A 117,075-nucleotide genomic window follows, 5' to 3' on the forward strand; every position below is an offset into this window, starting at 1 on the left:
GATTATTAATTTGTCGATTGATGTTACGAAGGATGTGTTTGAGAAAATCACCGTCAGAGAAGGAGACCAGGCGTGGCGCATTGCGAGAGAACAGGCAGTGAAGCATTACTGAAGCTTGAAAAGAGAAAAGTGCTTCAAGACAACCTGTAGAAGTTCATAACGAAATAAGGGGAGGACAAAAGGGAGAAGCAAAGAGAAGAAGAGGAATGGGAGTGGCAAAAGAAATTGGAGCAAGACATAATTATTGAGCTGCAGAATCAAGAAGATGAGAGAAAGAGGAAAGAGGAGGAAGCGAGAATGATGGAGGAGCAGAAAAAGAAAGAAGAAGAAGAGAAAGCACTGAAAGAAGATGAGTGAGAGAGAAGGTGGAAGAAGAGGAGGATAATGGAGAAGAGGAGGAGGAAGAGGTGAAGGAGGAGAGAGAGAGAGAGAGGAAGTGAAGAAAGTTTAAAAGAAGAAATAACAGATGCAAAGCTGAAAGAAAAGAGGAATGGAATGTGGTGGAAGAATGAGTTCTGACAAAAATACAAGAGATAATAAAGTGCAAAAATGATCAGAGACAAGCAGAAGAGTCTTATTTGAAATGATTTTTTCTCTGATTGCTTGTCAGATTGTCATTTTTTTTTGATGAACCGTTCGGGCAAAGTTTCGACAATATGAAATATGTCAAATTCAGCACCTGCTTTTCTGAGTTTTTCATTAAGAAAAGCACGTTGAAGGATGATGTGCTTGCCTGACATGTTGTTATTCAGCCAAAAAATTTGCCTTCTGTTGATGAATAAAATGAAACTGATCAATATGAAAGATTCAATTAGGCTTTCATTAATTTCGCTTGTTTTTCATTGCCTTTTTTGTTGGCTTTATCAGTTTTTCTTTTCATTTCCCTAATCCCTGATCATTAGAAATAGAAAAACTGTAATTACTTTTGCAAATCTTATGTTTTTAGATATATCAAATTAAGGTTTTTTGTTTTTAGAGTTCTTCTATCAAACTTCTCAAAAAAAAAGTATCTCTTGAAAATTCAGATTAATAAATGTTCTTCTCAAAGAAAAATGAAGTGCACATCTCAAAAACAATAAACTTTTCCACAAACAAAGTTATGTTAAATGTTTCATACAAAGAAAAATGAAAAAACTTTGAAAATTTAAGAAAAAGTTTAAAAATATATAAGAACCTCAACGATCATTTTCTTTCATTAGCTCTCAAAAATCTATCAAAAACATTCCTCATTAAGTTTATTTTTCTATCCATTTTTTGATTCTTATTCGCATTTCCTTCCAACAAAATTCGACAAACATTAATTCACTTGTAACATCAAAAATGCTATAAATAAAATAAGTGTCTTTCATAACTGTAATAAAGTCATAAATAACAACACAAAAAAATAAAATTCATCAATTTCTCTAAAAATTTTCAAAAATCAATCAATAATTCATTTTCTGATGATAGCTCATACGAATCATCTAAAAAAAGTTATACTATTAAATCATACTCAAATTTAAATTATATGCAAACAATAATTAAACTTGTTGGGTTCTGTGATTACAAATAATTCAAATAAAAGAAATAACTCAAAAATTAAATGTTATAATGGAATTTATATGATTTTCTCAAATTAACTTGATTTTCAAAAATTCGATCACGATTCTTTTTCTATTTATTTATAAACATGTATTTTTGATTTTTATCTCATTATACCACAATTACTTAAAAAAAGATCTTTCTTCGAACAAAGTTACGATATGAAAAATAATGACCCAAATACATATATTTAAAGAAAATCTAATTGGGTTGTTTAAATATTCGATGAAAGCGAATATATTAATTTTGATTAAGAAAATCTCTTTTAGCGATTGTTATAGAAAAAAAAACACTTTTGAAAAACTATTTTTTTAACAAAAACAATTTTTCAAACTGATGAACACATGTTTTCTCCTTAATAATGGTGTTTTTTTTTCAATTTTTTTTTTTCTATCAATAATTTCAAATTATCTGGGTTATTCTTTCTGAATAGTCGTATATGATATATATCTGGGTTATATAAAACAACGCTTTTTTAATCCAATTTCTGGACTAATTTTTTCAAGCTTTATTCTTTTGATGATTAAAATATTCATTCATTTTTGATGCGAGAATATGTGCAAGAAAGATAAATCTGATGGACTTATCATCAAAAGTGAAAAGAAAGTTTAATTTTTTAATAACCAAGATATAAAACATTTTTGATTCTTCAAAAGAATGACCAATCTTTGACTTCAACGGATAATGAAACAATTCATCACATCAATTCATCCAATCTTTTCAAAGAGACAGAATATATTATTGTATTAAAATCTTCATATTCTCCTTTTATGAACCGTATTGAGAATTGCTTTGGCTTTTGGAAAAGAGAGTTGATATAAATGAATTGAAGGGGAAAGGAAAATCACATTTTTTTCTTAATGGGAAAAAAATGGGGGAAAATTCGGACTTTCAAGCTTTTTATGCACAAAGCATGGAAAAATTGTTTCACTCATAACTTTATTTCGCTATCTCAGATTTCTAAATAAATTAGATTTTCATATCCGTAAACAGGCATCGTTGAAATAAAAACATTAAGCGTCGGTGGCATTTCACGAATGTCAAAAAATGGACCCATTTTTATTGTGTTTTTTGATATAAAAAAGTTAATGAAAAGTGCATAATTTTTCAATGAAAAAACCTGAAGAAAAATATTTTGTCCCAAATATTTAAAAAACATCTTGCTTGAGAATTTCTGAAAACATTTATGGACATAAAATAGTTATATTACAACAGGACGTTGTACAAAATGACCTTAACAGTCAGTTTCAATTTTTTTTTTTTTGATTTTTTTTCTTTTCAAAAGAACATTTGAAACAAATATCTATAGGTGATAATTTTTCATATCATATTATTTATGTCAAAATTTTCGACAAAAAAATGTATTTAACATTTTTGTTTATAAACATCGAAAAGTGATTTGCACATTACACAAAAATTTATTCATGAATGCGACACAAACGTTTGATCTTGTGACAATTTCAATTCAAAAAAGTGCGGAAGTGAAAAATTTCAAGACATGCTCAAAATAAATAATATGAATTCAATACCACTAAAAAAAGTTATGAATAAAAAAATAATCACAAACATAGAATCAAATTTTTATTTAAACACTTTAAATATTTGTTCAAAAATTTCACATAAAGAAATTATCAAAAAGATATTCATCAAAATACAAAACTCTAATTCGATTTGCGAATGACTTTTCTTTTTCACTTTCCTCTCTCAGTTTTATCAGTTGATTCTTTCTCAATATCGTTTTCATCTTGCAGTATTTTGAATTTTCTTTTCAGCTTTTTTGTGAAATTCATTGTTTCATCATTTTCTTTATCAGAAATGTTTTCTTTTTCATTTTCCATTTCACTTTTCTTTTTCAAATAATCATCCCACTCATTGAGTAACTTTTCTTTTGTTATTTCTTTAAAGTTGAAGTCAAATCGGTTGTTATGAGAAGGAAGATGATGAGTTGATGATTGAGGAAGTTCCATCGGAACTGGACCAGACGAGTCTTTCAGCATTACGCTGCAGTTAAATGCTATTTTGATCACCGAAAGCGATTACTCCGAATGAATTGATTGTATTGAAGCTTTTACCAGAGCTGTTCTCTTCGCTGCTTAAGACGACGACGAAGGTGCTTCGCACTGTGAAATCATCTCAAACTTTTGAAAGGCAAATACTCCTCGGTCAAGTAACTGGCAAATGTGTGTGCCGTAAGTGATGAATGTCAAAAAATCCACATTTTCTTTTTTGAATTCTCGCCAGATTGCAGGATCTGCACGAGAAATGTGTGAGTAGATTAAAAGCAAGCAGTGTGATTCATCGAGTGACAAGCATTGTTTTCTTTCTTTGATTGAAGGAAGAAAAATTGCAAGCGTATTTTTTTTGTACGTTGAAGATTCCATCCATCCTCATTTGTTCGTCCAAATCTCAAGATTTGAAGACAGAAGAGGCTTCAAGTCATCAGGAAGTTTGAGACTCGTCCACAGAATCGCTGAAGGAAGTGATTGACCTTCAGCTGCAACCGCCGCAAACAGTGTTGAATTCGCAATTCGCGCAGCAGATTCAGCAAAACCGCGTTTTGCATTTGCCGGATGAACAACATTCCGATTGGAGCTGTCGGGAACCCTGAGTGAAGACTCGTCCACGTTGAAAATCAGTGCGTTGTTGTAACTGTTGTTCTGATGCAATCCTTTGAGCATATCACACCAGAGTCTCAGAACTTGTTGGTATGAAACCGCAATCCTGTTTTTGTCAACGATTTTCGAATTAGAAGTCTTCGACTCTGGATGTTTTTTGATAATGTCGAGGCAACAAATGCAGAAACTTCAACATCTGGCTTGTTTTCTGGTTTTTAATCATTTACAACATTTTCAATCAAATTAATATTTATTAATACATTTCGAAGAATATTTATGCAAACCAGTTTACGCATTTTCTTAATGGTTTGGCTAGCTCCAGATAGTGATTCTATTTTAATTTCATCAAGAACAGTTTGTTTTTTTTCCCCTATGACCACAGTTGGTCTTTCAAATTTTGAAACTAATCCGACTTGTCGAACAACCTTCACTGCACGCTTGATTCGAATTATGCTGAATTTTTTGATGTTATTTTCATCCGCCATTCGCACAACTCTATCGTTTTCAATTTTTTCCATTCACTCAAGCGAATTCATTAATTGTCTCCATTCGAACGATAGCATTTCCTCCCGCAGCTTCAGCTGACCCACAGAAGATTTTCTTGCAACATCCTTTTTCAATTTTTATTTTTCGTGTGATGATCATTAAGCCAATTTATTAAATTAATTATTATAAATTTCAATTATCTTTTCAATTTTTTTCACTCAAAGGCAAATGAAATAAGAAAAGAATAAAGAACTGAAGAAGAAGGAGTCAAATCTGTTGACAATCATTGACCAAAGAGATTTATTGAAAGATATCCAAAACTTGCTCTGAAAAAGGCAACAAAGTTACCAATCGGTCGTGCTGCACACTATTCGAAGCAAACAATAGGTCCCTTTTTTGATAAAGTCGCTAAGTTCTTTTCCGATAAAATAATTGTTCATCAATTGTTGATCGATTGAATTCAATCACAACTATTTTTCAAAATATTCATAAAATAACCATGGTTTTGTCATCTTCTTCTGTTCAACCAGTCATTTCAGAGCCTTCATTGCCAAATGTCACGTGAATTACTTTTCACAAAAGAGCAGATGGATTGAGATATTGAACTTAAATTCTTATCCCATATTCAACAATTCCCAAAGAATATATAGAAGCCACAACAGAAAATGAGGTGCTCGTTCCATGTTCAACTGAGCACATGATGCTAACATGTTAACTTGATGTCTTTCAGATATCAATTCTTCCGAGCATCAATAAAAATGAAAAAAAATTAGACAACAACATAATAACGCAACCTTTGCGATGGATGGAAGGACAGGGCATTTTTCCACAGAGATAGTAAAATTATGCAAAGATAATTTAATCGATCTTATCCAACTCCCCTCGCATTCCTCTCACTTGCTGCGACCCAACGATCAGCGCATTTTTGCCAACATGAAAAAATGTTTCAAAAAGTCAACTGAATGTGGGAAAACAAACACGGCTAGCGAAAGAAGAAAAGATTTTTTTTCCGTTTAAAAGGAAGCAATTGCAATGGCTTCATATCCATCAACAATTAAAGCAAGATAGATAATGGCAAGATTTTGTCCAAAGAATTAAAATGCTGTTCTTATTCAATTACCTGAGATATTACCAGAATGAGAAGAAATGGCTTCATCATGTAACAAAGCTCCTGAAGAGGCAAAAACAGTGAAATTTTTGCGTGGATCAAAAAAAATATCCGATATTGTTTTTTGAAAAATTTTTTTTGAATTCCATTTTTGACAGTTTTTGATGAAAAATTAGTCAAAAAGAAATACAAACATAGTCTTATTTACGCTCATCAATAAAGTGAGTTTATTCATTGACTCAACAATGAATATTAAAAAATTCAAGTCATTGTTGAAACAATAAAAATGAACAAACAGCCGATAAATGTTGAACATGATTGAGAACAATGCATTGAATAGATAACTCAGAATAAAAGAAATGGATAATGCTCAAAGCTATCGAAGAAATATTCTTCAGAGAACGTTCAGCGAACGATAGATAATTAGAGAGAAGTGCTATCATTTAAATTTGTCACTTGAAAAATGAGAAAAAGAACATGATGAATAAGAAAATGTAAATTTTCTATTAAGAATGCTAATCATTTTGAAAATTTCTTTTTAAAAATAAAAAAATGGTCCAAAAGTTTTCCTTTTTTTCATCAATTTATTAAATCAAAATTGTGTATTTCAAATTGTACTAGATTGGAATATTGAGACATAAATTGCTGAAAAAATATAATATCTCTTTTTGAATTTAACTTTGTTTTCTTTTTTGACTCAAATTGCTAAAAATTGGTGAAATTTTTGTGATAAAATCCTTTTCAGATATATGTTTTTGGTCTTCATATTTTCAATAAGATGTTTTGCAATAATCACTAAAAAGAGAAGGAAAATAAAACAGATAAATATATCAGGCTTTCATCTCAAACATTGGTATATGAATAAAATAAAATGAACATAAACATTACAATGAAAAACACTATGCGTTAAACGAGAAGCATTTTTCAAATTCATATCCACAATGAAGCAATTGTCTCGAAATTTGTCAACTGTGTTTTCTGAAATCCAACTTTATTGTAAAAAAACCAAGAGTTTAGTTTTATTCGTTCCTCCGGTATCTTTTGTTTGGTTTAAACAAGTTATTATAATATGTCAAATAATCAGTATCGGTTGTAATCACATATTTTGATCAATAATATTTCACTTGAAATAACATAAAATGAAATAAAGGAAAATTAAATAGTAAAAAACATCAGCGCACATATAAATATATAAATGTCAAAATTTTTTTTTGTAAAGATCTTTTTGTTCAATTCACAAAAAACTTAAAATTTCATATTTTAATCAAGTTTTTGTTCTTTCTCTTGAAACTTCACAAAAATGGAAATAATTCCATTGTCAAGATTTTGTTTTCATGACAGAGAAATTAAATGAGTGGAAACAGAAATTTGATGGAAATAAATAATTTTTATTCTATTTGAAAATATAACAAAAGGAACTTTACATAAAAATTTAGCCAAATAAGAAAAACTGTTAAATGAATGAGTATGACATAATGTTTTTATCTTTCGAATATGATTTTTTTTTCCCATTATTATTATCATTGAATATATTCTTCAGTTCAGAGTTTAAAACATAAATATACAAAAATAAAAATAAAAATAACTTGAATTTGTAATTTAATATTCTGATCTGTGTTTATTTTTTGAGTTGTTTGAGAATTTGCAGTTAAAATTGTAATTAATCATTTATAAAAAAATAATATTTTTTTTGTATATGAAAAAAACATGCATTAGTTCCAGGTCATTTTTTGTAATTTTTTCATAATAAGTCTTCCATTGCAACCCAAAAAAATAAATTTTTTTTGAAATTTAGAAGAATATTAGGCAGTGTATTTTGATAAAAACTTATGAACAAGGAACACTTTAAATTTATTATATCGTGATCATTTTGATCTATTATGGGATTTATTCCTTTATTAGTATTCTCTTCCTAATTTCCTTGAAATGGGGCAAGGTAGAGTGAAAGCTAAAGGGTTTGTTAGAAAGGAGAGCAGAAGATCAATGGCTCAAGAAGCAAGAAAGAAGAGAAGAAGAGAAGAACGGAAGAAAGGAATAAAAATTGAAAGAATTCCAAAAACAATTGACAACAAAAGGGTATTTGATGAGACGAAAGTTGAGAATGAAGAAGACATAGAGATGATTCGGGAAGAGCAATTAGATGAATTTTCTTCTGTGATTTCCGGTAGAATTTCCCCAAAAGTCATGATTACAACAACAATGACTGGTGGAGCTTATGCTGGAAAGCTAGGAAGAGAGCTTGCATACGTTATACCAAATGGAGTGTTTAAGCGCAGACGTGGATATTCAATGTCTTCTATTTTGAAAACTTTGAAAAAGAAACATTACACAATGTTAATTTTAGTTGAGCAAGGTGTACAACGAAAAAGTATGCAAAACAAGAAGAATTAGCTTATTTTCTGTGATTTTTTATTTGATATGTAATGCTTAGGGCCTGATGGATTGTGGATGATTAATCTTCCTCATGGTCCAACTGCTCATTTTCGAATTGGAACCGTAAGATATCGTAGAGAAATACCGGTATGTTGCAAAGCAAGAATTCATCACACTGTATGTGTGTTTTGATTGATTTTTTTTCTTTTTGTAGGATGTTGGAAGAAAAAGTGATCATTATCCTGATCTTAATCTTTATGGATTTAAGACACGTCTTGGAAGGAGAATTAGTCGAATGTTTCAGTCTCTTTTCCCACCAAAACCCGAGTATTATGGTAGACAGATAATTACATTTCATAATCAGAGAGATTGGATTTTCTTTCGACAGCACAGGTTTTTTTTTTTTTTTTTTCATTTTTGAATGTATAAATATTTCATCTAATTTTTTTTTTTAGATTTATATTTGATGACCCAAAGACCCCAAGAGTGCAAGAACTTGGCCCTCGCTTTTCTCTTTATCTGTTATCTCTTCAAGATGGTACGATGCAAAGGACTAGTCCATATGAATATATTCCAAAAGTTTGCTAATATTTTACCTGATATCCAAATTGATTGTATTGATTATTTAATGCATTTGATTTTTTGCATTTTCCGTTTTATAGGCAGGAACAAGAAGCGAAAAGCTTCGTTTTATTCTTTAGAATTCCCGGAACAAATTTTTTCAAATATTTTGTTTTTCACTTCAAATATCATTTCATTATAAAATTCAAATTTAAATAGTACGATTAAAGAAATAAACATAATTTTTTGATTTATATTTGGAAAGATATTTTTTTATTTTTAATTGAAAAATTATACATTATTCCTAAGATCAATTGTGATCTTTTATTAATCATTTTCTCTTTTCTCCTATGAGCAATGATCTTCGATGCACAAAAGGCAATTTTACAAATGAACAACGCGTTATGATAAAGTCAAAAATTAGTGAAAAGCAAGCAGAATTTGGTATTAGCGCAGAAGACGATTTTTCTGTTTGAATCATTTTTTGTTTTAATAAGCTTGATTCGAACATAACTTTCAACTTTATGTTATTAATAACCTCTTTTTATATAGGATTATGTTCTTGAATTAGTGGAGCATCGAAGGTCAAAGCAAGATATGGTTGAAAGTCTTGGTCCTTATCTAGAAGGAGATGACGTTGTCGCATTTGTTGATTTCATACGGGTATTCTAATTTTTTATGATTGATAAAATATCAAACTTTTCTACAGGATTTTGTAGATGAAAATGTTCTTGGAATTCCTGTTGATAAGGTTTTGAATTCTAAACAATCAGAGCAATCTTCCAATCCTGTTTGCAATAGTTGTAAATCTTCACAAGAAGACGAATTTGAGTCTCGTATCATTGAGCTTGAAGAAGCAGCAAGGGCAATTGATTCAGATTTTTCGACAATCAAAACACCCGAAGAGAATTACACACCCTCGGAGATGGAAAAGCGGAGCTTGCGTTTTTGCGCGAATAAAGAACTGCAACTGTCAGCACAGATCCCTGCCTATCAGCCATTGCATCACGTTTCAAACGGTGTGTTGGATATGGAAAACGTGGAACCATTTGTCACAGAAGGCACAGGGATTAGAAGCAGGTACGGAGGCATGAGGAACGGATTGATTGATGTAAATGGAAGCAGCAGAGGTGCAGAATCCTATATTCAGCAGCCTATATTCCCTCGTGGGCCAAGATCGACTGCTGGATACTACGAACCAGAGCGTTATTCATCTTCTGTTGCACAAGGAAGTTCAACTTCGTTTCAACCATATGGCACTGACCGCTATTCTCAACAGCCATATGCGTCAGGGCAAACATCAAGCCAAATGCTCAATTCAGCTGCATTTCGACCAAATCATCCACTTCCTCTTCTTCCTCCTCCACCTCCTCCACCTCCTCCTTCTTTGCCGCCTCCACCGCCTCAACACATGTATTCTGACAATCAAAGGCTCATCTATCCGGGCATTGCTCAAAGACCTGCAAGCGGGCCATTCAGCAGGGTTGGAATGCTTCAGAAGAGAATGGCGCTGGAACAGCCGCAGGACAGAGGATCTGGAATTCGAGCAGCTGGAGACTGGGAGCAAGAGCAGCAGATGAGGGAGATGGGACACAATGTTGCTGCTCAAAGTGGAAGGACAGTGCTGCCTCCACCACAACAGCAACAAAGGGCATATTTTGAGGATGATCTGGCTGATCTGGCGCGGGAATACAATGAGAGAGTGGAGAGGATTCAACAGCAGCCCCATCCTCAGATACTGCCTCAGATGCAGCCTCAGGCACAACCTCAGATTCAGCCCCAGCCTCAGCCTCGTCTCCAGTGGAGGCAGCCTGTTCAGTATTCACAGCGTGCTCAATCTTCGATGAATACACAATATCAGCAGCCTAATCAGCAGCAACTGTTTCGTCCGCAGCAGCAAATGCAAATGCCGATGCAAATGAAGCCACAGTCGCATTCATTGTCAGCATTGCGCAGACAGCAAATAGCGGGATCTCCAGCTGTTCCACAAGCAGATGAGGGAAAAACCCCGATGCAGACAACACAAGAAACGAACACAGAAGCATCATCAAACACTTTGCCAATCAATCAGCAAGAGACAGAAAAGAGAGTTGAAGGTGCTGAAGGTACAGGAGGAGAAGATGGAAAAACTGAAACATCTGTCACAACACCGTCTTCTGCTTCTGCTTTGAGTGACCAGATTCCACAGCAACAACCTCAACAGCAGAAGCCGCAACAACAACAACAACTCCATTCAAAAGTGAAGATGGCCAGTTCAGTTGGAGGAGGAGGAGGAAGCAGTTCTGGAGTTGGATCGATGGGGATGTGGTGCCCGAAAGGAGCATCGTGCGAGAGGACAGGATGTGAGCTCCAGCATCCACCTGCGCCGTGCCGGTTCTGGCCGAACTGCACTCGGTGGGACTGCCCGTTCAGCCATGGACATCCGTGCAGAGAGGACATGCACTGCACAAAGCCGATGTGCACTTTCTCGCACTATCCATCGTTTGCAGCACGGCCGCTATGCATGTTTGGGATGTGGTGCACGAACCCTATTTGCACATACCGCCATCCGCCACAACGCAAACGTTTGCATCAACTATTATTGAAAAAAAGCTTCATATTTGATTCATCTTTAAATATTTTTTTCCTCATTGTTATTTCTTTTCACAATTCTATTTCCTGATGTATTTATTGTAAATCTTAAATGTTATTTTTTTTTTAATGGATTAATTTTCTTTCCTTTCAAGTTGGAGTTGGTCTTCAGCCATTGGCCAAAACACAGCCTCAACAATTGCAGCAGCAGATTCAGCCACAGCCAAAAAGTCTTCAAGAAACGGCAACTTCTTCTTCCAGTTCTGATGCGCCAACACAGAATGAGACAGTCACAGAAATGAAGGAGAATACACCAGAGGAAGAAATAAAGCAGAGTGCCTCAGAGATTGAAACAGAGAATGATTCAAAGAATACGGCTGGAGAAGTAGCGAAAACAGCAGATACTCAAGGGGGAAGCGAAGAAGATTTGAAAAAGGAGGAAAAGGAGGAAGAGAACGTTCTGAAAGAAGAGCAGAAAGACAAAGAGGCGCAGTCTTTTGACATGAGCGAAACAACAAGTGAAATAACAACTGAGTCAGAAGAATCAAAGAAGGATCCAGAAGAAGCAGCAGAAGAGAAGAAAGAAACCATTACAGAAGAACACGAAGCGAAAGATGAGCAAACTGTGACTCAAGAAGTGGGAGATGCTTCCACGAATGATTCAAAAAATGGAGAAAAAGAGAAAAAAGAAGAAACGAGTGAGAAGGATTCAGGAGAGTGAAAGATGACTTTCCAACAAAAAATCACTAAATAATAACTTTGCATTTGCTTTTCGGCAAAGCACTTTTTGATTCTGTTTTTTAAAGAGTTTCGAAGAAGCAGGCCATGAAAAATGTCTCCAACAATGACTGCTTGTTTTTTGCTCCTGAACAGTTTTGTTGTTTGATGCTTTCCAAAGACAGCAGATTGTTCTGATTGCTTGACTTCGTTTGGAGGCTTTGCCTTTTTTTATTCATTTTTCATTTTGTCTTCTGCTTTTCAGCAGAAGAGTGTTTTTCTTCTGTGAATGGTGAAGGAACCATTTTTGTATTTTTGAAGATTTTCTTTGATTCTATTGGATTTGAGTCATGAATTTCATTTTTTATTTTCGTTTCATACAAAGTGTTCAAAAAGATTATTTATTCAGATTTATTAAAAAAACAAGAATTCTCAAACTTTTACAAGATTTTGATTGAATTTGTTTTAATTTTAACAAAAAACCTTCTGTACAGTTGTCATTTCTTTTCAAAGAATTTAATGTTTTCATTTTAAACATACACGGGAGTTCATGGAAGGACCAATTACATTAATTGATAAAGAGTTTAGAAGTAGTTTTTTCATTCCTGATTACCCATTATATATTTTCTGTTATATTCAAGTTTTCATTAAAACTGTTTTTTCTCTAAAGTTAAGGTTTGGTTTGATGAGTGTCGATAAAATAATTTTTAAAACAACAAATGGGAAATGAAATAAAGGATGAAATTAAACCAACATGTCACATTGAATTTTTATTGCGAGATGTTTTTTATTTCTTTTTTTGTTTTTCATGACGAATTTGCTTCCATTTTTTCTTTCTCTATAATTTTAATGCATCTGCATTGTTTTGCTCGTGGTGCAGGAATGACAAGCCGCATCCACCGATTGGATCAGACCACATACAACAAGATAGCTGCTGGGGAAATTATCCACCGCCCAGCAAACGCACTGAAGGAGATGATTGAAAACTCGCTGGATGCAGGGGCCACGGCGGTGAAGGTGACGCTGAAGGATGGAGGCATGAAGATGCTTCAGATCGAAGACAATGGCAGCGGAATCCATCCCGATGACTTCGAGCTGGTGTGCGAGCGGTTTGCCACAAGCAAGATCGCGCGTTTTGAGGACCTTGCGGGGCTCCAGACCTTTGGATTTCGAGGTGAAGCGCTGGCGTCAATTTCGTATGTGGCGAAGCTGACAATCTCGTCGCTGGCAAAGGGCGAGCGAGTGTGCTACCGCGCGTCGTATGTGGACGGGAAGATTGCAGGCAACCCAGCAAGGCCACGACCATGCCCTGGGGTGCAGGGGACGACGATACAAGTGGAGGATCTGTTCTACAACTTTGTGTCTCGTCGACGCTCGCTGGGGACAGCCGCCGAAGAGCTAGCGCGGTGCACAGAGGTTGTGTCGCATTATGCCATCCACTATCCGTCGGTGTCATTCACACTGAGGAAGCAAGGCGAGGCGATTCCGATTGTGGCCACACAAGCACGACACGTGCAGGCTCCGCTTCAGCATGCAGAGCCGAGCGAGCAAAACGAACAGAGCGATCAGAAGGAGCAGAAGGAGCAGAACGAGCAGAGGGAGAGGCAGCAGAAGTCCGATCTGAGCATCTTCCCCATCCGGTCTGTGTATGGAATGGGTGTTGCGCGGGAGCTGGTGGCGGTGCATGGGGGGCTGGATGTGCCTGTGCGGGTGTGCATCGACGGGTATGTGTCGCAGCCGTCGTATCGCGGGCGCCGGCCGCTGTTTGTGTTTTTTGTGAACCACCGGCTGGTGGAGTGTGTGCCGCTGAAGAAGGCGCTGGACGAGCTGTACCGGCACGTGTTTCTGGTGCCGAAGAACAGCCACCCGTTTGTATATCTTTCGCTGCTGTTCTGCGAGGCAGGGGCAGTCGACCACAACGTGCACCCGGCAAAGAGCGAGGTGCGGTTTCTGGGAGAGGCAGAGGTGGTGCAGGAGACGCGGCGTGCGGTGTCTGTGGCGCTGCGGCAGACGGAGAAGGGGAAGACGTTCTTTGGGCGGGTGAAGGCGGATGGTGCTGAAAGAGAGGGCGCAGCCGAGGCAGAGAACGAGTCAGAGGCAAGGCGCGGTGAAGGAGGAGACGAGGAACTGAATGGGAGAAGGAGCGAAAGCAAAGACAGTTTTGTGGAAAGACGGAGGGAGGCAGAAGTCAGAGAGACACAATACACTTTGGATTCGTCTTGGCGGATGCAGAAGGAAGGTGAAGGAAAAGGAGAAGAAGAAGGTGGAAGAGAGGAAATGGGAGCGGAAGAAGGAAAAATCGAGTTTTTATCGCAAAATGCAGGGAAAAGAAGGCTGACGCTTCCATCTTCAGGATCATATGCAGTGTCGTCTTCTTCGTTTGCTCCGAAAACTCCGCCTGCTTCGCCCACATCTCCTGCTCCACCGACTTTGTCGCCTTCGATGCTTTCTCCTGCTTCGCACAGAACGCATCTTCTGCCTTCAGCCACATCAACGCCAACAGCCATCCATTCGACACAGCTGACAGAAACGGCGACTCCGCAGATTGGCTCGCCACACAGCAGATCGCTCTCGCCATCGTCTGCTTATTCGCCCTATCGTCCCTTCACGTCTCCAGCAACAGCTTCTCGTTCTTCTTCCACACAAAAGCTGGCGCCTTCGATGACAGTGCGGGAAGATCCATCGCAGCATCACATGTCGCTCACCTCGTTCTTCCCTCCGCTGGCAACACACACCCCGCCGCTGCCTTCATCTGCAGCTGGGCCAGTTCTGTCTCCGCCTCGTCAGTCTGCAAAGAGCGAAGAAGACTCTCAGCGAGAGAGAAAAGCATTTGGAAGTGCACAACCAGGAAGGTCTCCTTCAGCACCAACAGCAGCAGAATCATACACAGCAGGTGTGACTGAATGTGCGTCAGGAGATGCTGAGTCTGCAATAGCCACATCTTCATATGGCCACATGTCTGCACTCGAGGCAGACGCGTTTCTTTTGGCCTCGCATACATTTGGCGGGTCTTCAGACGCCTCTTTGGGCGAAGAAGGCAGTTCGTCGCTATCTCTTCTGTGGTGCCTGCGGCGCGGAGTGTTTGTGGGGTTTGTGGACTGTGTGTTTGGGCTGATGCAGAGCGGAACAGGGCTGTATCTTGTGAACCTGCGTGTGCTGGGGCAGGAGATGCTGTTCCAGTCGCTCATTCAGAATCCGCTGGTGTGGATGGAGGAGCGAAAGCGGAGAGAGCAAGGCAAAATGGCAGATGGAGGAGAAGGCACTTTGGAGAAGGAGAAAATAGACGAGAAAGAAAGAGAGCGCTCGAACAGCGGCGGGTTTCGCCTGTCTCTGCTGCAGCTGTCACCCGCGGTGGATGTGAAGGCTGTTCTGGAAATGGGATTTGAGGTGCTGGAGACAAGCGCTGCTGGGCGGATGCTGCTGCAGATGGACGAAGAGGAAGACAAGGGCGATGCAAGCACAAATGAAAGCGAAAAGAAAGAAGAAGAGAAGAACGAAGAGGCTGCAGAAGGAGAATTGCCTGGCTCTGAAGGCAGACGGAAGGAAGAGGGGAAAGGCAGAATGATGGAAGAGGAAGAAGTGAGGATGATCTGCGAGGCAGCAGCGGATTTGCTGTGGAAGCACCGGAGGTTTCTGGAGCGGTGCTTTGGGATGAGGATAAGAAGACAGAGCGCAACTGCTGACAGAAGAACGAAGAAAGAAATGGACAGAGCAGACAAAGGCGAAGAATGCTCGTCCAGTTGCGAGACTTCTTTGCATTCCTCTTCGTCGACCCAATCACGCTCGAATCGGATTCTTCTGCACACACTTCCTCAGATGGCTCCTCGGTTTGTGCCAGACCTGTCTCTGCTCCCTCTTATTCTGCTTCGTCTTGCCACAGAAATTGATTGGGATGCGGTTGACATACTCGGCACAGACAGAAGCGAACACTCGAAGAAGGTCAAATGCAAAGGGGAGGGAGGCAGCTGTGAAGGCTACGAGAAGGAGATGGAGGAACATGGAAATGATAAACCGAAAGAAAACAAAGACGAAATTGAAGAAGAAGAAGATGATGACGAAGAAGAAGAAGAAGAAAAGGAGAAGAGAATTTCAAATGAGATAAATTCGAACGAACAAACGAATGGTAAAGATAAGAAGGAGGAGGATTATGGAGAAAAGGTGGAATTGCTTGGGACAGTTGTGCAGACGATCGCGGGCCATCTTTCAGGGCTGTTCTTCATTCCGTGCGACACACAGGCAGCACAAGCTGCAATCCAAACAGCTGCGCTGACTGAAGTGAAAGATGAAGCGATGAATGGGAATAAGAACAGAGGCGCTGAAGAAGTGCGCGAGTCGCGGGTTCCGCCACACTGGTTCCGTCGGCAGATGTCTGAGTCATTTGTGCCATATCTCTTTCGACATCTTATTCCTCCAACGCGTTTTGAGACAGACGGCACAGTTGTGAAACTAGCTGATCTGAACACTTTCTACAAGGTGTTTGAAAGGTGCTGAAAAGCTGAATGCGAATCCTTTTATTGCAACTCCAAATACATATTTCTGTTCCAATTTTTGATTCGGTTGTTGATCTCGAAGGCTCATGATATCGTCAGTCTCACAGAAATACTATGCAATTGGTTTATATTATATGAAGGGTTATTCTGTTGAGCAGGTTAATTCGATGGATCCTGGATGCTATTCAACAGACATTCGTGCCTTATCTTATTTATATTTTTATTTTGCGATGCGATGGTTGTATATGCAACAATTTGGAAAAGTGAACCACTTTCGATGCATATTCTGCGAATGAAACATCAATTTCTTGGTGATTTATTGAGGATGAGCAAAGAAGGATAAATGCTCCAAAAGAGATGCGATTTGAAACAATTTCTGGATGTTATTTTGAAAAGCATTTGAATTGAATAGATGAACAATATTGAAGCACAATTTATATGAAAGCATGCCAAATTAAATGAATGAAAAAAGAAATTTGTTGCGGTGTCATGAGACTTTCAAGAGGTTTATTTTTGATTTCTTTTGAATAATAAATTATTTCTATCTTTATTCACTTTGTCGGTTTTGAATTTTTATTCTCGCCCTTCCAGGAGGTGCGGTGTAACAACAAATAAAATACACAAAAATTAATCAGAAACGAAACAAGCAAACTCAAACACGTAGGTAATCTCAAAATCAAATGACCAACAGAAACCAAGGAAAATGAAATAATAAGAATGAAACAATCATTGAATAACCAAATGAAAGGCTTCAAATCACTTGACGAAAATCTGCTCAATTGGTTTCTTGTGAAAGCAGCACGAGCAATGATCACTGCCCAAAGAACAAATCAGTTCCACTGAGTGTCCGTGATGAGCGAGGCACAGACAATTTTTGTGTCTTCAGTGCAATCGATTGCATCTGACACAGTCACCATCGTGGCACCAGATGGGAAGTGTTGGAAAAACTCGCGCTTCATCCCAAACAGCGACGGGCGGTCGTCTTTGTTCTGCGCCACTGCCGATCTCACCAGGCGGCTGTATGTTGTCCCTTCAATTTCAGACAGATCTGGTCTCTCTCCATTCACAATCTTCTGCCCTGCCACATCTGCCTCGTACTCCCCAAACGGAACATCCAGCGTCAGACACTCCCACAGCATCATCCCAATCGAAAACGCAACTGCCTTCTTTTTTGCTCCCATCTTCTTGTTGACCATCAGCTCTGGTGCTTTCCATCTCAAAAACTCTTTTCTGTTGTTTTCATCATCCTCAAACGCAGATGAGGGCGGAGGCGAGTCTGTGAACCTCTCGCTCAGAACAGAGGCATTCGAGGAAGAAGAAACAATGGTCATTGAAGACAAGGAAGATGAATCTGAACTATCATCAGAAGAACAGTCTGAGTGCATTGCAATGCAAATAACCACGTGTCCTGAGAAAAGAACAATGTGAGGACTCAGATTGGAAAGTGAAGAAAGAGGGTTTTCCATCTCATCAAAGGAGTGAAGTGCAAGATTGGCCACACAGAACAGGATCTGAGCAGCCGTCAACTCCCTCTCTTGCAAAGTGCCAATTGCCATTTCTTTCTTCTCATTTCTTCCATGCAGAAGCATGAACAGCGAATCCCTCAAGTCCACAATCAACTTCTCATGTGGTGATGAACATGCCATTGCATCCACCAGATTCGACATCGATGAAGTGGTTGGGCACAAATCCTCCCCTCGAACAAATGTGGAATCTGAATCAGTTGAGCATGTCGAAGATATTGATGGTGATGGAGTCTGTTTTCTAATTTCCTCTTCCTCCTTTTCATCCACTTTCTCCAGTATCCATTGAGGAATCTTGTCTGAATCTCTTCCCAATATATATTCTGTTGATCCACTCTCAGACAGAAGATGCTCTGATGACTCTGAATGTTCCATGTTCGAATCATACACCCTCTTCTTTATCCTTTCTTCATTCTTCGTCTCTGCCTCCCTCTCAGCTCTCCTCCACTGTGCCTCAGGTGACATCTCCATCGTCACCATCTCAATCAGCTTCGGATCCTTTTTCACTGTGTCATTCACAATCTCTCTCAGATCTTCTGCTTCATTCTTTGCCTTCCTCCATCGAACAATAAATATTATCGACACAATTAATAGCACTACAACAATCACAATGCAAACAATCAACAACCAATAAGATTTCCTTTCTTTCCCTCCTTCAACAATCCTTTCATCTCCATTCACCTTGGGCTCACTTCTGTTCTTCACAATGAAAGAATCAGTCGAAGATTGGTTATTTCCATCTCCAAACAGAATGCTCACTCTCACCTCTGCATCATCTCCTGCCTCACTTATCATCTCCTTTGCAACCCTCCCTTCGACTTCTGTCTCTGAAGCATATCCACTCTCATCAAACTCATATTTCTCAATCTGCTTTTCTTCTCCCATCTGTTTCACAATCATGAATGACAAGTCGCATGGCAGCAGCTCCTTCCCTTTGAACACAATCTCTACTTCTCCCACTTCCTTTGTTTCAACACTCTCCAGCACTGGAATGAAGAATGGAGATGTCCTTTCAGATGCAATCCCTTCCAATGAACATCCTCTCTCCAATATCCACAACGAGGGATTTGGCAAAACGCCATCTCCACCTTTCAAACTCACAACATTCAATTTTGAAGAGCCTTCACACATTATGTTCCTTCTCGCAGATCAGTAATTCGGAATGGACGGATTGTTGTTTTCAAACTTTCCATCCAATATCTTCACTAATCCACCTGTCACAGAAAGCCCTCCTTTCTTCGAGTTGCAGATTGTTGTGTCTTTCATTGTCACATTGCTTGATGCAACACCCACAACTGATCCATTCCAATGACACAATTGATCATGCTCCTTCATCTCCACTTCATCTTCATAATAATTGTCTTGACTGTGATTGCCATCCTCTTCTTCTTCTTCCTTTTCCTCCTTTTCATCTCCATCGAACTCACAAGAAATAACAGACACATCTGAACTGCTTGAAATCGACAACTGGCATCCTCTTTCTGTTGGAAGTTCACACAAAGAAAATGAACAGTTAATAAAATTCACGCGTGTCTTGTGACTCTCAATTCTCACAACACTGTTGTTGTTGGTGTTCTCATTTGATGAAATATTCTCAAATGTTGCAGCAGATATTCTGAGTCTTCCGATATCTTCAGTATTTCTTCCATTTTCATTCACATCCAGCTCTTCCTTGTTCATTGAGATCAAGCATCCATTGTTCAATGAGATGTTGGTACAGTTCATTTTTTCAATCGAGACAATTGCGCTCAATCCAATTGCCACAACATCGGCAGTCGATGTGAGAGATTGCAAAGTTGTTTGTGACAGCACAATTTCTGACTCATCAGAAAATATCAGCAAGGGCTTTGCAAAAGACATCCAGCTGAATGATGTTTCGCTCATCCTCAGAACTCCTCCCCAAACAGCTATCACATGTGAATGCAGCTCCAATGAAGCTTTTGCAGATGAGAATATGCACTGAGATATTTCTAACACACCATTCGATTCAGCGAATACATCCAAGTGTATGGCCTCAAATGAAGAGGCAAATGATATCAAGCAGTTGCGAACTGTGCAATCACCTTCAAACAGAACCACACTCTGGGCATCTCCTGTGTGTGGAATGGTTGTACTCAGCTGGATTGTTGCCTGCTGCTTTGTTGAAGGCAGGATGGACAGGCCATGCACAGTTGTTTCTGAGAGGAAAGTGGATGAAGTGTTGATGAAAATGGTGTTGAGCAGTCCTTGCTGAATGTGGCGAACAGCAGATGAGATGCTCTGGCAGGGGTTTGTTGGCAACCCACACTGACGAGTGTCTGCCGAATCGAGGCACACAAAGATCTGTGGTGCATAGAAGAAGGTGATCAAGGGGATCAAGTCCACATCCTGCTCATCAGCATCACTCGCACAGATGGACTGGTCTGATTGGAGCGATTCCTGGGAGAAGTCGAGGGCAAAGAGTGTTTCGTTGATCTGCCGCTCGATCGACTGGCAGCTGACGAATATATCCTTCCCCACAAGTGCATCATTCATTGTGAATCGGATTTCTGATGTTTTCAGCGGGAGAAAAGATGGTTCATCAGGAGCTGGTGATGGAGATGAGGGATCAGCACAATCAAACATCATTCCTCCTCCTCTCCCAGTGACTGTTGAACATCTGCAGATTGTGAATGAGCATTGCTTCACCTCCACCGATGACTCTCCACTCTTCACACACATCATCAATGCCCCTCCCCTTTCACTCGTCTCGCTCACACACCGGCTGAATGTGCACTTCTCAACAACACTCTCCACAGTATCGAACACTCCGAGGCAAAGAATGATTGCACTGTTACCAGAGCATGTGTTGTTAGCAAATGAGGATGACTGAATTTGGAGGGAGCAACAAGGCTTGTCTGACACTTCGTTGTGAGCAGATGAATGCTGAGACAGATGAGATGGTGCTCTTTCGAATGATATAAGAGAGTTCGAAGTTGTCGAAACATTCGAGACTGTCATGTTGGAAAAGATGATTGACTGAGTGGGAAGTGAAACAAGGAGAAATGGACGAGTGGATGAAAAAGAGGACAATGTGCAATTGTCAATCAGCAGGCTTCCCTCTGAAACACTCAACAAAGTGAATGAGACAGGCTCACTTGCACTTTGAGGGGTGAAAGAGCACTGCTTCATTTCGAGAAGCGATGAGGAAGTTGAGGATCTGATGAATGTTCTGTGATGGGCAAATGCTGTTGGGATGTGGAAGGAGAGAACCTCAAATGAAAGATGAATGGTCGCATGGATCATCCATCCTTCATTTCCAATCTGATCATCACCCACAGCTATCCCTGACTCATTGCCTTTCCCAATAATTGTCAGCGAGACTTGTTCTGATTCGATAGAAGATGAAAGTGAAAGGGATGAAGCGAGCGTGGAAATGTGGGATAGTGAGATGGACAATTCATCTTCTTCATCAGAAGAACTTCCAGGGAGTGGGGTGAATTTGAGGGAGATGAGATGAGAGATAGACCTGCATGGAGCAACAGCATATCCACATCCACTGAAGTCTCCTCCTTCCTCTCCATCGACAAACCCACTCCCACTGAAGTTGCTCCACAGATACACAGCAAGCGGAATCACAAACCCAACCCCTGTGCTGCCTCTCTCCCACCCACACAGTTCGTCTAGCGATGACTTTTCCTTCTCACTCATCTCCCAACAGAAATGCGCTGAATCTACAACCTCATCCAGAGCACTCCCATTCACAAACACATTCTTCCCTTTCCAGGCATAGCACATCACAAACCTCATATCCCCAAAAGCAAACTGAGTTGCCTCATCCTCCAATGACAGAAATATTCCTCCTCCCAAGCCATCCTCTTCTCCTTCTTCTCTCTTTCCTGCACAGCACCCTTCAAACATCGATGATCCATTCACAACCATTTCATCACTGCCTCTCAGACACACATGTGTCCCTCCTCCTTTTGCTCTATTTCCCTTTTCCCAACATCCATTCAATGTGCAGTTGTCAATTATCAGTTGCTTCTTTTCTAGCTCATGGGCATTTGACTCATCCTCAACACAAACACAAACACAAGATCCATCCCCATTCTCTTTTGTGACTCCCTCAAAAACACACTCAACACAATTCACAACAAAACTGCTCCCTTTCCCTTCAATCAACGAATGAGAAGAAAACACCATTTCTCCTTTTGTCTCAAACATTTCTATCTTCAACTCCCCTCCAACCACACTCACAAAGCAGAATCCAATCACACTCCCTGACTCAGATGATGAATTCATTGATGAACAGGTCGAAAGAGTGAGAGAAGAAGTGGAAGCTGGGAGTGTGATGAAAGAGTGAGCATCTGAGAGAGAAAAAGGAAGAGAGAAGCAGATGTTGTATATTGAGCACTCGGTGGAGATACTCACCAGCCATTGATTGGAGAGCTCTGCTGGCGCATGCACATCAACAACAATTCCCCTTTCCTCACATGAGATGTTCCAAACGAGTCCATCCATCATCATCTCCTCATCCAGTTCATATCCCTCTTTAACAACAATCTGCCTTTGTGATGAGCCAAATCTGAGATGAGCAGCATGCATTATCGTCAGGCATGGAAAATTACTGAATCCACAAAAATTCGAATCAAAAACCCAGTTTCCTTCAGTTCCTCCAACATGCGCTGGTGGTTGGAATGACTCCAAAAACACATTCAAAGGAAACAGTCCCATCTCACTCAGACTTCTATCAAATCCCATCAACTCTTCATATCCAAACTCATTCAGAGAAACACAAATCTTCTCCAAATTGATTGTCTCGCCATTCATGTTGCTCCCATTCACAAAGATATCTCTCCCTCCCTCTCTTGCCTCACAATCCACAAAACTCATTGACGAAATCACAAAGTCCGCTGCCCCATCCCCCAGCCAGAGATACAAACCTCCTCCACACTTGCTGCATGAACATGAGTCGAGTGTGGTTGGAAACAAGGAAGATCCCATTCTGAAGACACTGGTTGATGATGTCATGTCAATTCTGATCCCTCCTCCACTCCCACTCCTGCACTCACAGTTCTCAATTGTTGTATTCCACAGACAAAATGACTCTCCCTCACTGATTGTCTTTGAAAACACTGCTCCATCCCCTTCTGTTTTGATCACATGTGAAAAGTTGGAATTTGCAATAAAACATTCATCATTGTTTGGAAGAGAAGAAGATGAAGAAGATACAAATAATGAAGCAGAAGAGGTTTCTTGAAAGAAACTGGCCTTGGACAATATGTTCTCGACAATGCAATCAGTCATTAGAAAGTTGGCAAAATTCACTTCAAACAAACTGTTCAAATATTCTTTTGAAGGAAGGCCTTCCTGATTCATCGGAGTGCCGATTTCCAGCTCTTGAAGAAATATTTGAGAATTGGATGAGCTCAGTCGGAACAGTCTTGAACTTTCATGTGAGTCAAACACAATCCTCACAAAAGACAATTTGCATATCCCATCATCAACACTCAGAAACACTTGATCTTCTCCAACCTGGACTGGATTCAATTTAGTCAGATCCTTTCCTCTCCCCTGAATAGAAATTCTCTTCCCAAATACAATATATCCATTTGATTCAATCATTTCATAAGTTCCCTCGATCAGCATGATTCTGCATCTGCTCCTTGTTAATTCATTTTCAAGTGTGAATTTCAATGAGCTGCAACCATCCTCAACCGTCAACCCACACAGCGCATCATTGTTTCCTCCATCTGGAATGACATATCTCACAAGAAATCCATTTGAAAGCCACTCATTTTTTGTGCCTTGTGAGGAGCTCACACATCGACTTTCTCCACTTGTCAGCGAATAACATTCCACAAAAGGATTTTCTTTTATCTTTTCATCAGTATCATAAAAATACGCATCAGATGCCTGTGAGGCAGAATTGTTGAAAAAGAAACAATAGAAACAAAATTTAGCATTCAATTCGAGAGAATTGACATATATATAGATACCTCCTCCATGTGAAGTGTTCGCAGAACAATTTTGAAAGGCACATTCGCTCATAATGAAGAATGATTGAATATGCCTTTCAACACAAAGGCCACCTCCATAGTGACTTTCTGCCGTTTCATTTGCACAAGTGACATTGAACAAAAGGATTGGCAATCCATTTTCTAGAGTGTTTGAATTGCATTCCGTTGATAAGGAAGTGCCACTGTGACCCAAATATATTGCGCCTCCATACCATGATGAATATCCATTTTTTGCGATAGTGTGAGCAATGTCATAGCACTGAGATTTATCAATAAAGATTGCTCCTCCATAAGAGCCCACATTTTCGTTATTTCTTTTTCCAATGCAATGATCAAAGGTGCAGTTTCCTATTTTTGTGCTCACAGAATCAAAAACGCAAATTCCTCCTCCCCATCTGCTGCAAGAACAATCCTATATTCAAGAAAAAAATGAAGAAAAAAAATTCCTGAAAATTTTCACGTGAGAATCACAAAATAAACCAAACCCTAAATATACAGCTCTGAATAGTCAGCATTGATGAAGGACCATTGAAAAAGATGGCTCCTCCACAAGTGTGAAATCCATCATCTGTTGCTGAATAATCAGTGACATGCTGATTGGCAAATTCTGTGTATTCAAAGCTCCAATCTTCATTCAGTTTCACTCTTGAACTTGAATTCATTGTTCTGGCACAATGCATCACACTTGCGTTGAATACATGTAATGACAGATTGCTGTCTCCAATTCCTCCATAAAACACATTTTCAACGCCACAAAACTCACACACAGAAATCATGAAGGCCGCGCTTCCTTTTTGAAGAGATGAGATTTCTGAACAAAATGGATCCTTCTTTTGAGTGGAAGAAATGTTTGAGAAGATACATTTGGTCATGGATAAAGAAGACGAAGGTGAGGACTCAATTATCGGAGCCTTTGCAAACACAAAATCAGATAATGTCGAAGATGACAACATGATTGCTTCAAAAATTTTCACAATCCTTCTCTTGCTGCCTGAATGCTCAGAAACCACTAATTGTGGTATTTGACCGATTTGACTTTTTGTGTTCAATGATATGTTGTTGAAGAGTGCTCTTCCATGGGCAATTCTGAACATGCCATTTTCTTTCTCATCGTTGCACAATATCACACATCCATGAACTGCAATGCTTGAGAAAGTGCCATCAACAATATTGGAATTTCCTCTGATTTGAAACAGCAACTGTGAGAATGTTATCGAAGAATTCACAAATGCAAATGACGTTTTCAAATAGGTACTTTCAAAAGCCGTTCGAAAATAATTGAAGGCATATCGATCTTTGCTATGGTTAACTTGTTCAATGTCTTGCTTAACGTCATCTGATGAATATTCAAATTTTTCTCAAAATCCAACAAAGGGAGATTGAAATTGTCTATCATTGAAACAATAATCTTCAATTGAATAAGTGGTTTTCAAAGAACTCAATGAAATTATCAAATAGATTGTAAGCCACATGGAGTTCTCTTTAAAATATGGGTGCTTTTTCAGATTTTCAAATATTTTGGGATGTTTCACACCAAAAATTGATATTTCACAAGAATGTCAATCTTTTTAACATTATTTACTTATTTCTGTATAATCTGAAGATATCGTCATAAAGCCTCTGCGACCGACAAACATTTTTTAAATGACTCGATAAGTCCACCATCAATTCGATCCAGTTTTGACATTTTGAAATATTATTTAATAAAATTTTTATTTTTATTTCAAGAAACGAAAAAAATATCTTTTATTGAACATTTGGAAATCGACGAATAATCTTAATTTAAATGAGAAATGTATTATCATTGTTTTTAACATTAAAAAAAAATTCTGCTTTTGTATGTGTTATCTGCTGATCTTTGTCGAGATCAGTCGAATGATAAAGATTAGTCGATTGATAAAGATCAGTCGAACTGTCGGTTTGGAATGAAAATAAAAGATCTTTTTGACTATTTGTAATCTTTTCCATTTCGAGACTTTCGCACACATATTTAACAATTTATTCGTTTATAACTTATCGCACCTGTGGGGTAATTAGGACTTTCAAGCTTTTTTGAACAAAGCACAAAAAAATTGTTCGACTCATAACTATATCATGCTTTCTGAAATTTCAAAATGATTTTGTTTTTCTTTTCGGCAAATGTCCATCAAGGATGTTATTACAGAAAGTTTTGTGACATTCCATGTATGTCAAAAAGTGAACTCATTTTAATTGTATTTATTGTAAACAAATGGGTGATTATTTTTGAAATCATAACTTTTTTGGGGGTGTTGATTTTTCTTAAATTGTTTTCCTTTGGGAAGAAATTTTCCATTCTAGTGCTTTAATAATCACAACTGTTTCAAAAACAAATGTTTGAGCTAATTTGAAAAAATAGTGGTCTTGAAAATGTGTGTTCACTTTTCAATGTTACTTTATCAGTATTTATAGTTAATTCTAAAACCGAAATTTTTGACAGGAAAAAAGGATTTTATAAACAATCACCAAAATATATAATTTTCAACAATGGATTTTGTCTGCCTGTTTGGATTTAACTTCAATTTTTCTTGTAAAAATTAAAATTATTTTCAAAAAAAAAATGAGCACAACAAAAGATAATGATATTAAGAATTCAAAATAAATGGGACTGAATTCTAGCAATCAGAAAAATTCAATTATTCGTTTCAAATTTTTTCTGCAATTGTTTAATTATAATTATAAAAATATCGAACAATATAAAATATAGAAACATAAAAAAGTCAAGAACAATCTTTGAAAGAACTGTGAGGAACAAAATTCATGAAGCAAAAAATTTCGTCTAAGATTCATTTATGAAAAATAAAAATAATTAAATAACACAAGATTTTAAACAAATATACAGATATCGCACAAAATACAGGACAAGGTTGTTTTCACAATAACTTCAAGAGAAATAATTCTGATAATTTTTTTCAAAATATATCTCATCAATGCAAACTCAATTGACATACAAAACTTTCAAAACAGCTTCATTTGTGCTCAGTAAATAATATTATTGAAATTTCGGAGAAATAGGATTTTGAGTTACCCCGAGCTTTCAATCATTAATTTTCTCTGAGCACAAATGAGGAAGTCATGAAAGTCTTGTATGTCAATTGAGTTTGCATTGATGAGATATATTTTGAAAAAAATCATCAGATATACTCTTTGAGTGGTTATTGTGAAAACAACCTTGTCCGGTACTATTTGCGATGTCATGAATTTTTTGCACAAACTGTATATTCATTTTGTTTTAAGTATTTATTCGATTGCAAAAATTTTTGCTTAGATAAAGTTTTGGTGAATTGTGTATGACACAAACAATTTTTCATTTATTATTACTGAAAAAGAATTATCTGCAATCTCATATCAATATATTTAAAAAAAAATTGATTTTCTATTCGGCTAACTAAAGTTGTTGATATATTCAGTTATATATTTCATTTTCTTAATTGTTTTTTCAAAACACAAATTAAAATGCAAAGCCTTTTAATTCTTAAGAACAATCGTTGAACTTCAACACCCCCTTATTTTGGGAGTGAGCGCCATATAAAGGGCTCAGTCGTTTAATAGATCAATGGAAATTGAAGCTACTAATTTTGGACCTTCGTCTGAACCAAGCAGTATATTCTCTGCGGGCGGACCAACGGGCGGCTTGGATCTATCTCAATCCAACTCCACAAGTAGCTCAACATCCCCCATCTCACAGACTCAATCAACCCAAAGTCACAGCGGGTCACATGTTATTCCGTCAACCAACAAACTTTCAACTTTATCAACGGAACTCTTCGGGGAAGCTGTGGCTGCTCCAGTATTTAATTTTCAGCTTGATCGCGCAGATGTTCAGAAAACCAAGAATGCTTATGAATCTTTATCATTTGTCCCATTCATACCATCGCAAACACATTCCCATTCAAGACCCTCAAATTGGATAAAGGATGTCTTGGATTCGAGCTGCTGGAGAGTGGAGCAATATCTATTTCCCGCTCTGAAGGCTCTAATTTTACTACAGGATGAAGGAGCTTCGCAACGGGATAGACTTGCTGATGCTGTGCTTATGATCATTGCTGCGTTGTAAGAAACAAGACATTCCCGCATTCAGGCCGAATATGGTTTCAGGGCTGCTCGAGTTCTGAAGGATGGCTCAGAAGATCCTCTTATAACCAGCGACAAACTCGAGATCATCAAGCCTATTCTAGAAGCCAAACACATAAATGCGAAACCACAACCAAAAAGAAGAATAACAAGAACAAGATTTTTTCGCGTCGAGGCCCGCAGCAGCGGGCCTCGACCAGGAACATTTTCCAGGAAAGCTTGGGGAAAGAAGCAATAGTGGGTGGAAGAACTCAATTGTTCTCTACGGAGTGGAAGAAGATCGGTGTCACAAATGCTATATCGGAGGGAATATGCCCGGTCTGAAAGGGAAAACAGGCAAAGGACACACTGATGAGAGAATTTCGAATGAACAAGGGCTTTTTCAGAGGACAGAAGGAGGAGTTAGCCTGTTCCGCTTGGATAAAAGAAGGTTTAGCAACAGGTGTCATAGTAAAAATAGACAGGAAGAAAGTGCGTTGCCTGAGCAACATGTTTTTCATCCCAAAAAAAGATGGAAAATACAGACAAATACTAGAATGCTGTCCGTTAAATGCCGCTGTGAAGAACATCCATTTCAAGATGGAAGACCACCGGACAGTGGAAAGATTATAAGAGCACAACGATTTCGCCACTACATTAGATTTATCCCAAGCACACTTCCTCGTCCCAGTTCACGATTCGTTTGTTCCGTTTCTCGCCTTTTCCTTTCACGAAGAAACATTCGCTTTTCGCGGCATGCCATTCGGATCCAAAGATGCTCCACGAATCTTCACGCGACTGATGAGAAAGGTATTACAAAGCATCAGAGAACAATGGGATGTAAAATGCATGGCATACTTGGACGACGTTATCCTTATCCACTAAAACCCTATCTATCTGACAGAAGTGACGGACAAAGTGATAAAATGGTTTGCAGAGCTTGTACTTATGGTCAATGTGGAAAAGAGCAGTGAAACTCCGAGACAAGTCTTCAACTTCTTGGGTTGGACTTGGAGAACAACAAAGATGACAGTTGCACTGGAAAGGAACAGAAGGAAGGCATTAAGCAAGGAGTGCAAGCGGTGGATGACAAAGGCAAAAATTGGAGCGACTGTGAAAACAAGAGATTATGCCTCATTCATCGGTTCAATAAGTGCAGTGCGATTTGTGTGCAAAGACGCAGGGCTTCAAATGAACAGATTATGCGCTCTGCTCAATAGAATTGTCCAAAAAATGGATAGAATGGAGAATTCGCAATGAATTACGGAGTTTTCAAACAAATCTCATACTGGGAATCGCGCTTGAGGAAGGAAGAAAGAAGAGATTTGGAAATTTACTCAGTTCCAGATGCGGTGTTAACAACAGATGCAGCCCCTCGGGCATGTGGAGCCATCTTGGAAGTCAACGGAGCATGTTACCATTTTCATCAGCCTTTCAATCGAAGATTTATTTCGCAAAGTTCAAATTTCAAGGAATCACTGGCAGTTCTCCTTTCTCTCAACCATTTCGAGCCCTATATCAAGAAGTACAAAATGAAGAATCTGATCCTAAGATCAGACAACTCAAGTGTTGTCTTCAACATAAACCGCTGGGCTGCAGGAAGAAACTTAATCGGCATCATAAGAAAGATCAGACGAGCAATTCTCCAGATGGGGATCAAAGTGAAAGCGATTTACCTTCCAGGCATTTTGAACAGTGCAGCAGATTCCTTATCAAGACTAGAAAGATCAGGAGACTACCAGATCACACGGAAGGGAATGGAGGAGGTTCAGAAGCAGTTAAATGTCGAAATAGAGCAGGATGCATTCGCAAGTCAAGGAAACAACAAAGCACAAATTTGGTTTGGACCAGGAAGTCCCTTAGCAGAGGACGGATTGGACGTAAGTTGGAAATACGCAGTGACTCTAGTTCATCCCGCTGTTCCGCTTATCCTTCCGTGTCTGAGGAAGATTTGGAGAGAGAGAGAGCAAGAGCAGTTGTTCTAATTCCAGCCTGGAGAGATCAAATCTGGACGCCTCTGTTGAAAAGAATGATGGCACGCTTCGTGTATTGGAAGAATTCGCAAGTTATTCTTCAACCAGGCATAGGCTTTAAGAGAACAGGAGCATCTCTCCCACCAGGAGGTTACATTGCGGGGAGACAAAATTGGTAATGGAAATCGGGGAGGAATGGTGGAAGCGCGGGCTAAAAAGGTTCAATGTTCCTGATCTCATTATCTTTGAGTCTCGAAATAGTGTCGCTTCCACAACTTGGTCTTCGAACACGTTCGGCTTTGCACATTTCTCACTGGCGTTGGAGGAAGAGGGATATGGAGACTTTCCGAAGGAATTCAGCGATTGGTCCCAGATCTATGCTAATTTTATCATAAAGTTGAGAGATAAAGGTTTACCATATTCATGTATTTGCACAATGAGATCCGCGGTCTCGTTATTCACCAGAATCAGTTACGGAGAAAACTTGGGACAAGTCCCACTGATAGAGACATTATTCCACTCGTTTCATCGATCTCACATTCCAAGGAAACCTTACACATCTATGTGGTCTCCTTCAATAGTATTTGATTATTACAATCGCATGCCTCCAAATGAGGAATTATCGTTCTTCGATCTGACCGTTTAATGCATTATCCTGTTAATTATTCTCACAGCATGTCGCTTCCGTGAGATGGAAAGAATATCCATGAACCAATCCGTTATACAAGAGGACTCCATCCATTTATTCACAAATTTGAAAACATCTCCAACACTCTCATATATAACAGTTCCAATTTTGAAAAGTGCGGACGAAAAGGTATGCCCAGGAAGAGCTATTAAATCACTTTGGGGCAGAGTTATGACAACTTATGAAAATAGAGACACATTTTTACTCAACACGGGACAGCACACTCCGCTTAAGACAGAAGGAATTCGTAAGTTGGCCCGCCTTGGAATGACTCAGATAGGGATTCCAGGTGAATATCGATCTTACACTCTCAAGCATGCAGCTATTTCAGCACTATTGTCCAAGGGAGTACCAGAAGCAATGGTGGCGAGGCATGCGCGTATGTCCCCAAACTCACACACTCCAACTCGTTCATACTTCAAAGCAAATTTAGCTTCAAGGATGGCAGACACCTTGTTATCAACGGACGACAATAGGAAACCTCAAAGCCAGATGTGCTTGCAGGATAGAAATAATTTTGCTCAACCAGCGCAAACTGCATCTTCGAATTTTCCAAAGGCCTTTGAACGAGAGACAATATTCCCCAACAAGGTTGAAGAACCTGGAGAAGAAAACCGTGATAAAAAAGAGATTCTTTTGTGGAAAAAAATCAAGAAGGAGCAGTTGCAATTCTGAATACAATAATTGGGGTCGGAGCTTAATTTGAAAGAAGGAAATCCCAACTATTTTACTCCCAAAATAAGAAGGTGTTGAAGTTAAACGATTGTTCGTAAGAATTAAAAGGCTTTGCATTTTTATTCGCCGAGAACAATCCAGAACTTCAACACCTCTTTTCCCACCACGAGTAAAACTCTTCCCACTCTTTGGAAATGAGATATGGGTAATTCTTTTTGAAAAGTCGCAAATGTTTAAAATACCGGTCTAATTAAAATATTCCTTATTTGATCATTTTCTGCAAATGAATCGTTAATCTCTAACATTTTGCAGTTATGGATATACTTACCTATTTGAAATGAGAATATATGCTTTGTGGAGAAATTTGATGGATTAACAACAACAAATGATCAAATAATAAACTTTGTAATTCAACCAATTAATAAAACATTTGTGACTTTTCAATAAGAATAACCCATATGTTAGGCACAAATTTGTCCAATTCACTCACTTTTGTAATTGTTAATAATATCTATCAACACCACCTTGTGCACTTTGTTTTTGCACACCAATTGTTAATTTTTGATAACGATTATTTTATTCTTTAATTTTTACTTGCCATTCACCGCTTGCACTTCACTTGAACGACTGAGCCCTTTATATGGCGCTCATTCCCAAAATAAACAGGTGTTGAAGTTCTTGATTGTTCTCGGCGAAAAAATCCATATCCCATAAGCAAAATATTTGAAAAAATGGCTTTTTTAGAATCAAGTTTAAGCAAAGAGAAAGCTGTAAAATTGGCTGCAGGGGTTTATAACAATTTCACTTATTAACTGTTGTTTCATTAATATTTATTTTCATGTGGACAATTCGCAATTTTCCTTCATTTTTACATTTCTATCAAAAATTGCTTATTTACACACTGTTTGAATTTGAATGCAACAGAACAAAAAAATGAATGAAGAGAAAAGCAAATGTTGGCAATGATTGCGCTTCTCACATTGATTTCCATTTTTTCTTTTTTCAACAGCTATTGACAGATTGGAGGAATTGACAAACAAATTGACGTTTGCACGCTTTTCAAATTGAAATTGCTTTTATTTTTTAGCAGCGGAAAAAAATTGACTAAACACCAGAATTTACTCGAAAGTTCAAATGAAATTCAAGACATCATTGTGAAATACAAAGGGAAAATGGATGTGGTTCCTGCAAGCATTTTGCACTCGTTGATAAATGCATGCAGCAAAGTTTTCAATTTCACAAATAAGGAGGAAGAGACGAGAGTTTTTGCATCGATTTTGGAGATTATTTTAAATCCAGAATCATATTCTGACAGCTTTTGTGCTTTAAAGCAAAAAAAAGTCTCGACTAATGCCAGAGAACGATATGAATTCCATTACTGGATAAATACAAGAAGGACTGTTGGAGTTTCATATTATTCAACATCGCCTCTTCTCCACGACATTATAAATGATGGAAAGGCTATTCCTGCAATTGTCAAACAAATCCAAGCATCTGAAAACGATGAAACTTTGAGTGTTTTTGGGAAAATACTATTTCACTTTGCCAGATTGGCAGAAAAGGGAGAGTTCAAATTGATGGCTGAGCAGGGATATTTTGATGGTGTCAAAAGCCTTTTAGTTCAATGTGATTCGATTGATTGCCTGCATTTCACTCTTTGCGCAATATTGCACTGCATGACAAAGCTGAAGCATTTGACAATGAAGCTTAGCAACGATGTTTCGAGGGAACTGAGAGGTCTCGACTTTCTGCATGCTGTTCTTGAAATTGCGTTGGGTTTGCGAAAAAGAAGTCAGTTTCAAGGGAAAAGTTTAAAAGAAAGTCAAGACTTCTTCAATTTTTACAGAACGCACAACGAGGAAGAATTTGTTTCAAAATACTTTTCAAATGACGACGGAAGTGAAATAGCTCGAAGAAAGAAGACAAGGGAAGCACAATCAAAGAAGAAGACAGCAACTCAAACAAAGAAAAACAGCAAAAAAATAACAGACTCAAAACGAAAACAGAAGAATCAAAAAATCGAGACGCCAAAAGGAGAAGAAGATTTGATAATTATTGAAGATGATAAATCGGGTGAATCATTTCTTTCCTCTTCTTCTTCGTCAACAGCCACAGAACAGCATTATGGAGACAGCAGCAATGAGAAACACGTTCGCCTCCCTCTGAATATTCGGCTTGAAGCAGCTCGAATTATTTTCTCTTTTGACTATGGTGGATATTCGACACTTGTTCCGAAGAGAATGCTGATGTTGCTGTCAGAAGGGTTGGAGCTGCCAGATGGAGCTGAAGAGGAGTATCTGTCTCAGAAAACAAAAGAATTAAAAGAAAAAGAAATTGCAGAGAGGGAAGAAAAAAAGAAGAAAGAAGAACTAGAAAAGGAAGCAGCAAAGAAGAAAAGGAAAAGAAAGTCTGAAATTTTATCAAATAAAATAAATGAAAAAATAGAAGATGGAAAAGTGAAAGCAGGAGACGAAGATCAAGACTGTTCCCATGCTGATGCAATTGCAAATATTGAAAGCTGTGATGTTTGCAAGAGGAGCATCCCTTTGACAGCATGTGACACAACAGAAAGCATGAAGCAAGTTCAGGAAACTCTTTTGTTACTGGCTAGTTTCTTAAAAATGTATTGTATGTTTTGGGGAAAAGACAAGTGAAATTTTTTTATTTTTATTTAATGCTGTTCTTTTTTATTTGTGTTCATCCAGCTCTGCTTCTGTGTGTGATTTTTATGTTTTTTTGTTGAAAATATTCGTTTTGCCTTTTTCTTCTTATCTTCACAGTTATTCAATGTTCCTGCAGCTATAAACAAGAAATTCCAGAACATATATTAACAACGCTATTTAATCGACTGAATCGTCTTAAGAAGTGTGGCTGATGACTTCGGAAAGAAGAGAAATAAGTTTTTGTTTTTGTGATTTATTTTTTATTTGAATTTTCATTTTTTGGATAATAACACATTTTTTTCACAATTCTTTTTTTTCTTAAAGTTTTCCATTGAATCGGTTTAACACTTTAGCTTGCAGCTGCATTGAACAACTTTTTCAGTTGCTTCCGAATTTCATGCTTATTCGTTGTTTGTCTTCTGTTGAAGAGCAGATTGTGTCTGACCTCCACTTGATCGAGAAGGAGATGGCAGAAGCCAAGTTGAATGATTCATTGCTTGCGCAATCGTCAACAGAATTGCAGATCAATTCAGAAGACGACGAGTTGGGTTTTAATAAAAAATTAATGTCATTTCCAAACGATCTTGGGATTACTGCTTTTGAACCTTCCCTTGAGAATTGCCAGACAGCAAGTGATTACGAAATGGCATTTGAACGTTATTTTGATGCTCTTTCAATAAGGGTTGCTGCATCTACCCAATACATATCTAATATCAATTATAGGTTTGGCTTTGACATGTTCATGCAACGTAACAATGATGCAATCAGTCAGCGTTCTCTGCAACTTCATTATTCATTGACAGCTTATCGCCTCAACCACAACATAAGATGTATTTTGTTTGCAATTAGTTCAAACAAGAGCTGTGCAGATGAAATTATCCTCCGTCCATTTTTCGGGTTTCTTGTATCCAAACTCTCATCCCGCTTTCCAGTGTGCGCTGCTGATTCAGTTGGCTATTCAGAGAACAAGCATTTCTATCCGTCGTCTTTGGAGTCTGTGCCAATAATGATATGCGAAGCTGTGGCTATTGTTCTTGTGAACACTGTGAAAGAGCTGCCATATGCGTTTGAGACTGGCTATGTGACAAGGTTTCTGGAGTGGATGGCAGACTTGTCGCCTTGCTCTCCGCAGCTGCTCATATGTGGAATTGTTCAGATTCGCGAAGCTGCCATCATCTTCTCTCTGCCATCGCGTAAGATTCGACTTGAGTTGGTGGGACCTACCAACGAAGAAATAAGACAGATGAAAAATAAAACAACACAAGAAAAGTACATGTTCAGGAACAGTTTCTCTCGAAACTGGGATGGAATCTCCAATTTGGAGGTTGAAAAGTGCATTCCACGTTCAATAACTTCAGGAGGGGAACTAAACGAAGGAACAGAATTCGAACTGTTGGATTTCACAGAAGATGAAGAGGAAGTGCAAAAGCAAGATGACACAGGAACGCTGCTCTATTGCAGACTCGAAGATTTGTTGGAAGAGACAGGAATACGAGATCTTGTGGAAACATTTCCTCAAGGTAGATATCTCGAGCCTTTCTGGGTGATGAAAGGAACAATTCCAACAAAGCCAAAAGACGAATTTGAAAGAAAGTTCCACAATTTCTATTATGAAGTGTTGCAAAGAGGCCCAAATCTTCGAATGCGATGATCATGATCATTCAAAGGATTTCATGATTGTTTTGCAAAATATTTTATTTTGTTGAAGAAATGTTTTATCGAATGAACAGCACGTTTTCATGAAGCATTTTTGTTTTCAATGAAAAATTTAATTTAAGTTTATTTTATTTTCATCATCAAAGCGTTAATTGAGAGTTCTTTTTATTTTTTTCTTTTTGAAAGTTTATTTGATATGTTTTTGACTTTTGTTTGTCTTCATTTTATGATTTTTTGCGTTACTCATGTCCTTACAAGTTGATTATTTTAAACATTTGTGCTTCTTGCTTTGTTTTATGATATACATTCTGTTTTACAAATTTATCAATGTAAATGAAAACTCTTCTTTCAATTGCTATTTGATTTCATAACTTCACATCAAAAGAAATTATTATTTTTTTAAAGAACAAATTTCATTTTCTATTTTTCAATATTGTTAATTTGAAATGAAAGTAAAAATAAAATAGAATAAAATAAAATAAAAAATTAAATAACAAAAAACCAACAAAAAACTGAGAATTCACTGCAATCGATCTCACATTGCATTCAACTCCTCGTCGATCCACCCTGAAATGAAGCTCTGGATCATATTCTCAATGACATCTTCGCAAACAGTCCTGAAGTTGTATCCATTTGGCTGCGACAGAAGTGTCCTGGTTGCTCCTCCTCTCTCCTGCACTTTCGCCCTTTCGACTTCTCCTTCTCTTTCTGCTCTGCTCGCAAACACCTGCGGAGACTCTGGCAGCGCCGGCGGCTTTGCAAAGGCAAACTCGCTCACTTTCATCGGCTTCAGCGGCAGCGCATGCGAAGAAGACAGCGCAGCAAACTGGCAGGGCTTCTTGAAGGAGAGGCATTCGTGTGCCTGCTGAAGGAAGGGATATGTTCCTGTCAGCTCTTTCATCATCTCCTCCAGAAGCTCCTCTGACGCTGCCCGGAACAGACTCAGTTGCTCTGCGGGGCCTTCTTTCAGACGGGTCAGGAAAGGAAGCTGAGACAGTTGTGATGTGCGTGTGTTGTTTGAAGTGATGGCTGTGGAAGAAGAAGAAGAATTTGAAGAAGAAGAAGATGATGATGAAGCAGAAACAGTTGAAATAGCTCCATTTCTGTTTGCACTGAGCGGAGGCTGAAACAGAAATATACGCAAAAGAGAAGAAGCCCCGTGCAGCTCAGAAAAACGGATAGCTGAGCTGCTTTTGAATGACACTCTCAAAAATATCTTCTGATCTGGTTCTCTGAAACTGTCATCCCATTCTCTGTCTTCCTCTCCCTCACCCAGCATCCCCCTCATCCCTCCATCCAAATCATCTCCATCCAAATCCTGCAGCCCATCCAACCCACCAAACTTCTCCTTCTTCGAAGACATCCGCCCTTCATGTCCTCTTCCTCCTTCATTTGGCTCTTGCATCCCCAAAGGTGGCAAACGAACTGCGCTTCCTTGCTTGTTCATTGCTCCAGTTGGAATAAGCCCTTGAATTCCCTGAATTCCCTGTGATTGCATAGACCCCTGTTGTACTATTCCCTGCTGAGAATACAATGGAACAGAAACTGAACCAGAACCAGAAGAAGAGCCAGAAGACGGATTCAACAAGGGAGGAAGAGACACATTCACTCCGCTCACTTCATCTGCATCAGTCATCCTCCTTCCTCCAGCACTGCTGCTTCGCGACTCTCTCAGCGGACCCAAGTTCCCTTTGTTCTTTCTTGTTGTTCCTTTCATAGCAGACGTAGTTGGGGTGAGGTTGTACATCCCAAACGCCTCTCTTTCTCTCTCATATTGTTCTTCTCTTTCCTTCTCCTTCTGCAAAATCCTGATCTTCTGCTCCTCTTTTGCCTGCGCTGCTATTTCCAGTGCCTGCTTCGTGGTTTCATTGAGTGGAATGCCACTGGCCAATGTTCGTGACTGCAGTGTTGACGCAGCAGCTGCCGAAAGTGGATCAACAGGCTGCCTCGCCAGCGCCAACAGAAACTGGTTCTCTTCGTTTCTCGCTTTTTCCAGGACAGGGCGGAACTGCTCAAGCCGAGTGGCTATTTGAATGCCTCGGGATTTCGTCATGCGCTCAATGACACTCACTCTCGGTGGCTGCTTGCGAATGCTTGGTTGATGCGGGGCAATTGCCAGTGAGGAGGAAGAAGAAGATTGAGAAGGCACAGGATAAGAAGAAGAAGGAAGCCCTTTGATTTTTCCCAGTTGAGAATGCTGCGTGGAGAGTGAGGCGACGGTGGAGTGATCATCAATGCTGCCTGAGTTAAAGTTGGATGCAACAACAGAAGATGAAGAAGAAGTACCATTCACAGAAGATGAACGACGGGCTGAAGGGAAACGATGATAAGAAAAGATTTGATTAACTTCTGAACTTGCACCAACACCATTAATGGAAGAAGAAGACGATGAAGAATTCTGATTCGCAATTGAAGAATTCGAGATGGAGGAAGTGAAGATTGCTTTTCTAATGTTGCACTGAAGTGAAGTATCAACAACCTGAGCAGCTATCGGTGCATGCAGCTCCACAACACACACGCATCTCTCTCCTTCTGCAATCTCTCCTCTGATCGGCCGAATCGTCACAACCTGCGACTTGATCAGCGGATGGCTCTCTTCCCAGTCAAACAGGATGCCTCTCTTCTCTCCTTTCTCATACGCTCTCTTTTGCAGTGCAGGGTGCCTCCTCACACGCGGACACACCAGACACACCAGCCTCCGCTCGATGCTCCCACCCGCCACGCTCCCAAAGCCAACTCGCTCATGTGACAACAAGCACAGTTGGCCAGGCAGCGGAGAAAGAGGAGCTGGAATTGTTGTCTTTTTCTCATCCACAAGTGGCTCTGCTCCTTCCTTCGCGATGAAACCGTCTCCCGCCAGCAGCGCTTGCAGAACTGTTTCCATGTGAGTTATTCCTTCTGTTCCATCACTTCCTCCTCCGGCTGCTCCTTGTGCTCCTCCTTGTGCTCCACCAACACCCATCCCTATTCCATTGTTGGATGATGGTGAATGATTCGTTCCATTCACATTCCCATCTCCTCCCCCTGCTCCTCCTCCAACATTTGCATTCATCACACTCATCGAACTGTACCTGCTTCCCAGCTTGATCGGAATCCTAACCAAATATCCCCTCTGCATCAGTGGACGGAAGCGCCAGTATATCGTCTGCTTTCCATACGCTGGCACAATCCCCCTCGTGACAGGGCACTCAAACAGAGGGAAATCAGACGCGGAAGCATTCAGCCGCTCCACATCAGTCAGGTCGAGTCTGTAGTCGATGCTCGTCCCACCTTCGTTCCGCAGCACGATCGACTGCATTGGTGCATCCACCTCGCCGATGGGCACCTGCTCCAGAAAGTGCATCGCCGTCGTCTCTGCGCCTCGTCCACTCTCAAACACAACATGCGCATCAGTTGGACTCAGCGTCTGGCACGCGATCTCCAAAACGACTTGCTTCCCGCCACCCAGCAGCTGCCAGATGAACGATGCCTGGTGCATTCCCTCGCTGTGGTGGTTGCACGAAAATCTCACTACACATTCTTCTCCTGTCTCAAGATGTCCCTCACGCGGCTCAATCGAAATAGCACTCATTCCAACTCCGTTGGCTCCTCCTTGTTTTCCACCACTTCCGTCTCCTCCATTATCATCATCATTTCCTCCTCCTTCTCCTCCACTTGCTCCTCCACCTCCATTTCCACCCAGACCCATCCCTCCCATCTGATGCATCATCCCCTTCCTCAGATCTCTCTCTTCCACCCAATGCTCAGCCCTCACATCAAAGTCTGATGGATCGCGTATTCGCCAATCAAGTGGAAGTTTCCCATTGTTCTGCACGCACACAAACACCTCTGTGTCCTTGCTTCCCAGCGGAGCAGCACCCAAATAGAACGGCAAGTGCAGCAGATTCTGCAGCAAGCGCATGCCAGCCTCTGTGTAGAGTAATCCATCGTAGCGGTTGAATGTCTCATCTGCAGGTGTGAGCTCGTGGGCAAACGCGTGGTTCAACTGGTTCAATGACAGCTCTTTCCACAGAATCGCCTTCTCTGTGTTGTGGCGGTGAACATCCACAACCGCTGCAGAGGGAAGGATCCCCAGGCCAGTCACCACACACAATGCAGTTGCGTTGCTTTTCGACTGCATTCGTCTCATTTCGCTGGTTTCTTGCTCTTCTTCTCGACTCTGCGACATCATTGAGGATGTTGGAGAAGAACGCACTGACTGCAATGGTCCGTACATATCTCCATCAGAAGTGAATTTCTCTGAACATCCACCTCTTTTCTCTTTGTCTGTTTCAATCACGCACACAACACGGCATGTGTACAATGTGCGAAGAACAGGTCTGAAAAACACTTTGATTCTTTCGTGCGATCTGGCTGAAATGACTCCGCTTTGTGGCTGGACAGACAGAACAGGCAAAACGGCAGAAGGAGGAGAAGAAGAAGAAGGGGCTGATGCAGAAGACTGCTGGTTTGCTCCTTGTTGAGTGAGTGGAGAAGAAGAAGATGAAGATTGCAAGGAAGATGAGGAAGAGGAAGAAGATGATGATGAGCCATCATTCATTCTTCCCTGGTTTCCATGCTCATCTTCGGCTTCGGCCTCCCACATCACCTCCAGCCTGAACGAAATATCAGCATCTGACTCGTTCAGCACTGAAATTGTTTGTTCTTTTGTGGAGTTCGTCATCTGGATACCAAAATCAATGGAATCTGGGTCAAATCTAATCGATCCTTGAATGCCTTCTCCAACCACATCCACATACCCAACTGTCTTTTCTGTGTTCTCTTGCTCCCACACAACTTCTTCCCCGTTGCTTCCGTTGATCGACTTTGAAGCAACTATCGATGTTGATGGTGCTAATCCATTTCCTTGTTCTCTCTCTCTCCTTCCTCTTTCCCTTTCACCTCCTCCTGCCATCTCCACATCCGCTGCCTCCATCCACAGCCGAAATGACTTCTCTCCCATCTCCTGAGGTTGGAACTGCAGCATCACTTCGCCTTCCTCATTCCCTTTCAGCACAAGATGTGAAGGGCAAACTCTCAAACCTTCATTGGCCTTTTGTTCATACATGCTATCAGGCGAAATATCTCGTGAATACATTCCATTTGAACTTCTTTGTTCTCTTCCTTCTCTTCCTTCTTCTCCTCCAAACTCTGTTGCCTTCAGTGACAGCACAATTGGCAGTCGTGATGGGTTCCTCAGTGCCACAATCCTGTTGCTCGTTGAACCAACGCACGTTGATCTCAGCACAATGCATTGTGGCTGTGAAATGCCAAATTTCGTGTTGTTCAGTCCAGGATTCAAGATAGAGATACCTGGATGGTGGATGGAGGCGTTGATGGGGAGGTTGTATTGCTTGCCGTTCATTCCAGAAACAGAAGAAGATGGTGATGAAGAAGAAAATATACCGCTTTTATTGACTGCACCGTTCGTATTCACTCGCAGAATGAAGTTCTCTTCTTGTCTTGGTTTATGTTGTGACCAAGTTAGAAGAGAGGTTAAGTGAGAGTTTTTTACAGGAGCTAAAGGAGAGGGAGAAGAAGAAGATGATGATGATGATGAATTTGACTGCCTTTCAGCAGGAATGAATCCAACGCACAGAAAACAGAATGAATGTGGCTGGACACATCCAGCATTTGGCCACACAATACACCTTCCATTCGACTTATCCGATGAAATCAAAGAAGATGGAGAAGAAGAATTTCCATTCTTTTTCCCTGATTGTTGTTGCTGCTGCTGCTGTTGGTTCGTTTGTTTTGCGGGGACAGCTTCTGTGTCGAAGAGAAGAGGGGTGTCGCCGAGGTTGGCGAAGACAGCTGTGTGGAAGGCAGCTTGGCCATCTCGAGTGGGAGCAAGAACAAGAAGAGAGGAGTTGGACGATGAGGATGAAGAAGAGGAGGATAATGTTAATTGAGAAGAAGAAGAGGAAGAAGAAGACGTTGTTGTTGATGATGAAACCATCGAATTCAACATTGTTGTCAACTGAGCTTTTGGAATAAATTCTTCACTGGGGCTGTTGAAATAACGTCCCAAACAGCGAACAGACACACACCAAGGTGGAATAAGCATCTTTCCCTTTGAAACAGACTGGGATCGCATGTATTTTGGAGCACACATACACTCAATCAAGGAAGAAAAATAGTTGGCAAGAAGATTTAATTTGGATTTTGCTGAAGAAGAAGAAGAAGAAGATTGACTATTAGCAGAAGCAGAAGCCGCTGCTGCCAACGCATCGACAGAAAACGAAACCGTGCATGTCTCTGACGAGTGTGGGGGTATGTCCATCTGCGCCGGGGTTACGGTGAAAGGCAGTGTGACGTTGTTCATCGCAGCTTTGCCGCCTCCGCCGCCCATCATCAGCGACGCCTGGATGCCCACCCGCTTCACACAGCGCGGGTGCCAGTAGCACGTGACGGTGTGGTGTGTGCTGTTGACAATGCGCACTTCTTTCGCCTGGGGAAGCGTGAAATCCTTCGCATTGTCAAAGAGCAGGAGAGAGGGAGTCACAAAGACTGCAGAGCCTGATGAGATCAGCTGTTCTGCTGAGCTTTCTCCCTCTCTATTATCACCATTCTTCCCTCCTTCTCCTCCAATTTCTCCAATTCCTATGCTTCCTCGCACACTGTGTGCGCTGACCAGCTGCTCCCAGCCAAACACATCGCGCACTTCGCCCAGCCGGATCTGATGCTCTTCTTTCAGTCGCTCTTCCATCTCTGCCTCAATCGCCTCTTCCTCACTCAGCTCTTCGCCTTCGCGCCTGCCTCGCTCGTCTCCTTTTCCTGCCTGGGCATAATAGTCGCTGCCTTGTTCCATTCCGTTTTCTCCTTCTCCTTCTTCTCCTTCCTCCTCCATCTCTTTTATCTCATCCAAATCCTCGTATTCTCTAAATCCGTTCACTTCCTTCAGGGTTAGCTTCGTCCTTGCCTTTTGCTCTTTCTCTTCGTACTCCTTTTCCAGCAACTCCAGCGCCTTCGCTTCTTCCGCTCTCCTCAGGCCTTCGCTCCCGCTGCTCTGGCCAACACCTCTCCCAACCTCCATCCACAGCCGCTGCCTCGCTTTCTCCACACGCACGACGTCTTCCTTTGACAACTCCGCCACTCTCACACGGTCGCTCTGCCCGCTTCCCCACACGCTGATCCAAAATGGCGTGCTTTCCCCAACAACCACAAAGAACCTCCGAAAGTGGACCATGGCTGTTGTGGGGGTAAATGAAATGTTAATAACTTTGAAATTGTGAGGTGCAGATTTGGCAGGAAGGATGCCTCGCGTCTCAGAGATGTCAAAAAATCCTTCTTCATCGCAACATATTTCAAAAGACGCAGGAGATTCTGATAGATTGGTTAAGGATATGCTCTCTGTCTTTGTTTCTCCAAGTTCAACTCCCCCAAAATTTACATAACGACGAGATGCAACAACTTTCGGCCCTCTTGTTTTTGTTGTGCAAATCATTTCCACTGTATTTCCACCAGGCGTCCAAATACGAAATATATCACGTGCATCAATACCGTTAGTTGTTGCATTCAATTTTACTTGGATAATTAAACTTTCATTTGGCTCGAGACGTCCTTGATTTGGTGAAAATGAGAAAAGAGGAATTGTACGATCTTCATCAAGTGGTACGATTTTAAATGAGGTGAACACTGCAGAGCAATTAGTGATAACAAAGGATTGAGAAGGAGCAGAACCAACAATTGTCTAAAATATGAATAAAAATTGAAAATACATTAACCAAAAATTCAAAATTTAAAAAAAAAAATACCTCTCCAAAATCTAAATAATTTACAGAGCATCTAATGTAAGGATATTTTCCATATCCTCTGAAAGATATTGTTGATTCTTTATTTCCAACTAATAATAATGCAGAGCATTCCAGAACTGTTGCTTCAGTTGGTGTAAATGTTGCTTTACATATTTTACTCTTACCTGCCGGCACAATACCACTTGAAGGTTCAATAGTTAAGCATTCTATTTCTAAAGGAATGCTAAATGAATATGAATTATCTGCTTTTGATGTATTAGAAATTTCAAAAGCGACCACAGAAGGTTCTCCAACGGGAGAATATCCAAAGTTTATTACGCTGGGAAAATTCATATGGACAATGCTTTTCAATAAGGAAAAAAAAAAGAAAAATTATTTTAAACTGAATTATCCCATTTTATGTTCAGTGAATTGATGATATTCTGGTGTTGATCTAAATTTTTTTTGTGCTTTTGTTTTTATTCATTCATTTACTCAAGCATTAACATAATTATCAAAATAATTACGGAGTATTCATTACAAAAACTTCTGAAAAGAAAAGCTGAAAATTCACATATTTTCTTTTTTGTGAAATGAAGAAAAAAAGATAAGCAAACTTTTGAGTTGCAAAAACAAAAACAAAAGCAAAAACATCAATTTTTGAGTTAAAAAATAAATATGATTCTCTTTTTCTCAAACATTTACATCGCAAGCTGATTGTTCATCAAGCAATCCATTAAAATTTTCGTTGAAGAATACTCCAAACAGTCATTTGCAGTAAAAGAAATTATAAAAAACATAAATAAATATATAATATTGAAGCTTCAAAATTCATTTCATCGCATTTCCTTAAACATTCACAAAATAATTTGTAATATATAACGATAATTCAAAATTGAGATGCAGTCTAAGAAAATTCATTATTTCATAAAGGCTGATGATGATCTCTTCGTATCCTTCTTCTTCCATCTTTTCAAAAACCTTCCTTTTCAACTCTCTTCTTTTCCCTTCTTCCACTTCATCCTCTTCCATTCCTTTCAATAGTCTTATAATTTTTTTAAAAAATGATATGCTTTCACATGTCATCCTGTCATTCAACGTTGATCGCTGCATCTCACCCAAAGCCGTATCAACAGCTCCTTCTTTCAGCAAGCAATCAACTTCCCTGAATGTTTCAATTGTCGTTTTTAGAATCAAATGAACGCATTCATCAGAAATTTCTCCGCAATTGTCCTTTGCTGCTCGAAATATCTGAACAATGCAGCTGATAAGCCCAGCAAGTTCTTCATTTCGCAACAGATAATTTTCTAAGGGAAGTGCTAACGAATGAAGCCATCTTACCAAAATATTCTCTTCTTTTGAATCTTTTCCTTTTCTGTCTTCTTCTTTTCCCTTCCAATCCACACACTTTGCCAGCTCTTCCAATTCTCTTGTTGCCTCTCTTGCAAAATGAAGCTTATTCACAATAACTTCCTCCAACTCTCTATTCCTGAATAATAGGGTAATCGAAAACCGCCAAGCCGATTGATACGCAAGTTGTGTAAGATTGTGATGCTCTTGATGATATTGAATAATTTCTTTGATTTCATTTAAACACAATTCTTTTGGCACAGTCTGAAAAAGAGAGAGAGAGAGAATAAATAAAATCAAAAATGAATTCAAAATTATCATACACGATAAACATGAGCTATTCTTAGCGCCAACAAAGCCATTTCCACTTCTTTTCGTGCTTCCTCGTTTTCTTCCTTGTTCAATGCAACTTTCAGAAGGCATTTCACGCAAGTTAATAGCAGACCATCGTTGAATAAATCATATCTTGTACACCAGAATAAATAGCATTCACAAAGATCAACCAATAGTCTTTCATCCTTTCCCTCTTTTTTCTTTCCCTCTTCAACAATCATCCTGATAAATCTTTTCTTCAGGGAAATATCTGAAAAATAATGAAGATCTCTTAATTTTTTCTCATTCTCGTTTCCAACATGCTTCAGCAACATGAGGGATTTTTCAAAAGGATAATTGTTCAATTCAATCAATTTATAATTTTCATCAAATTCTTCTTTCGAGAAAAAATGCTTCAATTCTTCTTTGTCCATATTCTTCAGCATTCCGTTCATCTCCTCCTTCAGCAGACTTTTTTCTTCTTCTGCAAAATCTATTCCAGGAAACATTTCTTTTGCAAAAAAAACCAGAAATAAATTGCAATTTCCCCTCCTTTGATAGAATCAAATGAACACACCAAAACATTCCTCGGTGTCTTCCATCTCCAGTATCTTTTCACAAAGACAGTGCAACCAGAAGGAATCAATATTTTGCCGTTTTCAATAAAACAAAGGAATAAAAAACAGAGTAAATGGTTGAAATATTAAAACCAATAAAAGACGTGAAAAAATCATAGCTCATACCACCCTTTCCTGTTTTGGAATTCAGACAAGAAAATATGGAGAAAAGAAAAGATTTCACAAATTTGAAAAATACTAATGGTTGTCAAGTTCAAAAAAACACTTTTGAATATAAAAATTATTCATCTATAAAATGTGTAAATTAAAGACGTTGCCTGTCGTCGAGTTTCAGAAATTGTATTTATCCCTCATCAAAATGAAAAGAAAGGTGTGGCTGATCCTTTTTGAAATCAAACTTTCGTTCTAGTTTTGATCGAAAATTTCTTCTCAATGGGATTTGTGTCAAAATTTGTTTTTCCAATCACAATATCATAAATAACAAGTGTTCCCTATTTCAACTCATTTTTTTCGAAATCTCTTTGAGTTTAAAATTTTGATCAAATCTCGAACGAAAACATGAATTCAAAAAGGATCAGCCACATAAAAAATGATCGATCAAACACTAAATTAGTCCTTTGCGACAAGGAAATTTTTAGCAGTCTGTGTCGGTCGAAAGGATAAAACTGTGTCGAGATTAATTTTTTTTTTTTTATTATTTTATTTAATTTTTATAAATTAATAAATCACCTTTTTTTTATTTTCTTCTAATAAATTTTAGAGAAAACAAAAAAATAAAAATAAAAATAAAAATAAATAATTTATTTTTAAAAAATAAAGAAAAAAAAATACATTATTTGATTTGATCATATTATTGTTGAAAAAATAACTATTATTATCACGCAGCTTTCGTGAAAGATAATTAATTAGTATGCTTTCAATTGCACCACATGTGCCAACGACAAGTATTTCCATATTTTTGAAATCTCATATTGTTTTTTGTGTGCAAAGCTTTCTGAATTTCCATATCGATTAACATTTCACAAATTGAGCAAAATTCATTGTTTCAAGTTTGTTCTTCTTATTCAATATGAAAAAGTTAAATTTTTCTAAATTCAATAATTTGATTATTGTCAATTAAACGATTTTTGAAAAATAATAACACCTTGGAATTCAATGAAACAAATATATTTAAAAAAATGAATATCAGACCACAGGTTTGACAAATAATTGTACTCCGAAGTTTTCATTCTTTTGTTCAATAATTAAATAATCTGCTTTTGTTCTTTACGAAAAATAAATATTTTTAAATTATAAAGAAATTAATTTTTTTATTTTAAAGTTGAATTGTCGTGAGACAATAGTCACAGAAAAATAAAATGAGTGTGTGTTTTTTTCTCGTCGATGTGAAAGAAAGAGGAATGCACATTTTTTGTTTCTTTGACATTTTTTTATAATAAACTTGTTATTCCTGTTTGCAGACAAATGGTAACTTTCAAGCTGAAAATTTTATGTTCTTTTTGTTTTTCATTATGTCACTGCAATAGACAGAAAAACTCAAATTTTTGCTAATGGCCCTTGAAGATATGGGTGATTCTTTTTGAAAAGTCACAAATGTTTTATTAACAAATAAATCTCAAATTTCATATTTGGCTCAAATTTCTGTTTCCACTCATGAATATTCTTGAAAATGTTTGAAATAGCATCATCCAGAAATAGATTTCATATTAGTGAAGTTTTGTGAATGAAAACAGAAATCTGAGAATAATATGAAAATTTTGATATATTTGAATATTAAACATTTGTGACTTTTCAAAAAGAATCACCCATATGGTATTTTCTGCACAAATTAATATTTGGAAAATATGTTTCCTTACTTAAATTTTTAAAAATTCAGTGAACAATTGATCACAGGCACTCAGAAGACCTGGAAAAATTTATTTATGATACAATGAGAAATGATCAAACAATGTTTGATGAAACGTTTGTGAAGACGACGATGGAGAAAAAATAGAGGAGAAAAGAGAGAGAGAGGAGGAGGAGATTAGCAAAGTTTGGATAAAGAATAAAATATTTAGAAAAGAGATGATTCATTCGGAGCCATCAGAGCATCTTATCTCTGAGAGTGGTTCCACTGAATATATTTTGGGGAGAGATTCAGACAAGATCCCTCAATGGATGCTGGAGAAGGTTGATGATGAGGAGGAAACAAGAAAGCGAACTCCTTCACCATCTGTCTCATCAACTTCAACCACTGATTCAGATTCAACATTTGTTCGATCAGAGAGTCTGTGCCCCACCACTTCATCGATGTCGAATCTGGTGGATGCAATGGCCTGCTCATCACCACATGAGAAGCTGATTGTGGATCTGAGGGATTCACTGTTCATGCTGCTTCATGGGCTGAACAAGACAAAGGAGATGCCTATTGGGACCCTTCAGGAGAGGGAGCAGACAGCTGCTCAAGTTCTGTTCTGGGTGGCCAATCTCGCACTCCACTCCTTTGATGAGATGGAAAATGGATTATCTTCCCTCTCCACTCTGAGTCCTCACATTGTGCTATTCTCTGAGCACATGGTTATCTGCATTGTAACGCACTCTGACTTATTATCTGATGATGACTCAGATTCCTCATCCATCTCTTCGTCAACTGTTGTCACATCTGCAAGTGATGACGAGGAGGATCCTTTGCCTTCTTCAGCTTTTGAGGATGAGGATGACTTCAAAGAAGAGTGCATTAGGGGATAGGCACCAGAGCTGATGAATGGAAAAAAGAAGCATGCGTCAAAAAAGTTAATTTCAATCTCGATCTGGATGAATGAACAGAGATTTTTGATTCTGCAGATCTTATTTCAGAAGCATTAAAAAAAAACTTTTAGGTATTTTTTAACCTTCTGTGAACGCCATTGCTTTTTGTTATACTATTTGTTTATTCTTTAATTCGAACTGCACACAAATGTTAGCATATGATTCAATAATAAGTCAAAAATTATAAGATAAAATATTGAAAAAAATATAACAATAATCTATATTTTCTATTTTAAAAACGCAAATCAGGCAAAGAAAATGGAAAATCTGAGTGAAAACAACAGGCTTTTCATTCCTGTCATACCTTTTCCTTTTCTCTAAATTTGTTGAACAAAAAAAAAACATTAAGTATTTGATAACCCGTTAATAAAAAATTTCATTTTTCTTCAAATTGCAAGTCATTATAATCAAAACAAACAAAAAAATTTTGAATGATATGAACAATATTATTTGTTATGCAATAACTTTCATTCATTTGATTCAACAAAAATAATGAATCGATTAACAAAAACTGAGCAACTTGGTGACATGCTTTCACAAATTTAATGGAACAACGAATATTTCAGGTAAAAAAACACAAATTACGATTTTCATATGATTCAAGTGTGAAAGTTTCATTTCTGATCTTGCGTGATAAGATCATCATTTTTTTTGTTTTTGTATATCAAATTTTCATTTTATTTTTTGAACTCTTCGTTCGTGCTAAGATTTCTAATCAATCATTTAAAGCTTGAATAAGTCACTAACAGAAATTAACAGTTTTTCCTTGGTCTTTCGTTGTAATCTCGGTAAAATTCAACAACAAAAACCCTCCTAATTAAGTGTGAAATTGAACATGCCCTTTGATGAGTCTTCTTTTTTGTACAGTTTATCTTTTTTTGTCAGTTTTACAAAAATATTATAAAGAATTGCAAGATCCATCAATATCATTTCTATTATTGAGGTTAATTTGTTTTCTTCAGCCTTCATAAAAAATAGAAACGGATAAAATAAAAAAAAGCTGAATTGCATTGTTCAAATGGGACAAAATATTTCACTTCAGGCATTTTCATTGAAAAATTATGCATTTTCGATTAACTCTTTAATATCAAAAAGCACAATAAAAATGGGTCTTTTTTTTGACATTCATGAAATGTTGGAAAACTTTTTGTTTTTTTTTCAACGATGCCTGTTGAAGGAAATGAAAATCAAATTTATTTTGAAATTTGATAAAGTTTAATAATGTTATAAGTGAAACAATTTTTTCATGCTTTGTGCATAAAAAGCTTGAAAGTCCATATTTTACCCCAAATTAAAAAAAGTTCGTACTCAAACAAACGTACTATTTCATTTATAAAAACACCTATTTTATTAACGAAATTGTTGTTCTATATATAACATAATTGAAAGTCAATTTCAAAAAAGAAATCATATGAAAAAGAAGATGATGAAGTGTTTGACAAAGTGATCTCCACCGACTGATCTTTCGACGGACTGATCTTTTGACAGACTGATCTCTTTAAGGATCTGTCGATAACCCATCAAAAAATACAATTTTGGTAATTATTCCAGAAAAAATTAATTATTAAATAATGTTGTTTATTATCAAATGCTAAAAGAATTATTTTTTTTTTAAAAATAATGTAGAATAATTTTTAAAAAAAATGAGTTATTTCGAAATATTCTTTGAAAAAATAAAAAAATTAAAAGTTTTGTGACTGTCTTGTCTGTCGACTTATCGAAGTCCTTTGTGAAATGTCGGTCTGTTGCAAAGGCCTACAAACAATTACAGCATTCTTTAAGAATAAAACTTGTTTTTCTTTGAATGCCATGAAAACAATGCAAATGCACAAATGGTTGGCTTGAATCAATTTGTATTCTTTTCCGATTAAAGTTGTGATTTTGTGCAAATTCATCAATCCAAATGCAAGAACGTTCAAATTATTTGTTTTTCAGGTTTATGCCTTCCAGTTTCAGCATATATGCAAAAACGCATAAGATGGGCTGCAATAATAAATTATGTGGTATGAAATCTATTTTGTATTTGAATTTATGATGATTGGATTTCTTTCCTTTTTTTTTGAAGAATTATTCTATGAGCTGGAAGATTCCAAAGAGCAAGTGCAGAAAGTCAAAATTGAAAAAATGAACAAAGAGATGTTAATAATGAATGGAAAAGAATTTAAATTTGCTTTTCAAATTTTGAATTAATGAAATGGAAAAATGAACAGTGAAAAATATATTGTTATCAAAGAATAAGTTTTTTGTTGTCGAAGCACATCAAAAATAACAAAAAAGTTGAATATTATTCTTATTTATTTTTCATTTGTTTCATTCGGATTGAAAGATTCAAGAAAACGATTGTTGAGTTAGAGAATAGAAAAGAAAGCAAAAGCGAAAGCGATTATGAAAGCGTTGAGTGCACACATTACGATTATATATGAACATTCAATATGAGTATTTAATAGAAATATATTTTTCTTCTTTATTTACAAAAATCATGAAAAAACAAACAATATTTGAATGAGATTTCAGAAATCATCCAATATTTTCATGCACATCGCAATCTCACTCGCTAACCTGTCAATCTTTATAGCAATTTATGTTTTTCCGGTGGAAGAAAAGTGAAAGTTAAACCCAAACTTTTTGAATGAACTGCATTTTGCAAGAGAGACATCAAGATAATTGGATGAGTTTGAAAAGTGTGTGGATTGGAAGATGGATAAAGAAGTGATTGAAAAGAGAAGAAAAGAAAGTGGGGAAGAGCATTGTTTGATAAGATGGTATTAAATGCAAGAGTTTTGTTTTGATGATCACTAATCGAGGAAAGAAGAAAACTCTGAGCTAATAAGCAGCATAGTGCAAATATTAAGACTGTCAAAGGATTGCAATTAGGATATAAGTTTTCATTATTTGATATTGACAAGGGAAGCAGCGATCATTGTACCTGTAACAGTTGAAGGCTTATTAAAAGGCGGAGTATTTGGTGCTATTTTGGAGGAAATACAGAGGCTAACAATATGAAACCAATTGTAATGTGAATGCTTGAGGATTTAAGATTTTTCTTCAAAGCGATTGAAAAAAGAGGTGAATAAAGAAAAAAAAGTGAAATGAAAAAAATTGAAAAAGAAAGAGCTTAAAGAACTGGAAGAAGAATGAAACGAATTTTTTATTTCAAGCTTTCATTAACTGTTTAATTTATTTATTTATTTATTTATTTATTTTTTTTTTTGACAAAATAAATGATGATGATAAATCGTCATGAGAAACTTTAAGTTGTTTTACGGGTTTTAAAATTATGAAATGCTCAGAATTATGTGATTGAGTTTTTATCGTTTATTTTTATTTTTGTTTTTTATCATTTCAGAAAATAGATAAAAATAGGTTAAAGAAAATTAATAAATCCATATTTCGTTTATTGAAAATAAAGTGAAACTTGAAAAGCAAAACAAAGACAAAAAGAATTGTGAGCATATGGGGGAAAATACGGACTTTCAAGCTTTCATGAACAAAGCATGAAATAATTGTTTCGCTCAAATCTTTATTTCGCTTTCTCAGATTTCAAAATTAATTTAATTTTCATATCCGAAATCAGGCATCGTTGAAATCAAAACTGAAAGTTTTCCTACATTTCACGAATGTCAAAATACAGAACCATTTTTATTGTGTTTTGTTGTTCTCAAAAAATCTATGAAAAGTGCAAAATTTTTCAATGAAAATGCATGAAGCAAAATATTTTGCTCCATATCACTTTTTCTTTCTCCACAAATCTTTTTTTATGATCTTTCTCAAGAGAATTTCAGTTTTGTTCTTCTTTTCTATGAATGCATTCTGAAATCAGTGCTCAGGATTACATTGATCCTCCACAGCAGTTTGACCTCTTCTCCATGGATTTCTTCAATCCATGAAGCTGCAACCCCTCTTTTCTTTTTTTGGTTGTTACGCATTCTTCAGGTACTTTCCCTTATATGCAAACAATCATTGCAGTTCAATATAAGATTGAACTGGAGTTAGGATGAGAAAGAAAATTTGTCTTTAAAAATCAGAAACGGGAAGGAAAAGTTGAAGCGCTCGCTTGTCAAGCCACAGGAGCTATGAATTTTCAACAGTTAATGTATTCTACTGAAAACATAGATTTTCAAGTTGTCACAATAATGAAAAACAACACATCTCAGGTGAATACAGAAAAAGTCACGTTGTATTTTAATCATGCGGATGTTCCACATTCGAACAATAGAAATTCCGCAATTCCTGTTCAATTAATGAAATGAACTCGACAAATCAGTTGCATTTTCTTTACCAAGTGTGAAATGCAAAACCACTTTTTCACAAAACAAAACGTGAATTTTGGTCTTTTCCTTTTAAACTTGCTATTTCCTCAATCAACTTCGTTGAACTTCAGTAATGATACGAATAAAACATGGAATGTTATTCTGGAAAATAAAATATAAAAATTTTGAGGTTTTAATGATAGATTTTTTTCAGCAATCTTATGAATAAAATAAACAAAAATATTTCAAAATTATTTTCGAACAAACCAAAAAATTTTCCTTCGAGTAACATCAAATGAGACAGCCTTTCGATTCGTTATCTGACATTTCTTTTTGGAAGTGAATTTCATTTTTTTTTGAAATAAATGGAGAATGAAAATTTTCAAAAGAAAAATTTTAGATTATTCACACAAAGAAACAAAATAATTGACATTTCTGGAGATTAACAGATTATTCTGTATTTTTGCTTAATATTCTCACATTTTCGAATCACTGGCTTGTGTGACGTCAGTGACAGAAGTGACATCCAGTGGCATATTTAATTCCCAGTTTCACTGATCTCGTCACAAAACCATTATTGACTTTGTTCTTCCATCGTTATTCTTTTTTATTTAAATTCCAAAAATATTTATTTCATTAAAAAAGAAATTAATAATTAATGATAAACATTATTCCATAAAAATATTCGAAACAATGAGGAAAATTAAATTGGATTTCCAAAAAAAATTATTTACGATCAAAAGACAATTGTGAAAAAGTCGATCACCAGTGTCACAAAGTGGCAAAATTTGTCACATGTCGCTCAGGACTACAATCAATGTTCATTCCAAATGTGACATTCTTTTTGAGAAGTTGAGAACGTTTAATTAATCAATTAGTGTTGATCAATCCGTTCCCATATTAAATAGAGAATAATATATTATTTTATTTGAAAGCTCGTATTTAAAATTATTGTGCTGCAAAAAGGATGACATGATAAAAGCTTATTTATTTGTTGTCACATTCACTTCTAAAAATCACTGTTATTGAACGAATTGAGGCAAATGATTAATTTGTTCATATTTATATGTTTTCATTTTTTTTTTTTTTTTTTTTTTTTTTTTTTTTGAAGGGATTCTTCATTTTTCCTAATTTATATATTAAAACCTAAAAAGAGAAATATTAAATATCTTGGAAAATAATTTGGTAATTTTTAACTTTTGATAGTTTCACTGTTAACTGTTCAAAGATTGTAAATTTCTGTCAAAAAGTTACATATATTTAACAATTAACGATGAGTGAACGAAAAAAACGAAGCCCAAATTACAACTTCTCAAAATAAGCTCATTTATATTGTTAAATCAAGAAATTATTTGCTTCTTTTTTCAGATTCAAATCATGAATAACATTTCCAATCGTTTTTGCTTCAATAAATATCTTTCAATCATCTTTTTTTTTCTTCTTCTTTTCTCGCTCAAATGAACTCTGTTCTTTCTTTTCATGCGCATAAAAAAAAGTGAGCTTAACTGGTTGATTTGACATTGTGATTGGAATACGGATATCGTATTTATGAAGCCGACAGAGCTGCTTGCTTGTTTGTTGGCTTATCTGAAAAAGAATCTTGCGACCTGGACAATTCAACAGTCGTCTCTTCGCTATTATTTTTTTTTGTCTTCAATATCCTTAACTTTTCTCAACAATAGTGTGTAAGAGAAACGAAGCGAAGAAGGCAGCAGGGGATAATTATTCATCGTTAGCAGCAGTGCTTTTCATCGAAATTTCTGAAGCACAGGATGCGGCTACTTCATAAAAGTTGGTTGCAGCAATTGACAACATCAAGTTGTTGCTGCGAATTGTTCAAAATGAAGAAGGCTGAATAAAAATAAATTTATAGAAGTCAATATTGAGAGCATTAAAGAAGCTGTGGAGATATGTTGTTACGTAGTGGGCAATGCTTCATGGGTGTGTTGTGTATGTTCACGATGTGAATCATTCTGCGAAGCTTTCTGTTCCACTGGTAATAGTACAGCTTCCTTCGCTTACAGCGTCAGTGATTCCATAGTCGGGATGCAAGCTGATCTTTGCGGAGGCGGATGTGTATGTTCATTCTTCAATCTATGATCTATTTGATCCGTCGCTTTAAATATGGCGATCACTGCAGTCTAGGCGTGTGGTGGTGAAGCTGGCCGAGGAAGTGATGAGAGAAGTAATTGGAGAATGTGATGAAGGGAAGAATTAGGAGGTAGCGCTGGAGGCGGAAAGGTCGAAGACAGAAGATAAGATTCTTCCGATTATAGAAGTAATTGTTTTGATTGTGCTTGAGAAGCGAGGAAATGAAGAATTAGAGGGAGGAGAAGAATTTGAAAAAGAAGAAATAGGAGGAAAATGAAAAGACGAAGTACGTGGAAGTGAAGCAGGAGCAGAAGAAGAGTGAAACTGTGCAGAAGGTGATTATTCACTTGGTTAAACTGTTCCTGAAGGAATTTGCGGAGGAACAGATGTCTTGGGAAGTTTGTTCATGAATTGTTCATGGGAGATGCGCTGTTGTTCTTCCTGCACTGCGACACGTTACTGTTTGAAGGGTGTTCTGTTGCAGCAGCCGAAAATAGAGAGCGAATATTTCCTGATAGTATTGTTCCGGATGTTCCGGAAATGCTCCAACAGTTAACTTGAAGGGATTTCTGAGAAGAAGATCAAGATGTTTTTTTGAGGAATTTGAGTGATTGAAGTCGGAGAAGGGGGAGACCGACGCATCTGCGTTTCTGGTTTTTCCGCCGAACAACTTCCTGGTGGAAGCAGCCACGCGAAAAAAGGCGATAAAAGCTCTGCATGATTTCATATTTTGTTTCGATTTATCTTTTTCTTCATATTCGTTATCAGGGGGCTTGCATTAAGATCACGTCTATCAAATGGAGTCTCTTCTGAGTGAGTTCAATCCACGAACGTCACACCAGCTGTTGCTACGAAACTTTCGAGATGCATCCCGGCTGTCTGGATGCTGTCTGCCATTGTTCGCTTCTGTTCCGGAGGCGCGCCAGCAAACAACTTTTTCGCGCTATTCCTGCAGCTGCAAGATGTGCTTGTTTCATCCGACAGATAAGTGCTTCTATCGCCCTCAGAGAACAGAACAGCTGCGAAGGCAGTGAGCCGGAACCTTGCGCTGATGAAGCCTGAGCTGGACGATCAAGTGCAGGTGCTTTCGGTGGTATCGGCGGGGGTGTTTGCAAAGGTGTCGGAAGGGGCAGGGCTGAAGCGGTGAGTGGAGACTGTGCAGTCTGCAATGGGGAAGAAAGAATGGCTGCGAGTTTTGTTACGGATGGCGCAGCTGCTGGAAGAGCTGGTGGGGCTGCGACTGAGGAGGGACAAGGTGGAAGTGGAGAACTGCTTTGGGATACTGCTGTGGGACGGACAATGAGTGGTTTTGCTTCATGCGGGAATGGCGTAGCAGAGGGATGGAGAAGGGGGAGATTTCTTGCCATGCATCATCAGTATCTGCTTCTTCAGCATAGCACAAGAAGGTTCCGAACAAGAAAGAGATGATGATTGACGTTGTGTACCAGTCTTTTTTATGAACATTGAATATAATCGACATTTTGATTTCGCAGCCTAAATCGTCATCCGCGATGTAATCTTCTTCGAAACCTTTAACTTTTTCTTCTTGTTTCATTTAAATCATCTTTTTCTTATTGCCCACGTTTTCTTTCAAAGAATTTCTTGAAAGGAGCAAATATTTCTCTAATTTTGAAAACGTGTGGTTTTTTAATATACATAAAAGAATAATATGCACTTTTGAGAGAAGAAGAAAAACAAGATGAGAAAGATGAGGAAGAAGATGATGATAGAGGAATTTGTCTGTCTTCTTCTTGTTGCATTGGAACAGAAGCACTGCTGCTTGGATGCTCAAAATGAGGCTGACTCCCGACATCCAATGCATATGAAGCAGATGATGGTGAAAATGGTGAAGAAGGAGAAGGAGAAGAAGACGGAGAAGAAACCATATAATTCGTAAAAATAATGCTTGAAATGGATTGTTCCCGAGAAAGGCACTCGATAAAAATAAGGCTGTTGTATGTGAGAAAAATAATTAAAAAAATACAAAAAAATAATTGTTATAAGTTTAACATTGAATATAAAAATTTCCTCAAATGGACACACCTGTCCTTTCTGTCGCAAATGCAGAGGATTGTCCAATCACCGATGCTGTCATTCTCCTTTTCCATTGTTTCCCTGTGCTCCTTTCTCCATCATCCTTAATTCCCACATAAATATCCTTCTTTTGACACCATCATCCACATTTTTTTTCAGAAAAATTTTTTTCTTCATTTTTATCTTTCCAAGAGCTGTCTAATTGTTGGCATTCTTCTTTTCATTCTCATCAAAATGATTTTCCGTCGGATTAATTTTCCAGCACCTCTCCAAAATGAATTCAGAAAATCTTCAATTCTCATTTGCTAGTTGTATATCGGAATCCAGTTCCCTTCTAATGTTCTCCTCAGAAAAGTAAATGAATTGTCATTTATATAATTTGTCAGATTCTTGCACTCTGAGAAGATAACAAATAAAAATATCTTCAAAATGAACAAGAATAATAAAAAATACATACATCATAATTTTCATATGTTGTATTGGAAAATACATTTATTTCAAAGATGCTTTTTTTAAAATCATCTTGCCCATTCTATCGTCATGCCTCGCTGTCACTGACTCTTGAAACCACGTGAAATATTATCTTCTATCTCGCATAAAATGTTCATATCTCTTCTCTTTTCCGGTCCACAAACTTTCAAGGAAAAAAAGATAACTGAACGATCAAATTTGCCATAGCATTTTTTAAAACACAATGAAAATTTTTATTAAATCAATCGACTGCACGTTTTCAAATTCCAAAACAATCTCACAAGCAATTTTCATACAAATTTTTTAATTAATAATTACAACCACAAAAATAATTACTTATTGAAAGATCAACGATGCAACGATTTTATGATCCCATAAAAAATCACCCATATTTTGTGCATGAAGAGAGTGGAACAAAATTTTTTAATCAAGCAATTTCTTTCTATATTATCTCGAAAACTGATATTTGTTTCTTTTTGGAAAAAAAGTCGAAAGCTTTCGCTTTTCATCAAACAAATAATCATTAAATATGAAAAGACAGGAAACATTAATTTTCCATTTTCATTTGAATAATGCTATTTATGGAAATTTATTTTAAGTCGTCTTTGAAAAATAAGAATCAAATTTGTTGATTTCAGTTGAATTGTCAACTTTTATTTGGAATTCACTAATTTCAAAAATTGTTATCAAAATGTTTTCAGTGTACTTCAATTTTGTTACTTCAACTTCTTTTTCATATATGTTATTTGTAAATATGTTTCATATTTCAGTGAGGAAACGAATTTTCATATTATTTCATCTATTAAAAAACATTTGCTAAAGAATATTCTTGTTTTTTCATGTTTAATTATAAATTTATGACCATGTAAATATTCATATTTCATTGCTCATGAAAACTGAACGTTCTCCAAAAAGCTTTCCTCATTGAACAAGAAGAGATGATGGAAAAAATTAAACGCTTTGAACATGCTGGTTTTTTGTTTAGGTGTGATGATATTAAAAACTCAGAAAAGTGTTCATTTCTCCTTTTTTTGATCAAAAAATGATTCAAGTCGCAAACCACTTTCTTTCATTAATATATCTCTTGCGTTTCCATTCCATCTCATTAGAGTTCATCATCTGAAAAAATCATCCTCTTTGTTTTCTTATCACTTAAAAGTGACTTTTTTTCTCAGCTGACAAACATTTTTTTTCAAATGAAGATGCTTGTCTGTGTTCTCAATGCAGCGCGGAAGACATCTCTTCGTCCATCCCTTCATCTGCAGCAGTTCTTAGGCTCACTTTGCTATTCCGAAAGAGGAAAAGCTAAGATAATTCAGCATGGGATGAGCAGTTGTCATCATCTTCATTCAACGCTCATGAAATTGACCCTTCAGATGCGTCTGTCATTGTGGTATCATCTGCATCGCATCAGCTATGTGCAACATCGAGATGCGGCTGAGGTGTTCGCGAAGTGCAAGAAATCGGAATTGAGAGAGTTGAAGAGGCTGCGGGGATATGTTGTGTGTACTCACGATGTGGTGCTTTCGAAAATACATTCAGTTCTGCTGGTGGCACCGCTTCCGTCACTTGCAGCACAGGTTGGGATGAAGTCTGGGAGCAATCGGATCTTTGCTGCTAAGGATGTGAATGCGCTCTCTTTGATTTTCAACCAACTTGATCCATTTCTGATTCATACAAAAATAGTTCAGCTGATGTCTCAATCTCCGCAATTGATGAGCATGGTGGTGAATTTTATGACGGAGCAATGGGGCAAAGTGCACAATGGTGTGAAGTGGATGAGATAGCGGAGAAGGCACAGAATGTGTTGGGTAAAAAAATGGAGAATGAGATTCTGTCTCCAGCAGCGATTGCGCTGGCAGTGCTGGAGAAGCGCTGAGAGGCAGAGGAAGGAGGAGGGGAGGTAAAGAAGATGAAGTGCTAATCTATTAAATATGGAATTATGAGTGCGAATAGCAAGTGGAAACTGGTGGTTTAGGGATGAAGATTGCTTCAACATTTTTGTTGTTTTTGGTAAAAAGAAGGCAGCCCATCTTTGACTTCGTTGATTTTGCAGTGGGGGCTGTGCAAAAAAGCGAAGAGAAGTGAACAGCAAGCATGAGGATGACAGCGTTGTGATATTTAGATTGTGTATTAGTTAAAAGAGAATATCGAGAGAATAAGGAACAAATGGAATGATGTATGAGAAGCAAAAAGCTATGGAAAAAGAAAACAAGCTGAGGAGGAGGAGGAGACGTTGGAGAAGGAATAATGTCTGTGATTCATTAATGATTGGAAAAGAACGGTTCTGGATCCTGTGGCGGAAGTTGTGGAAGAAGAATATACAAAACTGCCCGGAAGATAATGAAAAATGTGGAGAAGAAATGAACATACTGATTGGGCAGTTAGGAGGGAAAAAACAAACGATCGTGGAAAAGAAAGAAACAATCAAGGAGGAGATTGAGAAGCGAAAGACGATGTTTGCGCAAAAGAAGTCGGAACAGAAGAAGAGCGAGATTGTTCGACGGGTGTGAATCCACAGAATAGAGAATTCCGAGAAGGATCCTTTGAAGGAATGGTCGTTTTCAAGATTTCTTCAGGAAGACTTAATAGAGTCTTTCAATTTCTCATGAAATTTTAATGAATGGAATTAATACAATTTTTGTGATATGAAGGTTTCAATTTATATGAATTGATTCTTTCATTTTTCACAGTTGAAAATAAAAGTTTTATTGTTGTCATGAATTATCAAATAAAAAAGTCGATGAGAAAAAAAGGATTTGATGTTTAATAATACCAAAAAACAAAATACTATAAAAAATTGAAAGAAATCGAAAATTCAAGAGATGAATATACATGGAATAACAAATACAAAATAGAAGGATATTATTTGGAATTCACCAAAGATTTTGGATGAAAATGTTTGTTTGGCCATTAACTGCTCATTTCTTGTTCATTGCTTTCACTTTTGCTTTTGGATTTCTTCTTCTTCACAACAACAATAACTATCACAATAACGACAACTGCAATAACAACGACCACTATCGGAACAACAATTGCCACAACTGTTCCTGCATTTGTTTTCTTTTTATCTTCTGTTGCTAGATCGTTTTTTGGATTATTGTGTTTCTTGACATATTTTTCAACAACATCGATTGGTTCTGATTCAAGATTTACAGCTGCCTTTATCCATCCAGCAGATGATTCGCCGTAATCGTTCGCGAACTCAAATGCATCTTCTTGTTGGCAAAATTCTTCGATATCAGGGGCAGAAATGAATAGAGATGTTGATTTTGAGCCAGCTGTATTTGAACCATCAATGTACAAATTATTAGTTGCTGGAAGCTGAAGATTCGATGTTGTTTTGGGCATTTCGATGACAATCGCTCCAGATACTCCTTCCGGTGCTGAACACGATTTGAATGTGCATTTGCTTGTTCGACCAATGGCAACTGTTGATTCCTCATTCCTCAAATTAATACGTAACCCTGCTGCATACCCTTTCTCTGATTTCACTTCACTTAATTTAAGTCCATCAACAGTAATCTTTGATTTTTCATTATGATAGTCAGCAATCTCAATAGCTGCTTTAATTTGAACGTTCACTTTGTTTATCTCCACTTCGTTTATCTCCACTTCCGTAACAGCGTCTATTTCAAAGGGGTCAACGGAAAACGAAGAAAATATACGTTCATCAGTACATGTTACTGAATCCATTTTCAAAAAAGCTCCCGATGCATGAACAAGAGCCACATTAATTTCAGAGTTTCCATATTGCGGACGTTTGAAGTTGCAATTGCTGATTGTCAGAAATCCACTATCACCGAATGATCCAATCAAAAAGAAATAAGCTCCTGATTGATCACCGTAAGAATTAAGTGTGGTTGGAAAATGAAATATCAAATATTTAAATACTACTGTTTCTAAACAAGTGAACAAATGGTAATTTAGATGCACATCGCAGTTTATTGCAACTTCAGTGTTACCACTTCCATCACTTTTCCATCCTTCAATAGTGATTCCTTTGCTCTTTTTCAGTTCCATCTTTTCTGCGATTTGTGGAGCGGAATCGTTAACAACTCTTTAGGAACAAGCGCTGTCGTCTCCAAGTAAATTATAAGCACTGTTCAAAGAATGCTTTTCCTGACCGATCTCCAAGCCGCTGTTTTTTTCATCCCCGTTTATTTTCACGTAGGCAACTGCAGAAGTCGATGTCAATAAATACTCAGAGTGAATAAAAACTACTGTCAAGAGATAAATCAGATTGCTCAACATTCCAGATAATGTTCTTTTTTCTGTTTTCCAACAGATCAACACACCCTAAAAATGAACAACAACTTTCCACAAACTATGGCTTGTTGTAGCTTTCGAATTTATGGTAACCTTGAATAATAATATTTCTTCAACATATGCAAAAATTATTCAAAATTGTCGTTGAAGCAAAAGAAATATATCATGATAATTAAAGCAACAAGTTCTTTATCGCAAAATGAAAGACAGGAAAGATCAGTTTTCTGAAAATCACCTTATTAAAGGAAAATAATATCAATTCGAAAAAATTATTAATTAATTTGCTAGAGATAACTTATGAGATTGCAATATTCACCGAAAAGAAAATTTAAAATCAGAACTTTGTTCACAAATCATTTATTTTTGTGTTTGAAATGAATATGTGTAAAACAAAATTTCAAATTTTCCAAACAAAAATTTTTATATCACTTTCAAATAGAAATTTGTATTTTTGAATCGGGTCATAGGTTAGTGTCTTTATTGGCAACTTTTTTTCATTGGCACATTTTTTCAATTTCCTTGTGTAAGATATTATTTGATATTAGAAACAAAGATTATTTGCACAAACAATTGTTTTTGTCATCAATGAATGAACAAATGTGCTAATTTGATTTCAGGGCAACAGTTCTCTTCGTAAATGAAATTATCGTTTGAAAATAACATGATAGATTGTTTTTTTACATATAGAATAAACAAAAATTCATTTAGCCAAATACTACCTATATGGGGAATTCTTTTTGAAAAGTCGCAAATGTTAAATTTTCAAATAAAAAAATTTTTTTTCGTATTTTTCTCAAAATAATGTTACCACTCATGAATCTTCTTTAGAATGTCTGAAATAGGATTATCTAGATATTGATTCCATGTTTGTGAAGTTTGGTGCATGTTTACAAAATTTTATGAAAAAATGTGAAATTTTTGATTAATATCAATATTAAACATTGACGACTTTTCTTAAAGAATGACCCATATCAAAACTTGAAATGTCTTTTGGCTGCTTAAAATGGACTTTTTTTGGTCATTTCCCAATAAAATAGATTTGTTTTTTAAATGATCATTAAAAAAAAAACATACAGTGATAGCTGTTCAAAATGACAGGGATTTTACCAAAGTGTGAAGGACATCATCACTGCGCAAGGAAAAAAAAGGAAATTGTGACAGACGTTATCAAAATTGAAGCAAAGTGTGGAACAAACCTGACAGTGAAGAAAACAAAAGAATTGGTTTGTAAAATATTTATAATTTCAAATTATTTGATCCTATTTAGATTGAAAATGCGATTGAAGATGAAGATTCAGAGATTTCAGTAGATGCTTCACCAAAAAAAGAAATATCAAAATCTACAGCTTATTCCTTCTTGCGAAATCAACCCAAATTGAAATCACAAAAGCTAAAAATTTTGTATTCAAAACGTCTCGCAGCATCTTGTCAGGACATTTTGAAACCTTGGTACGAAATGCTTCATGATTTGCATTCAAAATACAAATACCGAAGGGAGCTAATCTTTGATGTGGATGAAACATCACTAAGATTATCTGATGGTCACAAAAAACTTGTTGCAACATCCTCGGAGTCTCCATCAGCCTAATGCCTTACTCCTTCGAGAGTGCGAAACTCTACGCTTGTGGCTGCTGTTGTCTCGGATGGTTTTTCTTTGCCCACAATTGTGCTTTGGCCGATTTCCAACATTCCGGAAGAGTTGACTCCTCTTCTATCTCCTTCGCTTGATGTGTGGAGCAATACTAACGGTTGGACGAACTTTTCTCTATTCGAACATTACTCTTTGATTGTTCTGCTTCAACAAATATTGGAAAGAAAGAAAAGGCGAGATATAATCTGGTTGACAGACGAATTGAACAAAATAACTCATTCCAAATGCTTAGTTCACTTTTTCTAATTATTTAAAAATTATTATCATTTAGCGAGACTTCATCTATCATGATCGATTAATATTAAGAAAAAACAAATAAATAATAGGTGCAATCATTGAAATAATTTGTTCTTTCGTGTATCTGTTCATATAGCTTTCAAATATTAATGTATTCTGTTGTTTGCTTGTGCATTTTTAATTGTAATTTATTTTCAATAAGAAAAATTTCTTTATTTCAAATATTTGTTTACAAAATCACAAATTAATTTTTAATGTCTTTGCTTGGGAACTGCGCTGACAAGAAAAGAATATATCGCCTTGAAAGTACTTGAATAATCATTATATAGCTTGTTCATGGTATAAATAATATTGATATTTGGAATTTTAATTTTTAATTGATAAAAATAATATTTTGTATTCGGTCTTGGATCTAAACATCACAGAAACGAAATGACTGAAAAAGTTTATTATTCATTTTATTAAAGGAAATGAATTCAAATTCAATTTATAAAATTTGCTTCAAACGCAATTAACAGATAGAATGAATTTCAGATATTGTTTTCAAAAGATAAAGTGATAATATTTAAATGGCTGGATATTTCAAAGAGTTGCAGTGTGCATACATAGAGGAGTTCATTGTGCCTTTGCATTACATAAGACTGAGGAGATGATAAAAGAAGATGATGAGAGGGTAAATAAATGAAAAAACGATGATTTTTGATAGCTTTCCAATTTCATTATCTTTTTATTCTTGAATATTAAATTCAAGTCGAATTGATCATTAATTTTTTCCCTTTTTAAATAATTTTTCAAAACAAAAGGTTATCCAGGAAATGCAGAAGGTAGTTTTTTCTGTTTGGCTTTGATTGAAACGTTCGTGTTTATATAATTGATGAAACTCATTTTATGAACGTTATATTGTCATTTCATTTTGACAATAAAACATGTGTTGGTTTTATTTCAAAACAGCTTATGAAAAAAACAAATGAAACGAAAACATGATTGAGATTTCTTCAATCCTTTATATTAATAAACTAGGTTTCAAGAAAAAAATGTGAATGTGAACTCATTGCACTTATCTCTCAGCAATTTCAAAAGTTCACATTTTTAACAATAAGATTGAAAATTAGCGAAACAATCAAATACAACAAAAAACTCAGAATTTACTGTTGAACAAAAGATATTGGAAAAACTACATTGAAAGCATCAGCAATCGTACCATTTCTTAACAAGTTAACAACTTTTAATGCTCAACTTTTCATTACTCAACTCAAAGAATGAATCAATCAATAACCCATTTCTCTGCAATTCTTCTTTTCCTTTCGAAATATCTGAGTCAGGCTTCTTTGAATCTCAACAAGTTTTTTGATCATCGATTAATTGAAATTCAGCAAATCACACAGCACATCCAGCCCTCTATTGCAAAGCTCCTTTGCTTCTATTTCTTTTCCTCCTTTCTTTTCTCCTTTCTCTCTCTTCCAATCCTTTATCTTGTCAGCTCTTCCTGTTTTATTCTTGCCTTTCGAATATAATGAATATGATAGACAACAACGTGTTTTCAATTTTTATATATGAATAATATCTTATTGAAAACTCTCAAGATGATAATTGCTCAAGTTGCATCAGGTCATGATGCTCCCTATGATATAAGATAATATCTTTGATTTCGTTCTGAAAAAGTTCACTTTTTTCTTCAATCATAAAAATGAAATATATAAAATACGTTAGAAAAAGAAAAGCAAAAGAAAAGAAAAAGAAATTAATTAATTAATACTATTTCACGAATTTTAAAGATGCAACCCAACGCCAATAAAGCTATTTTTTAATTTTTTAGTGTTTTTTTGTTTTCCTCTTTTTTCATCCCAACTTTTAGAAGACAGGGTTCACAAAATGAAAATAATTTCGTGGAATCCAAATGGTTCAATAAAAAATAGAATTCGTAAAGGATAATTTATAGCGTTTCATTTTTTCTATCTTCATTTTTCTTTTTATATTCCTTTTTTCTCAATTTTTCGACAATATTCATTCATATTTTTTTTGAAATCGAGAATTCGAAGATTCTTCTATCAATATCATATTCACTATATTGAAATGTCAAATGCACTTCAGAACAAAAATAGAACTCAGCGAAAATGATATTCAAATTATTATCTTTTGGAGAATGTTCAATATGACTTTCACGTGTTAGTGCAATTAAACAATAATAATTACAATACATCAAATGTTGCATCTATTTTTTCAGTCATTTCGTTTCTGTGATGTTTAGATCCAAGACCGAATACAAAATATTATTTTTATCAATTAAAAATTAAAATTCCAAATATCAATATTATTTATACCATGAACAAGCTATATAATGATTATTCAAGTACTTTCAAGGCGATATATTCTTTTCTTGTCAGCGCAGTTCCCAAGCAAAGACATTAAAAATTAATTTGTGATTTTGTAAACAAATATTTGAAATAAAGAAATTTTTCTTATTGAAAATAAATTACAATTAAAAATGCACAAGCAAACAACAGAATACATTAATATTTGAAAGCTATATGAACAGATACACGAAAGAACAAATTATTTCAATGATTGCACCTATTATTTATTTGTTTTTTCTTAATATTAATCGATCATGATAGATGAAGTCTCGCTAAATGATAATAATTTTTAAATAATTAGAAAAAGTGAACTAAGCATTTGGAATGAGTTATTTTGTTCAATTCGTCTGTCAACCAGATTATATCTCTCCAAAGAAAAGAATGAAATTAACTTATGAGAGATGTTTGCTATTCATTGATTCACATAGCTCTTATGCAAACCCTATAATCTGGTGAAAATTTGTGGAATTAAATGTGGATGTCATCACATTTGTTCCTCACACTCCACATATTTCGCAAGATCTCGATAGAGGTGCGTTTGCTGTTCATAAATCAATTTCATATTCATCAATAGAAATCCAACAAACTTCAACCGTTTCTTCCAACAGAAAGGCTTCAGCAGACAACATTCGCACCATTAGTCATTAAGAATTCATTTGATGCAAGTGGCGTTTTTGATAAATCGTCAGAACCAGTTTTTCGAAAACTGCAAAAACACTTGTCATTTTCTTAACCAGTCACACAAATCGTTATGATTTGAACGGAAAACTGCTCACAATAAAAGATTTCTTGGAAAAGTGGGAAGAAGGAATTATTATTCGAACAAATACGAAATGTTCTGAAGCCGAAGAGAAAACAGAAAACATTGAAGAAACTCTTCCATTAAAGTCAAAGAAGAAAAGATTTTATCGAAGAATCTTGGATAATTACATCGAAAATATCAAAGAAGAAAATTCAACAAATCAAAGTTCAGGAAAAAGCAAAATAAAAAGGCTATTTGATCCAAGTCTTGTTCATTTTAGCTAATTGCGACAGTATTTTTTTTTTCACTTCAAAAATATTGTGCTGCAAAAAACTCAAACCAATTTTCATTTGAACCCAGTTTTTTCTAAGACACTAATTTTTTTTTCGTATATTGCTTCAAATAGAAGCTTGTATTCAATGAGAATATTTTTTTAATCAAATAATATATTTCTATAAGGCTGTATGCCAAATATTTTTGAAAATTAATTCTTCAAAAGAAAGATCTGAATTTATTAAGTTTTATTTTTTGATCAATGTTTTGCTTGTGTTTCCACGAGTTTTTGAAATCAAGTGTTTTCCTTGTTGGTATTGTTTTTAAACTTTTCTTTTTAACATTTTTGGTTATTTTATTACTTCAGAAACTCTTTTTTTTTAACTTGTTTTTACACATCACATTTTTTTCGTTAAATTGAAATATTTACAAAAAAAATAATTGATAATAAATTTTCTTGTGTTGAAATAATGTTATATAATGAATAATGTCATATTTATAAAAATTCTTTGATAATTATTAGTGTATGAAAAATAAAACGAGAAAAACAAAATATCATCTTTTTCATTTTCTGATATTAATTCTTTTTAATTCAATTTTTCATCACCTTTATTATTTAATAGACTAATTTGTAAATCATGCACGTATGATTAATTCAAAAAAAATAACAACAAATTTCTTCAAAATTTCAATTTTACGAAAAAAATGTGATGTGTAAAAACAAGTTAAAAAAAAAGAGTTTCTGAAGTAATAAAATAACCAAAAATGTTAAAAAGAAAAGTTTAAAAACAATACCAACAAGGAAAACACTTGATTTCAAAAACTCGTGGAAACACAAGCAAAACATTGATCAAAAAATAAAACTTAATAAATTCAGATCTTTCTTTTGAAGAATTAATTTTCAAAAATATTTGGCATACAGCCTTATAGAAATATATTATTTGATTAAAAAAATATTCTCATTGAATACAAGCTTCTATTTGAAGCAATATACGAAAAAAAAATTAGTGTCTTAGAAAAAACTGGGTTCAAATGAAAATATGAACCTATTTTAACAGATACAAATTAAATATTTACGAAATGATCGTATAAATGTTCAAATCGATAACTTTGATAGAAAACTTACAATATCAAAAAGAAATAATCATTTATTTGACCTGATGTTTTCACTTGCAAAAAATGAAAAACTGAAACAAATGTTTAATCTCAATTTCGTTATTTACCATTCTTATTTTCATTCAAATCATTTTTTAGTATCTCAAAAAATTTAAATTTACCAACTTCGTCTTCAGACAAATTCGTCATAATGTGACGAGATAATGGCTTGTCACCTTTATTATTTTGTGCCTTTTTGAAAATTGAGGAATAAGGTAGTTCAACTGTTACAGGATTTATTGGCACCGGAGTTGAATAAGAAGATGGTGAAACCTGAAAAATGTGAGCTATTCCGTAATTATTTGTGCAATTATTGGATTTTTTCCCTCCGTCTTTTGGATATTCAAAACTTTCAGCAGAAAGAGGATATCGAGATGTTGATAAGGGAGCTTGCTGCGAGCCTGCAACCTTAAAAAAAGGATTCCTCTGTGGAAGCGAATCAAAAACAGGATATGAGAGACAATCAGAAGAAAAGGAATCAGGAGCAGAAGGAAGAGGAGGATGAATTGAAGTGGAATGATAATCTCTAAAAATATCGTTTGATTGAAAAGAAGGAGGAGGAGAAAAAGAAGATGCTCGTTTCTCCTCAAAGGTGTGTGGCTGTGATAGAGAAGCAGCAGAGCACTGCTTTTCCATAAATGGATAATTAGAATTAAAACGCTGAAATGCTAAAAAATTGGCAGATGGGCACTCTTCAGTCATTGGAAGAGGCGGAGGAGGTGTTGTTGGAGGAGAGATTTCAACTTCTCCAAGAGGCAAGATTGACGTAAAAGGATTGAGAAAAGAATCATTAATTTCTGTTAGAGTATTATTTTTGTAATTTTCAAATGAAGAAGAATTCAATGAAGCAGAATGAGAAGGCAGTAAAGATGTTGGAGATAAATGATTGGAAATTTGATCAGGTAGCGAAAAGGACATTGTTGGCAAAGGGCTTCCTTCAGCGCTTTCTGGTGCCTGTATCTTTAACTCTCTTTGAAAATCTGCTTCTTTGCCACAATGTTCAGACATGTTTTCATTTTTCTTATCGAGCGTTGATGTTCCAAACAGTATTTTATCATTGTAATGAATTATCATTTCTCCTCCAATCAAATCTGTTGCATCTTTTACATCAAGATGATTGCAGCAAGCTTCTAATTCTTCTTCGCCCAATTTGCCACTAAAACTCATTTTTTGCTTTTCTTTTAATTTATTTTTCATAATCTTAATTTTAAATTTTTCATAAGCTTTTTTCTTTGCCTTTTTCCACATTTCTTCTTCCTCCTCATCTTTCATCCAACTTTTCTCAACCCACACTCCATCGCTCAACAGGAATTGCTGCGCTTCTTTCAGCTCCTGCTTCACAATGTGCTTCCATAATTTCTGTGTAATTTTTGCTTTCGCTTCATTTTCGCTTTGCTCGCTTATAGGTTGGCATTCACTATCTGAACAATGGATGCCATCATTTGCTTTTTTCTCATCTGACATTTCCTCCACATTTTCCTCGTATTTCTTCCACCTCTGAATCATTTGATCCTTTCTAGACTCCAACGTTTCGTGGTTTTTCAGCTCTGATGGAAGCTCCCAGAGTTCAAGGCTCCTTTCCATCATTTTCTCTTCTGACGAAACAGAATCACAATCCGAATCACCTTCCAAAGAGAAGCGCTCTTGCTCTTCTGCACCACAGTTTTCTGTCTGCGCTTTGACTGCTAATCTCGACGATTTAGTGAATTGAGTCGATTCCTCATTTTTTGTTATTTTTCTCTGTGCATTGAAATGTTTAACTTTGTTACAAATCTGAGATTTTTTTGAAGGATGAGCCGAATTAATCCATTTGTTCATATCCCTTTCTTGAATGGGCTTGCTAATCATTTCCTTTAAAGCGACTAACATTTCTGAAAATTGAATGGATCCAAACACTTCTTCTTGTAATGAGATAATATCCTCAGGAACTATTTCCGTTTCTTTTTCAGTCATTTTGGAAGATAACGGACAGCCTTTTCCCGCAATAGAACCTGATTTTTCTGGAAAATTCAAATAATCAATCTTTGAAATACTGTTATTCAAATTTGAAAATTTTGCATTATCCCCATTAGATTCAAAAATCCCATCATCTGAAAGAATTGATTGTGATTCTATGGGATAATGGAATTGCTTTTCGCTTTTAATTTTCTCGGTGATAGATCGCTCAGATGAAGGGCACATCACGTCCATAGAATATGCTGAAGATTTTCCTAGAGGGGATGAATGCTCCTTTTCGTTTGTTGAAGAATTGCAAATTATTTGTAAATTTCTGCACTCAGAATCTAATAATCCAATGTCATCGCGCAAAAATGTATTTTTAAAAGAACCACCAACATTTTTGCTCTCAGGAAATCGAACATTTTTGAAAATCATGTTTGATTTTACTTTGAACACTTCGTCATATGAATAACCTTTCGATGAATTCGCAAATTCGAATCGTTCCGAAGAAATAATTGATTCCGAAGGATCACTGCAAAAAAATAAATTGCTTGAATAACTGCTTGATTGCGATAGAAAACTTTCACTCGATGAAAGCTTTTAACGAAAAAATATTTATTCATTAACGAAAATGACAATAAAAATGCAAAAAAATGTATTTGCAAAAAATATGAATAATTAATGCCATACCATTTGAGTTTTTTATAATTATTTGAAACTATACAGAACTTTTATTGAAAATAAAAAGAAAAGAATTACATGAAAAATTATTAAGGGAAGCCAAACAGTCAATTACAAAAGAAAATTTAAGACAATAAAGACCAAAATAAACTATTAGAAAATTAAATCATGAAGCGTATAAAAACTGTTTGTGTTCAAATAATTTTACTATTTTAGAAGATATATTAGAAATTATATAAGTCAAATACAATTTACAAAAAGAGTTGATTAAAAATAGATATCTAATTATCATCTCATACTAAATTAAAAAGAATATATTTTTTGAAAAAAATTAATTTATCAATGAATAAACGAACAACTTCGCAAACATAATTAAAATTTGCTTGAATACATCGAAGTTGTTTTGAAAATCATGATAGAGAAACATTAACATAAATAATATACAAGAGACACACAAAACTATTGAAAAAAAAAATTAAAATAAAATAAAAAATAAAAATAAAAAATTATCTAATTATCCTTCTTCTTCTTCTTCTTCTTTTTCTTTTTCTTTACAGTATGCACTTTTTCTTGCTCATTTCCCGAAGCAACCCCGCCTGCGTAGTTTTCTTCACCCTCCTTCGAAAACGAAGGAGCGCTGTATTGCTCAGCACCATCCAGTGAAGTGAGTGATGACATGAACGGAGAATTGTCTGATGATTGCCCTGCTGTCATATAACCTCCGTTTCCTCCTCCTCTTCCACCTCTTCCTCCTCCTTCTCCTTCTCCTCCTCCTCCTCCCAAACTCATCTCGTCTTCCTCCGCCCTCAGCCCCCCCATCTCCACCATCCCAACCACCCTCTCCCTTCCCGTCACTGCCTGCACCATGTCTGCCCCATATAGCCCATCCGACGCCAATAGCGACGTGAGTGGATTGCCTACCACCATATCAACCGCACTGCGCCCCCACAACTCTCCCTTCCGCCCTTCTTCCTCGGCTGCCAGGCACATCGCAATGTAGTCCCGTGTCTGTGTCGGGTCCAGGCGAGAGCTTTGCCGAGGGACAGCCCACTGAGAGAGAGAGCGGGTGTGGGGGTCGTAGTTGATCGAGCTGTCGAGTGAGAAGTTGCCGTCTGGACGCATCTTCAGCGAGCTGGCTGAGGAGTCTTTGGAGTTTACATTGGAAATGCTGTTATTGTTATTAGCAGCAGAAAAGTTATTACTGCTGCTGCTTTTGTCGCTTCCCTTTGGAGTTTGTTTGGATGGGCGAGAGCGACGGCGCATGAGAAGAGCAAATGCACCGAGCATCAGGGCGGGGGGGATCACATCGAAGAAAGTGTAGAAGATGAAGTAGTGCAGGTAATACTGCCAGCTGTTAAAGAGAATTTGAAAAAAAGAAAATAGAAAAGAAAAGTGAAGAAAATAAATGTATTTATATTGAAATTTCACGTTTGTTCACAGATAAATTGGAATTATGATACAGATAAATCATTGAATGCATTCAAAAATATTGTAAGAAAGACAAATATCGCATAATATAAAAATATCGGTTTTAATGATCATATCATAAGCATTATAAATCGTTTCAGAAGTTGTTATAACACTTTTCCTATTCAATCAACTTTCAAATATTTATTCTTGTTAACAATTCACTTTTTCTTAACAAACCAAAAACCATCATCAGAAAGACATTTGTCGTATGTAGTTTTCCATCTTTCCTTTATCACATTGACATTTGCCAAATCAGTAATGTTCCATATGCACCGCAGGAAGTAAAAGCAGAAGATGACAAACGAAACAATTAGTAGAATTCTTGTTCTCCACTTAAAACTTTGAGAAAGACGACGCTTTCGAATAGAAAGGAGAAGAATCAGGCAATAAACTCCAACCATCAAATCAATCATAGCAAATGCAAATAGGTTGGTTATAGAAGTTGTTGTCACTCTTTTTGCAACGTTACCCGTTTCAAACTAAGAATATATTAAATTATTTTTGGAAAAAATTTTTTAATCAAAAAATAAAATAAGTAAAAAAACAACAAAAGGCAGACTTTTGCAAATGCACTCATAACAATTAGAAGGACAATTAGTATCAAATCAATTGCAGCAAATGAGATTGGTATGTAATATTTCATTTTTGACGAAGGATTTGTAGAGAAAACTGAAGACGGACCCAACCATAAAACCATAAACTGCCATGCTATCATTATCCAACAACGGGGAAGCTGATAACAAACGAGAGAGTAGGCGAACATCGAATAAGGTAAAGGAGCAACCAAAACAAATGACTTGAAGAAAAAAAAAATCCCCATGAAAATCAAAAACAAAAGTTTCATTTTATGAATTTTTTTGCGCTTTAAAGTAAATTCTTGGAAAAGTTCCACAACGGTATAAAGAAGGCATGATACAAAGAAAGAAGCAAGAATAAATAACGGATAGCCCTCAGGTCCATATACAACTGGGCAATTATAAGATAAAAATGCTTGCGTCGCACTGGTATCTGACGCCATGGGCGTTAGGACACAATCCTTTTGTAGTTTATGTTTAAAGCAACTTATAAAAAGTTAGAGATCAAATTTTACCACAACAAAATGAAATGAGAAAAATATTCAAAAAAGAACATGCTATTATATCTTATTCAGAATTCGTAAGCTCTAATTAATTGTATTTCATTTATTGCATAAGATAGAAAAATTAATAACCATATATTGTATTTATTAAAAGACGCAGTCTTTTTTTCTAGTTTTTGGCGAAATATTCCATTTAATTACACTCAGTTAAGTTACTCAAAATACAGTGCAACAACATGAGTGGTAAAAAACAAAGTCAGATCCAACAACAGAACATGGAAAGCGATTCGCTTAACTTTCCGTTTGAAACATACCATTCTTTTTTACAACCGACACCTGCATCAAGAAGCATTATGCTACCCGAAGACCCAATTGAATATTTTTCATATTATGATTTTTGCGACGAGATTGCTTGGAGAACTGCAAATTGTCGCACAGTTCCTGAACTTGAAAATTATACATTGCCTTCACAATATTACCAAGAGATCGGAAGATCTTTTCCTTGGGCATTATCTCATGCAACAAAATATTTATCTGCTACATCGCATTTTGAAGCGTTATCGCTTGAAATTTATGATTTTTGCAGATTTATGTCTCCCACATTTACTGAATATCTTTTTAGAAGGCATATAGTTGATAGAATTGCTCACTTTGTTTCAATACATTGGCCAAAGGCTAAGCTTAGAGTTTACGGAAGCATGTCAACTGGACTATATTTGCCTCAAGCTGATTTGGATCTAACAATTTTAGGAATTCCAAATGGACTTCCTGACTTCCGAGTAATTTTCAGAGATGACAATAATCCAGATCCCCCGTCTGATTTTCTTCAGCGTCACATTGAAGATTCAGAACCTTCACCGTGCGATAAATCTAACATTTTTGATTCTTCAAGCAATATAAGCAACATTTATTCAGACCCACATTTTCCATCAAAAGCTTCTTTTTCTTTCAAATTCGACAAAAATAAAAAAGAACCTGCGTTCCGTTCCACTCGCACTATGTCAGTTTCGTCTCTGCTTTCATTATCTGGCTCTCTCTCTTCTTCATCCACATCCACTCCATCTCCATCTCCCTCTCCATCGTCCTCTAAAGGCGGCAGTGGCGGCAGCTCTTCGTCATCGCCTTCAGGGGTGCAGTCCTTATTCAGCATGAACCGCTCCACGCAGACAAAGTACCTGTGTATGCTTCAACAGGATCTATCCACACACCCAGGCATCACTGAGACACTGTTTTTGCCACAAGCCAAAATTCCGCTTTTGAAAAGTCTGGATCACTTGTCTCAATTGAACACAGATGTGTCGTTGAATTCTGTCGACGGCTTGCTGAACTCGTTTTTAATGCGCCGTTGGATTCGGATGGGCATCGAGCAGGAGAAAGAGCGGTCGAGGAGAAGGCAGATGGGAGGGTGGCATTTTGGGTCATTAAGCCATGAGCATAAGGGAAATAACGATTTCTGTGGGTTAAATGAACAAGGAGGGTGGTGTGATAACAGTGGTGGGAGTGATTTTTGTGATGGTAGTGGAGGAGAAGGTGATAACAAGCAGAATACGGTTCATTTTGCTGGATCTTCTTCTTCCTCTTCCTCTTCCTCCTCCTCCTCCTCCTCCTCCTCTTCTTCTTCTTCTTCTTCTTCTTCTTCTTCTAATTCAAATTCATCTGGCCATTCAATCAAATCCACACTATCCACATCGGCTCCTGCATTTCATCCTTCATCATCATCATCATCATTTTCTTCTTCCTCCTCTTCTTCTTCCTCTTTTTCTTCTGCTCACTCATTCTCCCGCTCTTCCTCGCCTCCCCCCTTTTCCCCAGACCCGCTGCGCCGCACCAACTCCAACAGTCTTCTTCTGTACCTCCGCCCCCTCCTCATTGTTCTGAAGGCATATCTGATAGACAAGCTGATTGCAGAGTCATTTACAGGCGGAATTAACAGCTATCTTTTATTTCTGCTTGTTTTGTCGCATTTGCAGATGTTTTCGGTGAATTATCCAATGCTTTTGGCTTCGGATGAAGGATCAACTGGGTGTGATGATGAGGAATTTTGTGAGGGAAGAAATCAAAGAGGGGAAGGAAGAGGAAGAGGAAGAGGAAGAGGATGTGGTGATAACGAAAGCGGAAGTTTTAGCTCTGGATGTGGATACAGTTCAACTTCAGGGCTTGGATCATATGAAAAGCCAAACAAAGGAGAAAATTCATTTGCTCATTCATCTAATTCGAGTTATGCTTCAAGTGGAGAAAGAAGAGGAGAAATTGATTCTTCTTCTTCTTCTTCTTCTTCTCTTCCTCCAGATTATGACCATCTTCCTTCAATTGGTGTCGTATTTGTGCACTTCTTCCATTTGTATTCTCAAATGTTTGATAACACGACACAGGGCATTTCAGTGAGGAATGGAGGGTTTTATTTCGATCAGAGGACATGGAGAGGAGGGATGTTTGATCCGAACAATGAAATGAATGTGCTGAACCATTCGCATACAAGGTGTGTGTGTGTGTGTGTGAGGGAGGGAGGGAGAGAGAGAGAGAAAGAGAAAGAGAGAGAAAGAGAGAGAGAAAGAGAAAGAGAAAGAGAAAGAGAGAAAGAGAAAGAGAGAAAAAGAGAGAAATTATAGAGGAGATATTTAATGAAATATTTCAATATATTTGTTTTATTTATTTATTTATTTATTTATTTATTTATTTATTTATTTATTTATTTATTTATTTATTTATTTTCTATTTATTTTGTTTTATTTTATATTATTTTTTCATTATTATTATGATTATTGTTATTATTATTCTTTCTTCTATCTTCTATCTTCTTTCTTCTTTCTTCTATCTTCTTTCTTCTTTCTTCTATCTTCTTTCTTCTTTCTTCTTCCCCTCCCCCTCCTTTTTTTTTTCCCCTTTTCTCTTTCCCAGACACTCCCACGGGCACTACGTCTCCCCCGACAACATCCTCTGTGTCGAAGACCCACAGAGAATCGACATCAACATTGGCTCAACATGTTTCTTGTTTGGAAAAGCTAAGCATATTTTTGGAAATACGTTTTTGTTGCTGACAGCCCCGTTCCAGCTGCATATTCAAGTGCAGCAGAACATTATGATGAAGAGGAGGGAAAGAGAGATGATGAGGGAGAAAGAGAAGGAGAAAGAAAGGGAGAAAGAAAGGGAGAAAGAAAGGGAGAAAGAAAGGGAGAAAGAAAGGGAGAAAGAAAAAGAAAAAGAAAAAGAAAAGGATAAATTCCAATATGAACATTCAATTGAAAATCCAAATGAAAATTGCAACAAAACGAATGAGGAAAAAACGAGTTCGAAAGAACCTTCTTCGTCAAAACAGTTTCATACACCAACTTTTGCTGCTCCAACTGCCACTTCTGCTTCTTCTCCTTTCTTTTTCTCTTCCTCTTCCTCTTCTTCTTCCTCTCTGTCCCTCTCCCCCATACCTTCACAAACCCCTCCTCCTCTTCCTCATGATCCTTGTTCTTCTCCTTCCGCCCCTTCCACCCCAATCGCTTCCCATACCCCTTCCCTTCGCACTTCTCCTGCTCTTTCTTCTTCTGCCCTCAGAACAAGAACAAAAAGAAAACCTCCGCTTCCAGACAAACCTTCTTCGTATTCTTCCTCTTCTTCCTCTTCTTCCTCCTCCTCCTCTTCTTCTTCCTCTTCCTCTTCCTCTTCTTCTTCCCCTTTTATCTCCACTCCTTCCTTTATCCCATCTCCTTCTCTGTCTCCTGGTCTCTTAACTCTTATTCCTTCCCCTTCCACCACCCCGATTCCTCTTCCTTCTCCTTCCTCCTCTCCCCCACTTCCTACTTCTTCTTCTCTTTCTTCCTCTCTCACCCCTCTGCCCCTTCCCCTCAACACCCCTTCTCCTGCTCTTTCCCCTTCCTGGAGGATCCAGGGCCTTCACATGATCCCCTCCGCGCAGTCAATTCTCCATCGGCCCACCATCCTTGGCCGTATTGTGTCTGTTTCCCCTTCTTTCACTCGATGGAGAGGGGAGCTGAATGAGAGCGTATGGGAGGAAATAGCAGCGGAGTGGGGGTTTTTGAGGGCGCGGTGCTTGGCGTGGGTGGAAGGGGTGAAGAACGTGCAGGTGCTGATGCGGATGATGATGATGATGGAAGGAGAGGGAGGGGGAGAGGGAGGAGGAGGAGGAGGGGGAGAAGGAGAAGGAGAAGAAGAAGAAGGAAAAATTGTTGGAGAAGGAGAAGGAGAAGGAGAAGGAGAAAGAAGAGAAGAGGGAAATGTTAATTGCGAAGGAATTAATGGAAAGAAAGAAGGAGAAGAAGAGAAAGGAAAAGTTTTGGAAAATCCTTGTTTAACTTCGGTTTCTGTTTCATCTTCTGAATTGAAAAAAGACACTGAAAATGTTTCTTCTTCTTCTGTTGAAGTGAAAACTGAATATAAAGAAGAAGAAAAAGAGGGAAAGGAAAAGGAAAAGGAAAAGGAAAAAGAAGAGAAAGAGAGAGAGAGAGAGAGAGAGAAAGAGAAAGACGAGAAAGACGAGAAAGACGAAAAAGACGAAAACAAAGAAGAAAACGTTAAACCTCTGCCTTTGGAGATAAATGGATGTGAAAATGATGATGGTAATGATAACAAAGTTAAGGAATTGATTAATGTTTCTTCTCCTTCTTCATCTTCTTCATCTTCTTCTTCTTCTTCTCCTTCTTCTTCTTCTTCTTCTTCTTCCCTTTCTCCTTCTTCTTCTTCTCTTTCTCCTTCTTCTTCTCCTCCTCTTTCTTCTTCTTCTTCTTCTTCTTCTTCTTCTTCTTCTTCTTCTCTCTCAACCTCTGCTACAAGTGCATTTAGCGTGAAATTCACTTCTGTTTCTTCCTCTTCTTCCTCTTCTTCTTCTTCCTCCTCCTCTTCTTCTTCCTCATTAAATTCTTCTCCTTCTTCTTCTCCTTCTTCTGATAATAATAATAATAATAATAATAATAATAATAACATATACCCCTCTATACTTTCTAGTTCTCTGTCTAGTAATTTATCTCCTTCTTCTTCTTCTTCTTCTTTCGTTCCTATTTCATCATCATCATCATCATCTTCTTCTTCTTCTTCTTCTTCTTCTCTTCCTCTTTCTTCTTCTTCCTCCTCCTCTTCTTCTTCTTCCTTTTCTCCTTCTCCTCCTCCTTCTCCTCCTTCTCTTTCCTTTCCTTCTTCCTCTTCCTCTTCCTTTTTTCCTTCTTCTTCTTCTTCTTCTTCTTCTTCTCTTTCTGAAACAACCCTTCCTGCTTTGTCTTCTTACCTCCGCTATTTCGAAGAGCTCATAGAAAAACACCCTTTTCAGTGGGAAAAGGACAACTGCGATATTCTTCTTGCTCATTTCTTCAATCAGACATGCTGTTCGAGTTATTTGGGCGATGGAGGAGGAGGGGGAGGGGGAGGAGGGGGAGGAGGAGGAGGGGGAAATAATAAAGATAAAGATAAAGACAATAATGTTTCTTCCTCTTCTTCTTCTTCTTCTTCTTCGAAAAATAATCAAAAACAAAAAATTTCTTCTTCTTCTTCTTCCCTTTCTCCTTCTTCTTCTTCACCATCTTCCTCTTTATCATCATCATCTTCTTCTCTTTCTTCCTCTTCTTCTTCCTTCTCCTCCTCTTCTTCTTCCAACAACAACCTTTCCGACACCCAATCGCTTCTCACCACTTCTTCTTCTGTTTCCTTCGATTCCATTGTCCCTCCTCGTTCTCATTCCCCCCTCTCCACTTATCGCTATTGCATCTTTAGACAAAGAATTACCCCAAAGCCGTTTTTCTATGAGCAAATGGAAGGAGAGGGAGAAAGAGGAAGAGGAGGAGGAGGAGGAGGAAGAGGGGGAGGAAGCAATGTGAATATTAATTCTTCTTCTTCTTCTTCTTCCTCTTCTTCTTCTTCAAAATATAAATTTGGAGCAAGAAATAACTTGAATTCGGCTTATTCTTTTTCTTTTCCTTCTTCTTCTTCTTCTTCCTCTGCTTCATCATCATCATCTTCTTCTTCTTCTTCTTCATACAACCCATTTGCTTCCTCCAACCCTTACGAAGCACTTTCCATGCCTTTATCGCTTTCCCCTCTTCCTTCTTCTTCTTCCTCCTGTTCTCTTTCTTCTTCTTCTTCTTCTTCCTCTTCTTCTTCTTCTTCTCCAATCGATTCGTTAGAATCGCCTTTTGTCACCTTCACAGCCGAAATGATCGCTTCCCATCCGATTTTCTCTCTTCTTTTGGCTTCTCTCATAGAAACTGCATACAAATTCAGCAACATCCATTTTGTTCCTCCTCTTGTATCGTCTTTCTCGTCGTTGCATGAGACGTTTCCGGAGTTTGTGGGGGGTTTTAATAATAACAATTGGAATAATAATAATAATAATGCTGTTTCTTCTTCTTCTTCTTCTACTTCTTCTTCTTCTTCTTCCTCTTCCTTCTCTTCTTCTTCTCTTTCTTCTTCTTCAAATATATCTTCTTTGAAGGAAACGATGAAGAAGAAAAAGAGCAATAATAATAATAACAGCAATAATAATGAAAAGGATAAAGAAAAAGAGAAAGAAAAAGAGAAAGAAAAAATAAAACCAAAACAAACACCGAAAAAAAGCTGTTTTTCGCTCAATCCAACTTCCCCCCCTTTCAAACCTCGTTTCAACAGACCTCCTCTTCAGTCAATTATTGTTCCGAATGTTGTGGTTAATACTTCTTCTTCTTCTTCTTCTTCTTCTTCTTCTTCTTCTTCTTCTTCTTCTCTTCCTCCTTCTTTTATTTCTTCTTCTCTGACTGCTTCTTTCCCTTCGAATTCTTCTTCTTCCTCTTCTTCTTCTTCTTCTTCCTCTTCTTCTTCTTCTTCTTCCTCTTCTTCTTCTTCTTCTTCTCCTTCATCTTCATTTTCTTCCTCCTCCTCTTCTTCTTCTTCTTCTCTTCCTCCTCTTTCTTCCTCCACTCCAGACATTATTTCTCCTTCTTCTTCTCCATTCATTTCTTCCCCTTCTCCTACCCCTCTTCTTCTCTCAAATTCTTCCATTTCATCTTCATCATCATCATCTTCTTCTTCTTCTTCTTCTTCTTCTTCTTCTTCTTCTTCAATTAAACAAGAATCAAATATAAAGACACAAACTGATAAAAGTTCAAATACGTCATCGTCAAATTCTTCTTCTTCTTCTTCTTCTTCTCTTAAAGAAATTGATCAAAAACAAAACGTTTCAACATCTTCCTCCACATCATCTTCTTCTTCTTCTTCTTTTTCTCTCTCTTCTTCCTCTTCTTCTCTCTCTCCCTCTTCTTCTCTTTCTTCCTCTTCCTCTTCTCCTTCTCCTTCCTCTTCTCCTTCTCCCCTTCCTCCCAAACGCACTTCTCCTGATAATCTTCCCCCAATCATTTTCGTCCCTGCCCTCTCTTCAACCACTCACATAGACGAATTATCCGCTTCTGCCCCGTTAGACACACTTAAATGCGGATTTTTCTCGCCGCCGCCTCCACCTTCTTCTTCTTCTCCTTCTTCTTCTTCTTCCTCTTCCTCTTCTTCGTCTTTATCTTCATCTTCCATTTCATCTTCAAATTCTTCTTCATCCTCTTCTTCCTCCTCCTCCTCTTCTTCTTCTTCTTCTTCTTCTTCTTCTTCACGTCATCCAGATCTTCATGTTACTCCTCCTCTTCCTTTCACGTTCCCTCCATCAGGTGTGTTTGTTCCATTGAAATTCGCTTCTTCTGCAGAAAATGTGAAAATTAGTAAAGAAAATGAAGAAAGAGAAGAGAAAGAAGAAGAAAGATTGAAAGAAGAAAGAGAAAGAGAAAGAGAAAGAGAAGAGAAAGAGAAGAAAGAAGAAGAAGAAGAAGAAAATGACAACAATAATAACAAACATAACCAAAATATATCAAAAATTTCAAATTGTACAAATAATTTGAGTCTTCCTCATTCCATTCATAAGATACAGAGGGAATTATCTCCAAGAGCTCCTGCTTTTGTTCCTTCTTCTTCTTCTTCTTCTATTGGTTTTGTGTCAATTTCAAAGGAAAACAATAAAAATGAGAGAGAAAAAGAGGGAAACGTTGATAAAAGTGTTGAAAAGAGTGTTGTTGATGAAGAAGAAGAAGAAGATGATGATGATGATGATGAGAATGAGAAAGGGAAGAGGAAGGAAGAGAATGAGAAGAAATATGGTAATAATAATAATAATAATAATAATAATAATAGAGAAAATAATGGTATTTATCATTATAGCAGTGGAAATTATAATAATAATGCAAATAACAATAGAGCCAACAACAATAAAGTTAACAATGAAAATCAGATTGCTTCAAATCTTTCTTCTTCTGAGTCATTTTCATCATCATCTTCTGCTTCTGCTTCTTCCTCTTCTTCCTCTTCTTCCACTTCATCTCTAATCACTTCATCCTCAAACATTTCGTCTTCTTCTTCCACATGTTCATCTTCCTCTTCTTCTAATTCCATTTCAAATTCCAACCTAAAATCTTCTTCTTCTTCTTCTTCCATTTATTCCTCTCGTTCTAATTCTTCTTCTTCTCATTTATCTGTTCTTGATCCAATACGCTCACCAACGCCAACACCTTCAGACACAGACACAGAAACAGACACAACTCCTGTGAATGAATTGAACATTGATAACTTTCATATTTCTCTTGCTGTTTGCTCTTCTTCTTCTTCTTCTTCTTCTCTTTCTTCTTCTTCTTCCATTTCATTACCAATCACTTCGTTATCTTCTTCTCTTTCTTCTACTCTTCCTTCCATTTCATCATCTTCCTCTTCTTCTTTTTCTTCCTCTTCTTCTCCTCCTCCTTCCTCTTCTTCTTCTTATTCTTCCCCTTCACACACCCCAACTTTTCCTTCTTCTTCCTCTTCTTCTCCTTCTTTCTCTTCTGATTCATTTGAACATCATCTTCACTTGTCGACTGCTTCACCCGAATTTATCCCTTCTTCACGTCGCTTTTCTTCTCATTCTCCTTCAAAAACACAGAAATCGAGTGATAATTGCAGCAATAACAGTAATGTTAACATTAATATTAATAATAACATGGGTAGTAATGACACCAATGTTCGAAATTCATTGAAGTTTTCTTCTTCTTCTTCTTCTTCTTCTTCCTCATCCATTTCATCTTCCACTTCAGCTTCTTCTTCCATTTCATCTTCTTCTTCCTCCTCCTCCTCCTCCTCTTCCTCTTCTTCATATGCCTCCCCTTCTCCTCCACACATCAACAACATCAGCAACAAACCTCTTTCTTTCAATGAACTTTCAACTCTTCCTTCAAAATTATCACCAATTGCTATGCAAACACCTATTTCTTCTTCGATTTCAAAGGAAAATCAAACTTCTGAACAAAATAATAGTTTCGCTTCATTTTCTTCTTCTCTTTCTTCTGATTCTGCTTCTTCTTCTTCTTCTTCAATTTCATCTTCATCTACATCTTCTTCTTCATCTGAAGCACAAAACCAAGAAAACAACCTCAAATTTATTTCATCTTCTGAAAATGGAATCAAAAATGAATACAAAACCAATTTGGATACGAAAATTGATTCAATTGAAGAAAGAACTGAAATGAAAGAGAAAGAAAATAAAGACAAAGAAATTATGATGAATTTTGATAATTCAATGGAGATTACTGAAAGGGAGGAGGTTGAAAGAGAGAAAGGAAGAGAAGAAGACAAAGAAAGAGAAGAAGAAGAAGAAGAAGGAAACGAAGAAAGAAATGAAGAAAGAGAGGAAGATGAAGAAGAAGAAAGAGAAGGAGAAGAAACAGGGCTCAGCTTATACGAAGGCAGTTCAGCTGTCCGAGTTGCATTAGAAGTGGAAACGGTGAAGCATTTTGACAATGTGGAAGATTTGAAAGCAGCAATAGCAGCAGAGATGAAGCAGATGGCAGAGGAGAGGAGGGAAGAGAAGAGGAGGGCGAAGAAAGAAGCGAGGAGGATGAGGAGGGCGGAGAAGGAAGAGAGAGAAAGAAAAGAAGGAAGAGAAGGAAGAGAGGAAGAAGAAATGGAAGAGGACGAGGAAGATGAAGATGAAGAAGATTATGATGATGAGTTGGATGATGATGAAGATGACGATGACGATGAAGAGGAGGAAGAGGAGGTTTTGATTGAGTTTGTGGATGAAGATGAAGAGGAGGAGGAGGAAATGGAAGAAATGGAAGGAGAAGAGATGGAAGGCATGAAGCAGAGGAGAGAAGAAGGAGAAGGAGAAGGAGAAAGAGGAAGAGGAAGAGGAAGAGGAGAAGAAGGAGAAGAAGAAGGAGAAAGTGAAGGAGAAGGAAAAGGAGATGAAAGAAGAGGAAAAGAAGAGAAAGGACAGAGTGAAAGAAACCTTTTGCTTTCTGGGTTTGGCGATGCTGACGAGATGATTGAGGAGCGATTGAGGCAGCGGAAAGAAAAAGGAGCAAGGAAAGAAGGAGAAGAAATTTCTGGAAGATTGACAAGTGGAGCAGTTGAGAAGACGAGAAACGCACATTTGCTAAGAGATTCGCAAGCGCTTTCGTCGTCAAATGTTCCTTCGACGTCTGAGGTTAGTTCTCTTCCTCCAACTTCCTCGTCTTCTTCTTCTTTGTCCTCTTCATCTTCTTCTTCCTCATCATCTTCTTCTTCTTCCTCTTCTATTCCTTTCTCTTCTTCCTCTTCTTCCTCTTCTTATTCCTCAAGCTCTTTAAGTTCCTCAAAACGATCCCTTTCTTCTTCTTCATCGTCTTCTTCTTCAAATGAAGAAGTAACACAGCGCATTTCATTGAAGTTTGTGTGGCCAAACAGCGGACCATCGCCTTTCTCATCACAACTCAGAGCAGATTCACGAAATGTCAGTAATAAAAACAGTTTTAATAGCAATAATAATAAAAGTATTAATAGAAGTTGTTATAGTAACGATGGCAGCAGTAAAAACAGTGAAGGAGCGTTGTTTCCACAGCCAGAACTGTCTCCACCAGCTGTGGCAATGAGGAGGATGAACGATGGTGGGATGATGGGGTTGTTGGATGAAAGAGGAGAGAAAGGGAAAGGAAAAAGAGAAGGAAGAGAAAAAGAAGGAGAAGGAGAAGACGACGATGATATTGATGATGAAGAAAAGGAACAGAGGAAGAGAAGAATAAGTGAGAGTTCGAGTAGTTCAGGGAAGAGAACAGGGTTGATGAATCGAATAAACGAAGGGATGGAGGCGCAGCAGGCTAAAAACAGAGGAGGGAGAAGCGAAAACTGTGGAGAAGAGGGAGAAACGGAGGCTGAGAAGCAGAGGAAGGAAAGGAGAATGTTTGAGCAATATCAGAAAGGGAGGGAGCAGTTGATTGCGCTTGCAGAGATGGATTCAGATTTGGAAGGGGGTTTTGAAAGTGGGGTGGATAGATTTGGAAATGAAGATGGTGATGATGAAAGGAGGTGGAAGGAAACAAACAGAAGGACGGGAAATGAGGAGGAGAAAGAGATTGAGGAAGAGGAAGAGGACGAGGAGAAAAGTGTGAGAAGCGAGAAATACGCAAGCGATGACGGGGACATATTTCAGATAAGTGATGATTCGACATCGGCTGAGCAAACGTCGCCTTCGATTGTCTCCTGCTGCTCATCTTCAGCTTCTCGTGCCACTCCTCTTGGTGTGTTAACCGAGGTGTCACCTTCTCTCAGCAAAAGCTCAGTGCTATCTTTGTCCTCCTCTCCTTCTTCTTCTTTCACTCCTTCGTTTGCCCATTCTGTCTCTCCCTCGTGTGTTTCCTCCTCCTCCTCTTCTTCTTCTTCTTCTTCTTCACCTTCCCCTACTCCTGCTGTTTCTGCTCCGCTTTCTCATCTGCCAGGGTCTACACCTACACTTGTTGTCTCGCCTTCTTCTCCTTTTTCTGTGTCGCCTTCATTTGGGGCGTCTTTAGGTGCAAATGGAACATCACATTGCTCCCAGCAATTGAATCAAAATCATCTTGATGCTTCTTCCTCTTCGTTGACTTCTTTAACATCCTCATCCTCATCATCGTCAACATCATCTTCTTCTTCTTCATTTTCATCCACACACCATCAAAACACATTAAATACAGTTCACACTAATAATACTGCTTTCAATTCTCCATCACCAGGCCTTTCGCTTTCGCTTTCTCATTCATCTTCACCTGTTACCCAAAATTCACACACTGTTTCTGTAAAATCTTCGTCGTTCTCAGAACCTGTTCCTGATCCGTCATGCTCTCCACCAGCTATTGCAGTTGTGGAGCAAGTGAGTGCATTTGAAGGAGACTCAGCGAATGAAAGGTTATCTTGAAAGAATAAATGACAGCACTGAATGAATGATTTGGAACAATACCATTTGACAGCTTGTGAACAATAAGTGAATGAGCATTGTCACATTTTAAAAGGTGAATTGATGAATGAACATTTTTTGAAAGATAACTTCGATTTTTTTTTTTTTAGCCAATCTGTTTTTGAAGTCTAATATTGTAATTGTGATTTGTTTTTATTTTTATTTTATTTTATTTCATTCATTCATTTATCTGTTTATTTTTTCTTTTGTGTAATTAGATGTAAAATTTTTAGAAATTAAGCGAATGATGCTTATTCATTTTTAATCATTATTTTATCAAATATATTATAATTATAAAATATTCAACATAAACTTTGAATATTTTTATTGGAAAAAAAAATATCATGTATTACGTTTTTAAAATTTATATAACAAAAATTTCCTTTGCATTATGCACAAAGAAAACACCAGTCTTTTTTGAATTTGATAGAATTATGCCTTTTTGATTTTTAGTATTATGGAAATGATAACTTTTGAAAGAAGAAAAACTTTTTTTGAAAAATTAACACTGCAAATTCAATTCAGAAATAGCAAAAATGGAAAAGTTGTTTGGCAAATGGAGAATATCATAATTCCGCATGATCATTGCCATTTATTATTATATATATTGTTATGCATTTATTTTGTACTTATTAAGTTTTTTGGGTTTTGACGAATATAGCAAGTTCAAATCGGACTTAGTGTTGGATTAGGGTTTTTTCGAACAACATAAGGGTTAGGGTTAACCCAAGAAGCGATTTCTTTTATGAAAATTATAAAAATTGTGGGATGGATCATCTTAGTAACAGGATGAATCCCATTTTCCAGTTGTCTTCGCAGAATATCTTTTCTTTGGAACATTTGTGGTTTTTTCTTTCTTTTTTGTTCATTTAAATAAATTTTCTGAAAATATCTCATCATTAAAACATCAATTTGAACTGTTTTCCTTAACAGAAATGGGAAAATGGAAATGATATTAATGGAAAATAATTCCAGTGATAACCGTTTCTTTTTCATATTCTTTAAATTTGTATGTCATCAAATTTTAGAAAAAAATAACATTTATATCCCATCAATGTGTGTTATGAAAAAACAAAATTTCTATTCAAATTTTTGAATCATCAAAAATTTATTCTTTTTAATATGATTCCTTATTACATAAAAACGAAATAATTATGAATTTTCTTTAAATGATGCACCTCACTCATAGAGTTCTCTTGTGAACATAAGTTAATATCATGACAAAAGTCTGACAGAAATACCGAATTAAAAAAATGGTGGATTTAATAATTGTTTTTAATCTCAGAAAGATTGCTTTTGTTGATAAATATTATAACTTTTTGAAAGACTTCAATGACTTTATTTATTTTTTGATTTCATATTCCAAAGTTTCGAGCAAGTTTTTGGTTTTTTCAAATGAAAAAATGCTATTAGTTGTATTTTTTCATCTTGCCATGGAATGAATCATGAATGTGCATTTCATTCGAATTCTCATCTGAATTGCATGAAAGTTTGTCGAAGTTTCTTTTTTTGTAATTTCATAAACAACAAAAAAGATAAATTAAGAAAACGATTGTCATTAAATAATTAAATGTTTATCAACGCATGTGTAAATATTATTTTTTGACAATTGTCAAAACAAGATATTATCACATTGAATGCTATAAACATCGTTCATTGACACATTTTTATGTGTTGGAGCATTTTTTGCATTTTTCCATACATTTTCTATCAAAAATAATCACATGGCAAAATATATATGGGTGATTATTTTTGAGATCATAACTTTTTTCGGGGTGCAGATTTTTCAAAATTTGCTTATCATCGAAAAGAGCTTTTAAATTTAAATGCTCAATTTATCACAACTGTTTCATGAATAAGTGAATCAGCTGAAATAAATACTGAAATGTCTCTATTGAGCATTTTCACTCTTCAGTGATCATGAATTAATGTTCAAAGGAAATACTTTAACCGAAATTTTTGAATGAAAAAATATGATTTCAAAAACAATCACCCATATAATCATATTTATAATTATGATGGGCAAATTTTTAATAGAAAAGTCAATATTTAAATCGAAAATTTCGATTTTTTGGTTTTTCAAAATCATTCTTTAATAAGTCAAATAAATATATCATTATCACAAGAATTGTTTTATCATGTGGGAGAAAATATGAATTTTCAAGCTTCTGTTGCACAAAGCGTTAAAAAGTTGTTTGATTAATAATTTCGCTAAACTTTCTCAAATTTGAAAAATAAATTTGATTTTCATATCCAAAAACAGGCATTGTTGAAATCAAAACATAAAGTTTTCCAACATTTCACGAATGTCAAAAAATGGAATCATTATTATTGTGTTTTTGGATCTTAAAAAGTCAATGAAAAGTGCATAATTTTTCAATGAAAAAGCCTGAAGTTAAAAATTTTGACCCATATCTCTGTATTTTTTTTAAAAAGTTCTTTTTGTTTAATTTTCAAATTAGATAAAAATTTCATTTTCCGATCATATTTCTTTTCTTACTCAAGAAACTTTCCAAGAATGTAAATAAAAGCATTATCAAGCAATTATTTCCATTATGATGAAGTTTCTTTGATGGAGCAGAAATATGATCAAAATATGAATATTTTAATCTGATTTGAAAATAAAACAAAATGAATTTATCAAAAAATATAATCCATATTTTTGAAACAAAAAGTCATTCAAGAGTGCAATTTTTTCCGATGAAAATGCTTGAAGTTCAATATTTTGTCACAAGTGAAAAATGTGAACTTTTGAAAAAAAAAAAGGAAAGAAAAGAAAGAAAGAACTCTTTTCAAAAATCATTAAAAGGAAAAATGTTTCAGAAATAGCATATATTAATATTTTAACGATTTCTGTTTATTTTTCTTTATTTCCGAAAGCTTCAAAAACAAGAAAATTATAGGTCCCGATTTATTAATCGGTTTCCAATAAATAACTCACACCATCATAAGAATTCAATCAAAAAATATATCAAAATTCTTAAATTGAGAAAAATATTTGTGAGAGTGGAATGAAACAAAATTCAGAAAACAAAAAAAATTCAATCCCAGATTTTGAATTTTTAATGTAACTTTTTCAATGTTAAATTTAACTATGTCGAATTTGATTAATTTTTTGATGTTATGCATATAATCAGAAGATCTTTCAGATCATTGTAGAATTGATTTGTTTATTTGTTCAACAAAATTTTTCATTTAATTTTTGACTTGATATCAATTATCAATATTCGAAGAATGAAATAATAATTTACTCATAATTATTACACAAAAATCCCTTTCTCTTTTTGATTTTTTATGAATTGTTTTAATCTTTCAATTTTTGAAATATTTTTTGTGATAATTTTCACTCAGTCTCATCCTTCATTTATAATTTTCTTTATTGATTTCTTCACTTTCGCTAAACTGGGCCTGTCATTTGGCTCATCTGTCCACATCTTCTCTATCAGCTCAACCAGATCTTCTCCTTCGATTCCTTCTGTCAAAGGTCGCACCCCATCCCTCATCATCTCTTGCGCTTCCTCCGCATTACATTCGCTCAAGGGCACTTCCCCTGTTGTCATTTCATGGAGAATCAGTCCAAGTATGAAAACAACTGCCTTTTCAATTTCATCATCTTCATCTCCCGCTTCTGGTGCCTTCCATCGTTTCATTTCTTCCTTCTCCTTCTCATCCTCCAATTCCTCTGTCAAAACAAATATTTCGTTGTTTCCTTCCTCAACAAAGATCGAATATGGACACAATTGTTTTCCCATCATTTCCACCCTTTCGTCTCCTACTGATATCAAATGCTCAAACAGCTTCGCAACTGCCATAACCACATCCATCCCATCAACAACATCCATTACTCTTGTTCCCATCGTGAAATTACCTTGCACTGAATGAATCACCGAATGCAATGTTTTGATGTTCTTTTTCTCCTCTCGAAATGGCTTCTTTGCTGATATCACATTGAATGAATGTGATAGTTGAATTCCAGTAGCAGAATCATTCTCTGAAAATGGTAATGAAGATTCCAAATCTGGCAAATCATTTTCATTCAGAATTTCTTCATTGCTAACTGAAGGAGGCTCTGAAAGATCTTCATCATTATCAATGAGAAGTGGAATTTGGCTTGTCATCCCTTCAATTAATGTTGACGGCATCTCACTCATTTCAAAGTTTTTTCCATTCTTTCCTTTTCTCCTCTCGATCTTCTCCATTATTTGCTCATTTTCAAATCTCTCATTTTCAACTGTCTTTTCTGCTTCCCTCAGTTTCTTTCGAAGAAGTGCCACAACTACAACAAATAAAGCAAAGAATATTGCAAGGATAATAGCGAGAACAATCACAATGTTCAACCAAAATGATTTGCCTTCTTTTCCTCCCTCGACAATTCTTTCATCTCCATTAACCTTGGGCTCACTTCTGTTCTTCAGAATGAAAGAATCAGTGGATGATGGATTATTTGAATCTCCAAACTGAATGCTCACACTCACTTCCACCCCTTCTCCTGCCTCACTTATCCTCTCCTTTCCAACCCTCCCTTCAACTTCTGTCTCCGACACATATCCATTCTCATCAAACACAAACTTTTCGATCTGCTTTTCTTCTCCGATCTGTTTCACAACTATGAACGACAAGTCGCATGGCAGCAGCTTTTCCCCATTGAATACAACCACAACTTCTGCTCCTTCTTCCCTTGTTTCAACGCTCTCCAACACAGGAATGAAGAATGGAGATGCCCTTTCAGATGCAATCCCTTCCAATGAACATCCTCTCTCCAATATCCACAACGAGGGATTTGGCAAAACGCCATCCCCTCCTTTCAAACTCACAACATTCAATTTTGAAAAACCTTCACACATTATGTTCCTTCTCGCAGATCGGTAATTCGGAATGGACGGATTGTTGTTTTCAAACTTTCCATCCAACATCTTCACTAATCCACCTGTCACAGAAAGCCCTCCTTTCTTCGAGTTACAGATTGTTGTATCTTTCATTGTCACATTGCTTGATGCAACACCCACAACTGATCCATTCCAATGACACAATTGATCATGCTCCATCTCCACTTCATCTTCATAAAAATTGTCTTGACTGTGATTGCCATCCTCTTCTTCTTCTTCCTTTTCCTCCTTTTCATCTCCATCGAACTCACAAGAAATAACAGACACATCTGAACTGCTCGAAATCGACAACTGGCATCCTCTTTCTGTTGTGAGTTCACACAAAGAAAATGAACAGTTAATAAAATTCACGCGTGTCTTGTGACTCTCAATTCTCACAACACTGTTGTTGTTGGTGTTCTCATTTGATGAAATATTCTCAAATGTTGCAGCAGATATTCTGAGTCTTCCGATATCTTCATCGTTTCTTCCATTCAAATTCGCCGCTCCAATAAATGTTGAGATCAAGCATCCATTGTTCAATGAGATGCTGAAACAGTTGATTTTTTCGATGGAGACAATTGCGCTCAGTCCAATTGCCACAACATCAGCAGTCGATGTGAGAGATTCCAAAGTTGTTTGTGACTGCACAATTTCTGATTCATCTGAAAACAAAAGCAAGGGCTTTGCAAGAGATAGCCAACTGAATGATGTTTCGCTCATCCTCAGAACTCCTCCCCAAACAGCTATCACATGTGAATGCAGCTCCAATGAAGCTTTTGCAGATGAGAATGTGCACTGAGATACTTCCAACATACCATTCGATTCAGCGAATACTGCTGAGTGTGTGGCCTCAAATGAAGTGGCAAATGATATCAAGCAGTTGCGAACTGTGCAATCATCTTCAAACAGAACCACACTCTGGGCGTCTCCTGTGTGTGGAATGGTTGCACTCAGCTGGATTATTGCCTGCTGCTTTGTTGAAGGCAGGATGGACAGGCCATGCACAGTTGTTTCTGAGAGGAAAGTGGATGAAGTGTTGATGAAAATGGTGTTGAGCAGTCCTGGCTGGATGTGGTGAACAGCAGATGAGATGCTCTGGCATGGGTTTGTTGGCAATCCACACTGACGAGTGTCTGCCGAATCGAGAGACACAAAGATCTGTGGCGCATAGAAGAAGGCGATCAAGGGGATCAAGTCCACATCCTGCTCATCAGCATCACTTGCACAGATGGACTGGTTTGATTGGAGCGATTCTTGGGAGAAGTCGAGGGCAAAGAGTGTTTCGTTGATCTGCTGCTCGATCGACTGGCAGTTGATGAATATATCCTTCCCCACCAGTGCATCATTCATTGTGAATCGGATCTCTGATATTTTCAGCGGGAGAAAAGATGGGCTATCTGGTGCCGGTGCTGGTGATGATGGATCCACACAATCAAACATCATTCCTCCTCCTCTACCAGTGACTGTTGAACATCTGCAGATTGTGAATGAGCATTGCTTCACCTCCATCGATGACTCTCCACTCTTCACACACATCATCAGCGCACCTCCCCTTTCACTCGTCTCGCTCGCACACCGGCTGAATGTGCACTTCTCAACAACACTCTCCACAGCATCGAACAACCCGAAACAAAGAATGATTGCACTGTTACCAGAGCATGTGTTGTTGGTAAAAGACGATGACTGGATTTGGAGGGAACAACAAGACTTGCCTGACACTTCGTTGTGAGCAGATGAATGCTGAGACAGATGAGATGGTGCTCTTTCGAATGATATAAGAGAGTTCGAAGTTGTCGAAACATTCGAGACTGTCATGTTGGAAAAGATGATTGACTGAGTGGGAAGTGAAACAAGGAGAAATGGACGAGTGGATGAGAACGAGGACAATGTGCAATTGTCAATCAGCAGGCTTCCCTCTGATACACTCAACAAAGTGAATGAGACAGGCTCACTTGCACTTTGAGTTGAGAAAGAGCAGTGCTTCATTTGGAGAAGTGATGAGAAAGTTGAGGATCTGATGAATGTTCTGTGATGGGCAAATGCTGTTGGGATGTGAAAGGAGAGAACCTCAAATGAAAGATGAATGTCCGAATGGATCATCCATTCTTCATTTCCAATCTGATCATCACCCACAGCTATCCCTGACTCATTGCCTTTCCCAATAATTGTCAGCGAGACTTGTTCTGATTCGATAGAAGATGAAAGTGAAAGGGATGAAGTGAGTGAGCAGATGTGGGATAGTGAAATGGACAATCCATCTTTAACATCATCAGAAGTGCTTTTAGGAAGTGGGGTGAATTTGAGGGAGATGAGATGGGAGATAGACCTGCATGGAGCAACATCATATCCACATCCACTGAAGTCTCCTCCTTCCTGCCCATCGACAAATCCACTTCCACTGAAGTTGCTCCACAGATACACCACAAGCGGAATCACAAACCCAACCCCTGTGCTGCTTCTCTCCCACCCACACAGCTCGTCCAGCGATGACTTTTCCTTCTCACTCATCTCCCAACAGAAATGGGCTGAATCCACAACCTCATTCAGAGCGCTCCCATTCACAAACACATTCTTCCCTTTCCAGGCACAGCACCCCACAAACCTCAAATCCAGGAGAACAAACTGAGTTGCTTCATCCTCCAATGATAGAAACATTCCTCCTCCCAAGCCATCCTCTTCTCCTTCTTCCCTCTTTCCTGCACAGCACCCTTCAAACTTCGATGATCCATTCACAACCATTTCATCGCTGCCTCTCAGGCACACATGTGTCCCTCCTCCTTTTGCTCTGTTCCTCTTTGCCCAGCATCCATTCAATGTGCAGTTGTCAATTATCAGTTGCTTATTTTCCGATTCATGGGTATTTGGCTCGTTTTCAACACAAGCACAAGCTCCATCCCCATTCTCTTTTGTAACTCCCTCAAAAACACATTCAACACAATTCATAACAAAACTGCTCCCTTTCCCTTCAATCAATGAACTCGATGAAAACACCATTTCTCCTTTTGTCTCAAACATTTCCATCTTCAACTCCCCTCCAACCACACTCACAAAGCAGAATCCAATCTCACTCCCCGTCTCAGAAGATGAATTCATTGATGAACAGTTCGAAAGAGTGAGAGAAGAAGTGGAAGCTGGGAGTGTGACGAAAGAGTGGGCATTTGAGAGAGAAGAAGGAAGAGAAAAACAGATGTTGTATATTGAGCATTCTGTGGAAACACTCACCAGCCATTGGTTGGAGAGCTCTGCTGGCGCATGCACATCAACAACAATTCCCCTTTCCTCACATGAGATGTTCCAAACTGGTCCATCCATCATCATCTCCTCATCCAGTTCATATCCCTCTCCAACAACAATCTGCCTTTGTGATAAGCCAAATCTGATTTGAACAGCATGCATTATCGTCTGACATGGGAAATTGACGAATCCACAAAAATTCGAATCAAAAACCCAGTTTCCTTCAGTTCCTCCAACATGCGCTGGTGGTTGGAATGACTCCAAAAACGCATTCAACGGAAATAAGCCCATCTCACTCAGACTTCTATCAAATCCTATCAACTCTTCATATCCAAGCTCATTCAGAGAAACACAAATCTTCTCCAAATTGATTGTCTCGCCATTCATGTTGCTCCCATTCACAAAGATATCTCTCCCTCCCTCTCTTGCCTCACAATCCACAAAACTCACTGAAGAAATCACAAAGTCCGCTGCCCCATCCCCCAGCCAGAGATACAATCCTCCTCCACACTTGCTGCATGAACATGAGTCGAGTGTGGTTGGAAATGAAGAAGATCCCATTCTGAATACACTGGTTGATGATACCATATCAATCCTGATCCCTCCTCCATTCCCACTCCTGCACTCACAGTTCTCAATTATTGTGTTCCACAGACAAAATGACTCTCCCTCACTGATTGTCTTTGAAAACACTGCTCCATCTCCTTCTGTTTTGATCACATGCGAAAAGTTGGAATTTGCAACAAAACATTCATCATTGTTTGGAAGTGGAGAAGATGAAGACAGCAACAACAATGAAGCAGAAGAGGTTTCTTGAAAGAGACTGGTCTTAGACAATATGTTCTTGACAATGCAATCAGTCATTCGAAAGTTGGCAAAATTCACCTCAAACAAACTGTTCAAATATTCTTTTGAGCGGAGGCCTTCCTGATTCAATGGGGTGCTGATGACAAGCTCTTGGAGAAATAGTTGAGAATTTGAGGAGCTCAGTCGGAACAGTCTTGAACTTTCATGTGAGTCAAACACAATCCTCACAAAAGACAATTTGCATATCCCATCATCAACACTCAGAAACACTTGATCTTCTCCAACCTGGACTGGATTCAATTTAGTCAGATCCTTTCCTCTTCCTTGAATAGAAATTCTCTTCCCAAATACAATATATCCATTTGATTCAATCATTTCATAAGTTCCCTCGATCAGCATGATTCTGCATCTGCTCTTTGTTAATTCATTCTCAAGTGTGAATTTCAATGAACTGCAACCATCCTTAACTGTCAACCCACAGAGCACATTGTTGTTTCCTCCATCTGGAATGACATATCTCACAAGAAATCCATTTGGCAGCCACTCGTTCTTTGTGCCTTGTGAAGAGCTCACACATCGACTTTCTCCACTTGTCAATGAATAACATTCCACAAAGGGATTTTCTTTTATCTTTTCATCGGAATCTTGTAAATATATATCGGATGCCTGTGGGGCAGAATTGTTGAAAAAGAAACAATAGAAACAAAATTTAGCATTCAATTCGAGAGAATTGACATATATATAAATACCTCCTCCATGTGAAGTGTTTGCGGAACAATTCTGAAAGATGCATTCGCTCATAATGAAGAATGATTGAATATGCCTTTCAACACAAAGGCCACCTCCATAGTGACTTTCTGCCGTTTCATTTGCACAAGTGATATTGAACAAAAGGATTGGTAATCCATTTTCGAGAGTATTCAAATTGCATTCCGTTGATGTGGAAGTGCCTCCTTCATTTAGGTAAAATGCACCTCCATACCAAGTGGTATATCCATTTTTTGCAGTCGAATGAACAACATCATAACATTGTGATTTATCGATAAAGATTGCTCCTCCATAAGAGCCCACATTTTCGTTATTTCTTTTTCCGATGCAATGATCGAAGGTGCAGTTTCCTATTTTAGTGCTCACAGAATCAAAAACGCATATTCCTCCTCCCCATCTGCTGCAGGAGCAGTTCTGAATTCAAACAACAAAAAGAAAAGAGAACGATAATGAAAAAATTGAAAAAGCCAATAACTTCCATATTTTTTGATTGATATTCAAAAACAGATCAAACCTTAAAAATGCAGCTCTTAACACTCAATGCTGATGAAGGACCATTGAACAAGATGGTTCCTCCGCAAGTGTGAAATCCAATGTCTGTTGCTGAATAATCAGCGACATGCTGATCAACAAATTCTGTGTATTCAAAGCTCCAATCTTCATTCAGTTCAATTCGTGAACTTGAATTCATTGTTCTGGAGCAATGCATCACACTTGCATTGAAAACATGCAATGGCCGATTGCCATCTCCAATTCCTCCATAAAACACATTTTCAACACCACCAAACTCACACCCAGAAATCATGAATGCTTCGTTCACTTTTTGAAGAGATGAGATTTCTGAACAAAATGGATCCTTCTTTTGAGCGGAAGAAATGTTTGAGAAGATACATTTGGAAATGGATAAAGAAGACGAAGGTGAGGACTCAATTATCGGAGCCTTTGCAAAAACAAAATCAGAAAATGTTGAGGATGACAATGAGATTGTTTCAAAATCATTCCCAGTCCATTTCTTGCTGCCTGAATGCTCAGAAACCACTAATTGTGGTATTTGACAGATTTGACTTTTTGTGTTCAATGATATGTTGTTGAAGAGTGCTCTTCCATGGGCAATTCTGAACATGCCATTTTCTTTCTCATCGTTGCACAATATCACACATCCAAGAACTGCGATGCTTGAGAAAGTGCCATCAACAATATTGGAATTTCCTCTGATTTGAAACAGCAACTGTGAGAATGTTATCGAAGAATTCACAAATGCAAATAACGTTTTCAAATAGGTACTGTCAAAAGCCGTTCGAAAATAATTGAAGGCATATCGATCTTTGTTATGGTTAACTTGTTCAACGTATTGTTTTACGTTATCTGATGAATATTCAAATTTTTCGCAAAATCCAACAAAGGGAGATTGAAATTGTCTATCATTGAAACAATAATCTTCAATTGAATAAGTGGTTTTCAAAGAACTCAATGAAATTATCAAATAGATTGCAAGTCCCATGCAGGACCCTATTTATAATTCCTGCTCTTTTTTTGACGAAAAATGGTATTTTCTGATCTTTTCAAGAATTTGTTACAAATTTATTTTGATTAAAAAAGAAATAATATTCACAAAATTTACCAATATGCACGAATATATTAAAATTTTTGTATTGAAATGTTTTTTGAATTTATTGTTTCTAAAAATAGGTTTTTGAGAAAATTTTTATTCTTTTCTATAAAAGTTTTTCATATATATTTCTTTCATTTTTTATCCTAGTTAACTTTTAATTTATTAGTGAATAAAACATGTGGGAAGCGACCCACTGGAGAAAACTGTTGAGCTTGTGACCGAGCTTTTGGAAACCGACTTTTTTGTTTGGATTGATTTTTTTTTCCTATTGCTTCTTTGCTTGACCCGTTATTGTCCTGTTGCTTCTATGTGCTTCTTTTTTTTTGGTTGTGCTTGTATCTGTTGTGATGCTGCTGGTTGTCTGCTCAATTGCGATTCTTTTTATTTCCCCTTTTGCGGGAAGATGTATCTGCACCGGGTGGATCAGCGGCTGCACTCGGAGCAGTTTGTGCGCTCGGTGCTTTTCCAGGTGCTGAAGGCTGTTGGGTATCTGCATGCAAACTGGGTCATCCATCGCGATTTGAAGCCGAGCAACATTCTTCTGAATGGCGATGGAAAGGCAAAACTGGGTGTGGGGAGAGAGACAGAAATTTGCTCCTTTTTCTTTTCTTTTCTTAAAAGAACTCTTCTTTTATTGATGGGTAACATCTTTTGATTGCTCGTATGTGCCTTTTTTTGATGTCTGATATTCTGGACTGGGGCATTCAGCGGACTTTGGATTTGCGAGATCGTTCCAAGCACCTCCTGAGGCGCTGTCACGTGATAAGGTGCGGGTGACACATTGGTATCAACCACCAGAGCAGGCGCTGGGGGCGGAGATGTATGCGCCATCTGTGGACATGTGGTCGATGGGGTGCATCTGCGCCGAGGCGATGACTGGATTGCCTCTGTTCCAAAGCTCTGAGAACAGACCTGAGAAGGTGCTAGAGAACATCACGACCACCCTGGGAGACATAGAGAAGCAGTGGGCAGGGGTGCGTGCAATGGCAGAGTACAAGAAGCTGAAGGGGAAGTTGGCTGGCGGAGGCGGAGGAGGAGGTGGCGGTGGAGCACCCGGAAAAGGAGGAGCGAACGTGATCGGCTTGGGGCTGCGTAACCGTCTGGAAGAGAAGCTTGATCGGCTGTGCGAGAAGGAGCGAAGGAGAAGTCTGTATCCGGTGGAGAAACATCTGATTGGGCAGATGGTGTGGTATAATCCGGAGCTGAGGATATCGGCAGAGCAGGCGCTGCTGCACCCTTACTTCACAGTCCCTCCCGAAGAGCATCCCCACCTGTCCATTCACCGTGTGGAACAGCTGTTTGTGTCTGCCACTGCTTCGCTCGCCCGCTCGCTCGCTGCTGATCCTCAGCCTGTTCCACTGGCGCTGCAGGTCCAGGAAGGGAAAGGTGGGCTGGATGAAGAGATTGAGCTAGGCACTGCCAGTTTTGATGGGCATTGCGCAAAGTGCGAGGCGGACACATTGGAGCTACCAGACATTCCGCTTGTGCCAATTGCAAGTGTTGTGGCAGAGTTGCAGAGGAAGCAGATATTTGCGAAGGTGCATGTGTCGGAGGAGGATGCAGCGACAGCAGAGGTGTTTGGGAAAAGTGGAGTGTGCATTGCACAGCTAATCAGAGAGGTTGAGGAGTTTGGGGTGAAAGAAGGCAAAGAGGAGGAACAGGGCACTTCTTGAGTAAATGAGCACAGAAGCAGTGAAAAAAAGAAAGAAATTTCGAAGTTGACCGCTTGACTGATGGAAACTATTGGAGCACGCTCAGATTGAATCCGAGTGAAATGAACGGAAACAGCATTTGGCAAGTTTCCATATTGATTAAGACTTCTTTCAGAAGTCTTCAAGAAGTCTTCAAGAACGATAGTTAGTTTTTTCATAAACATCAAAATGCAGATGAAGCCTGGTTTTATCATATCAGATTTTTTGTATTATATTTAATTTATTTTATGTTGGAGAAAATGAAAATAAAATAATTCTTCTCATCTTTCAGTGTTTTCCTTCTTTTCGTTCAAAAAAATCTTCAATTCCGAAAGTTAGCACAAAAACTTGAATGAAAAAGCTAAAATGTATTTGGATAAAAATTACAGCGTTATTAGAAGACAATCCACTTTTCTGATTTTTTTTATTTTTGAATAACTGTGATGATTGAATAAAACAATAAACATTAATCTTGTTCTGGAAACAACAACAGAAGTGAATGGCGAAATGGATTAAAAGATTTTTTTATTTCTTTTGTATTCTTTTCATTTTTATTTTTACAAAGAATGCGATCTGAAACCATATGTTTTTCAATTGTTGAATGGAAAAACATATGAAAATGAAAAGGCAGGAAATGCCGTTTGAATTTAGCAGAACCAAGGGGCGAAGAAGTAAAGGTATGAAATATAATTTATGTATTTTCAAATGCAAAGATGAACGCATTGGCTTTACAATGAATTTGCTGATTTAGATTCACCTCTTTCCTTGGCACGAGTTGTGGCAAATCTGGAAACACAGAGCGAGTGCCGTGCGCAATTGTCAAGTGCACGCTGTATGCAGCTAAATCCTGAGCTTTTAGCATCTACATCGAGAAGCAGGGAAGCGACGAACATTTCTTCTTCATTTTGCTTTTCTCCTCCAGTTATTCGAGATTTGAATCCACAGAATGCATCTGGGTCAGCAATGTGCATGAGCGAGTATCCCTATGCATCTGGAAGAACGGATGCAGGGTCATTTGCGCCAAGATTCTCATTTGGAAGTCAAAATCTTTATTCTTCCTTTTCAGCTCAACCACAGCAGCAGCAAGTGCAGCAACCCAGCATTGCAAATGCTTCAGGGCGAAAGGGGGCGGTAAATAAGCCGGCTGTGAGCAAGGCATTTATGGATTCCTTAAGGAGCTCAGCTGGATCTATTCAGTTTATCTTGCCAGACGGTTCAGATTCAGCACAAATTGGCACAAAAGAAAAGGATCGCATGCACACCACTGAAGAAGATCAAAACGGTGAAATGAAAGATGAAGAAGAAAATGTTGAAAGAGGATCGGAAGTGAATGCTATTGATGGAATCGAAAGAAAGAAAAAAGATGAGGAAGAGAGTGAAGATGGTGCTGAGTGCTCCACTTCGGAAGAGATAAAAGCAAAAGAGTCGATTTGTCAACGAGAAAATGAACAGGAAATTACTGAATTAACACCAACTGTTTTGGAGCATCAACTTCAAAATGAAATGGAAGAGAGAAAAGAAGATAGAGAAAGTGAGGAAGAAGAAGAGGAAGAGGAAGAGGAGGAAAATGAAGAGGAGGAAAACGAAGAAGAGGAGAAAGAGGAGAAAGAGGAGAAAGAGGAGAACAAAGAGAACAAAGAGAAAGAAAGTGATGAAAGAAATGATGAGGACGAAGAGGAAGATGAGGAAGATGAGGAGGAAGGGGCAGGAGAAGGAGAAGATGAATCTTCAAGAAACAAAGAAAAAGATGAAGAAAAGATGGAAAACGAAAACGAAAAAGAAAAAGAAAAAGAAAAAGAAAAAGAAACAGAGGAAAAGGAAGCGAGAAGAGCATTTTCATCATCATTGTCCACTCTTCAGGAGCATGTCATGCAGCAACCTCAAACGCCGCCATTGGAGCTTCAATCTCCAGTTGCAACTGAACAATTGCAATCATCGCATTTTTCTTCTTCCACAGGAAGTGATACAGTTAATGAGAGCATGGTGAGTGCATTGCAAAGGGAACAGATTGGTTCAGAAACAGAAAGAACACAAGGAAGAAGAGAAGAAGGAGGAGAAGAAGAAAGACTCATTGAGAAAAGAAGAGGAGGAGCAGAAGAGGAGAGAGCGAGATGGGATCAGCCAGATGAAAATGGAAATGGCGTGCGTGCGGCTTCAGCAAAGCGGCACATCATCAAAAATCTGAAGATTGTGAATAATGCGACGCTGAAGGAGAAGACGGAGCAGCTGATCTCGGCCACCATCCACGCATCGATCATTGCCACACAAACAGCGCTGGAGCAGGACGAGGCATTGCTGGCAGCACACGCAGCGAATGATTGGGACGAGAAAGAAGAAGAGCAAGGAGTGCGAGTGATGGCTGAGTCGATGGCTGAGCAGAAAGAAAAAGTGTCTGAAGGATTTGGCTTTGATTATGTTGGATATGAAAGAGAGCTTGCCGGAAAAGCGACGACACCTTCAGCAGCGCTGATGAAAGCATCGTCAATGGCTCCATCTCTGTACTCTTCTGCATCGTCATCATATTCCACATATCCTCTCTCATCCTCCTCCTCTTCTTCCTCTTCTTCCTCCTCAACATCATCATCCTATTCTTCTTCTCCTCTTCCTTCTACGCCTCCTCCGATGAGCAGAGCAAGCTGTGTGGGAAGGGAATTGGCTCCGGCTGTGGCAATGGTGTTTCCGGATCTGCGTCTACCTCCGGAGACTGTGGCATTCTTGTCGGTTGGTGCGCCTGTGGTGAAGATTGGAACAGACTCTTTGTCTCGGATGTTCTACTTAACTGCCGAAGGAATTGATCCGATGATGCGAAGGCAGCCTGTAATGCCATTAGGTGTGACTGTTTTTTTTTTCTATTCTTTAAATTTCATTGATATTTTTTTTTATCGTTTGCTTTTAAATGGCTATGATGAATGTGTTCTTTGTCAATTATTTCTGTCCTTGGTTTTCTTTGATGTGTTATTGCTGCTGAATTGCTGCAGCTGGGAGAGAAGGGAAAGAGAGGAGAACTGAAGGAGCGAATGCGTTGGGGGTGCCGTTTGTGCGGGGAGGAGTGTTTTCGAGTGGGGCGTTTGCGGGGCTGGCGTGGCGGAAGAGCAGAGCAGGCGAAGTGGTGGGGACATGCCACTTCAGAGACATGGCTTCGATCAGGTGCTACGGCCGCTCAGGGAAAGAGCAGCGGGCAGAGAGCATGCCGCCTTCAAATGCAGACGCTGTGATGGAGAGCATCACAAACTCGAGCGATTTCTTGGCGAAGTGGGGACCGCTGGTGCGGAGCATGCAAGGGAGCAGTGGAAGTGGAGACGAAGCAGAGGAGCAAGAAGAAGTGGGATCAGTGGGTCGCAGGAGAGGAGGAAGGGATTCGTTTAAAAATAGTGGAAGGCTTGGTGCTATCCTTGAGCATGTACCGTTTGCGCCTGAGGCAACGATGTTCTCATTGAGGAGGACGGAGCACCGCTCGCAGATCACGTTTGCATTTGGATCTCCGTTTGAGATGGAGAGCTGGGTGATGTGCATCAGCCAGGCACATTGCGTGTGGCGAGGGATGGAGATGAAGGAGAAAATTCTGCGCGAGGAAATGGAAGCTCGCTGAATGGGTTAAACAGATGTTGTTTTCTTTGTTTTTACTAATTTCTCATATTTTTAGTCCATTTTCATTTTTCTTTCAATTTTTTCAGTTTTTTATGAATGCCCATAAATTTTTTATTTATTGTGTTAAATGTCATTTTGTCGAATTGCAGCTGCTCATCCGATTGATGAAGAATCTTCTGAGCATCGGATTTCAGATTTCCCGGATGAAGGGAGTCATTACAAAGGAGTATCATTTAGCCCTGATGGACTCTGTTTACTGTCTTACTCTGGGGTCTGATTTTTCTTTATGAAATTTTTTTATTTAAAAAAACTGATGGTTCTAGAATAAAAAAATTTATATATACAATGTTCCATCACAAAACTTCATAAGTAAAGCAAGTAATGAAGAATGGAAGCCTGTTTTTACTATTAATGAAGCAGAAACAATTCATGACGTTTGCTGGTATCCATATATGTCGAGCATGTGTTTGCCGTATATATACTTATGATTGAATTTTGAATATATAAACAAAAATTTTTGTTTTCTTTTCGATTTCAGATCCTGAGACAAGCTTTTTCATTTCAGTTTCTTCACAAATGCCAATTCATGCTTGGGATGCTTTTACAGGAAAGGTTCTCTTTTATTTTTCATTGAATAATTTTTAACAAAAATTTTTTATTCCTTTTATTATTCTTTTTTCAAGTTACTTTCAACTTATTCAGCATTTGGTCCAACTGAAGAGCCTCTAACTCTTTATTCACTTGATTTTTCAATTGACGGAACAAAGTATTCATATTTTTTATATATATTGATAATTTATTTTTCGATATTTTGTTTTCAAGGATTTATAGCGGAGGTTCATCGTTAATTCAACTCTGGGATGTGAACAGATCAGGGCGATCAATCATTTCTTCAAGCACGTTTTCCAAAAAAGATCAATCAGGATTAAAAGGTCCGATAACGTCAATTGACGTGAATCCCCAGGATCAAAATATGCTTGGCTGTGGATGTGCTGATGGAAAGGTTGGAATATTTGTGAGTGAAGGCGGATGGAGCGGAACGATGTTGTGTGGCTCGCATACGACAATGGGTAATGTGAAAGGGTTGCGAGAGGAAGATGCAGAAAATGCGCTTGGTGATGATTACAGTGCTGAAGGAAGTTGCAGCAGCAGTAGTAGTAAAAGCAGTAGTGGTATTGGCGATGGGTCGAAGTTGGCAGATGTGGAGGAAGTGAAAAGAAAGCAGATGGGAAATGAAGCAAGTTTTTATGATATGTCATATATGTCTGATGAAAAGATAGAGGCTGATTCGAAAGAAAAAGAAGAAAAAGAACAAGAGGCAGCTGCTGGGGAGAATGAAACAGTTTCAATTAACAATTCTTCCAGTATTGAAGAAGAGAAAGGCCAAAAGGAATCAACAGCACAAACTGAAGTTGCATCAGAAGCAGCACCAGAAACAGAAGCAACTGCAGAATCAAAAGCAGTGTCAATGACAGTAAACACGAATGATATTCAACTCAGTTATCCTTCAGAACTTCCTCATTATCTCACTCCATTTGCGCCTTTTCCTGCAGAAATGCTGGAGTCAAGCAGGTTTATGAAGAACAGTTTCAAGAAAGGAAAGGGAATAAACGGGAATATTTGGTGTGATTTGATTTTGGAGGGTCATTTCAAAAAACACAAAAAGCTGTTGACAAAAACATTTTCCCATTCGCCAGTTGATAATTCGTCTCCGTTGCAGAATTCGAACATTGTTCCTCAACCTCTTCAAGCATCCTCAATTGCTTCTTCTTCTTCTTCTTCTTCTTCTGTCTCATTATTTTCTCCTTCTCCAGAAACTTTGCAGTCCTCATCATCAGCACTTCAGCAACTTGCTTCTTCGAGCGTTCCTCCTCAACCGCGACCCCGCCGGCGCTGTGGAGTGACGAAAGTGCAGTTCTCTCCACTGGGAAACACACTTGTGTCTGGCGCCCGCCGCAATGAGCTGCTGTGCTGCTGGGACATCAGGAACACAGGAAAGAGGCTGTTTACAATGAAGCGCGAGTGCCACACGAATCAGAGAGTTGGATTTGACTTCACAAGGGACGGGAAATATGTGGTGAGCGGAGGGCAGAATGGAAAGGTGTCGTTTTTTGATGCGGTTAATGACGGTAAATGCGTGTTGGAGATTCAGCAAGAAGGTTTGATACAGAAGTTTAAAAAGTTCAAAGAAAAGAAAAATTTTAATTGGTTCCTTTGATATTTGTTCACAATGCATCTATTGATTTATTCTTTTATAAATGTTACATATTTAATTTTTTTGATTGTGATGATATTATTTGAATCATATTTATTTTTTTTTTCGATCTCTTTTTATTTAAATCAAAATTCTTTTTCTTAAATTCAGATTCTGTTAACGATGTTTCTGTGCATCCAACGCTCCCTCTTCTAGCAACGACCACAGGGCAGCATCGTTTTGGAATTCCATTTTTGGAAAAACTGAAATTGGAAGAAAATGCCACAAAAGCAAACGAGATGGCTGAAGTAAAGCAGGCAGTCGTAGAAGAATATGAAGCAGGCGCTGCAAGCGCATCAAGTCAAATAGAAATAGATCCACAATCTTCATCCGCATCTTCTTCTTCTTCTTCTTCTTCTTCTTCTTCAGTCTCTTATATTCCTCCATATAAACGCCCGGTTGTGAAACGAGGTTACTTCCCTCCTGCATCAAAGAGCATGCTTTCTATCTTTTCTGTTCAAATGTTGGAGCGTCAGCATTCCTGAACGAAAATAGCGTGTTGTTGAAAGAGCTTAAAATTACCGAAGTGAATGAACAAGAAAAATGTATGAACACAATAATGAAAAATTTTCATGAAAGTCAATTTCATGAAAGTACATCAAAATGCCTTCCTTTGGAGAATACTGTATTTTTGAACAACGATAGCGAAAAGGATATCCTCGCAATGATAAATTCTGAAATGTGATGAAATGGAATATCTTTTCTGAAGATTAGAACATATGTTCAGTATTTATTTCAGGCGTTGCCTTCCTCTTGCATTTCCTTTAAATTCACAGTTTCCCTTTCCATTTTCAATCTGTCAGATTCCTTTTTTAGTAGCGTGTCTTGAACCACAAAAACAAGAGAGCTAACGATAATTGGTTCAATACCCATCAAAATGAATATTTTTAGATTTTTATGGTTATTTAGCGGAGATATTAGAATTGCACTGATCCAATTCAACGGAGTTGAGAAAATCCATACGATAATTGTAGTAATCGTCTTGCTGATAGAAACAATAATTGACCAAACTGTTAGTTGGGCAAAAAATGCAAAATATTTTGGAGGATTTCCATAGTTCCCACTCTTCAAAAATGAGAGTTGGCGAAATTTAGGTTTGGATAAAAGTCTTTCGCATAAAGAATTTATTTTATAATTGAAGAATATGCAAATTATGCAATCAGCATGATAGTTTGTCAGGTACCTTTCATAAATATTTTTGCTTTTGAAACAAAGTGGTAATAATGTATACATACCAAACGCAAGGATCTTCATTTGCATTTCCACTAAACAGCAATGAAAGTCCTAACGACGAAAAATGTTGAATGATTGTTCCTTATCAATAACATAACATTTGTTAAATACTATTATAACTTTGAATATCAATGGAAATAATACCTACAGTTTGCTTCAATAAATCAAACCACCAAACTTTTAAAGGCCTTTTTGGACTTTCTTTCTGTCTCATAACTGTGGTTACAATAAACACGAAACAAACTTTTCATGAAATCAAGTTGGGAACAACATACAGAAAACTGCAACGAAAGCAACAAGGAAAAGCAGTGTTTGAGATATCCAAGATAGCGCGCCTGTTAGTTCGCAATCATTTTGTTGTGCCATGAAAATTATAAAATAAAAATCAGATTGATCTTTATGTAATGAAATAAACACAGAATAATTCTTGTTTTTGATATACAAATAAAATGTCTATTTTTAATGAACAAATTCATGAAACAATTTTGGTGAAAAGAGATAAAAAAAAATGAAAATGTTTGATCTTTAAACAACGGTTTTTGATCTGATTATTTTCAATTCACATGGCCTCGCAATTTGACGATGATGACGACTTCGTTTTTGAAGAAGTCCCCCTTGAAAAATTTGAATTGGCACCAGATGAAGAAGAAAATGACATAAGTCTTGAATCTTTAAAAGCAGCAGTGAAAATTCCAGAAAAAGCACCTACTGTGCCACAGAGGCCAATCTTACCACAAGTATCAAATAAGCCAGTTGTAGTTGAAGATTTTATCAGAAATTATTTGAAAAAAATGAAAATGGAGCGAACTCTGGAAATGTTTCAGGTTTTTATAATATTTTCATTTATTTTTGGACTTTTTCATAATTTTTAAAAGATGGAATGGTATGAATGCGCGCATGATTCTACAACAGATCCTGTGGTGGATGCTTACGCGCAGATACAAGAATTGACCGAACAAGTTTTCAGGTTGAAAGAAGAACTTCAAGCAAAGACAGAATTTGCAGAGTATGTTAATTATATACAATGAAAAGAACAAAATAATATATTTTTTAACGTTGTATTTTAATTTTATGTTTTTTTATTTGAACAGGAAAGCATCTGGTCTTTTTGAAAAATTGAGAAAAGAGAGAGATTTCCATAAAATGCACCATCGCAGAGTGGTTGAAGAGAAAAACAAGCTTATTCGCGACATGAAACGATTAGTTAAGCATAACGCAAAGTTTGAGTTTTTGATTTAATTTGTGTTGCTCAAAAGTGTGATTATCATTTATTTCAGTTATGAGCCAGTTCTTCGAGAAATGAAAAGTCGATATGAAGCTGTAATGAAAGATAAAATGCTCCTTAAACTAGAAAAAGATAAGTACATCAACCGAGTTGAAATATTGGAAGAGACCGTCCGCCAGCTGCAATCATACAGCGTTGCTGGAGGCGGTGGGCAAGCTGCGACTCTTGCGTCATCTGTTCTCGCCACTTCACCTCTCAAAGCCGAGGCAGACGGAGGCTCACGTCTTTTGCAGCCGACTGCGTCGTCGCTGATGCGCGCCAAGGAGACAGCTGCCAAGCATGGGATGAAGGTGACGAAAGATGGATCAGTCACAGCCCGCCGCGGCGAAAGGCGGAGTGCAGATGTTGGGCCAGGGTGGATGGCTGGTGCCGGTGGCGGAGGTCCGTCCGGGACGAAGCCTCGTCGCGCTGCTTCAGCCGAGCGGGCAAGCGCACCGACAGTCGTGCCGCTGCGTGTGAAGCCGCGCCCGTCGACACCTCCGCAGGTGGCTGCGCCTGCCTCAAAAGTGGCGACTTTTAAGGCGACGAAGAACTACAACTGCCATTCGATGCCTATCACTTCACTGGCATTCTATCCGAATAAAGACGAGGTGGTGACCACTTCAGACGACGGCTCGTGGAAGATGTGGGCGATTCCGGGCGGAGAGTTCATCAAAGGCGGAAATGAGCACAAGGAATGGGTGAGCGAAGCGGCATTCCATCCGAAGTATGAAGTTCTAATGAGACAGACGAATGTTGAATGAGTTATTTGGATATTTTGTATTTTTTTAAAAAAAAGAAAAAAAATATTTTGAAGTTTTTGAATTTTTTGATAATTAATGATGATGCTTGGAACTTTTGGCACATTTTTTGTAATTATTTCATAAATAACATTTCTTTCATTTTTGTTTATTTATTTATTTATTTATTTATTTATTTATTTATTTATTTATTCATTCATTCATTCATTCATTCATTCATTCATTCAAGTGGAAGTAAGCTTGTGACAGCTTCTGGTGACTGCACGGTCAAGTTGTGGGATTACTCAACCGGGGCGTGCACAGCCACGTTTACTGATCATACTGGCGTTTGAATATCTTTTTAATATTTTAATGTTTTGATTTTTATAAATACGGATTTGAAAATTTTTATTTTCATTTGCTTTCTTCAAATTCTTTGATTACTTGTTATATCTTATGTGCTTAACGAAAACATCAACTTTTCGTTCTTATGATATTATTCTCAATGCTTCTTCAACCGATTCCTTTCATTCTACCTGCTTCAATTTCCATCGCTGTTGCTGTCGAATTCCAAATCCTTCATTCTTCCTCTTTGTTGATATATGTTAATATACACATATATATCAACATTCATTTTTATAAATTCCTTTTATTTGTTTTTTTTTTTTTTTTTTTTTTTTTTTTTTTTTTTTGTTTTTGTTTTTGTTTCTGTTTCTGTTTCTGTTTGTTTGTTTGTTTGTTTGTTTTTTAAACGAAATAAATCTTCAGCCTGTGTGGTCTGTGTCCTTCCACGACTCTGGCGACTTCTTCTCTTCTTCTTCCTCTGACAGCACGATCAAAATCTGGGACATGCGTACGCAGGCCTGCCGCTTCACACTGCGGGGCCATGTTGACTCTGTGAATGATGCACACTTTATCCCCTTCACTTCTGCAGTGTGTTCTTGTTCTGCGGATAAAACTGTGTCTTTGTGGGATGTCCGCACGGGGAGGTGCGCGGAGTCCTTCTTTGGGCACACGAACGGCTGCAACAGAGTCGCATACGACCCGGACGGCTACTCGCTGGCTTCTTCGGATGCTGATGGTGTTGTGTGCTTGTGGGATACAAGAACGGTGAAGCAGAGAGGAAGGGTTTGTTTAAAGAAAAATATTATTTTTTGCAATTATATTATTTTATTTATTTATTTATTTATTTATTTTTGTTTGTTTGTTTGTTTGAATGACTTTATTTATTTATTTGTAATTTCTGAATGCAATAACATTTGGGTATTTTGTTGCCTTTGTCTGTCAGTTCAATTGCGGGCCAAAAGCAGCAAATGGCCTTTCGTTTGACGGAAGTGGGCAAGTTTTGGTTGTTGGAAGTGACGATGGAACGATAAAAATGTTTGTTATAATTTGAAATTTTTCAGATTTCAAAAAAAATGAATACCCCCCCCCCCCTTTTTTTTTTTTTTTTTTTTTTTTTTTTTTCACTTTTATAATTATAATTTTTCTTCCTTCCTCTGTTTTTCACTCTCTTTATATTTTTATATATTTCTTTCTTTCTTTCTTTGAATTTCTTTAAAAAAATAACAATTTTCCTTTTTTTAACATCAAATTTTTCTTTTTTGTGGATATATCTGAAACGTGCGTCTGTCCTTTTGAAACTCTTAACGAATTGTTTAGAATTGACATTGAAGAAGAACTTAGCAAATCATATGGCCAAACCATGGCGCGTACCAGAAGCTCGTTCTCAAACACAGCATTGTCCACCCTCTCTTCTCCCAGCAGCCTTCCGCCTATCACAAAAGTGTTGAAAGGACATTCTGATTGTGTTCTTGACGTGCTGTTTGACAAGCAGAATCGATATCTTCTCAGTTGCTCAACAGATAGAACGATGATACTTTGGTGCTAAATTTTGAATTGACACAAAATGTTTTGATTTTTTTATTGTTATTTTATAAATCTTTTCCATTACTATTTTTTTTTAACATCTCGCAATTATTTTTGTTAAGTTGTGATAAAGAGGAAAAAAAAGCACTTTTTTTTTCTTTATTAAGCGTCGTATTATCATGTTTATCTCTTCAAAATAGAAGTTTGTAATTATTTCCTTTGGAAAGTTATCGAGAGAATAAAATCAAAGAACCATGTTTTAATTGAAAGAGATTTCAATCTGAATTATCAAATGATTTTTCTTTTCGGATTTAAGAATGAACATGAATTACATGAATGAATCTTGTTCAAAATCTACCGCTCCAAACGTTTTAATTATTTTTATTTCTTTCCAACAAATTTGATAGGGTGGTTTTTTTATCCTGACATTTTTTTTTATCCGGACAAAAATTTTAATAATGAATTATTTCTACCCACTTTTTGGATATTTTATCATATTTTTGATATATAAGGAAAAGTCAACAATCAGAATTTCAGATCAAATTACTATACCTAATCTCTGATGGGGGAGAAAATGTGAGGGTCAGCTCCTCCATCTCTGATTAGTGCCTCCCCTGAGGAGATTAGGTAATAGCAACGGGGGCTGACTGAGTTAGAATTTGATTGAAAATTTTTTTTGATTTTTTTTCATTTTAATAAATATTTTTTTGAAAAAATAAAAAATTGATCATAACCAAAAATTTATTTTTGAAATGAGTGTTGTCGTAAACAAAAAACAACAAGGATTAAAGAAAATTAGAAGTTTAATGAGATTTCTTCAATATCGACATATTGAAAGTAGATTAGAGCGTGTTGCAACTATTATTTCTAATGGAGAAGCTCGGGTTGCTGATGCTGCGAACATGAAGGAATTTACTCGCTCGGCAATTGATAGAGCAGTTGCAGCTGTGGAAAAAGGAAGAAAAGCAGGACAGAATGGAAGACCAGAATTATTCAATAAGGAAGAAAAGGAAACGATATTTGGTGTACTAAAAATCGAATGTGAAAGTGGGACAAGTCACAATGCTGCACAAATGAGGAAATTAGTTTGTCACAATTTTTAATTTGTTGTTTTTATTTATTTTTTTATATATTCAGATGAACACTGTAAAAATGATAGGAAAAAAGACGGTTTTGATGAAGAAGATGAAGAAGTGAACATTTCTAAAGCATATCCTTATCAATACACAAAAATGAACCCCGACCTTAAAACGTCATTCCCTCGAAATGTCGACATTCAAAGGCTCTCCGCATCAAATCAACAAACTCTTCTTCCATTTTTCACTCTTCTGCAAAACCTTCATGATCAACATCATTATTCTAACTCTCTCATCTTTAATATTGATGAATCTTCTCTTCGACTCTCTGATTCTTTCTCTTCTCTTGTTTTCCATCCTTCCGACATGCCTGCCGGTTTCTCCAAAACACCAATGAACATGACGAATGCAACTCTCCTCGTTGCAGCTGCAGCTGATGGCTCCTCCCTAAAAAGCGTCGTTCTGTGGCCTTGTCGGAAACTGCCAGATGAACTGCGCCTTGTTCTGAGTTCACAGTTAGATGTTTGGGGTGAAAATGAAGGCTGGATGACTGAAGCGCTATTCCTCAAATATGCTGAAGAAGTGTTGCTTCCAGGGATCACATAAAGAAGAGAAACTTTGAAGAAGAATGATGAACGTTGCCTTCTCCTTCTTGATTCTCATTCTTCGAGAGCGCAGCCTGACTTGTGGAAGAAGTTCGCCGATTCTTCAATAGATGTGGTCACCTTCGTACCCCACACCACTCACATCGCACAGCCGTTGGATCGTGGCGTATTTGCTGTTTTTAAAAAAACAATTAATACCAATTACGAAGCTCCTTCTTCTTCTTCTGTTGTTTTGCGACGAGAAGCGCTAGCTGATGTGCTTCCACAAGCTTTACAAACTTCTTTGTTGCCTTCAACAATCAAATCATCATTTGCGAAGAGCGGAGTGCTGTCACATCAGTGGCACGAAGTGTTAGCGAAGCTGCCAAAAGAACCTTCTGTCACTCTGAAGAAAAGAACAAAAAGGTTTGATTATTTTGGAAAATTAATTACCGATGAAGAATTTTTAATTGAATGGAAAAAAGAAAAGGATGAAAGAAAAGAGTCAAAAAATGAAGAAAAAGATAATGAAGAAATTGAAAAGGCTTTGTTTGAAGATGAAAAACTGAAAAAAAGAAAATTCAACCCATCGAAAATTTTAAATGATGATTTTTCTGATTACGAAAAAAAACAAATAAATACTCGAAAAATTGTCAAACGAGAGCTTGTTGATTATATGTATCATTAATATTTTTTTAAAAACGAAATCAATACACAATACACAAAAATAAATTTGTTTATTTTTTATTCGGGTTTTCAAAAAAATATTCGGGTTAATAAATCACCCTATTTGCAAATTTGAAAAAAATTGAGGCTAAATAACCGAGCTACACTGAATTGTTTATTCCGCTAGTCTTCTTCAAATTTTCATCTATTTGTATTAAAATAAAAAACCTCATAATCGTCTCTCTTTTTTATAATTTAACTGACTTCTGAGGTAAACTTCATTTCAAGCGTCTGTGCTACAATGAAATTTTTTAATTACCAAAGAGGAATTATATCCTTCACTTTGAGCTGAGTCTTTATCTGCCTTTACCGCAGCTTCATACCACTCCGCTTCTCCTTTCATAAAGCGGAAAAAATAAGAGAAGAAGAGATTAATATCTGATGTAGCTGATGTTAAACATCACGAAATCATCAAAGTTATCATCTTCATTTCCACTTTCTCAATCAACTCTTCGGATGCATCTGTATTAGAGACTTCAAACACTTCTTCAGCAGCGATGGAAGATATCAAGAGCCATCTGTGGATTGCGGTGCCTGAGGCGGCTGGGGTGTATGGTCTGTTCATGCCGCTGTCACTGCAGCAGCTGATGTTGTCTCCACACTCGCTGCAGACGTTGCTGGGATATGTTGCGGAGCGACGGGCGGTGCTGGATGGGGGTGTTGCGTGTGCCTACCATGAGGTGCTTTCGACAATGCTTTTGGTTCCACCAGCGGAACAGCTTCCGTCTCATGCAGCGTAGGTGGAGAACGATGTCGGGGAGCAAGCGGATCTTTGCAGCGGAGGGTGTGAATAGGATTCTTCAATCAATGATCTATTTGACTATTCACTTCAGACATAGCGATCATCTAGGTCGGGGAGAGTGGTGGTGAAGTGTTAAAAGGAAGTGAGATGGCGAATGGTTGTAGTGCGCGAAGTGAAAGAGATTGCGGAGAAGGCTCAGGAGGAATCAGAAATGAGGACGGAGGATGTGGTTCCATCTCCAGTAGCGATTGCGCTGCATTTGCTGGAAGAAAGAAAAGAAGAAGTGGAGAAAGGGAAAGGAGCAGATGAGACAAATGGAGAATGGTGAGAGAAGGAGGAGAAGCGAACGAGTGGACTGGCAGAGCAGCTGCAGAAGAAGGACAAGATCATCCAGGTGATTCAGAGGAAGATTCTGGAGCTAAACTAAAAGCACAATGCAGAGGTTGAAGAAGAAGAAGAAGAAGAGAAAAAAACAGATAGAAGAAAGAGAAAAGAAGTATTTAGAAGAAGAGAAAGAGAAAGAGAAAGAGAAAGAGAAAGAGAAAGAGGAAGAGGAAGAGGAAGAGAAAGAGGAAGAGGAAGAGGAAGGGGAAGGGGAAGAGAAGAAGAAGAAGAAGAAGAAGAAGAAGAGGAGGAGGAGGAAAAGAAGGAAAGGAAAAAGAAGAGGAGGAAGGAAAAGAAGGAAAAGAGAAGGATGAAGAAGGAGAGGGGAAAGAAAAAGATGATGATGATGTTAATGAAGATGGAAAAGATATGTCTGAATGGGGAGAAGACATAACTTGTTCAATCATTGCATTTACAGAAGAGTAAGGGGAAGGGGAAGGGGAAGAGGAAGAGGAAGAGGAAGGGGAAGAGGAAGAGGAAGGGGAAGAGGAAGGGGAAGGGGAAGGGGAAGAGGAAGAGGAAGAGGAAGAGGAAGAGGAAGAGGAGGAGGAGGAAGAAGAGGAAGAGGAAGAGGAAGAAGAGGAAGAGGAAGGGGAAGAGGAAGAGGAGGAGGAGAAGAAGAAGAGGAGGAGGAGGAAGAAGAAGAAGGAGAGGGAGAAAAGTCACGACGAGAATGAGAAGGAGTATATATTGATGACGACGACGATGATGATGATGATGAGGAGGAGGAAGAAGAATTTGAAGAATTTGAAGAAAAAGATAAGTCGAATGAAGAAAATGAAGCAAATTTGCTGAGGAAATCAGAAATGATCGTGTTTCTGTGCTTGGAGGATATGCCACATCAGCCCGTGCGATTGAAAAGCACTTATAAATATGATGAAATTTCTGGAAAATGAAAAAAAGAGAGGGAGAATATGCACAGAACAAGGCTACTTGTTCTTTGGCAATGCCAAGAAAGAAGGATGAAAAAGTTGATATTCATGCAGCAATTATCATGATATTAAATTCAATGCAGTTTCAACGAATTTACGTCAATCAAGCAATGAGCCATGCGCTATCAATGAAATGTGGAACAACAATCACTTTGGTTAAAGATACATGAAGAATAAGCCGAATAAGTGAATGATTTCCAGTTAGTCTGATTCCCAGCTTGATAATGTTCTCGGTAAACTTCGAGTTGCATCCATATTGCTTGCTCAAAATGGCTGTCCCTTCGAAGAATGAAATGCAAATGTGGTTGACCTGAATGAAGTTTGATTGCCTATTAGCACTCGACAATTTGATGTCTCGTAGTTGGCGATTCTCCTTTCTTTTGGTTCGAAAACGAAATCAAAGAAAGAATCCCTTCGTTTTTCATGTCTGCCCGGAGCAGTTCGAGAAACAGGAAAACCTTATAAATGTAATTGATATTTTGGGGTTCTCCTTTTTCCCATTGAATTGTTGCCTTTTCAGTGATAAATATCCTTCCCTTGATATTGCCAGTCACTTTCTTTGCCCAAAATATACCACAAACTGCTCTCCCTGCCTTACGCTCTTAAATTCTACATAATTTTGTGCAGATTTTGTCCTTCACAGAATTCCTTCCATAAATCTTCATTCAACAAAATAACAATTGAATTTGTTTTCATCTCTTGTCCTAAATAAATATCATGTATCTTCCGCAACTTCATTTATTTCCCAATGGCTATACAATAATCAGCTCCGTTCTCATCGTATTGCTCCACAAAGCAGAGATTGACCATTTCAACAATAACTCACATTCCTGCACTTTGGAGAGGATACAGATGGAAATATCTTCATAAACAATCGAATAACAAAAAATACACGCACGCAGATATTTTCAGCCAACAATAAAATTGTTGTATTTTCTTGGTCAACCAATTTCAAAAATTCAACGAAAGCATTCCAAAATAAACGCATCTTCACCATTATCTGTTGTCATTGTTTGAAATAATATTTCTAATTCTATAGGTAATGTTGACTCATCGACCTCTCATTTCAACAAGGAATATTTTTGTTCTTTCAAATCAAATTGATCAAAGTGTCCATTACTGCAAATCAGAAAAAGATTTAACGTTTTTTCTTTCTTTATTACACCTTGTCAAATAATATTAACAACATAGAATGGTGTCACAGTTTATATTTTCATGATTGTTTTGAGATAATATTTTGCACCTAATTTCTTTTATCCAATGATATCCAAATTTAATGTGAATTACGAATATTTGTTATTATCTGAATGTAATATATTGTCAAAAATGCAGTCAACGAGTGGAACCGAAAGGGTTAACGGTTTGCGTTCATTGTTGTATTTGCACACTTTTAATTGTGATATTTTCACTTGATTTTTTCAGAAATGTTTTATGATCTGGCGCATTGCAATGAGGATAAGCAAAAACAGATTATTGAAGAAATGAACAAGCAATTTGACGACGTGATTTTGAAAAATAATTATTTTCCTTTCACAAAAGAATTGTTCAACAAAATCGACAAAATGATTGAAGATAAGAAACTTTCAATGGAAAATACAGTCATACTATTAAAGTGCATTGGATATTGCAATGCGCTGAAAAATATGGATGTTGATTTTTATTTCTCTGAATTGCGTGAAAGAGTTGAAAAGATGATTATTGAAAAAGATAAGGAAAAAGAAGAAAAGGATGAAAAGTTTCTGATTGAAATCTGCGAATGCTACCTTTTTTTAAACGACATATCACATTCAAAATTGTTATCAATATGCGTTCCTCGCCTTTTGAAAGCTGCCTCAAAGAAAGAGGAAAACGAAGAAGCACAAAAAGGGGTGGAAATGGCTTTGCTGGCACTGAGCAGCATTCATTTTTTTGAAGTGTGATTTTCTTTTTTTCTTTTTCTTGATGATTATTTGATTCAATCGACAGTATGTGAAGAAAGAGTTGTTTCTGGATGAAATATCAGAAATTATTCAATCCAATCAAGAGCATCGAAACCTAACACATCTTGCATATCAATCTGCCTGGAGATTTTTCTTATATAGATTTATCCATGACCAAGAATTGAAGGATGTCGTTGTGGACGAACTGTTCTTTGTTGAAGAAGCAACAAAAGAACTGAAAGAGCTGACAAGAAGTGTGAATTGGAAAGCAGGAGAAGGAGAGGGAAAAGAAACAAAAGAAGAGCAGATAATCATCATATGGCTCAACACGCTTATTAATTGTTATGATATTTGCGAATTGTGCTGTGAAGGAAATGCAGAGTTGGTTGCTTGCGTTGTGACATTGTGCCGAGCGTCAAATGTGCATTGCTCTGAAATATGCCACAGAGCCATCAATCTTCTTGGCGCAATGATTTCAAGAAAAAGTGCATGTGTTTCAGACATTGTTGGAAAAGGTGCTTTTGATGTTGTTCTGGAGAAAATTCAGCAACCAACATTGGATTACAATATAACGAGGAGATGTTTGGAGTTCTTATGGAATTTTTCCGATAGATTGAGAGATGAGGCGGGCCACAAAGCGGATGAAGCAAATTTTGAGATGTTGAAAAGAAAGATACTCGAAAAGTTGGAAGAAGAAGGATACGAAGACATCACCAGAAGTTTCAGAGAAGTTTCTCCATTTTTTGATGAAGGCTATGGAACTTTCTTGAACGATAGTGACGTTAATTTTTTTGTGAATATTTAAGAAAATAAAGAGTTCAGATTGGCACTCAAAAATTGAATTTTATTGTTTTGCTCATTTCACAATTCATCAATCATTTGAATATATGTTTGTTTGTGTGTGATAATTTTCATATATTTTCGTAAAATGCATACTTAACGGCAATTCTCAAAACAATGAAAAAACAGTTTATAAATATATTGAAAGTTATTTAGTGAATATTTCATGAACAAAATATGGGAAGAAACCATAATTTTTTTATTTTTGAAATATTTCGTTTTCACATATTTATGGGACTTTTGATCATTGAAAAATCAAAAATTTCATGGATGAAGTGTCTGATTCAGACGATTCACTTGCTCTGACTGGAAAACCTACAAACAAATTATTCAGAATGTTTCTCAATTCGGAAAAATCTGAAAAATGGATACAGTCTAAACCGGATATAATCACGTCGAATATAATCACATTCGAATATAGTCACATTTTTCCATGCACCGACATTTTTGACCAATTTTTCATTCATTTTCCATCGCATATAATCACAGGGCTGAAAATATATAATAGTATGGTGGAAAACCCGAACAGTTGCAAAAACCCGCACATATCATC

The 117,075-nt window shown here is 37.2% G+C and overlaps 27 protein-coding genes across 27 annotated transcripts; 18 read left to right on the forward strand and 9 right to left on the reverse strand.

Annotated features, from left to right (window-relative positions):
* Positions 1-7,716: 7,716 nt before the first annotated feature.
* On the forward strand, positions 7,717-8,864 carry MONOS_9136 (putative ribosome production factor 1; the record flags this gene model as incomplete). The annotated part of the gene is made up of 5 exons (XM_067879604.1): positions 7,717-8,158; positions 8,222-8,310; positions 8,378-8,556; positions 8,619-8,742; positions 8,826-8,864. The coding sequence occupies 5 exons, from the start codon at positions 7,717-7,719 to the stop codon at positions 8,862-8,864; spliced, it is 873 nt and encodes a 290-aa protein (XP_067724131.1).
* A 167-nt stretch (positions 8,865-9,031) lies between these two features.
* MONOS_9137 (putative nuclear polyadenylated RNA-binding protein NAB2) lies at positions 9,032-12,456 on the forward strand. Its single transcript, XM_067879605.1, has 4 exons — positions 9,032-9,194; positions 9,277-9,387; positions 9,434-11,288; positions 11,451-12,456. Exons 1-4 carry the CDS (start codon positions 9,075-9,077, stop codon positions 12,014-12,016), a joined length of 2,652 nt encoding a protein of 883 aa, XP_067724132.1. The 5' UTR covers positions 9,032-9,074; the 3' UTR covers positions 12,017-12,456.
* Positions 12,457-12,894: 438 nt separating this feature from the next.
* On the forward strand, positions 12,895-16,503 carry MONOS_9139 (DNA mismatch repair protein Mlh1; the record flags this gene model as incomplete). Its single annotated transcript, XM_067879606.1, has 1 exon — positions 12,895-16,503. The coding sequence occupies one exon, from the start codon at positions 12,895-12,897 to the stop codon at positions 16,501-16,503; it is 3,609 nt and encodes a 1,202-aa protein (XP_067724133.1).
* Positions 16,504-17,332: 829 nt separating this feature from the next.
* Positions 17,333-24,956, reverse strand: MONOS_9140 (uncharacterized protein; the record flags this gene model as incomplete). Its single annotated transcript, XM_067879608.1, has 3 exons — positions 17,333-19,163; positions 19,212-24,415; positions 24,489-24,956. The coding sequence occupies 3 exons, from the start codon at positions 24,954-24,956 to the stop codon at positions 17,333-17,335; spliced, it is 7,503 nt and encodes a 2,500-aa protein (XP_067724134.1).
* A 2,621-nt stretch (positions 24,957-27,577) lies between these two features.
* Positions 27,578-28,078, forward strand: MONOS_9141 (uncharacterized protein; the record flags this gene model as incomplete). Its single annotated transcript, XM_067879609.1, has 1 exon — positions 27,578-28,078. One exon carries the CDS (start codon positions 27,578-27,580, stop codon positions 28,076-28,078), a length of 501 nt encoding a protein of 166 aa, XP_067724135.1.
* Positions 28,079-28,631: 553 nt separating this feature from the next.
* On the forward strand, positions 28,632-30,059 carry MONOS_9142 (uncharacterized protein; the record flags this gene model as incomplete). Its single annotated transcript, XM_067879610.1, has 3 exons — positions 28,632-28,884; positions 28,979-29,241; positions 29,316-30,059. The coding sequence occupies 3 exons, from the start codon at positions 28,632-28,634 to the stop codon at positions 30,057-30,059; spliced, it is 1,260 nt and encodes a 419-aa protein (XP_067724136.1).
* A 166-nt stretch (positions 30,060-30,225) lies between these two features.
* MONOS_9143 (uncharacterized protein) lies at positions 30,226-31,410 on the forward strand (the record flags this gene model as incomplete). The annotated part of the gene is made up of 2 exons (XM_067879611.1): positions 30,226-30,457; positions 30,722-31,410. 2 exons carry the CDS (start codon positions 30,226-30,228, stop codon positions 31,408-31,410), a joined length of 921 nt encoding a protein of 306 aa, XP_067724137.1.
* Positions 31,411-32,582: 1,172 nt separating this feature from the next.
* MONOS_9144 (uncharacterized protein) lies at positions 32,583-35,724 on the forward strand (the record flags this gene model as incomplete). The annotated part of the gene is made up of 3 exons (XM_067879612.1): positions 32,583-34,038; positions 34,191-34,275; positions 34,398-35,724. The coding sequence occupies 3 exons, from the start codon at positions 32,583-32,585 to the stop codon at positions 35,722-35,724; spliced, it is 2,868 nt and encodes a 955-aa protein (XP_067724138.1).
* A 395-nt stretch (positions 35,725-36,119) lies between these two features.
* Positions 36,120-43,798, reverse strand: MONOS_9145 (putative cilia- and flagella-associated protein 65; the record flags this gene model as incomplete). Its single annotated transcript, XM_067879613.1, has 2 exons — positions 36,120-43,401; positions 43,466-43,798. 2 exons carry the CDS (start codon positions 43,796-43,798, stop codon positions 36,265-36,267), a joined length of 7,470 nt encoding a protein of 2,489 aa, XP_067724139.1. The 3' UTR covers positions 36,120-36,264.
* A 203-nt stretch (positions 43,799-44,001) lies between these two features.
* MONOS_17859 (uncharacterized protein) lies at positions 44,002-45,923 on the reverse strand. Its single transcript, XM_067870820.1, has 3 exons — positions 45,684-45,923; positions 45,118-45,617; positions 44,002-45,058 (listed from the first exon to the last, which is right to left on the reverse strand). Exons 1-3 carry the CDS (start codon positions 45,706-45,708, stop codon positions 44,294-44,296), a joined length of 1,290 nt encoding a protein of 429 aa, XP_067724140.1. The 5' UTR covers positions 45,709-45,923; the 3' UTR covers positions 44,002-44,293.
* Positions 45,924-47,748: 1,825 nt separating this feature from the next.
* MONOS_9146 (uncharacterized protein) lies at positions 47,749-48,411 on the forward strand (the record flags this gene model as incomplete). The annotated part of the gene is made up of 1 exon (XM_067879614.1): positions 47,749-48,411. One exon carries the CDS (start codon positions 47,749-47,751, stop codon positions 48,409-48,411), a length of 663 nt encoding a protein of 220 aa, XP_067724141.1.
* Positions 48,412-55,660: 7,249 nt separating this feature from the next.
* On the reverse strand, positions 55,661-56,920 carry MONOS_9147 (uncharacterized protein; the record flags this gene model as incomplete). The annotated part of the gene is made up of 3 exons (XM_067879615.1): positions 55,661-56,171; positions 56,469-56,762; positions 56,856-56,920. The coding sequence occupies 3 exons, from the start codon at positions 56,918-56,920 to the stop codon at positions 55,661-55,663; spliced, it is 870 nt and encodes a 289-aa protein (XP_067724142.1).
* Positions 56,921-58,513: 1,593 nt separating this feature from the next.
* MONOS_9148 (uncharacterized protein) lies at positions 58,514-59,196 on the forward strand (the record flags this gene model as incomplete). Its single annotated transcript, XM_067879616.1, has 2 exons — positions 58,514-58,908; positions 59,004-59,196. The coding sequence occupies 2 exons, from the start codon at positions 58,514-58,516 to the stop codon at positions 59,194-59,196; spliced, it is 588 nt and encodes a 195-aa protein (XP_067724143.1).
* A 1,034-nt stretch (positions 59,197-60,230) lies between these two features.
* On the reverse strand, positions 60,231-61,340 carry MONOS_9149 (uncharacterized protein; the record flags this gene model as incomplete). Its single annotated transcript, XM_067879617.1, has 1 exon — positions 60,231-61,340. The coding sequence occupies one exon, from the start codon at positions 61,338-61,340 to the stop codon at positions 60,231-60,233; it is 1,110 nt and encodes a 369-aa protein (XP_067724144.1).
* A 6,718-nt stretch (positions 61,341-68,058) lies between these two features.
* Positions 68,059-70,708, reverse strand: MONOS_6261 (uncharacterized protein; the record flags this gene model as incomplete). Its single annotated transcript, XM_067876480.1, has 2 exons — positions 70,627-70,708; positions 68,059-70,533 (listed from the first exon to the last, which is right to left on the reverse strand). The coding sequence occupies exons 1-2, from the start codon at positions 70,627-70,629 to the stop codon at positions 68,059-68,061; spliced, it is 2,478 nt and encodes an 825-aa protein (XP_067724145.1). The 5' UTR covers positions 70,630-70,708.
* Positions 70,615-73,105, reverse strand: MONOS_6262 (uncharacterized protein; the record flags this gene model as incomplete). The annotated part of the gene is made up of 3 exons (XM_067876481.1): positions 70,615-71,968; positions 72,265-72,566; positions 72,647-73,105. The coding sequence occupies 3 exons, from the start codon at positions 73,103-73,105 to the stop codon at positions 71,128-71,130; spliced, it is 1,602 nt and encodes a 533-aa protein (XP_067724146.1). The 3' UTR covers positions 70,615-71,127.
* Positions 73,106-73,315: 210 nt separating this feature from the next.
* On the forward strand, positions 73,316-85,710 carry MONOS_6263 (putative non-canonical poly(A) RNA polymerase PAPD5/7). Its single transcript, XM_067876482.1, has 3 exons — positions 73,316-75,644; positions 76,064-77,463; positions 77,749-85,710. The coding sequence occupies exons 1-3, from the start codon at positions 73,402-73,404 to the stop codon at positions 85,350-85,352; spliced, it is 11,247 nt and encodes a 3,748-aa protein (XP_067724147.1). The 5' UTR covers positions 73,316-73,401; the 3' UTR covers positions 85,353-85,710.
* Positions 85,711-88,230: 2,520 nt separating this feature from the next.
* On the reverse strand, positions 88,231-95,873 carry MONOS_6264 (uncharacterized protein; the record flags this gene model as incomplete). The annotated part of the gene is made up of 3 exons (XM_067876483.1): positions 88,231-94,889; positions 95,283-95,482; positions 95,583-95,873. The coding sequence occupies 3 exons, from the start codon at positions 95,871-95,873 to the stop codon at positions 88,745-88,747; spliced, it is 6,636 nt and encodes a 2,211-aa protein (XP_067724148.1). The 3' UTR covers positions 88,231-88,744.
* A 1,625-nt stretch (positions 95,874-97,498) lies between these two features.
* Positions 97,499-98,653, forward strand: MONOS_6265 (putative Protein kinase domain; the record flags this gene model as incomplete). Its single annotated transcript, XM_067876484.1, has 1 exon — positions 97,499-98,653. One exon carries the CDS (start codon positions 97,499-97,501, stop codon positions 98,351-98,353), a length of 855 nt encoding a protein of 284 aa, XP_067724149.1. The 3' UTR covers positions 98,354-98,653.
* Positions 98,654-98,954: 301 nt separating this feature from the next.
* On the forward strand, positions 98,955-101,960 carry MONOS_6266 (uncharacterized protein; the record flags this gene model as incomplete). The annotated part of the gene is made up of 3 exons (XM_067876485.1): positions 98,955-99,048; positions 99,123-101,201; positions 101,350-101,960. Exons 1-3 carry the CDS (start codon positions 98,973-98,975, stop codon positions 101,958-101,960), a joined length of 2,766 nt encoding a protein of 921 aa, XP_067724150.1. The 5' UTR covers positions 98,955-98,972.
* Positions 101,961-102,066: 106 nt separating this feature from the next.
* Positions 102,067-105,070, forward strand: MONOS_6267 (putative telomerase Cajal body protein 1). The gene is made up of 6 exons (XM_067876486.1): positions 102,067-102,230; positions 102,283-102,424; positions 102,498-102,571; positions 102,643-102,725; positions 102,782-104,118; positions 104,325-105,070. The coding sequence occupies exons 1-6, from the start codon at positions 102,087-102,089 to the stop codon at positions 104,696-104,698; spliced, it is 2,154 nt and encodes a 717-aa protein (XP_067724151.1). The 5' UTR covers positions 102,067-102,086; the 3' UTR covers positions 104,699-105,070.
* On the reverse strand, positions 104,949-105,812 carry MONOS_6268 (uncharacterized protein; the record flags this gene model as incomplete). Its single annotated transcript, XM_067876487.1, has 4 exons — positions 104,949-105,060; positions 105,449-105,527; positions 105,591-105,662; positions 105,722-105,812. The coding sequence occupies 4 exons, from the start codon at positions 105,810-105,812 to the stop codon at positions 104,949-104,951; spliced, it is 354 nt and encodes a 117-aa protein (XP_067724152.1).
* Positions 105,813-106,009: 197 nt separating this feature from the next.
* Positions 106,010-109,341, forward strand: MONOS_6269 (putative central pair associated wd-repeat protein; the record flags this gene model as incomplete). The annotated part of the gene is made up of 8 exons (XM_067876488.1): positions 106,010-106,270; positions 106,322-106,452; positions 106,538-106,666; positions 106,724-107,437; positions 107,701-107,797; positions 108,219-108,578; positions 108,739-108,830; positions 109,113-109,341. 8 exons carry the CDS (start codon positions 106,010-106,012, stop codon positions 109,339-109,341), a joined length of 2,013 nt encoding a protein of 670 aa, XP_067724153.1.
* A 784-nt stretch (positions 109,342-110,125) lies between these two features.
* MONOS_6270 (uncharacterized protein) lies at positions 110,126-111,001 on the forward strand (the record flags this gene model as incomplete). The annotated part of the gene is made up of 2 exons (XM_067876490.1): positions 110,126-110,342; positions 110,457-111,001. The coding sequence occupies 2 exons, from the start codon at positions 110,126-110,128 to the stop codon at positions 110,999-111,001; spliced, it is 762 nt and encodes a 253-aa protein (XP_067724154.1).
* A 1,201-nt stretch (positions 111,002-112,202) lies between these two features.
* On the forward strand, positions 112,203-112,445 carry MONOS_6271 (uncharacterized protein; the record flags this gene model as incomplete). The annotated part of the gene is made up of 1 exon (XM_067876491.1): positions 112,203-112,445. One exon carries the CDS (start codon positions 112,203-112,205, stop codon positions 112,443-112,445), a length of 243 nt encoding a protein of 80 aa, XP_067724155.1.
* Positions 112,446-112,594: 149 nt separating this feature from the next.
* MONOS_6272 (uncharacterized protein) lies at positions 112,595-113,626 on the forward strand (the record flags this gene model as incomplete). Its single annotated transcript, XM_067876492.1, has 3 exons — positions 112,595-112,730; positions 112,888-113,202; positions 113,259-113,626. 3 exons carry the CDS (start codon positions 112,595-112,597, stop codon positions 113,624-113,626), a joined length of 819 nt encoding a protein of 272 aa, XP_067724156.1.
* A 1,255-nt stretch (positions 113,627-114,881) lies between these two features.
* On the forward strand, positions 114,882-116,590 carry MONOS_6273 (uncharacterized protein). Its single transcript, XM_067876493.1, has 4 exons — positions 114,882-114,958; positions 115,096-115,123; positions 115,186-115,676; positions 115,729-116,590. Exons 1-4 carry the CDS (start codon positions 114,956-114,958, stop codon positions 116,485-116,487), a joined length of 1,281 nt encoding a protein of 426 aa, XP_067724157.1. The 5' UTR covers positions 114,882-114,955; the 3' UTR covers positions 116,488-116,590.
* Positions 116,591-117,075: the final 485 nt, after the last annotated feature.

Source organism: Monocercomonoides exilis (genome assembly GCF_001643675.1).
Source record: "Monocercomonoides exilis strain PA203 chromosome Unknown scaffold34-1095894, whole genome shotgun sequence".
Taxonomy (NCBI): Eukaryota; Preaxostyla; order Oxymonadida; family Polymastigidae; genus Monocercomonoides; species Monocercomonoides exilis.

What these genes read in the sequence shown, in the direction of transcription:
- MONOS_17859 (XM_067870820.1), bottom strand. Translation starts at nt 45,708, where the DNA reads ATGGAAGACACCGAGGAATGTTTTG. An exon ending in AGACACCGAGGAATGTTTTG is followed by an intron (nt 45,618 to 45,683) that starts GTGTGTTCATTT and finishes TTTTTGCAAAAG; the next exon opens with AAATGTTTCCTGGAATAGAT. An exon ending in GAATAGCTCATGTTTATCGT is followed by an intron (nt 45,059 to 45,117) that starts GTATGATAATTT and finishes TCTCTTTTTCAG; the next exon opens with ACTGTGCCAAAAGAATTGTG.
- MONOS_6263 (XM_067876482.1), top strand. Translation starts at nt 73,402, where the DNA reads ATGAGTGGTAAAAAACAAAGTCAGATCCAACAACAGAACATGGAAAGC. An exon ending in CTGAACCATTCGCATACAAG is followed by an intron (nt 75,645 to 76,063) that starts GTGTGTGTGTGT and finishes TCTCTTTCCCAG; the next exon opens with ACACTCCCACGGGCACTACG. An exon ending in AAAAGTTTTGGAAAATCCTT is followed by an intron (nt 77,464 to 77,748) that starts GTTTAACTTCGG and finishes ATGATAACAAAG; the next exon opens with TTAAGGAATTGATTAATGTT.
- MONOS_9137 (XM_067879605.1), top strand. Translation starts at nt 9,075, where the DNA reads ATGAGCAATGATCTTCGATGCACAAAAGGCAATTTTACAAATGAACAA. An exon ending in GCGCAGAAGACGATTTTTCT is followed by an intron (nt 9,195 to 9,276) that starts GTTTGAATCATT and finishes CTTTTTATATAG; the next exon opens with GATTATGTTCTTGAATTAGT. An exon ending in CCATCCGCCACAACGCAAAC is followed by an intron (nt 11,289 to 11,450) that starts GTTTGCATCAAC and finishes TTTCCTTTCAAG; the next exon opens with TTGGAGTTGGTCTTCAGCCA.
- MONOS_6267 (XM_067876486.1), top strand. Translation starts at nt 102,087, where the DNA reads ATGTCATTTTGTCGAATTGCAGCTGCTCATCCGATTGATGAAGAATCT. An exon ending in TTTTCAATTGACGGAACAAA is followed by an intron (nt 102,726 to 102,781) that starts GTATTCATATTT and finishes TTTGTTTTCAAG; the next exon opens with GATTTATAGCGGAGGTTCAT. An exon ending in GTTGGAGATTCAGCAAGAAG is followed by an intron (nt 104,119 to 104,324) that starts GTTTGATACAGA and finishes TCTTAAATTCAG; the next exon opens with ATTCTGTTAACGATGTTTCT.
- MONOS_6273 (XM_067876493.1), top strand. An exon ending in TGGAACCGAAAGGGTTAACG is followed by an intron (nt 115,124 to 115,185) that starts GTTTGCGTTCAT and finishes TGATTTTTTCAG; the next exon opens with AAATGTTTTATGATCTGGCG. An exon ending in GCAGCATTCATTTTTTTGAA is followed by an intron (nt 115,677 to 115,728) that starts GTGTGATTTTCT and finishes TTCAATCGACAG; the next exon opens with TATGTGAAGAAAGAGTTGTT.